Genomic DNA, 144,179 nt, shown 5'->3' with positions numbered 1-144,179 from the left:
CAGGAACTAATTGGGATCCATAATAAACCCCTGGAAGAGTAGCTGCTGCCTTGGCAGGAACTAATTGGGATCCATAATAAACCCCAGGAAGAGTAGCTGCTGTCTTGGCAGGAACTAATGGGGATCCATAATAAACCCCTGGAAGAGTAGCTGCTGCCTTGGCAGGAACTAATGGGGATCCATAATAATACAAATACAGATGTGCAAATAAAGGCTGCATTCTGCCGTGTGAAATACTGATTGACACGCTCTACCAAAAAAACGATTTGTCACAACTTGAGATTTTAAGACGAGTACCCCTGCTAATCAGGCCTTTGAATAGAAGTGAGATAAAGGCTCGAGGCTGAAAGAAAAACTAAAGTGTTTTCTCTCCCTTTAATTACATGCCATAATGGAAATCGGGGAGAGGCAGTGTATTCGCTATCACACCTAGAACTAATCCCAAAACCATTAGGAGGGAGAGTTACCTTGACTGACTCCTCCAAAGGTTCACGTGAATACCAAAAAAGAGTTGAAGCAGAATTATGCTTCCGTTTTTCTCATTTGCCTCCTTTTGTGTTGGCAATTTTCTCTTTTCAAAGACATTCAAAGGGAGTTTCGACCCAAAATATCATACAAATATCAGTCGCCAACCAATAAAGTGAAATATCCGCTTCTGTTATGCTTTTTGTCTCAAGAGGACCTGTAATGTAGAGCTGTGGCAGTAGGAGTTCAGCACTGTTACAGTAGAGCAACTCCACAAGCCATCACCTGCAGTTCACTTTGCCCATCTCTGTCTTCCATATTCATAGTTCGTATTGTTGCTAAACCACCCAGAAAGTGTGTTTTACCCTTTAAGTAAACCAGAGACAACTACCCCAGAGATACATGAGGATGACTGCTTGCAGAGAATGAAAGGTGGCATTTAATCTCGCCCTTGCAATACAATCTAAGTGGGTTAATTTGGGGCACAATGCCAGCCCTCACACCCGCGGGAAGATGCTAGTTTGGCACATCAACAGTGCAGTTTGGACTTTCCTGGGTTATCAGGGGACGATTCGTAGAGGCACTCCAAAGTTCTCGATTAGGGTTGTTTTAAAAACATCAATGCAAAGAGTTCACCTTGCCATTCCAGCTTGTGTTTCACATGCTGCAGATGACAACCAAAGACAACAGCAGCTCAAAACCATATTTATATTGATGGGCACAGAATTTATGCTACACAAGGTATAATAATACAAAGATTCACAAAGTGTAAAAACAAAAATCATAATCGCTTTAATGGCTCTCAAGTTTTTTTCCCCAGTTGCCATTGCCTGTACAAACGTTGATGATTTCTGTTGTAAAAATAAGATACAACATATCGTTGACTACTTCCAGTGGGCACAGACATCAACTCAACGACTATTCCAAGTTGGTTCAACGTAATGTCATTGAAATGTTGGAAACAACGTTGATTCAACCAGTGTGTGCCCAGTGGGTTGACACTTACAGGGGGCTAGATTCAGTTATCTATTCACTCACAACCAGATGTTATGAAATGCAGTACATGGTTAACTGCAACATGGGGAAAAACACACTTGACTTTGTGAGTTAAGTAGATACATTTATGCATGATCATTTAATCAATAAAACAATGTTTCCTAGGTGAAAAATACTATATTAAAATAGTCATACAAACACGCTCTCACAGCACTGGAATAATTCATCTTAAATAAATATATTTTATATTCAAAATGTATTTTTTTGTTGTTGCTTTGACCTGAAAAATGACCTCAAATTTACTTTGAGGATTGGATTGGATTGGATTTGTGTACATAATGATTGAATTGTTAATAAGCTGCTGACAGACACACCTTAACGAGTAATTGGCTACTTAGTGGTCATTTAACAAGTCACCTTTGTAAAAGTGTAACCAAAAGTGACTCGTAAGTATTGGAGTTGATAACACCTCATTATACATCAATAATAATGAGATATAACTGTGGTGCCCTTCTGATTTTTTTGGACCAGTGATCGAATTACGGGGCTGCACCTGGGCACCTTCATAAGCAACAAAAGTATTCATGTAAAGTGGGCACCCTCGTACATATCAGCAATGGTCCAGCTCTTAGTTTTAGGGCCCCCCTTAGGACTCAATGTATAAATCAAACCCTGGTCTGCACCAGTGGATGCTGCTGATGGGAGGAGTGGCGCAGTGATCTCAGTGCAGGATGCTTCACTACAGCCCCTGGTTCGAATCCAGGCTGTATCACATCCGACTGTGATTGGCGGCGCACAATTGGCCCAGCGTCGTCCGGGTTTGGCTGGGGTAGGTCGTCATTGTAAATAAGAATTTGTTCTTCGCTGACTGGCCTGGTTTTAAAAAGTTTGCATTAAAGTATACATATATAATAACGGCTGGAGTGGATGGAATCTTATCAAAGACATGAAAACAATGTGTTTGATACGTTTCCATTTATTTTGTTTCATCCATTATTATGAGCCGTCCTCCCCTTAACAGCCTCCACTGGTCTATACTATACTCCACTCTTGTTACAAAGTTGACCCACAAAATTACCTACTGTATATCATTAATTTGTGGCTTTAGCTGAAACACCAGAAATGTGGGGAATATAGGGCAGAAAATGCTAATTATGTTTTTGTAGTGTCTCTGAAAATGGTCACGCTCACCCATCTCTTACTCACGTGCTTCTTTAATGAGTTGGTATCTAATGATGCTTGAAATTATTGCACAGGTCACTGCATGGGGCAAATTAAGTGTATTCTTTATTTAATAAATGCGCTTTGATGAGACCCTAATGAATTAGGCAAAACCGAGTGTTGGCTTATATCAATGGGAATAACTAGCAAGTTGTGTAAGGAAGCTGGGTCCAGTTCATGTTAGAAAACATTTGCACTGTGTGTGATGAAAAACTGTGTAATTTATCAAGGCAATCAGTTGGGCAATCCTTATGGGAGAGGTCAGCAGACAGTTATTGTTGAAAGGCAGAAAGGAAATTGACAACTCTTTGATGGGCACAGAATTCATGTTTAGGGCCAGGATGTTTTTTGTTTTTTTACTGACCCGTGTGACCAGGACAGGGAAAACTCCAGGGCATGGAAAGGAAAACCTTCTGGTCCTATTCATACTCAATACAGAATTACTTTATTTGATCTAAACTATTCCGTTGTTATACTCGAGACCAACAGAAAATGAGCACATGTCAACAAAAGTGACATACAGTATAACTGCAGTTAAATGTCACTATTTAGAGGTTTTTTTATTAGACCATGCTGACACATAGAAGGAACACATCAGAGCTCTTGTTCCATGAACTGACATGTTGTCCAACCAATCAAAGGATCAGATAGTGAATCTAGTACTGAAAGCATAAGCTACATCTCTCTAGAACTGCGGTGCGTAAAATGTGTAGTTGACTCAAAGAGAGAGGAAAACAATAGTTGAACAAATGCATTTCTTCAAAAATTATGGATAATCAACAGAGAGAGATATCTTAATTTCTTTAAACTTTCATTTTCGCTTACTTAGCTAGCAAATGCAGCTAGCTAGTTTAGCCTACTCAAACACCAGCTCAAACAGAGGGATGCTATGTTAGCTGGCTGACTATGACTATGCAACACAACACTGGAACTCTTCCAAGCCAAGGTAAGCTTTTGGTTTGACTAATTTATTGCCACTGGGGCTTGCCAGTGTAACTGATAAACTGCTTAGTGACTGACTGTACACTGTAACGTTGTTGCATGATTGTAGGAGGTTTTCTAACATATTAGTTATATTAGCTACTGTATGTTGACTATGATGCTACTTTAGCTAATATGCTGACAATGATGTAGGCTGTGTGTAGCGGTTATGATATGGTTTGGCTTGGAATGTTTTTTTCATCTGGTCTCCTACAGCTGATGTGTGGTGCATTGAAGTCCACAAGCGTAGGGAAAAGGTGAGAGGAGGAGAGCGCGTAGATGCGAGAAGGAATACAAGGTGGCTGCTATGAAAGTGAACTGTGTTTACGCATGATCAGGGGTGCATTCATTCCTCCGATTCTGTTGAAAAATGTTTCTTAAACGGAAGCAAACGGAACGAAACGGGAATAGACATACCTGAATTTGTCCATTAGAAACTCTCTTGTTTGAAACTAATAATTACACCCTAGATCAGCTAGATGCAGGCAAGAGTGTGCAAGGCGTTACATTTTTCTTTCGACCTGTCCGCACCCACCCTTGTCATTCAAGAGTTGGGTTGTAGCAACTTCATGATGGGTATAAGGGAAAATGTGAGTATCATGTCGTAGCCTAAACCTATCGATGTTACATGACAGTCATCTAATATGCTGTTATAGAAATAAGGCCATGCTCATTATTTTATTTTTATATTGTGCTCCTTCATCTTAGATGGCACAGACCACCACTGCACACAGATAATCACTGGAATGTGTTTCAAAGGCCAGACTGCAAACAGCTCCCTTTAATTTACACACACTGAGAGAAACCAGCGGTAGACGTTGAACAGAACCTGCCGGAATGAATAGAAGGCGATAGGAGTGATGGAAGGCAGGGAGAGATGAAGAGAGAGAGTAAAGATGAGAAGAGATAGGGTGAGGGAGAGAGCAGGGAGAGATGGAGAGAGAGGGGGTGAGGGAGAGAGCAAAGCTGTAGGGAGAGAGAAAGAGTAGAGCAGTCAGGAATGAGAGAGGAAGAAGAGAAGGGGAGAAAGAGGGAGAACGAAGAGAATAATAATATGGTATTACACTTCTATTGCGCTTTTCGTAACAGAAAGAAATCTCAAAGAGCTTCAAAAGCAATATATCCAATCATGAGTATATAGCTAGACAAGACAACCAATAGAGGCCAAGTCTGAGTGTTGCATCCTCCAAAGATGGAGAGGATCTGTTCAAACAGATTGAAGATGATGGTGAAGGAGTCTCATGACTGAATGGGATGGAATGGAGAGAGAAGGAAGGAAGGAGGGAAGGAGAAAAAGAGGAGAGAGAAAGAAGAGAGGGCGAGACAGGCAGAAGGAGAGGGGGATAGATGACATATCCTTGTATCCTGTATGTTATGTGTTAATACAGAATACATTTTAGATTCAACAGCCATAATTTTGCAAACAGCAGTGAGTTAAACTAAGAATCACAACAGCTATTTATATAACTCTTTATTCATAAGTTATATTCATCAAGAATCAATGGCTATGTATCATTCAATTAAATGTCCAAAAAATGGATGTAGTAATCCCAGATTACCCCTTTGTCACGTACTGACCATAGAAAACCTGTATTTTCTATGGTAGAGTAGGTCAGGGCATGACTAGGGGGTTTTGTTCTAGTTTATATTTTCTATGTGGGGTTCTAGGTTTGATTTTCTATGTTGGTGATTTGTATGATTCCCAATTAGAGGCAGCTGGTTATAGCAACGAAGTCGGGGACCAAGGCCACAGAAACCCCAAGAAAAAAATTTGGGGGGTGAACCAGAGCCAGTTTGGGAGAAGGAGAATTTGGAGAAGAGAGAAATGGGAGAGTTGTTGAGTTGGTGGAGGATGCACGGTATTTTCCCTAAGGAACGTGTTGTCCGTTTGGTGCTACCTGAGTCAGCTCCCCGTACTCGTCCTGAGAAGTGTGTTAAAGTTCCGGAACAATCGATGCCGGCTATACGCACCAGGTCTCCAGTGCACCTTCACAGACCAGTACGTCCTGTGCCTGCTCCTCGCACTCTCCCTCAAGTGCGCTTTCCCAGTCAGGTACGTCCTGTGCCTGCTCCTCGCACTCTCCTTGGAGTGCGTGTTCCCAGTCAAGTACGTCCTGTGCCTGCTCCTCGCACTCTTCCTCAAGTGCGCTTTCCCAGTCAGGTGCTTCCTGTGCCTGCTCCTCGCACTTTCCCTGAAGTGCGTGTCCCCAGTCCAGTATGTCCTGTGCCTCCTCCCCACACTCGCCCTGAAGTGCGTGTCACTAGTCTGGTGCCACCTGTACCAGCCCCATGTATCAGGCCTCTAGTGCGCTTCCCCAGTCCAGTAGTCTTGTGCCTGCTCCCCACACTCGCCCTGAGGTGCGTGTCACCAGCCCAGTACCACCAGTGCCGGCCCCACGCACTAGGCTTTCGGTGACAGTCCTCAGTCCAGCGCTTCTGGCGATAGTTCCCAGTCCAGAGCTTCCGGCGACAGTTCCCAGTCCAGAGCTTCCGGCGACAGTTCCCAGTCCAGAGCTTCCGGCGACAGTTCCCAGTCCAGAGCTTCCAGCGACAGTTCCCAGTCCAGAGCTTCCGGCGACAGTTCCACGGTCCGGAACCTCCTGAGACGGTCCACGGTCCAGAACCTCCTGGGACGGTCCACGGTCTGGAACCTCCTGAGACGGTCCATGTTCCGGAACCTCCTGAGACAGTCCACAGTCCGGAACTACCTGAGACGTCCACTGTCCGGAACCTCTTGCGACTGTAAACAGTCCAGAACTTCAAGGTTCATGGTTGGATGTGCAGGATGAGCGGGTACTTTGTCCCACACCAGAGCCGCCCCCGATGCTTGCGAAGAGCAGGTACTTCGTCTCACACCAGAGCCGCCACCGACACTAGACACCCCCCCCCCCAACCCTCCCTTTTTGTTTCAGGTTTTGCGGTCGGAGTCCGCACCTTTTTTGGGGGGGGGGGGTTACTGTCATGTCCTGACCATAGAAAACCTGTATTTTCTATGGTAGAGTAGGTCCGGGCATGACTAGGGGTTTTTGTTCTAGTTTATATTTTCTATGTGGGGTTCTAGGTTTGATTTTCTGTGTTGGTGATTTGTATGATTCCCAATTAGAGGCAGCGGGTTATCGTTGTCTCTAATTGGGGATCATACCTGTGTAGCATTTTTTTTCCACCTGTGGGTTATGGATATTGTTTATGTTTAGTTGCCTGTTCACACTGCATTGTCGTCACGGTTAGTTTATTCTTTATTTGTTTTGTATGTGGAACTCAAAGTACGCTGCGCCTTGGTCCGATCATTATTACAAACAACGTGACACCCTTTAATATATAAATCACCAACATAGAACCCCCCCCCCAAATATATATATATATATATATATACCAGTCAAAAGTTTTAGAAGACCTACTCATTCAAGGGTTTTTCTTTATTTGTACTATTTTCTACATTATAAAATTATAGTGAAGACATCAAAACTATGAAATAACTCATATGGAATCATGTAACTCATATGGAATCAAAAAAGTGATTAACAAATCTAAATATATTTTACATTTGAGAATCTTCAAAGTAGCCACTCTTTGCCTTGATGAAAGCTTTGCACACTCTTGGCATTCTCTCAACCAGCTTCATGAGGTAATCACCTGGAATGCATTTCAATTAACAGGCTTGCCTTGTTAAAAGTTCATTTGTGGAATTGATTTCCTTCTTAATGCATTTTAGCCAATCAGTTGTGTTGTGACAAGGTAGGGGTGGTATACAGAAGATAGCCGTATTTGGTAAAATACCGAGTCCATATTATGGCAAGAACAGCTCAAATAAGCAAAGAGAAATGACAGTCCATCATTACTTTAAGACATGAAGGTCAGTCAATCCGGAACATTTCAAGAAAGTTTCTTCAAGTGCATTGGCAAAAACCATCAAGCGCTATGATGAAACTGGCTCTTATGAGGACCGCCACAGAAAGGAAGACCCAAGCTGTGTTCTAATACCCATACTAACATACTGTATACTACATACTTAATGAGTACAGTGTCTGGCACAAGTATTCACCACATTTTTACTATTTTGTGGCAGTACAACCTGTTATTTAAATTGATTTTTATTTGTAATGGACATACACAAAATAGTCCAAATTGGTGAAGTGAAATGAAAATAACAACTTGTTTCAAAAAATTCAAAAAAATACAAAACAGAAAAGTGGTACTTGCATATGTATTCACCCCCTTTGCTATGAAGCCCCTAAATAAGATCTGGTGCACCCAATTACCTTCAGAAGTCACATAATTAGTTAAATAAAGTCCACCTGTGTGCAATCGAAGTGTCACATGATCGGTCACATGATCTCAGTATATATACACCTGTTCTGAAAGGCCCCAGAGTCTGCAACACCACTAAGCAAGGGGCCCCACCTAGCAAGCGGTACTATGAAGACCAAGGAGCTCTCAAAACAGGTCAGGGACAAAGTTGTGGAGAAGTACAGATCAGGGTTGGGTTATAAAAAGATATCAGAAACTTTGAACATCCCACGGAGCACCATTAAATCCATTATTAAAAAATGCAAAGAATATGGCACCACAACAAACCTGCCAAGAGAGGGCAGCCCACCAAAACTCAAGGACCAGGCAAGGATGGCATTAATCAGAGAGGCAACAAAGAGACCAAAGATAACCCGGAAGGAGCTGCAAAGCTCTACAGCGGAGATTGGAGTATCTGTCCATAGGACCACTTTAAGCCGTACACTCCACAGAGCTGGGCTTCACGATAGAGTGGCCAGAAAAAAATAAGCAAACATGTTTGGTATTCACCAAAAGGCATGTGGGAGACTCCCCAAACATATGGAAGAAGGTACTCTGGTCAGATGAGACTAAAATGATGCTGCATGATGCTGTGGGGATATTTTTCATTGGCAGGGACTGGAAAACTGGTCAGAATTTAAGTAATGATGGATGGCGCTAAATATAGGGAAATTATTGAGGGAAACCTGTTTCAGTCTTCCAGGGATTTGAGACTGGGACGGAGGTTCGCCTTCCAACAGGACAATGACCCTATTAATACTGCTGAAGCAACACTCGAGTGGTTTAAGGGGAAACATTTAAATGTCTTGGAATGGCCTAGTCAAAGCCCAGACCTAAATCCAATTGAGAATCTGTGGTATGACTTAAAGATTGCTGTACATCAACGAACCCATCCAACTTGAAGATGCTGGAGCAGTTTTGCCTTAAAGAATGGGAAAAAATCCCAGTGGCTAGATGTGCCAAGCTTATAGAGACATACACCAAGAGACTTGCAGCTGTAATTGCTGCAAAAGGTGGCTCTACAAAGTATTGACTATGGGGGGGGGGGGGGGTGGTGAATAGTTATGCATGCTCAAGTTTTCTGTTTCTTTGTCTTATTTCTTGTTTGTTTCACAATAAAAATAATTTTGCATCTTCAAAGTAGTAGGTGTAACGGATGTGAAACGGCTAGCTTAGTTAGCGTGGGCGCTAAATAGCGTTTCAATCAGTGACGTCACTTGCTCTGAGACCTTGAAGTAGTAGTTCCCCTTGCTCTGCAAGGGCCGCGGCTTTTGTGGAGCGATGGGTAACGATGCTTCGAGGGTGACTGTTGATGTGTGCAGAAGGTCCCTGGTTCGCGCCCGGGTATGGGCGAGGGGACGGTCTAAATTTATACTGTTACATTGATGCTGTTGACCCGGATTACTGGTTGCTGCGGAAAAAGGAGGAAGGTCAAAAGGGGGGTGAGTGTAACGGATGTGAAACGGCTAGCTTAGTTAGCGTGGGCGCTAAATAGCGTTTCAATCAGTGACGTCACTTGCTCTGAGACCTTGAAGTAGTAGTTCCCCTTGCTCTGCAAGGGCCGCGGCTTTTGTGGAGCGATGGGTAACGACGCTTCGTAGGTGTCAGTTGTTGATGTGTGCAGAAGGTCCCTGGTTCGCGCCCGGGTATGGGCGAGGGACGGTCTAAAATGTAAACTGTTACATAGGCATGATGTGTAAATCAAATTATACAAACCCAAAAACATATATTTTAATTCCAGGTTGTAAGGCAACAAAATTGGAAAATTGCCAAGGGGGTGAATACTTTCGCAAGCCACTGTATATACTACATACTATATACTATCAGTTCATTTTAGTTCATGGTATCGTTTCAGTTGAGCGTACTAGCGCTTCGCCTGTCTACTGGAAGTAGATGCTGTTGCTATGCAACCTCTTGCTAGCTTGTTAGCGTAACTAATGACTAGCTAGACATTTTATAATTTCGGGTGTGTTCATAAATTCAATCTGGAGTGCCAGAGTGCACTCTGTGTGTCCGTAAATCCAGAGCGTTGTCAGATTGTCCGCTCATATATTTAGAGTGTTTCGCTCTTGGAGCGCACACCGGACACCCTGGCCGAGGAGAAGGGTTGATCCAAGTGTTCAACGACAGTCATGCACCCAAGCTAATTGGCTAACGCTGGCTAGCTACTTCCCGACACAAATTGAGAGAACACCTCACTCTAATCATTTTACTTGCCCTAGCAGAGCTGGTTGAGCTATTGTCATGTTATCCGGAGCGTTGTTGACTGTAACTGTGCTGCAAGCAACAATTTAATTAGGCTTTTTTTGCCTAAGTTTACTGACACCGGCCATATTCAACGGTTGTTGAGCGTAAGTAAATGAGTAATTTATTCTGCACTCTGGCAGACTAAGACGAGAGCTCTCTGAAATAAACCATGACCATTGAAATGCACAACGACCATACCTCGAAGCTAAGTATGATGTGAAACATCAAGTCAATAAACATTGGGTAGTTAGTTAGATTGCAGATAGTTAATATACTGCCTGGCAAGTTCGATGTATTAGTTGCCAACTAATGTGAGGTAAGTAGCGAACATGCTGCTGTAATGCTATGCTGTTCATAAGGATACGTAACTTATTTGAAAAGTCATGACTTTATTACATTGTTCAACATTTTTTAAATATGTGTCATTATTAGTTAAAGCAATGAATTTGTATCTGCTCTTGTCGGACTTCGATTGCATATTTTCTGCCATTTATTCAAATCAGAAAACATTCTGAAGCCACGCCCATTTTCTGAAGAATTGCATTGTGGTCCATAAAAGCACGAAAATAGTGTATCCTCTGCTGCAGAGGTTAAGTTCATTATAGTTATGGACATAAGACCGGTGGAAATCTGTCCTTTGGTCTGATGAGTCCAAATTCGAGATTTTTGGTTCCAACCACAGTGTCTTTCTGAGACGCAGAGTAGGTGAACGGATGCTCTCTGCATGTGTGGTTCCCACCGTGAAGCATGGAAGAGGAGGTGTGATGGTGTGGGGGTGCTTTGCTGGTGACACTGTGTGATTTATTTAGAATTCAAGGCACACTTTTCAACAGGACAATGACCCAAAACACACCACCAGGCTGTGTAAGGGCTATTTGACCAAGGAAATTGATGGTTTGGGTTGAGATGGTTTAGGATGAGTTGGACTGCAGAGTGATGGAAAAGCAGCCAACGTGTGCTCAGCATATGTAGGAATTCCTTCAAGAGTGTTAGAATAGCATTCCTCATGAAGCTGGTTGAGAGAATGCCAAGTGCACAAAGCATGAAGTGAAAGGGTGGCTAATTTGAAGAATCTCAAATATTAAATATATAGTTTGATTTGTTTAACTTTTTTGTGGTTACTACTTGATTCCATGTGTGTTATTTCTTAGTTTTGATATCCTCACTATTATTCTACAATGTAGAAAATAGTACAAATATATATATAAAAAATTGTAAAAACTTGAATGAGTAGGTGTGTCCAAACTTAACAGCTTGGAAAATTCCATAAAATGATGTCATGGCTTTAGAAGCTTCTGATAGGTTAATTGACATAATTTGAGTCAATTGGAGGTGTACCTGTGGATGTATTCCAAGGCCTACCTTCAAACTCAGTGCCTCTTTGCTTGACATCATGGGAAAATCAAAAGAAATCAGCCAAGACCTTCTAAAAAAATTGTAGACCTCCACAAATCTGGGATCCTTGGGAGCAATTTCCAAACACCTGAAGGTACCACGTTCATCTGTACAAACAATAGTATGCAAGTATAAACACCATGGGACCACGCAGCTGTCGTACCTCTCAGGAAGGAGACGCGTTCTGTCTCCTAGAGATGAACGTACTTTGGTGCAAAAAGTGCAAATTAATCCCAAAACAACAGCGAAGGACCTTGTGAAGATGCTGGCGGAAAGAGGTACAAAAGTATCAATATCCACAGTAAAACGAGACCTAAATCGACTTAACCTGAAAGGCTGCTCAGCAAGGAAGATGCCACTGCTCCAAAACCGCCATATAAAAGCCAGACTACGGTTTTCAACTGGAAATGAGTATAAAGATCGTACTTTTTGGAGAAATGTCCTCTGTTCTGATTAAACAAAAACAGAACTGTTTGGCCATAATGACCGTCATTATGTTTGGTTGAAAAAGGGGAATGCTTGCAAGCCGAAGAACACCATCCCAACCATGAAGCACTGGAAACCTGGCTCAGAAACCTGGCTCAGTTACACCAGCTCTGTCAGGAAGAATAACCCAAAATTCACCCAATTTATTGTGGGAAGCTTGTGGAAGGCTACCAGAAACGTTTGACCCAAGTTAAACAATTTAAAGGCAATGCTACCAAATACTAATTGAGTGTATGTAAACTTCTGACCCACTGGGAATGTGATGAAAGAAATAAAAGCTGAAATAAATCATTCTCTCTACTATTATTCTGACATTTCACATTCTTAAAATAAAAGTGGTGATCTTAACTGACCTAAGACAGGACATCTTTACTTGGATTAAATGTCAGGAATTGTGAAAAACTGAGTTTAAATGTATTTGGCTAAGGTGTATGTAAACCTCCGACTTCAACTGTGTGTGTGTCTGTATATGTTTATATATATATATATATATATATATATATATATATATATATATATATTTACATGTGTGTCTACTGTATATACTACAAAATGTTTTTTTTAAATATATGAAAATGCCTAAAACTACAGCAGCTCCAAAAATCTGAGACGGAGTATCTCATTGTTAAATATGACTCACTTGCTCCTACACAGAGTAAAGTACACCCAGTCTAAATCCAATGCACATTCTGAATGGTAATACCACCTAATTATATCTCACATGCAATTACTGGTAAAACTCACGTAAGTGGACCAAATGTTAGTGGGGGTTTTAATCGCAGTGTGGTACAACACTAACATGCTCCCACACACTCCTATGTGAGATACCTTCATGGACTCTCGTGGAGGACTTTACGTTCCCTGTATTGCCTCATCAGGGAACAATTATGTTTAGGAAAATACATAACAGACGAGTAATGTTCGTTTTCTTCCTAATGTCTTCTGTTTAAAGATGTACTGCTTGTAGCTTCAATCAAGCCATTTTCAATAATCCTCACAGTTGAATCACGAAACGACCATGGAAGTATGCTACTTTTTTAATGTTCACAGAAACACATTTTCTATCTGCAAATGTATCCGAGTCTTTTGAAATTCCGCCTTTTATTGACCGTGTGTGATATACAGCGCCTTGAGAGAGTATTCACACGCCTTGACTTTGTCCACTTCAAAATGGATTCAATTTAGATTTTTTTTTTTTTTTTGTCACATAATGTCAAAGTGGAATTATGTTTTTAGAAATGCTTACAAATTAATAAAACATTTAAAGCTGAAATGTCTTTTAATTATTCAAGTCAATAAGTATTCATCCACTTTCTTATGGCAAACCTAAATAAGTTTAAGAGTACAAATGTAATAAGTTATATAATAAGTTGCATGGAGGTTGCAGGGAGGTTTTCCAATGGTAGATGTGTAAAAAAAAATAAAAAACAAAGCTGACATTGAATATCCCTTTGAGCGTGATGAAGTTATTAATTACACGTTGGATGGTGTATCAATACAACCAGTCACTACCAAGATACAGGTGTGAAGAAGACAGTGAATGTTCCTGGGTGGCCTAGTTACAGTTTGGAATTAAATCTGATTGAAAATGTATGGCAAGACATGAAAATGGTTGTCTAGCAATGATCAACAACCAATTTGACAGAGCTTGAATAATTTTGTAAAGAATAATGGGCAATATTGTACAATCCAGGTGTGCAAAGGTCTTACCGAGAAAGACTCACATCTGTAATCACTGCCAAAGGTATACATGTATTGACACTCAGGGGTGTGAATACTTATCTAAATGAGATATTTCTGTATTTCATTTTCAATATATTTGCAAAAAATTCTAAAAACATGTTTTTACTTTGTCATTATGCTGTGTTGTGTGTAGAAAGGTGAGAGAGAAAAAAATCAATTTAATCTATTTTGAATTCAGGCTGTAACACAACAAAATGTGGAATAAGTCAAGGGGTATGAATGCTTTCAGAAGGCACTGTATTTCTAAGCATACAACACCATTGAAATAGATGATGAATAATTTACTAGAAAGTGGTGTACAAATTGAGTATAGTACATATTGCTTTTCGTCATAAACAAGCCTGCTGTCCCTGAGGAGGAATCACAGAAAGGTATTGTTTAGATGAAAGTGATCGGTACATCATCTGAGCGATTCCTCTGCCAAGCCACCCATCCTGTCCAGACGTCACTGGAGCTGGAATGCCTGTCACTGTGGTTGGCCTGACATTTCTTTCTTTTTTCTCCAAGAATTTGTTAAACATTGACTACATACACTTCTCCTTTATGACCCTGCCAGCGCTATGGGGTGTGTTCGATTCTCTCCCTGGATTCGTCAAATGGTTGGTGGACCTAGGCTAAGTGATAAGCCCCAACACCTGTGCCCGTGTAACATGTTGTCATTGTACTCATATCTTATGCGAGAGAAAGAGACGGAGGAAAAACAGCATTGAGTTTTCAATAGTGTGCTCAATACGCATAGACATGAAATGCTTCACAAATCTTTTTTTTTTGTGTTATTCAAATTATATTGGTCACATGCACATGGTCAGCAGATGTTATTGTGAGTGTATTGAAATGCTTATGATTCTAGATCTGACAGTGCAGCAATATCTAACAATTCCACAACCAAACCTAATACACACAACCTAGTGAAGGAATGGGATGAGAATATAGAAGTATAAAATATATGGATGAGCAGTGACCGAGCGGCTAAGATGCCATAGATAGTAAGAATAGATAGTGAAGGATACAGTATAAACATATGAGATGAGTAATGCGAGTTATGTAAACATTCTTAAAGTAGCATTATTAAAGTGACTAGGGTTCCATTTATTAATAAAGTGGCCAATGATGTCAAGGTAGGCAGCCGCCTCTCTGTGCTAGTGATGGCTGTTTAACAATCTGATGGCCTTTTCAATCTCTCTGTCCCATCTTTGATGCACCTGTACTGACCTCGCCTTCTGTATGGAAGCGGAGTGAACAGGCAGTGGCTCGGGTGGTAATTGACCTTGATGATCTTTTTTGCCTTCCTGTGACATCGAGTGTTGTAGGTGTCCTGGAGGGCAGGTAGTTTGCCCCCGGTGATGCGTTGTGCAGCCCGCACCACCCTCTGGAGAGCCCTGCGGTTGTGGGCGGTGCAGTTGCCGTACCAGGCGGGGATAAATTTTTTCAGCCTCCTGAGGTTGAAGAGGTGCTGTTGCGCCTTCTTCACCACACTGTCTGTGTGCGTGGACAATTTCAGTTTGTCAGTGATATGTACACCGAGGAACTTAAAACTTTCCACCATCTCCACTGCTGTCCCATCAATGTGGAGAGGGGAGTGCTCCCTCTGCTGTTTCCTAAAGTCCACGATCATTTATTTTGTTTTGCTGACATTGAGTGAGAGGTTATTTTCCTGAAACCACACTCCGAGGGCCCTCACCTCCTCCCTGTAGGCTGTCTCGTCGTTGTTGGTAATCAAGCCTACCACTGTAGTGTCGTCTGCAAACTTGATGATTGAGTTGGAGGCGTGCATGGCCACACAGTCATGGGTGAACAGGGAGTACAGGAGAGGGCTGAGAACGCACCCTTGTGGGGCCCCAGTGTTGAGGCTCAGCAGATTGGAGGTGTTTTTCCTACCTTCACCACCTGGGGGCGGCCCGTCAGAAAGTCCAGGACCCAGTTGCACAGGGCGGGGTCGAGACCCAGGGTCTCAAGCTTTATAATGATTTCATCATTCTCTGTGGTGCTGCTCTGTTGATGTAAAAAAAAAACACGCTAAGACTAAACTTTCTGATGTGTTAATGGGGAAATGATGCACTGCGAATAGTTATAGGCATTTTGTAGTGATTACGACAGCTCAGATACTTACATTGTATTTATGAGTTTCACAATCCCCAGTTAAGACCACAATTAATCTGAAACCTTTATTTGATTTTCCAACACTGAGAGAGAAGACAGAAATCTCTCTTAAGGAGAATATGTTTATTGATCAAGGCGACTTGCCATGTAAATCCTTATTTATACGTGTCGTGCTGTCTGTCCAGCACTGGGCAATGGGGAGTGGGGACTTCATCCCTATTGGCTACTGGACCTGATTACAACAGACGCTGAAACTCTCATAGACCTATGATAAAGAACTCTGTCCGGCCCTCTTTACTATCGCATCACTCAGAGTGTCTGTACAATGGGACAGTGCATCGCTACAAAACACCCTGCTCTCTGCAGTCACCTTAACTTAGACTAACCCCCATTGAGCCACTACAGCCTAGGTCCTGGGCCTACAAAGGCCGAAATGAAATCCTTTAATGTCTGTAATTCAATATGGGGGGGAACAAAGCCACTATATGTCTTTTTAAGAAAAGTAAAGTTTTCTTAAAGATAGGAGTTTGAGATGAAGTCAAGGAAATGGACTTGTGATCATAAGGTTGCATCTTTAGATCACAAATGACAGTTGTGGCTGGCTATACCCTGGCTATATTGTGCTTGGGGTAGAAAGCTTCAGTGTTTTACACAGCAGTAGGTGGCAGCATCGAGTCTGTGTGCTGGTATGACTATAACAGGATAACAAAAGGACAAAGCCCTCCTGCAGAGTCTGACACTTTCAAGTTTCAACAAATGCCCAATTGAAAATATATTGATGGGCATGGTAAGCCTGACTTTTTGGAGCCTGACTAAGCCAGACTTGGTTGCCGATAAAACATGCACATCAGATAACGAAACATGGTTTCTGGTAAAATTACAAATTTAAAAAAACTTGAGAGATACAGCTACTAGCTACTGCTAGAGATACTGATACAGAGATACTGCTACTGAGATACTGCTAGAGATACTGATACAGAGATACTGCTACTGAGATACAGCTACTGAGATACTGATACTGAGATACTGCTACTGAGATACTGCTAGAGATACTGATACAGAGATACAGCTACTAGCTACTGCTAGAGATACTGATACAGAGATACTGCTACTGAGATACTGCTACTGAGATACTGCTACTGAGATACTGCTACTGAGATACTGATACAGAGATACTGCTACTGAGATACTGCTAGAGATACTGATACAGAGATACAGCTACTAGCTACTGCTAGAGATACTGATACAGATATACTGCTACTGAGATACTGCTACTGAGATACTGCTACTGAGATACTGCTAGAGATACTGATACAGAGATATAGCTACTAGCTACTGCTAGAGATACTGATACAGAGATACTGATACAGAGATACTGCTACTGAGATACTGCTACTGAGATACTGCTACTGAGATACTGCTACTGAGATACTGATACAGAGATACTGCTACTGAGATACTGCTAGAGATACTGATACAGAGATACAGCTACTAGCTACTGCTAGAGATACTGATACAGAGATACAGCTACTAGCTACTGCTAGAGATACTGATACAGAGATACAGCTACTAGCTACTGCTAGAGATACTGATACAGAGATACTGCTACTGAGATACTGCTAGAGATACTGATACAGATATACTGCTACTGAGATACTGCTAGAGATACTGATACAGAGATACTGCTACTGAGATACTGCTAGAGATACTGATACAGATATACTGATACAGGGATACAGCTACTGAGATACTGCTACTGAGATACTGCTAGAGATACTGATACAGAGATACTGCTACTGAGATACTGCTACTGAGATACTGCTACTGAGATACTGCTACTGAGATACTGCTAGAGATACTGATACAGAGATACTGCTACTGAGATACTGCTAGAGATACTGATACAGATATACTGATACAGGGATACAGCTACTGAGATATTGCTACTGAGATACTGCTACTGATATACTGCTAGAGATATTGATACAGAGATACTGATACAGGGATACAGCTACTGAGATACTGCTAGAGATACTGCTACTGAGATACTGATACAGAGACACTGCTACTGAGATACTGATACCAAGATACTGATACAGAGATTCTGATACAGAGATACTGCTACTGAGATACTGCTAGATATAGTGCTACTGAGATTCTGCTACTGAGATACAGCTACGGAGATACAGCTTCTGAGATACTGTTACTGCTAGAGAGACCTTGATACATTTCTCTTCCACAGCCATTTGCTCATTATACCAGGTTCTGTAAATATAATATATATGGTTTTCTTCTTCTAGTCTTCCTCCATGTACATCCCCCATTTGCTATTCTGGATCTATGTAAACACACACTGGCTGCAGTTCCTGCTGCCCTGCTTTGAGACCTACAGTACACAGTATGCAAATGTCTCTGAGCTGTGGTTAGCTCTCTGCGTTTAGAGCTAACCGTGTGGTTTCTCAAAGGAAATGATGTCACTTGAGATATTGGTATGCAGGTGTCATTGCCTGCCTCTGTCAGGCTCGACGAGTTGAAAGCTGAGAGAGCTTCTCTTCCTGGAAGCCTGTAGCTTTCTGGTAAGGGTCTAACATAGTAAGGGAGATCCCAGAGTTGATATACTATGTAAACAGCAGCTGAAACCAGCTCCCCACAGACGAGAAATGTCAATTCCAATGTATTTGGTGGATGATTGGAAATCAAGTCAAAGCGCAGAAACCAAAATATGTTCTTCTTTCTAGGAAGACATTATCAATATACTGTAACAGGGTTAACGACGAGGTTGCTGAAAATGATAAGCTTAATAAAATGTAATGTTTTTTATTTTCCCTATATTTGCTAATGTCACTTGTTAAATGATTATAACCCAGTTTGGGGAAGGTGTAACCGATGTGAAATGGCTAGCTAGTTAGCGGTGGTGCACGCTAATAGCGTTTCAATCGATGATGTCACTTGCTCTGAGACCTTGAAGTAGTTGTTCCCCTTGCCCTGCAAGGGCTGCGGCTTTTGTGGAGCGATGCTTCGTGGGAGGCAGTTGTTGATGTGTGCAGAGGGTCCCTGGTTCGAGCCCAGGTAGGGGCAAGGAGAGGGACGGAAACTAAACTGGTACAAAGGCACCAAGCAGCATGTTGTTCGTTAACAGAATACCCAATAGGGAGAATGATGAAAAGGCATATGTAGAGGGTGTTCCATCAGGGGGTCTGTGTCTTACTGCTGTACCCCCTTTGTGAGAATGAGGGCCCTAGGGCCTGATGTTTTTACTGCTGTACCCCCCTTTGTGAGAATGAGGGCCCTAGGGCCTGATGTTTTTACTGCTCTACCCCCTTTGTGAGAACGAGGGCCCTAGGGCCTGATGTTCTTACTGCTGTACCCCCTTTGTGAGAACGAGGGCCCTAGGGCCTGATGCTTAATGCAATATCAGTGTCACGTTCTGACCTTAGTTCCTTTGTTATGTCTTTGTTTTAGGTTGGTCAGGGCGTGAGTTGTGGTGGGTAGTCTATGTTCTTTTTCCTATGTGTTTGGCAGAGTATGGTTCTCAATCAGAGGCAGGTGTCGTTCGTTGTCTCTGATTGAGAATCATACTTAGGCAGCCTTTTCCCACCTGTGTTTTGTGGGTGATTATTTTTCTGTTTAGGTTGTTTCCCTGACAGAACTGTGCGCTTTCGTTTTCTCCGTTTGTCATTTTGTTTGAGTGTTTTTTTGTGAACATTAAATATGAACAATTTCCACGCTGCGCTTTGGTCTCATTCCAGCGACGATCGTTACAATCAGGATGAGGGCCCTAGGGCCTGATGCTTAATGCAGTATCAGGGTGACTAGCTAGCTTTCTACATACTGTTCTACCTTTGTTATTGGCGTTACCTTTGGGACAACGTGGTGATGTTTGTGACCAGTAAATGAACATAGAGTCCCTGTTTTAAGTATATGTCTAAGACTGGGCCGGTCCTCGATCGGAGGTAGCATGATAGCACAAACATACTGGCACTCGGGCAAGACTGAGACATTATCTGAAATCTACACCTGACCAGACCAACATAGACCAGACCAGAACTGAGCTGACCAGAACAGACCAGAACAAACCAGAACTGAGCTGTCCAGACCAGAACTGAGCTGACCAAACCTGACCAGACCTAGCCAGACCAGACCTTACCAGACCAGGCAAGAACAGACCAGACCAGAACAGACCCGACCAGATCTGACCAGAACAGACCCAACCAGAACAGATCTGACCAGAACAGAACAGAACAGACCAAACCAGACCAGTCCAGAGCAGACCAGAACAGATCTGACCAGAACAGACCCAACCAGAACAGAACAGAACAGTCCAGACCAGACCAGAACAGATCTGACCAGAACAGACCCAACCAGAACAGAACAGACCAAACCAGAACAGACCAGACCAGACCAGAACAGATCTGACCAGAACAGACCCAACCAGAACAGAACAGTCCAGACCAGAACAGATCTGACCAGAACAGACCCAACCAGAACAGAACAGTCCAGACCAGAACAGACCAGACCAGTCCAGAACAGATCTGACCAGAACAGAACAGAACAGACCTGACCAGAACAGAACAGAACAGACCAAACCAAACCAAACCAGTCCAGACCAGACCAGAACAGATCTGACCAGAACAGAACAGAACAGACCAGACCAGAACAGAACAGACCAAACCAGACCAGACCAGTCCAGACCAGAACAGATCTGACCAGAACAGACCCAACCAGAACAGAACAGAACAGTCCAGACCAGAACAGATCTGACCAGAACAGACCCAACCAGAACAGAACAGAACAGTCCAGACCAGAACAGACCCAACCAGAACAGACCAGAACAGACCAGACCTGACCAGAACAGAACAGACCAAACCAAACCAAACCAGTCCAGACCAGACCAGAACAGATTTGACCAGAACAGACCAGTCCAGACCAGAACAGACCCAACCAGAACAGACCCGACCTGAACTATGGTAACAGTTCTTTATTTGGAAGAACATCAGACAGGAAGCACCTCCCTCTTTGCTCCCCCGCACCACAAGTCAGCACTTTTCAGTTTCAACGTTCATTTCCCTTTTTCTACAGGCCTTACCCAGACTCACTCTTTACCAGGATGGAGTTTTGGTAGTCATTTTAACAGACAGCCTAATCCAGACTGATTTACAATAAGGGCATTCAACCAACGTAGGCGAGACAACCACAAACCACCGCACCTGTCGCCCTGACTCCGATGTGTTGTTCTCTGTGTGTCATTCACAGTGGTAATGTATGGTGTCAGTTACATTTAACCCACAGTTTAAAACAAATAGAGCCTTCCTTTCCCCTAGTGTGTTAGCTACACTGAATCTACTCATCCACCCACCTCAGCAACTACACTCCAAGTAAATCAACATTTTAAAACCTCCTGAAAATCCATAAAGACAGAAAAACGGCCTTTTCCTCTACAGTGTTCAAGCTAACGACGTGTAGCTATATTGCTTTTGGAATTAATTGCAGGAGCCGGTTGCAAGGTAATTAAACTGTAATGGTTATCTGAATATTATTTTGAATAATGAAACAAATCAAGTCATTGGTGACCAGCTGGGGGCATTCATTCGGTTCTGCAGAGCCATCGATCCTCCAGTCATTCGGCCCAGAATACTTAATGAGTCAACCACACCCGGGCTTACAAACTAATTTGATAGACTTTCATTTTAATTGGTTGTAATGATTCAACTGGTAGTAATTAACTTGCCTCTATGGGACGGCGCTCTTGAGTGTTGCCGCAGTCCAGCAGACTTAAACAAAACAAAAGGCTATACCCCCATACACCTTAAGTGCAATAAAGTAGCTACTTATACAAGCAGTGAAGTATGTGAGCTAGCTAGTATTCTAGGTACAACTTTATTTGAAGTGCCCCTATATATAACTCATTCATAACCCATACATATACCATTCATAAGAAGTACATGAGCATTTAATAAATGCTGAAGTCCAGTAATGTCAACAACCGCAAGTTGCCATTTTCAATTTGTGTTGTCTTGTGATTATTAAGATGGCATGAGTATAACTGATCTGGTATACTGTGAGCAGAGGACTGATGGTGCGTTACAGTACCATAAGGTCGTTGGTGTGGTGTCATACTGTACTATGAACCAGGTCCGAGGTCTGTGTTTGCTGCGTACAACTATATTGTTCTTTGGTTGTTATTGTTTCTCTTCTTTGCCTTTAAACAAAGACATCACATTTGTCTCTGTTTACCTGCTAGGGCACCTACTCCCTGTTGCTCTCCGCCATGTCACAGTGAGTTTGTCTATCTATATTAAGGTGCCTGTTGCCCTGGAAACCGCCGGGCCTATACCCAGCCTTTCCTCTATGCATACTCCTTTAACTATTCATTCCATCTCATATACCAGAATCACAGAATTACTCTGTCTAAGGGAATGACAGTGCTTTGCACTTTGAGAGGTTGAAAAGTCACCATCCTTAGTATTAGCATCCTTAGTATTATCCCAATATGAGGGGGTGTGTTTTTTTCATTTGTGAAGTATTAAAGCCTCTGGCTTCATTGGGTGATAATGCTAATTTGGAATGTTAGTTGTGTGTTGTTTTTTTTAATGATGCAACACTGTTCATTTTAGCAGTTTACAGACACATGGCCTGATATGACATCTACAGTATTTTATGCGACAACATAATCAGAGTACCACAATCAGTCACTGTTAGATCATGCATTGTCAGACAACTATCCAGATATCTGGGGTGGTCATAACAGTGACAGGGTTTATCTGCTAATAGGAAGCTATTGTATTCTGTGTATTCTATCCACATCGATTGAACAGTAGTGGAGAGGGTAGCAAGTTTTAAGTTCCTCGGCATACACATCACAGACAAACTGAATTGGTCCACTCACACAGACAGTATCGTGAAGAAGGCGCAGCAGCGCCTCTTCAACCTCAGGAGGCTGAAGAAATTCGGCTTGCACCAAAAGCACTCACAAACTTCTACAGATGCACAATCGAGAGCATCCTGGCGGGCTGTATCACCGCCTGGTATGGCAACTGCACCGCCCTCAACCGTAAGGCTCTCCAGAGGGTAGTGAGGTCTGCACAACGCATCACCGGGGGCAAACTACCTGCCCTCCAGGACACCTACACCACCCGATGTCACAGGAAGGCCATAAAGATCATCAAGGACATCAACCACCCGAGCCACTGCCTGTTCACCCCGCTATCATCCAGAAGGCGAGGTCAGTACAGGTGCATCAAAGCTGGGACCGAGAGACTGAAAAACAGCTTCTATCTCAAGGCCATCAGACTGTTAAACAGCCACCACTAACACTGAGTGGCTGCTGCCAACACACTGACACTGACTCAACTCCAGCCACTTTAATAATGGGAATTGATGGGAAATGATGTAAATATATCACTAGCCACTTTAAACAATGCTACCTTATATAAATGTTACTTACCCTACATTATTCATCTCATATGCATACGTATATACTGTACTCTATATCATCGACGGTATCCTTATGTAATACATGTATCACTAGCCACTTTATACTATACTATGCCACTTTGTTTACATACTCATCTCATTTGTACATACTGTACCCGATACCATCTACTGTATCTTGCCTATGCTGCTCTGTACCATCACTCATTCATATATCCTTATGTACATATTCTTTATCCCCTTACACTGTGTACACGACAGTAGTTTTGGAATTGTTAGTTAGATTACTTGTTATTACTGCATTGTCGGAACTAGAAGCACAAGCATTTCGCTACACTCGCATTAACATCTGCTAACCATGTGTATGTGACAAATAAAATTTGATTTGATTTGATTTGATTTGATTTGAAGTTCATAGTTGCTCGGTTTAAAGCAGGATGTTGAGCGTGGGGGGGATTTTCTCTGTCACTGATGATGCGGTAAACTGAGTAGTTTACCTAGGTCAGGAAGTAGCGTGGAAGGTACTGGGGAAATGTTTGGGCTATGTTGTAGCTTTAAAAAGAGATGTGGGACAAACCATAGGGTTAAAGGAGCACTAAGAACTGATTGTGCTCTGCTTTCATATATGCTAAAGTTAGAAGGAAGCTAGAATGGAAACACTTGTTTTTCTGTTTCCTCAATTGAACTTTTTTGCCCCAAAAGAGGAAGCATATTTCAAAATGCTCTGTCCTGAGGACTTGTTGGCACCGAGAATGAAAGCTAGTCATTTCAGGTAGGTCATTTTATTTCTCACTCGAAATCTTCTGATCCTTTTTATTTTATTGAAAGCAGCAATTGATTTTTTGTGTCTTTGAACAATTCTATGAAGCTTCTAAGTCCTTCTTTCATTACATTTTGTAAGAATGCCACTTCCTATATTTGCATTGCGCAACAAGAATTGGAGAAAGACAGACAAAGTATACCTTTAATATGAATATGCAATCTGATATTGTGACCTCCACTCTTTAAGTGTGACTTATTCTTCCACTCTTTAAGTGTTGCTGTCAACTTCATGATGTAAAGGGTTGGCCATAGCACCATGCTTGACTTGTTTCTACAGAGACTGTACATGTGTACCTGAAAGCCATTTCCATGGCCTCAAATAGCTGGAGATGAGAAAACAAACATTTCTTCATTAAGGTGACACCTTAGAATGAACAGTTCTGAGTTTTGTACCTTGGTTCATTTTATTTGCGTCAGAGTATTTGCCAAGACAACTGGAGCCTTACAGTAGGCGTTAAGGAGTCATTTGTAGCTGTCTCAGTTTGTAGCTGTCTCTTGTTGATACTTTTGATGTAGAACAGTGAGGCAAATTAAATGACTCTACGCGATGGGGGTAAATTGTGACACTGTTAAATCCATCTATGAACTATTCAAACAGTTGAATAATACAACCTAGAAAGGAATTAGAGACAGGGAAATAGAAGTTGTTGTGAATGATAGTTTCACGACACAGTTTCAGTGGCTGTCGCCGTGAATTCCTGTCTATGCAAATTCTCTTGAAAGTGCTGCTCTTCCTGTGAGTGAGTGCTGCTCTTCCTGTGGCTGTCTGAGTTGAGGTGCAGAAGTACATTTTCCCTTGGTTTTTCCCTTTGTTCTGTGTTTCTGGACATTATTTGGTGGTTGGTTTCTAGTTTCAGAATGTTGGTTAGCTCACTGATGCCGTCTTGCTTTGCTAGTATTCTCAAGGGCAATCCATACATGAGATGCCACTGCTGCCTTCAGGGAAACACTGCATGATCTGTTGACCTTTATGTCATGTGACCTAAGGTGAAAAGAAAGAACAGGGACTATTTTTTTCAGTTGTCATGTGAACATCCGTGTTAAAGGTCCTCAGCACGAGTAACAAAATGTCTGGTTCACTCCTCTGTTGTTGTGATTCTGTAGCCTGGTTCCCATTTACTGTATGTTGGTGGCGTCTTGTCGACTCAAACAATGTTTGGCGTGACAATAACCGTAGGAGTTGGCAAGACAGCACAAACAGATCTGGGACCAGGCTAGTGATTTTGTGCATTATGATTCAACAGCTGTGGAATAACCCGGAATGTACTATCATTATGTCCAGTTACAGTATGTGTCTTCTGAGAGTCACCGGTGTTCATTCCTTCTGGTTGCAGATTGAAAGACAAGAAGAGCCGACTGAGCCTTCTGCTGACCAAGTCAGGCTCCCATGAAAACATCAGTCCAGGAAAAAAGACAGCCACCACCAACAACAAGTAAGACATCAGTCAAGGATAAAGGCAAAGCAATGGAAAGAGATTGCCCCGCAGAATAACCTAACATGTTTAACTGCCCCAGATGCCCAATTTGTATTGAAGAGCATTTTCAATTGTAAAGGTATATTTCACATGTTTAGATAATTGTTACCTTACCTTGAAAGCAGCATCGCCCAAATACTACTTCAAGGAAACGAATATGAAGCTAAATATGAAATTTAGCTGAATTATCCCTTTAAATTTGTGCAATATGCAGTTACTTTTCCTCAATCCAAATACAAGAGGGAAACAACAGGATCTAAACATGGCCCACCGTCAGCTTTCAAAAGGATCAAACCCGAAATATATATAAACAAATGAATGCATCATCATTAGCAGAGGACTTAAATTATATCTCTGACTGTTTTCTTCAGCATCTCACCAGAGGCAGCGTTGAGATGGAGCGACTCCTTTGAAGATCTGATCAGACATTCAGGTTAGATGGAAGTCAGCGATATCTCATTTATTCACAAATTGCGAGTCTAAACCATTTTTGTTCAAAGCACAACTTTAATGGGAAGAAACAGTGTCTTTTGGGAAATTAAAGGTTAGAGAAGAACAATGGAATTTGACTAGATGTTTTCAGTGTTTGGTAAGATGTTCAAACCTGTCTAACTTCCTGATATGTCTATTGAAGAGTGTTTTCTTACAGCTATAAATCATTTTGGTCTAGAGTGCCACAGAGATCAGTGGTTGAATGTTTAATATTATCTTTCCCACTTTTCATTGAGAGCAGGTTTGGAATCTATAGAGCATTGGAATTTATATTATGAATATGAATAAACAAGAAACAAATAAATAATAAATAATAAACAAGTAGCCTAAACAAATATAAGGCATGTCTTTCAGTGAATATAGTCTGGAATTCAATCAATCGGGTGCTTACACAGTAACACATCTACAGCATTAGCCTCAAGTGGGCATAATGCAGATCCCTTTGTGGCCATTACTCTGGTAACAGTACATGCTAATTTTCTTTCACATAGACCTCCTCATTGAATCCAATAGATCATTAAAGAGGATGTTCTTCTCCCCCCGATGCAGACGGAGTGGAGTCGTTCTCTCAGTTCCTCAGGACAGAGTTCAGTGAGGAGAACATTGAGTTCTGGTTGGCCTGTGAGGAGTACAAGACCATCGACTCGGAAATCCGGCTCATCTCCAAAGCCAAGCACATGTATTCTGTCTTCATTGAAGCCGAGGCCCCAAAAGAGGTATATATATATATATATATATAGTGCTCGAGAAATGAAACCAAATAGGCTTTGCTGGGGGATTTTTATCAGTGGCAATGGAAAAACTGTGGGCCCTATCAATATAAATTCCCTGAAGCTGATGCTTGGTCAATGGGACTTATTAAACTATTCAACGAAAGATACAACTTGATCTTCTTTGCACTTCTATGATCTTGATCTAGTTTGAAGAATGGCTGATTAGATGCATCAGCATTCACTGGTATACATACGGTGACCTTTATAAACTATGCACAGGAACTATGCAGAAGTTACAATGAGTAAGATGCTAGAACAAGAGCCCTGAGAACCATGTGATTTAGAAATGGCTCTAATCCCCTAGTGAGACAGACATGACCATTGCAGAACCATGTAGTTTAGAGACTTTATACCCACAGGAAGCATTGGATGAAGACTGATGTGACCGTGTGGTCTTCTTTCTCTGCGACTAGCAGCAACTGAACCAGTGATATAAACACCCACGCACTTTCAGTTTGAGATCAAGACATTCGCTCAGTCAGATAATAAGCAAGCAGGACTTCAAAACCACACACCTTTTCAGTCTGGTGTTCAATGTGCTGCAAGGACAGTGACATGTGAAGACTGAAAAGTGTCACATGGACACCACATTCTACTTATATGGAGGACTCTGAGTAAAGTCAACTCAAACCAATGCCTGAGGGAGGCTCTGAGTAAAGTCAACTCAAACCAATGCCTCAGGGAGGCTCTGAGTAAAGTCAACTCAAAACAATGCCTCAGGGAGGCTCTGAGTAAAGTCAACTCAAACCAATGCCTCAGGGAGGCTCTGAGTAAAGTCAACTCAAAACAATGCCTCAGGGAGGCTCTGAGTAAAGTCAACTCAAACCAATGCCTCAGGGAGGCTCTGAGTAAAGTCAACTCAAAACAATGCCTCAGGGAGGCTCTGAGTAAAGTCAACTCAAAACAGTGCCTTAGTGAGACTTGGGCCAGCCATAAACTGTAGCTCTTCACCTTCCATGACTGTATTTTGACCTCTCTTCCACTGACTGACCTGAAAGAAGTTCAACTTGCCAATAGAATGCATTTGGTACTAAACTGAGTGTAAAGTGACACATACTTTGGGCACACACTGGCCCAATCTCAATGTACCACTAGATCTGACGTCCTATGCGCTTGTAGAGATCAGAGTAGATTTGATTGGTTTAAAACAATATAGTGAAACTTCCACCTAGCCAATCAGAAGGAAAGGTGGTGCTATTACCATATCACCATATCTAAGGGTTGATTAGCCCCATCCACTCAACATACTCATAATAGTGTCACTTGTCTTTTAGGTCAACATCGACTATGCCTCCAAGGTGGCCATCCAGAAGACCATGGCTTCGCCGACGAATACCTGCTTCGATGCGGCGCAGAGCAAAGTCTACAGCCTGATGAAAAAAGACTGCTACCCAAGGTTCCTCACGTCAGACATCTACCTGCACCTCACCAAGAGAAAAGGCCCCGGGACCACCATGTACCGCCGGAGGTCACGGTCCTGCGTTTTCAATGAGCCGCGAGGGGAGGCCACCAGCGACTCCTCTGACTGGTTGTAGCATCGTAAGCCGAGAGTAGCACAATACACACACTCACACACACACACAGACACACAGACACACACACAGACACACACGCACCCTTCCAAATTCCCTTGCAGTGCAATGCCTGTCGCTGACTAGTTGTGTGATTGTGGAAAGCTGTACCTTTTTAATGAGAGACTTTCTGAAGAGATTTGACTTTACAGCTATCAATTAAAATGTTCCCCATCTAGACAGCAAACATGAACAGACCGTGTAAGAATACTAATATGCAATATTCATCTTGTTTACCGTTAAATGTCTTGCCACTGCTTGTATTAATTCAATAATTTATTATAATAATATGTTATGTTGGCTTTTAGTTGTAACTTGTATATATTGTCTGGAGAGTAATTATTGGAATAAACAACATATTATAAAAATGTTTTTAATTTTTTTATATATTTTTTTTTTTTACAAACGGTTCAATCATGTCAAAAGAGACAAACGTAATGGTAGTGCATTACACAGTCAGAAGGGTTGATAGAAGGATCTGGAAGGAACCCAGATCACTGAAACATTTATAGACCTCACCAAGCAAGTGAGTAACCACTCTAGGATTGGAATTATTCACGTCATTGGTATGCATACAGTATTCCTTCCAAAGACAAATATGTAATCATTCCAAGCTCGCCAGTGATCCAACTGAGTCCATGGAAGCGTTCCAAATTACACCCTATTTCATATATAGTGCACTACGTACGGTTCTGGTCAAAAGTAGTGCACTTTGTAGGGAACAGAGTATCGTTTGGCACGCAACCTTTCCCTTTCAAATGTGTATGCGGTGGGAGGAAGCGTACGCATAATTCACATAGTCCCTGGGTTTAGTGGGCTTATTCTCTGTCATTAACACATGTCAGGGTCTCCTTTAGCCTTTGGAGCAATACAGTTGTCTCCTGCTGAGTTACTGTCATTCCAGCATGACCAGAATGCCTCGTAAATGAATATCTTTATGCATGCATGTAAAGGGCGTTGGAATGCATAATGCTCTGACTTGTATTCATTGAAATGGTGGAAAAAAATAAGAATAGAATAGAATAGAATAAAATGTGTGGTGAAAGATGTGTTCTAAAAGTATCATTTCAGCCAGTAGTTTTAAAAGTAACGTTCACGGGCCAAAACAGGTCCCCCAAAAGTGTGCACTACGTAGGGTTCTGGTCAAAAGTGGGCACTACGTAGGGTTCTGGTCAAAAGTGTGCACTTACGTAAGGTTCTGGTCAAAAGTGTGCACTACGTAGGGTTCTGGTCAAAAGTGGGCACTACGTAGGGTTCTGGTCAAAAGTGTGCACTTACGTAAGGTTCTGGTCAAAAGTGTGCACTACGTAGGGTTCTGGTCAAAAGTGTGCACTACATAGGGTTCTGGTCAAAAGTGTGCACTACGTAGGGTTCTGGTCAAAAGTGTGCACTACGTAGGGTTCTGGTCAAAAGTGTGCACTACGTAGGGTTCTGGTCAAAAGTGTGCACTACGTAAGGTTCTGGTCAAAAGTGGGCACTACGTGGGGTTCTGGTCAAAAGTGGGCACTACGTGGGGTTCTGGTCAAAAGTGTGCACTACGTAAGGTTCTGGTCAAAAGTGTGCACTACGTAGGGTTCTGGTCAAAAGTGGGCACTACGTGGGGTTCTGGTCAAAAGTGGGCACTACGTGGGGTTCTGGTCAAAAGTGTGCACTACGTAGGGTTCTGGTCAAAAGTGTGCACTACGTAAGGTTCTGGTCAAAAGTGTGCACTACGTAGGGTTCTGGTCAAAAGTGGGCACTACGTAGGGTTCTGGTCAAAAGTGTGCACTACGTAGGGTTCTGGTCAAAAGTGTGCACTACATAGGGTTCTGGTCAAAAGTGTGCACTACGTAGGGTTCTGGTCAAAAGTGGGCACTACGTAGGGTTCTGGTCAAAAGTGTGCACTACGTAAGGTTCTGGTCAAAAGTGGGCACTACGTAGGGTTCTGGTCAAAAGTGTGCACTACGTAAGGTTCTGGTCAAAAGTGGGCACTACGTAGGGTTCTGGTCAAAAGTGTGCACTACGTAGGGTTCTGGTCAAAAGTGTGCACTACGTAGGGTTCTGGTCAAAAGTGTGCACTACGTCATCCATTTCCTATGATATGTTACGTCCTGCAAAAAAACGTAATAAAAAATCCGTTGCAATTCGTGTAATATGATTCCAATTTGCACAATAGGTTGCGAATTTGTAAGCGCTTAAGATTCCGTTTAATCTCTTTAATACAATGCTGTTGTTAAATTCATCACAGCAAAGTGATTAACTTGTTTCCCTTCCTGTAGGAGTTAAATGACGTCCAGGACCGACTCCATGGCATCTTCATCAAGGAAGTTTGATCAGTCTGTTTAAAAAACTGCATTGCCTGGACATTAAAAAATCAAGGACTGTTATTAGTTAAAATTCCTAGACAGTTCACAACAATGTTGAATCCTTCGAATAGAGAAATCAATAAGCGCAACACTTGACTTGCCTTAGGAAATAACGAGGTAACATCCCTAAGGCATACATATGCCCCTCAGACAAAAAAAACATGATAAAATATTTAGATCCAAGTAACATTGATTTAATACATGAATGCTAACCATGGCCTAGGTTTCCTTAACCCTCACTGATTCTAACCTATTTTTATTTCATTTAACTAGGCAAGTCAGTTAAGAACAAATTCTTATTTACAATGACGGCCTACCCCGGGCCAAACCATAACCCAGATGACGCTGGGCCAATTGTGCGCCACCCAACGGGACTCCCAATCACGGCCAGTTGTGATACAGCCTGGATTCAAACCAGGGACTGTAGTGACACCTCCAGCACTGAGATGCAGTGCTTTAGACTGCTGTGCCACTCGGGACTGTGACACTACGACTGACTTATAGTGGAGGAGGCATACAGTGCCAGGAGTGGATGAAGACGGACACTGTAGGATTCAAATCCTTTACTTGACTTTTTTTAAATAGACATTCATATTTCTTTCACACAGACAGACGGGCAGGCATTGTTGCAGCACATTGGGAAAATAAACTTGGTTAGGGGCCGACAAGGACACACAGCGCCTCACTGTGGCTTAGTAGAGAAGGCTCCCTAACCACAGTGTGGGACAGGAGTATTTCTTGGGCAAAAACTCTTGGCCCTTGTTATGATTCATGATTAGGGCCTGGAGTTTTACCTGACCGTGTGATCTGCTTACTAGGGAAAACTCCTGGTGCTAGGTATGGCAGCTAGGTGATATGGTGTTGGAAGAGGAAGACACTAGTATAACCTGAACATTATTGGTATAATAAACATTTCACAATGTCATATCTACATGGAAGCTATTTCTGTTTTTGTGTGGGATGCTTTCAAAGCCAACTATTTTGGCTTAACTTCAATGAGAAACATCCAGCTATGTATTGTTAGGAGGCATAGTATCTACCCACCTAAATAAATAACAACCACAGAATTAACCAGCTATGTATTGTTAGGAGGCATAGTATCTACCCACCTAAATAAATAACAACCACAGAATAAACCAGCTATGTATTGTTAGGAGGCATAGTATCTACCCACCTAAATAAATAACAACCAAATCAGCAATAAACATTGTCTCAGAGTCTGAAGTGCACCGATGACAACACTTCTAAGCACTGTGCGAGACAGGCACCTCTTTTGAAAATCAAATGTCCTAGTCTTGGTTTGTCCACACGGATGCAAATCGGGATCCCTGTGGTGTTTTCCATCACCTGGTGAGATTTACATTCCTGGTTTTGTTTTGGAAGCACATTAGGTCTTGGGTTGGATGACAATATGGGGGTCAGGATAGCGACACAGGCAGCACTGTCCTCGTACACCATGAAGACTGCCTTCATATACCACGACACACCATCGTTTATCTTCATTAGACAATACATCACGTGTCTGACACACATGGGGTTTGGGTTTCCTATAGGCAGAAAGGGTAGACCTTGCACTGATTGCAACTGTTGATGACCTTTAACCCTGCATCTCCACCAGATGTTAAATACTTAGCACCACTCAAAAGCACACAAATCATCTAGTAACTCCAATGTACATGCTCTGATTCGCACAAAAGCCAACGAAGCCTAGTTGTATTGTAGAGTTAGATTGGGCAGACATATATCGTATGCAGTATGCACAGAGTGCAGCCCAGTGCATAGCATACCATATTGTTGTCCATGTGTCCTTGAGATGAACGTGATAGTCCACAACGGATATGCAAATCCAGTGTAATACACAGGACGCAGGGCATTTCCCTTTATGCTCTGTTCGTTTACAGCCAGTCTCCCGTCGACTGGCTTCATCAGACAGGTCGCAGTTCTCAACTAGCCTGCCTGGTTAAATAATGGTGAAATAAAGGTGAAATAAAGGTGAAATAAAGGTGAAATAAAATGTATGTCTTGGGGAACCCTGCACTGGCTGACTATTCTTCTGTAATAATACATAGCCATGTGTATGTTTATTTTATGAATCTTGTTTTAACTGCCTATGGATGACTATCTAAAAGAGATTTTGGTAGCACTTTGTTTTACTGTGCAGTATTTATCCACCGAGAAATAATGTGGTGAAACGGTTCATTGTACGCTCTTTTGACATTAGGGTTGTATTGGGATTATGTACTCTGCCTTTCATCCTCATATCTATACATGATATTGAGGTGGACAGGATATAACAGAAGGCATGAGGGCCACTCCTTGAATCACAGGTGTATACTCTCTCACCAAATATTTATATATATACCTTCTCTCCAAACATCACCTTTGCATACTGATTTTCATGTGTTCCAAGGGGAGCCTTGTTTAGATCAGTCCATGCAACTTAACTCCTTCACCTCAAAACAATCCCAATCTGAGCTTCACACTGGCAGGAACTATTTTCTCTCTCCCAGACAGACAACGCAGCCATGGCAATAAAGTGAGTTTCTTTATGTCTGATTCTGTAAATGAATGACTCCATTTTTCAACGTAAATTACAACTTGCTACAGAAATGTGAAGTGTCGTATGTCCATTTTGGGATTTAAGTCGATATAAATATATAATGTATTGGATAACAGGTCATTTGAATTTTTGATGCTCTGTTGACTGGACAAAAAAAAAAAAAAAACGAATTGATGAAAACGATATTAATCTATTTTCTCTCCAGGTGTGAGGTAGATTTGATGTTGTGTTTTGAGAACCACTGATTACTGCGCTAGTGATGGATCTCAACACTCTTTTCAAGGGTAGATTTTGTTGCTTTCCCAAGGACCCGCTTGAAGAGGCTGAGACTTGGGGAGAGTCTGTGGACAAACTCCTGGGTTGTAAACGTGAGGACGAAGTTATATCTTTTTACTATATTGCCTGTCTGAAAGGCATCACCAAGCCTGCTAAACAAGTTACGGAGGATATCGGATATAGGAAATTATTATTGTCTGTTACCAGTAACGATATATATCAAGTTAGTATTACTGCCAGTAACTAAAATGTATCAAGTTAGTATTACTGACTTTATCAGAACTCATGTTCATATACTTTCTAACAATAACAAACAATGAGAAATTCCTATTTCCAATAAATCTTACGTTTTTCCTTTTCATATTCCTCCCTATTTCCAGCCGGGCAGGCGGCTTTCAGAGAATTCCTTAAATCAGAGTATAGTGAGGAGAATATTCTGTTTTGGCTGGCCTGTGAGGAGTACAAGAACATCACGTCTCTTCCAGAGATGATCTCATCTGCAAACAGGATCTACTCAGAGTTTGTGGAATGTGAAGCACCGAGACAGGTAAGTAACCATCTGGGACTATGTATCATGGTGCTGAACAGGATTGGGGAGGAACTGATTACATGTAATCCGATTACAAAGAAACTGTAACTGTAATCAGTCATGTGACCTGCAAAACTATTATAATCGGATTACAGATACTTTTGGAAAACTAGATGATTACTTATTGGATTACTTTTACATTTAGGAAGGATGTTGCAAAGAAAAAATATACATTATGACACATTTCCGTTTTCTCAATGACATTCAATTCAGTGTTGAAAAAAGATGCAAGTTTAAGTTTGTTCCACCTGAGCGAGTCTGACCACAAGTCAGAGACCACTATGATGACACACCAAATGCTTTTGATGGATCATTTATGTCTTCCTCTAATGCCTCTTAAGGGGAAAGTAATCCAGAAGTAACTGAAAATAATATGATTACGTTACTGAGTTTTGGGTAATACAAAAGTGGCATTACTGATTACAATTTTGGACAGGTAACGAGTAACTGTAACAGATTACATTTAGAAAGTAACCTACCCAGGGCTGATTCTGAACTAGGATCAGTTTATCCTTTTAGATCATAATGAATAAGATGAAATGGGCCATGAGAGAACTGATCCTAGATCAGCACTCCTACTCTGACATGCTTGACACATATGTTATCACAATCTGGTAAAACAGCATAAAACTCCACATTTCAACACTATTTGATATAACAAACTTCTCTGAAAATTAACAAATTCCTTAAAGGACCTGGTTGGATCTACACCTGGTAATGCTTTTCATTGCACATATGCAGAGATTTCTTACAGAGATATTTAATCGGTATGAGCTGTGTAGTCAGTAGACATAAGATCTAGATAAATCCAGAAATCAATATAATGAAAAAAGAAAGACCAAAGAAATGCATATTACTGTACATTGTGTTTTGTTTAAAGATCAATATTGATTGTGGGACCAGAGAAAATATCACCAAGAACATCTCTCAGCCGAGCCTGACCTCTTTCGACACGGCACAGAAGTTGATCTACAGTCTGATGGCCAGGGATTGTTACCCACGATTCCTCAAGTCAGACGTCTACCAGGATATGCTGAGGGGAGCAAGGTGACTCTCTCAAACGACAAACACTCTAAAAGTGTTTCTCAACCTTTTATGTACCACAGATTGGCAAGATATATATAGTCCCTCCATCCATGGAGGACCACTTAGATTAAAGGGGTAGTTCACTTTTTGGAGGTGTTATCTTATTTTCAATTTACCTAGGGTTTTGTTACCTGGGATGTAGTTTAGCGATGTCCAGAATATCCTGGCTAGAACGTTTTAACCTTTTACGGCAGTGGGCTAAATCAGGGTCACACGGAGTGACTCTTGGTAGTCTTAAACAAATCTACTTTGAAACAAAAATATACACCTCACACACATGGTTATGGGCTTACAAAAAAGAAGACACATGTACCATGTCAGATATAGAGTTGAAATGTAATTCCATCTTGAGTTTGCATCCCAATATTACACTTGATATACATCCCAGAAGACTGAAATATAACAAAACTGAAATACCAGATTTTTGTTGGGCTTTTTTAATTATCTTTATTAATGATGAAATTATTAAATATATGAATAACATTCCACCCATGAGGCCAAAGACGGAGCTTTTGGTCATTGATTGCAGGAAAAGGCTACATGTAGCAATGCAAGTGGAAACGTATTGTATCATAGTGATTTAAAATAGTGAACTATCCCTTTAATGTGTGGCAATCCTTAATTGAAATAACAAAGTGGGAAACCTCTCCTCTGTTTTGGTAAAAAGCTGAGGAATGGGCCTGAAGAAATGTAACAACATTTACAACATTGGAGTAAAATAAGCTAATATTTGGGGTTCTGATGGGTTTTGGCAGTTGAACTATACTCGTGAGTTATATTTGTCAAGACTCAATGGGTACATATCATTAATCTATACCTCCAAAAATGGATTTCGCAACTGCAGATTGCCCCATTAAAACTAGCACTTGAGAACAGACTAAATGGCAGTCAGCTAACCATCTAACCAGAAATCATCTAACTGGTCCAGAGGTTGAGAAACACTACTCTAAAACATGAAGTATAAACTGGTTGGTTCCAGCCCTGAATGCTGATTGTCTGACAGCTGTGGTATATCAGACCGTATTGCACGGGTATGACAAAACATTTATTTTTACTGCTATAATTACGTTGGTAACCAGTTTATAACAGCAATAAGGCACCTCGGGGGTTTGTGGTATATGGCCAATATACCACGGCTATAGGCTGATTTCAGAGATAGCTTTTCTTAAACTTGTGACTACATTTCATGGGTTGATTCCATTCTCACTTAAAATAGAAGAGGAATTACTGTATATATTATAATGTGTGAAATGTTGTTGTATTTCACTGTTAGAGACTAAAAGTTGCTGTTAGAGACTAAAAGTTACCCCTTTTGACCATAAATGAAATGACAAAATAAGCTCTTAATTTGTATCAATAGTATTATCACTTTTGTAATTGTATGTAATCAGATACTGTCTCAAAATTATCTGAATGAATCAAACATTATATTCAAAATAAAATAAACTATGCAAATGAGTTTCCAAACTCCTGTCCTTCTGTGTGGAGAGACAGGTGCAATAGGTATTCAGGCCTTTAAAGTTCCCAGTCAACCAGGGAGACGAAGAGAAGGCCTTTTCTTTCACAATGTATCGCTTTCATTTTGAATTTGATGCAAAACATCCCAATTGTTTTGATTGACCATGATTTGTGGTCTGATTAACTTCCCTTTTCCCTGAAGAGAGCACACATTCACTCCCCATCGAGGATAAATATGAATGGAAATAAGAAATACGATGCAAACTCCCTCTTGCCCGAGCTGGCATCAATCCAATACTTCAAAATCCATGAGGGGGGCGTGAGCAAGTCGACACACTTCAAGAATCCAGGCTGTATCACAACTGGCCGTGATGGGAGTCCCATAGGGCGGCGCACAATTGGCCCAGTGTCATCCGGGTTTGGCCGGTGTAGGACGTAATTATGAATAAGATTTTGTTCTTAACTGACTTGCCTAGTTAAATAAAGGTTCAATTAAAATTACAATTACATATTTGTTTAATGGTTAGAAGGGTTTTTGGAGGGATATGGTCCCTGAAGTGCGTGGAGGTTTCCAACTCCAGATGGCAGCAAAGCTCTCAAGTTAACTTACGTTATTGTAGTATGGAGGCTTTAACTTAATCAAATGAAACTGGCCCTGCACCAGAAGATGAGGAGAAACTTCCTCCTACAGTGAATGGTGTGTACATTTAGCACAGAAAACAGACGCTTCACAAGTTTCACATCGACCGTTATGAACCACCACCATATTATGTTACAGACAACGTGTGGACATTTCTGGAGGAACTTTCTCATCACTGAAGGACAGTACAACGAGAATACCTTTTTCAGATTTTCAAGACTGATCAAATAGAGCTTTAAACCACAGTGTTTAGATGCTCTGAAAATTGAGTTTAATGTGCGTACTGGGGTCAAAGGTGCATTGCTGTGCGATGGCCTGATAGAGGCCCTTTGCATACTTTACGTAACCATGGTGAGGGCATGCAAAGTGAGCCTAGGTATACAGTACATGTTTCCCAGAATACACGTGGTTTCATTGAAAGTCTCCAATGTCTGTCGGGCTTGAATTCTATATTGGCCTCTTAAAATAGCTGAAAATAGCACACACATTTTCTTCATGAAATTTCCTTTTTCTAGTTATATATAATATAACTGTATCCCATAGGGCGGCACACAATTGGCCCAGTCTTGTCTGGGTTAGGGTTTGGCCGGGGTAGGCCGTTGTTGTAAATAAGAATTTGTTCTTAACTGACTTGTCTAGTTAAAATAAAGGTTACTTTTAAATGTAAAAAAATATATAAAATATGTTATCATGTACAAAATTCTAAATAATCCAATCTGAATGCTCTGTGTGGGTTGCAGTTAGCAGGTATGTTAGGAGGTATACAATACTGTCACAGTGTATTCAGTAGTCCGTTAGGTTTCAAAATAACGCACTGTACCTAATATGTCAATATGACAATTCTATGTCATTGGAACATAGAACAATCCTATGTCAGTGGAACATAGAATTGTTCTATGTTCCACTGACATAGGATTGTTCTATGTCATTGGAACATAGGATTGTTCTATGTCATTGGAACACAGGATTGTTCTATGTTCCAATGACATAGAAGTGTTCTATGTTCCAATGACATAGGATTGTTCTATGTCATTGGAACATAGAATTGTTCTATGTCAGTGGAACATAGAACAATTATATGTCAGTGGACTGACTATAGCTCATGTCAAATACACTGCCTCCCATATATTTAATTTATGGGATGTTTTATTTATTTATTTTCAGGTCCTCATATGACATTACACATTTCAGTTGGCTGCGTAGGACAGAGGAAGTAGGTGGTTTGGTCAGTCACATGTGATCTGCCAACCGAAAGTGGGACGTTTTGTTCTGTTTGGTTTTTGAATGTTCAGGTTATTTTCAGAGGTGCTATGTAAACTACATGGCAGGGGTGGGGTTGAGTTGTGAACACCACAACTTCCTCTGGGTTTTCTCTGCTCTTATTTACCTCTGATGGTGGTAGACCTACTGTACAGTACAAATCTACAAGGCGTGCACACAAACACTCAGATGCACACAGAGAGAGAGAGAGAGAGAGAGAGAGAGAGAGAGAGAGATTAACAGATACAAAGCTGACAGGAATGCTTCAAAGTGATGAGAAATACTGCTGCATTGAACCTGCATTGCTGTGGTCAATATACTATTTGAATATCATTTGTTTTATGTTGATCTACAATCTTTACAGGACACATCATGAAACGGTCATGTATTCCTGAGGACTGTATCTGAAGCATTATGTTCTCTGCTACCATGTGACCATCACACAGTTATCCTGACTGATTCTTCCCAGTGGCACTAACTGTTAGCATCACTGATGTAAAAGCAACACTGACTACTGGTTTTGTCAGCTCAGTTGTCATATGCTAAAGATCTGCCTTTCTTTTTTAACTTGAAGATACAGTCTGGGATATTAAAGCACTTACAAATTTGGAACATATCGTACAAATTTACAGGACGTAACATGTCATAGGAAATGGAGGATGTAGTACACAATTGTTCACAACTTTCGGGGACCCCTTTCAAAACTACCGGCTAAAATATCTATATTTTTTAAAGCTCTGGAGAACCACTTTAAGTGTCTTTGACAGCATGATGTCTAAACCTATAGTCAAGACTAACTTTTTTATTTTCTTATTTTAACTATTGTGATCCGGCCCCAATGTATCTGTGTATATAACATACGGTATATGATTGGTTCTCTGTGACAGAAAAGGAAATGTCAGAGGCCACTACTGGGAGACTAAAAGATGAGCAGTGGGGGTTTACAGTGATGAATCCAGGCAAATCTTTGAGGTACTGTATTTTCCCTTCTGCCTGCACCCTATTTCATTTGTAATATATGCCATTTAGCAGATGCTTACAGTCATGCATGCATACATTTTACATATGGGTGGTCTCGGGAATCTAACCCACTTATCCTGCCGTTGTAAGCGCCAAGCTCTACCATCTGAGCTTACCAATAACGTCTGCCAAAAACTCCAGATAAGATGATTAATGGGGAAATAATGCATCCAGGTGTCATGATACCAACTCTACTGACACCTACACCGAAGTATTGTACTGTACTGTCTCATACAAAAGGTTATACTCTTCAAAAGGCAAAAGTTTATGTTGGTAGAAAGTCTAGTAAAATAAAAAGCAGGCATTGACGCACACCCAAAAATGCTTGTAAATGTGTTAACTAACAGAGGATAAACTGTATTTAAAAAAAAATAGATATAGAGTCACATTTAGAGTGGTGGAAACAGAAGTTCCAGAATCATGGGACCTAAAATCAAAAGGCCTTCTTATGAAAGTACAACTTCCACCTGACAAATGTTTGAAAACTTTAACAATTGTATTTTTTTTTATACCTATGCCAACTAGCAGAGTAAAGGTAAATATATGCTTATCTGTTGTTTAAATTTCCACTGTCATATTTGCATCTCCTGGCCTTACTCTCGACAACCTGTGCAGGTTTCTGAACGTGCAGACAAGCAACTGCATTGAGCTGGTTTGAACAAACGAGCGTCATACCTTACTTCCTCTATTTTTTGCGGTTTGTAACGAACGAAACGCGTGACGCTCACAGCAGCCATATTCTGTATAAAGAGGGGTGTTGATGAGACTGTCAAAATAGATACACTTTGACAACTAACAGAGAACCACAACACTGAGTGCTACATACACAGAACCCAACTATTGTTCCCCCAAACATGCCTATCTCAGTCACGTCACCATCAAGGGAACTGCATTCACACAACATGGACATGGACGACAAGAGGAGAAATCAGACGAGGTGAGTTTTTGCAGTATTGTTGATACATTTTACATTCAAAGTTGGTTTATTGGTCATTCGGCACTTGTGCAGATGTAATTGTTTTGAATGACGTTGCTGGTTTCCTTTGCACTTAGGAACCAGATATCTTTTGGGTTTATTGTGCATGTGCACTTTTTTGTGTTTTACAATGTATTCACCTATTTACTTCATGTTTCAGGGGAAGCGACTTGAAATCCCGACTACAGCGCAGATCTTCCCAAACCCCCAACACTGAACGGTAAATAGGGTAGACTCTGTCAGGACACATCCAGGAACCACATCTCCATCCAGGGTTTTGATCTGAAACTAAATGTCCTCCACTTTTACAGACTTAGCCCCGAGGAAATTATCCTGTGGTCCCAGTCTTTGGAGAGACTTCTCGCATCGAAATGTAAGCATTTCATGTACTTCAAAACAACATTTAAACATACAACAGGAGGTTGATGATATAAATCGTCATATGTCCATTTTCATAGGTTTGCAGGTTGTTCAGCCTAGCTAACTCTGTCTGTGTGTGTGTGTCCCCCCCCTCCCCTCCCCTCCCCCTTTAGATGGCATGACAACATTTCAAGCCTTCCTGAAGTCGGAGTTCAGTGACGAGAACATTGAGTTCTGGCTGATCTGTCAAGACTACAAGAAGATCAAGTCGTCCTTCAGACTGTCCTCCAGGGCCAAGAAAATCTACAAGACATATATTGAAGCCGAGGCTCCAAAAGAGGTATGTTGTAGTCAGAGGGCTGTTTTTACAAACGATTCAACGTGGAGTGCCTGGATACAGCCATTAACTGTGGTATATTGTCCATATACCACAAACCCCCAAGGTGCCTTATTGCTATTATAAACTGGTAACAAACTTAATTAGAACAGTAAAAAAAAATGTTTTGTCATACCTGTGGTATACGGTCTGATATATCATGGCTTTCAGCCAATCAGCATTCAGGGCTCAAACCACCCAGTTTATAATACTTTACGAAAAGCATGTAGATCTTTGATCATGTATTTACTATACTATATTTACTATTTACTATATATGGACACATCTGCTTGTATCCACCAAGTCTCATCAGTTTACTCTATCTCTCGTCAGATCAACATTGACCACAAGACCAGAGATCTCATCAGGCGGAATGTGAAGACGCCCACCACAGTTTGCTTCGACGAGGCCCAGAGGATTGTGTACAGATTGATGGAGAAAGACTCCTACCCCAGGTTCCTCAGATCCAACATCTACAGGACCTTACTGGACTCTGCATCAGACTACATTAAGGTGTAAATGAATACCAACGGTAGAAACTGGACCGAGGCTTCCAACAATGGACCGCAATGTTAGACAGCCAAGAAGGGTTTGCAAATGGGATTCTTAAGAAGATGTTTCCAAATGTGAATTCTACTGGGTACAGAGATAACAGGCCAAAAGGAAACAGAACGTACAGAAGCGACTTTGAATCCTTATTGACATTTGTGTCTAGTAGTCTATGTGCTTCCACTTGAAAGATAAACACAACAGGGGCAGCAGCAGCTAGTGGTTAAGAGCATTGCGACAGTAACTGAAAAGTCGCTGGTTTGAATCCCTGAGTTGACTAGGTGATGTGCCCTTAAGCAAGGTGCTTAACCCTAATTGCTCCTGTGAGTCGCTCTGGGTAAGAGAGTCAGCTAAATTAATACAAATGTAAGTTAAACATATGATACATAGAAAAGGATTACATAGAACATAGAAATAGATTGTATTTCTATGACAGAGATGGGGTGCTGGGGGATTACCTGGCAGAGTATGTGATAGTTAGGGACTTTCTGTGTCTTGGGGGATGTTTTCAAGGATGCATATTATGTAGCATGTTAACAGCCAGAGCAGCAACTGCATGAGCAGGTATCTGCAGTTGATCAGTGGAGTTATTTGATGAGACATTAGATGGGATTATCTACTAAGTGTGTCTTTTAAAACCAATACAAGTTTAGAATAGGATATGTTTTTACTCTGACACCACGCCATGAGGCATGTAAGCTGAAAAACATTATAACATGTTGGAGAATTAATATGTGAAGGAATGACAATGTAAACATGTTGTTGTTGCACTGTATATATGTAAACATTTCCAACGTAATGAATGTATTTGTTTGCTAAATTAGGATATTACTGAATATAAATTCAATAAAAACACATACATACATTCACACACACAACAATTACTGCTTCAAACCGTCAAAAGACTGATAATTTACTTAGCACATTATAAGGTCTATTAAAGACCAGTTTTGTTGAAGAAGCTTCACACATTTTACTGAAAAGGTCACTTTTTACTTCAAGCATTTGGGTAAATTATGCATCTGAACAAAATAACAGCCAGATAGTTTAACAGTTAATGCATAGAAAGACACAACATATTACAAGCCTTTTTAAAAGACATCATAAAGGCTCCTACATGCTAATAACAACTTATAAAGCATTACACCAGGATGCTTTAGTTTAGGTAAAGTGTTACCATGAGAAGGTTTTGGCGGGAGAGAATCTAACTTTATGTGGCAGTTTGTCGCTTCCTGTACCAGTTCTCTGTTTCAGATGTGTTTGGTTGTTGATTGAGGTAGTGAGACAAAAAAAAAAAACACATCATGACAAATCGTCATAATTTCCTTGTTTAGACAACACTGTGTATTAGTAACCAGTTTCTACTCATTTAACTGGGTCATGTGACAGTCAGAAGCCTCAGAACGGTCGGGTTAGCAGACTTTCTATCTCGTCAGAAGAACAGGATGTGTGGAAGTTTTTTTTGCGCTGTGTTCTGACGGAGAGAGATATAGCACAGACATATCATTGACAAAAAACTGCAAGTTGAAAATCCTGCTTATCAGGCACAGAAACACATAACTTGTTTCTCACAAGTGTAGCAACGGTTGTGAGCTCTGAAAACAACGTGTTCCCTCTAATGACTGTAATAAGAATATATTGCATGCATTATCAGCAATTATCGTAACTAAACAAATTATTGGGATTAATGGTAAATGTACTACTGGTGATATATTGTATGTAAGGGGGAATTGATAGACGCTAACTATCAGAGGGCAAACAATTTACACAATGAAGTTATGAAACAATAAATACACACAAATTGGCAGGAGAGAGTGCATTCTGGAGAGAGACACACCTTGTGCATCTAAGCCACACGTCCCTTCTTTTAAATTATACCCAAGACGGGTTATCTTCACACATACTGTAGGCCTAAGGCAGTGTTTCCCAACAGTCCTCCAGGACCACCAACATCACACAATTTTGTTGTAGCCCAGGACAAGCAAACCTGATTACACATGTCAACTAACCTCAAAACTGTCCGGGGCTACAACAAAACTGTCTGCCGTTGGGGATCCTGGAGGACTGTTGGAAACACTGCCTTTGGCCTACAGTATGTGTGAAGATAGACCGTCTTGGGTATAATTTGACTCTCAGGAACGGTTTCAGGTCCAACGCAGTAGCCATTTATGGAAAACCAATGCAATTTAAAACGAACGCCATTTTATTTATTTGGTCAATTTTATCAAATTGCTTGGGTTGACACCTTGTTTCGACACAACTGTTTATGTGCTAAGGTTTGCATGATAGCTCATTCTACTCTGGGTTTGGGGGCTCCTGTAACAAATGGTACCCCGATTGGCAGTGGCACTTCTGTCACAACAGGCGGTAAGATGCGCACTGGTAACCAGCTTGCACCCAGCACTGAACCACACACATTAAAAAAATAGACCCAGGGGAAGAAAAAAAACACTATAATGAAGGTTATCACACCCGCCACAGGTACCAGTGCCATAGCACCTTTACAATCCAGCTGGAAGAAGCTCTGGAAAAAAAAAAGAAAAAAAAAACACCCCTTCTGTGGTAACAGACAGAGGCAAATTCTTAATTTAATCTAATTTCCAGGAATTAAACCAATTGCCTATAGAACCCATAACCTGTATCACTAAGCACCTCATAGGGACTAGTGAGCTACAGGCAGGAAACAGCAATAAATCATTGTAATGAGTCACCTACGAGGGAGGAGTTGTGGACAGAACACACTAAACAGAAAATAACTACCCACAAAACCCATGCGGGCAAGAGCTACCTAAGTATGGTTCTCAATCAGAGACAACGATAGACAGCTGTCCCTGATTGAGAACCACACCAGGCCAAACACAGAAATACAAAAACATAGAACAAAAACATAGAATGCCCAACCCCAACACACGCCCTGACCAAACTAAAATAGAGACATAAAAAAGGAACTAAGGTCTGGACGTAACAGTGTGTTAATGTGATTAGCATGACGTTTGTAAGTAACAGCAAACTTTCCAGGACATAGACATGTCTCATATGGGCAGAAAGCTTAAATGATTTTTAATCTAACTGTAGTGTCCAATTTACAGTAGCTATTACAGTGAATAAATACCATGCTATTGTTTGAAGAGAGTGCACAACAACAGCAAAACATTTATCACGGCAATTGGTTTGATACATTTACCTCTGAAGGTAAATAATGTACTTACATTACTTGCTCTGATTTGTCATCCTATGGGTCCCAGAGATAAACTGAAGCATAGTTTTGTTTGATAAAATCATTTTTTATATTCAAATGTAGGAACTGGGTTCTACAGTTTGAACCCCTGCGGTGTCTGCCAGAATTTCCACTGATTGTTTCGATCAGCAGGTTCTCACTTCCTCTGCGTCGGAGTCAATTGGGTCGTCACATGAAAAATAATTTTTCTTAAAATAACATTGTCTACATACCTATCTACCTATGTGCATAGTAACCTACTTCATGTTCCACGTTTGTGGTAACAAAGAAAGGTTAGGCCCTTCAGAACATGACCACAAATTAAGTATGTCTATGTTTGGGCCTGTATTCACAAAGCGTCTCAGAGTAGTGTTGAAGTAGGATCGGTTTTGCCTTTTAAACCATAATGAATAAAAGAGAAGACCTGATCCTAGATCACGGGGTAGCAGGTAACCTAGTGGTTAGAGCGTTTGGGGCAGTAATCGAAAAGGTTGCTGGATTGAATCCATGAACCGGCAAGGTAAAAATCTGTCGTTCTGCCTCTGATCAAGGCTGTTAACCCACTGTTCCTAGGCCGTCATTGTAAACAAGAATTTGTTCTTAATTAACTGACTTGCCTAGTTAAATAAAGGTTAAACTTTAAAATAAAATAAATCAGCTCTCCTACTCTGAGACTCTTTGTGAATATGGGTCCTGGTGTTAGACTATTCCTGGGCTGAATACACTTCCTGTTGGTTGGCTACAACCTATAAATAGACTACCACCTGTCAGAGAACATTCCAGTCATTCCTCACCACACCTTCATCCACTGAGGTGTATTTTTAACTCCTCAAACAGTCTATTTAAAGAACATTCTTGACCTGATTGAACAGGATCCTCAACCTGATGATGGAATAGCCTGAGATAACATCTTGGGTAAAGGCCACAAACCCAAGTAACTCATAGATTTCATTCTTCCTATTGAACAGCTAATAGCATAGCAGTAGTCTACCAGCAGCAGTCTAGTCTACTTGTTACTTAATTTTACAGTTTTAATCTTTCCTGACTTCTATCAATGTTTCTGCCCTTATCCACACTTTTTATGTCTCACAAAAACAAAAAAAAACAGGTGCAAATGCTTTGTAAATTAGGACCCCCTGAACTCTACATTTTGTCTCGCTTACAAAGTTAGACAACTCAAAGCACTTGCAATCCTAAAGGGAACATGCAGATACACACTTATTCTCCAAACAATCAATTAATCAATTTTATGTAGCACATTTCTTACAGAGAATGTATTTTAAAGTGCTTTTAACGATCCTTGGATGTGCTGGAGTTTGGCATGGTGGTCTAAAACCGACACTGGACCATGCATTGCCCTCTGCTATGGAGATTTTAATTCCCCCATCTGCAACTTTAAAGCATGTCCATCCACTTATATTCTATCTTTCTCCAATGTATCTTTCTTATGAAGTCACACACACACACAAAAAAAAACATTTGGATTGATCTAAGTCACAAATAAAATGGTGACATAAACACAACAACTCCTGTCATTCCCTCCTGTTACCTCAGTTTTTATTTTAATGAAGCGTTGTGTTGTCGCTTCGAGATCAGTTTGATCAATGATGAACACGTCAGCTGATATCCAATGATTACACCTTCTAAAGACAAGAATGTGATTCCATTCAAGAACTAGACATACCTTGTAATGCATTGTTATGTACAGATGTAGGATCTTAATTTGAGCCAGATTGCTACAACAGGAAAATAATCCTGCAGCAACAGGAAATGTGAATTATTTTGTGGATTATAATGAATGGACATTTATGTAGGGGTTGATACATTTTGTATTAGGATAAATCAAGCCTGAAATTTCTAAATGGTAATTACAGACTTTAGGAGCATTTTGAAAACTCAAATACACTACACGTTTGCATTTCCTGTAGTGCAGGAAAATTCTCTGCAAATTAAGATCCTACATCTGTAATTAGCCAATAATAAAGGGGAGCATGAGGTCTGAATGTCGTTGCTCTCATGTGTCCTCATCTATTATTCCACAAAAGGCCTGGAAAGGAAATGTGAGGAATTGGAGTGACACTTGTCAGATAAAAGCATGCCCAGCTGACCCATAATATTCTGAGACCCATGTGTCTCTTAGAGCATGGTGAGACCATGGTTGTCCTATGGTTATTTTTGCATACAACCGTCCCACAACTTTCTGGGAATGGTGCAGGATAGTTTCTCAGTATTTCATTAATTTAACAACACTTTTACTAAAAGTTCAAACATAGTTACATTTAATTTCAATGTTGGTAATGTTCTAGGAACGTTCTCGGACTGGTAAAGTTTGACATTAAGAATGTTCTAAAAGATGTAAAAAAAATTTTTATAACATTCTTCTCTGGGAATTTCAGTACTTCAGCATAACGTTTCCTACAGTCTTCCTCGTGGTTCTAATTCAAATCAAAATCCAACCCAATTTTATTTATCACATACATATGGTTAGCAGATGTTAATGCGAGTGTAGCAAAATGCTTGTGCTTCTAGTTCCGACAGTGCAGTAATATTTAACAAGTAATCTAACAATACTCCCAACAACTACCTAATACACACAAATCTAAAGGGGTGAATGAGAATACGTACATATAAGTATATGGATGAGTGATGGCCGAGCGGCATAGGCAAGGTGCAATAGATGGTATAAAATACAGTATATACATGTGCTATGAGTAATGTAAGATATGTAAACATTATTAAAGTGGCATTATTTAGAGTGTATTGTATAAATTGACTAGTGATCCATTTATTAAAGTGGCCAGTGATTGGGTCTCAATGTAGGCAGCAGCCTCTCTGAGTTGGCTGTTTAGCAGTTTGATGGCCTTGAGATAGAAGCTGTTTTTCAGTCTCTCGGTCTCAGCTTTGATGCACCTGTACTGACCTCGCCTTCTGGATGGTAGTGGTGTGAACATGCAGTAGCTCGGGCGGTTGATGTCCTTGATGATATTTTGATGATATCGGGTGCTGTAGGTGTCCTGGAGGGCAGGAAGTTTGCCCCCAGTGATGCGTTGTGCAGACTGCACCACCCTCTGGAGAGCCATACGGTTGAGGGTGGTGCAGTTGCCGTACCAGGCTGTGATACAGCCCGACAGGATGCTCTCGATTGTGCATCTGTAAAAGTTTGTTCTCAAAATGTTCTCAAATTGTTCCAAGGATATTAATTAACAACGTTCTTCTGTGGGAATTTCAGTAATTCAGCATAAAGTTTTCTACAGGTTTCCTCATGGCTCTATGTAAAGTAATATTCTCAAATTATTCGGGGAACAAGATGAAAACTTTCCATAAAAACCACACGAAAACATTAGCAACGTTCAGAGAATGTTACAAGAATGTTATTTTAAAACATACATTCCGTTTTCAGCATTAACAAAACTCTCTCTATCCTCTATCTTGTTAATTGTGTTGGCCGTGCCCGCTAATTGGCCACACCTGATCTTAATGAGTGATTGTTTCCTTTGAAATAGGCTAAAATGAACAGCTTTGTATGCCTAAAAAAACATAACATGCTAGCTCCATCCTGGTGGCGCAGTGGACTAAATTCATGGTTAGAGAGCATATGATTATAGGTTTTAATCTAACTGATGCTGTGTAACAATAACAAATAAATGTGTTTGTATGATTAATGCGTATGGAAATTAATTTCCATGTGTCCAATAGGTGCTTGGGAGTTCAAAAAATGATTACCCAAAATAAGCTAGCAGTCTTATTGAAAAATTATTCTGTCAAAGTTTTAAGGAAGTTATTCGAAAACCCCCAAATAAACCTCAGAGTGTTAATTAAACCTCCTAGAACAATCAAGGAACCAGAGTTGGTTACTACATGGTTCCATATGTGTTTTTCATAGTTTTAATGTCTTCACTATTATTCTACAATGTAGAAAATAGTTGGGTTTTTTTAATAAAGAAAAACCTTCGAATGAGTAGGTGTGTCCAAACTTTTAACTGGTATTATACATTAGCAGAATTTCAAAGGAACCAAATGTGCTGGCTGGGACTCCGTTGAGCTATTGTTTGCTTGGGACAATGCTCAGTGACTCGACATCGCTGGTTGTTGAGTGTAGATTTCCCCGTGATTATGGAGAAGAGCCAATCAGGATTGAGATGCCGGTAGAGCTTGGGTATTCTTGGCTTTGTCAGAGAGCATAAAGAATCCACCGAGCTTCCTTGAGAATTGGGTCTGGAAACTCAACGAACAGGGTTGAGAGGGTGATGTGTAGACAGTATTTAGCCATTGAACACAAATAATAATTACAAAAAAATGGATATTTGCTGTGAGACGGCCTCAGAAGACCTTGACAAGACCAAAAGGCTTTTGTAAGTTGTTGATGTAATTTGGTTTTGTAATTATTATTATTATTATTTTAAATAAAAGTTGTTATAGGCGTTATGAGCCATATTTGTATTGTATTACATTTGCATAATTTCATCACATATGAAACATCGTAATGTGACTGGCCTATAAATAAGTGTACTATAATACATTTCTAAAAAGACCACTGAACATTATTTCTGTGTTCTTATCATTTATTCTACAGGCATAAACCCTGGAAATCGAGATTCCACAACTTCCTCAATAGTCCCTCACCTCATTCAAGGAAAAAACTACACAGGTATGTGAAACTGAAAAAAATATCTATATAATTTTTTATAATTTAAAAAAAATATGTTGTCACTATACCATGATTTTACGAAATATATGATACCAGTCCAAGTATCACGATACCGAGTAGTATGGTGAGGGGGGGCTCTGTGGCCGAGCGTCCTGTTCACCCCGTCCTCCTGACGCTTGTTCCCGTTTTCTAAACGTTATGTGCATGTGCTACAAAACAAACCCGTCACAGACATTCACACTTTTACTCAATACAACACATTAACTTCACACTGTTCACTGTATAATACAATACTGCATAGAATGGCTATTTTATTTTACCTTTATTTAACTAGGCAGGTCAGTTTAAGAACAAATTCTTATTTACAATGACGGCCAACCGGGGAACAGTGGGTTAACTGCCTTGTTCAGGAGCAGAACGACCGGTTTTTACCTTGTCAGCTCCGGGACTTGATCCAACGCTCTAACCACGAGGCTACCTACCTGCCGCTCCAAAATGTGCAAATGCCTACCTATGATTTGGCTGGAGGAATGGGAGGAAGGAATATACATGTCATTGTAGCAGTAAGGAGAAAACGCTATATATGAATCAAACCTGCCTTTGAAGCACATCTCATGAGTTGCAGACCCTTCTAATTTCTCCCTGTGGCAATCAAATTGGCCTAGACCTACTGTCAAGTTAGCAGGTCGTTAGCTAGATAGGTCTGGCCTAGACCTACTGTCAAGTTAGCAGGTCGTTAGCTATATAGGTCTGGCCTAGACCTACTGTCAAGTTAGCAGGTTGTTAGCTAGATAGGTCTGGCCTAGACCTACTGTCAAGTTAGCAGGTTGTTAGCTAGATAGGTCTGGCCTAGACCTACTGTCAAGTTAGCAGGTCGTTAGCTAGATAGGTCTGACCTAGACCTACTGTCAAGTTAGCAGGTTGTTAGCTAGATAGGTCTGGCCTAGACCTACTGTCAAGTTAGCAGGTCGTTAGCTAGATAGGTCTGGCCTAGACCTACTGTCAAGTTAGCAGGTCGTTAGCTAGATAGGTCTGGCCTAGACCTACTGTCAAGTTAGCAGGTCGTTAGCTAGATAGGTCTGGCCTAGACCTACTGTCAAGTTAGCAGGTCGTTAGCTAGATAGGTCTGGCCTAGACCTACTGTCAAGTTAGCAGGTCGTTAGCTAGATAGGTCTGGCCTAGACCTACTGTCAAGTTAGCAGGTTGTTAGCTAGATAGGTCTGGCCTAGACCTACTGTCAAGTTAGCAGGTCGTTAGCTAGATAGGTCTGGCCTAGACCTACTGTCAAGTTAGCAGGTTGTTAGCTAGATAGGTCTGGCCTAGACCTACTGTCAAGTTAGCAGGTTGTTAGCTAGATAGGTAACATGACTGAATAACGTTGTTTGTTATTAAACCAATAATTAACGGACCGGGATTAGTTTAAAACCGCCCGCATGGTTTGTGAAATATCACAGAAATCGCGCAGGAAGATAAGGGTAGCTCCGTTTATAGGAGTAATATTTTCTTAAACCGTTTGAGCTACAAGCCGTTTTCTTTGGTCTAAAGCTGCAAGCATGTCTGTCGCGAAGCATGTCTGTCGCGAAGCGATTTTTCCTCTCTGGCACTGCTGTGTGACAGCGAATGTGCAAAGACTATACCCAGATTGGCCTGTGCTCTTGATTATATCAGGGATTGAATGATATACAATGTATCAATTCTGCTCGTTCTGTGCACTGCTCCAGTGTATCAAACATATAAATGTAATAACAGAAGATTGATCAGGGTCTCCATCAAGGCTCAATTATATTTTAAAAACTGATGGAGGAATAGATATGCAGTGAGAAGCAGGTGAGTGCGGGCTGGCAGGGGTTACGGCTTGCTGATCACAGCTGCCACACATGATAAACGCATGAAAGTGAAGTGGACATTATTGGACCGGTGCATACAAGAGACTAATAATTGCTGTTGCTTAAAACATTTACTGAACTTGTAAACAACTGACATTGTAAACATTTCATAACAGGCGATAGCGGGTTCTTTAGATCGGTAGGGACGAAAATGTTTGTAGTATTATATGAAACTGTATGTTAATCTAAAATGTTGGTATCGTGACGTTTTGATTATGTTACTGGTCTACCAGTATGCCTTGCAACACCAATTCAATTACACTATTCCCATATTTCAACCTCTTTTTGTTTTTGTTTTATTTGCAGACAATCTGTTAATGAGGCGAAACAGTGGGGACAATCCTTAGAGAAAGTACTCAATCATAAATGTAATTTTTGTTATATATATATATATATATATATATATATATACATACACAGTAAATATATACAGCATATTTTTGTAAATATATAAAACACACTACTAGACTGCAGATTACGCCTAAATCAAGCCAAATATTTTCTCTCCATTTTGCTTCTAGGTGGCCAAGTGGCATTTCGGGTATTCCTGAAATCTGAGTTCTGTGAGGAGAACCTGGAGTTTTGGCTTGCCTGTGAAGAATTCAAGTCCATCACCAGTCCAGAGAAGCTTGCCTGGAAAGCTACTAGCATTTATGAAGAATTCATCCAAAGTGACTCCCCTATGGAGGTAGAAACACATTATATTATCATTATCACAGTACCATCATGTATATCCCTTCATGTTCCTTATAGTGATAATAAATGAGTGACTTTCTTTGCAAGTTATACAGATTTTAAAAAATATATATTTAGAAATTCCCCATGAGTAACTCTGTACCTGCTGCAAAGTGGGAGAATATAATCTTTAAACTTTCCAGGATGACATGAAGGAAAACTATAATAGATTTAAAAGTAACCTACTTCTAAAACCAAATTAGATGAAGAACGACTGACATGTATGATATTAGTGTATAAATAGGGTTATTTAAGGTTGTGTCGAGTGTGATTATTGCATTTTTTTCTCAAATCAGGTCAACGTCGATTACCACACAAGAGACACGATTGCTCAGAGTCTCCACAAGCCAACCCCATCTTGTTTTGACGTTGCCCAGAGGAAGGTCTGTAGCCTTATGGAGAACGATGCGTATCCTCGGTTCATTCAGTCTGACTACTACAAGGACCTGTGTGCTGGTGGCAGGGGCTTAGGAAAACATAAAGTAACTTGAGACTGACTGACTCAGACTCCACAAAAATGTACTCTGGCAATCCAATTCTCTGCTCTTCTCTTGAAGTGTGCACTTGACTTGAACACTCCCTCACATGGAATGGTTCACCTGATAAACAACCGACGAACGCTACTGACTTCAAGTGTCTGTGTTATTTGTATATATTGATGGTGATGTATATTTGTAAACTTGTAATATTTCATATTTAATAATTCCATTGTAAGTTGTACTTGTAATTCAGCTTGTTGCTATAACGATTTATTGAACATTTAAAAATAAAAAATAAACATATTCATGGATTTAGCGATGTGAATTCCTCCAGCCAATGATTACATCAATCCCATGTGTAAGTACAAGTACCCTTCTGAAGGAGAGGAGAGAATCGGGGTGCGGCCTTAGTCCTCTTCATCCCCCTGTGACGCGTTAGGGCATCGACCACCTACACTGAACATTGCAGCAAGGTCTCATCTGATAACACAATCATAGCCAGATATTGCAGCCGAGATTCAATCCATCAAATGTATTTATAGAGCCCTTTTAACATCAGCAGATGTCAAAGTGCTTATACAGAAACCCAGACTAAAACACCAAAGAGCAAGCGATGCAGAAGCAAAGGGGCTTGGAAAAACTCCCTTGAAAGGCAGAAACCTAGGAAGAAACCTGTGCTGGGTGGAGATTATAGGAGTACGTGGCCATTAAGGCCAGATTGTTTTTCAAGATGTTCAAACCTTCATAGATGACCAGCACGGTCAAATAATAATCAAAGTGGTTATAGAGGGTGAAACAGGTCAGCACCTCAGGAGTAAATGTCAGTTGGCTTTTCATAGCCGATCATTCAGAGGTCGAGACAGCAGGTGCAGTCCAGAGAGCGAGAGAGGGATAGAGAAGGTCGAAACAGCAGATCCGGGACAAGGTAGCACGTCCGGTGAACAGGTTAGGGTTCCGTAGCCGCAGGCAGAACAGTAGAAACTGGATCAGCAGCACAACCAGGTGGACTGGAGATGGGGAAAGCGAGGAGTAGTAAGGCCAGGTAGTCCCGAGGCATGGTCCTAGAGAGAGAGAGAGAAATGGGAAAATTAGAGGGCGCATATTTAAGATCACACAGGAAGCCAGATAAGACAGGTGAATTTACACCAAACAGGACAGACTCCCCCCCCTCCACACCCTGCCACCTAGAATATTGCAGCATAGATACTGGAGAGCGGCGGGAGGGGGAAACTGTGGGCCCGTCCGACTATACCCCCAGATAGGGCCAACCAGGCAGGATATAACCCCATCCACTTTGCAAAAGCACAGCCCCCACACCACCAGAGGGAGACAGCCTACAGGAAGCAGGTGAGGCCCTGGCGGAGTGGTGCCAGGAATATAACCTCAACGTCAACAAAATCAAGGAGCTGATCGTGGACTTCAGGAGACAGCAGAGGGAGCACGCCCCTATCCACATCGACCGGACTGCAGTGGAGAATGTGAAAAGCTTCCTTGGACACATCACTGACAATCTGAAATGGTCCACCCACACAGTGTGATGAAGAAGGCGCAACAGAGCCTCTTCAACCTCAAGAAGCTGAAGAAATTAGGCTTGGCCCCCAAACTTTTACAGATGCACAATTAAAAGCATCCTATTGGGCCTGGTACGGCAAGTGCACTGCCCACAACCCCAGGGCTCTCCAGAGGGTGGTGCGTTCTGCCCAACACATCACCGGGGGCACACTATCTGCCCTCCAGGACACTTACAATACCCAATGTCACAAGAAGGCCAAAAAAGATCATCAATGACATCAACCACCTGAGCCACGGCCTGTTCACCATGCTATCATCCAGAAGGCGAGGTCAGTACATGTGCATCAAAGCTGGGACGGAGAGACTGAAAAACAGCTTCTATCTCAGGGCCATCAGACTGTTAATTAGCCATCACTAGCCGGCTACCACCCGGTTACTCAACCCTGCACTTTAGAGGCTGTTGCCTTATGTACATGGACATGGAATCACTGGTCAATTTAATAATGGAACACTAGTCACTGTAATGTTTACATACTGTATATACTGTGTATATACACTATATTTACATATATGTATATACTGTATTCTACTGTATTTTAGTCAATGCCTTTCCGACAATGCTCATCCTAAAATGTATATATTCCTTAATTCCATTTTTTTTACTTTTAGATTTGTGTGTATTGGTGTGAGTTGTTAAATACTACTGCACTGTTTGAGCTAGAAACACAAGCATTTTGCTCCACCCGCAATAACATCTGCTAAATATTTGTATGTGACCAATACAATTTGATTTGATTTGAACAGCTCACCAACTTACTAGCCTGAGACAAGGCGGAGCCTAGCCCACAAAGATCTCCCCCACTGCACGAGCCCAAGGGGGCACCAAACCAGACAGGAAGATCACGTCAGTGTCTCAACCCACTCAAGACGAGTATAGCGAGAGAAAAAGCCTTGCAAGATGTGATGCACACCTCCTAGGGACAACATGAGAGAGCACTAACAAGCCAGTGACTCAGCTCCCGTAATAGGGTCAGAGGCAGAGAATCCCAGTGGAGGGGTCACTCCAATGCCTTGCCGTTCATCTTCACACCCCTTGTTCCAGACTACACTCAACCATAGGACCTACTGAAGAGATGAGTATTCAGTGAAGACTTAAAGGTTGAGAGCGAGTCTGCGTCTCTCACATGGATCGGCAGACCATTCCCTAAAAATTGAGCTCTATAGGAGAAAGCCCTGCCTTCAGCTGTTTGCTTATAAATTATAGGGACAATGAGAAGGCCTGCGTCTTGTGACTGTAGCGTACGTGTAGGTGTGTAAGGCAGGACCACATCGTAAAGATAGGTAGGAGCAAGTTTATGTAATGCTTTGTAGGTTAACAGTAAAAGCTTGAAATCAGCCCTTGCCTTAACAGGAAGCTAGATGGAAAGGCTAACACTGGAGTAGTAGGATCAAATGTTTGGGTTCTAGTCAAGATTCTAGCAGACGGATTTAGCACTAGCGCAAGTTTATTTAGTGCTTTATCCGGGTAGCTGGAGAGTAGAGAGTTGCAGTTGTCTAATCTTGAAGTGACAAAAGCATGGCTTATTCAGAGATTTATCACACCCAAAAGTGACATAAGACCATTACTGATAACTAAATTGCAACCTTCCCAGTCGGCATATGTAAATGCTTTTGGATCAAAGATAATTTATAGAGGAATATCACAAGAGGACATACCACATATATTTTATTGTGTTACCATAGGCTACTACATACAAATGTACTGTACAAAACCTCTTGGTCCTTAAACAATGATTATTGATTATGAAGCAAATGCCATGGTATTATTCTTGTATGTATTAGCAGTACCGAATACCAATTCATGCTTGCTGACTAAGTAGTCATTACAGTATCAATTCATTTTAATTGCACACATTTTAAATCAAGCAGCAGATAATAATCAGATCACTGTGCTAAATAATCATTGTTTAAGGACCAAGAGGTTTTGTACAGTATATTTGTATGTAGTAGCCTATGTATGAAATATACAACAATTTGCAGTCCGGTTGCAGTCTGAAATCAAATATAATTTTATTTGTCACATGCGGTGAATACATAGGGGTAGACTTTACCGTGAAATGCTTACTCACTAGCCCTTTCCCAACAATGCAGAGTTAAAAAGTAAGAACATTTGCACAAAAAAAATAGTAATTGTCCCCCTTCGGTCCTAAAACTGTCCTCTCTGTGTGTCCTCTTCCTGTTTCCTCTTCCTGTCTTTAAAACCCATTGTGTAAGGAGAGAGGAAAATCCACTCTCCTTAAAACATCAAATTTATAAGAATATAGTAGGCCTGATGGCAGTTTGAAGATAACAACACGTTGTTCAGGTAATCAGCTTGCCTTCCATATTTTAGTCAACATTGTCCTCTGGTGGTATGAGAAATTGACCCATAAGAGGGGTTCTACTAAGCTATATGGAATTGTTTTAAGAAGGTCAAACCAAGGATCCTTTTTCTATTTGATTTAGAATTTAAAGACCCCTTGAAGTATAAAAAAAAGAACACGTTTTTTTTGGGGGGGGGGGGGGGGGGGCTTACTGCTATTAGCCGATACAATCACATTGAATAACAGATTCATTACATGGAACAGATAGTCCCCCTAAATTTTTTCAAAAGAAATTCTTCTGAAATGTCTGTCCTATAGCTGAGAGATATACAGTAAGAAATATCAGGATTTTTTATTATTATACATGCATTTAACCCTGTTACGCAGAGCGGGTGAACCCAAGAGCAGACTCAGACGAGGAGACTGGGATAAGGTAACCAAGGTATTTATTGAAAAACAGGGGGAAGATGGGGTGCAGGGCAGGGAAAGCTTGGGCAGGTTGCATGGAGCCAGGTGCTGAGGCTGGAGCGAGGGGAGTTGGGGCTGGGTATGCAGGTCCGGAGAGGAATCCAAGGAAGCAGTAGAGTGGGCGGTCCAGGACAGGGTAGCAGGACTGATGAGACATGGGACTGGAGATAGAGTCAGAGTGGACAGAACTGTAGCGGAGAGGAAAACAGGCACAACAATAAACAGGATCTAAGCAGGAACAAACGGCTAAAACCATAGACTGACTGCGCAAAGGTTATGATGCTGCCACCACCATTCTTCACTGTAGGGATTGTGCCAGGTTGCCTCCTTGGCATTCAGGCCAAAGAGTTCATTCTTGGTTTCTTCAGGCTAGAGATTCTTCTTTCTCATGGTCTGAGAGTCCTTTAGGAGCGGACTGTCATGTGCCTTTTACTGAGGAGTGGCTTCCGACAGTCCATTGTACCATAAAGAATTGATTGGTGGAGGGCTGCAGAGATGGTTGTCCTTCTGGAAGGTTCTCCCATCTCCACAGAGGAACTCTGGAGCTCTGTCAGAGTGACAATCAGGTTCTTGGTCACCTCCCTGACCGAGGATCTTCTCCCTCGATTGTTCAGTTTGGCCGGGCGGCCAGCTCTAGGAATAGTCTTGGTGGTTCCAAACTTCTTCCATTTAAGGATGATGGAGGCCACTGTGTTCTTGGGGACCTTCAACGTTGCAGACATTTTTGAGTACCCTTCCCCAGATCTGGCCTCGACACAATCCTGTCTCAGAGCTCTACGGACAATTCCTTCGACCTCATGGCGTGCTCGGTCCTCCTTTTCCTGTAGTCCACAATAATCTCCTTTGTCTTTGATCACGTTGAGGGAGAGGTTGTTGTCCATGCATCACACGGTCAGGTCTCTGACCTCCTCCCTATAGGCTGTCTCATTGTTGTCGGTGTTCAGGCCTACCACTGTTGTGTCATCGGCAAACTTACTGATGGTGTTGGAGTCGTGCCTGGCCATGCAGTAGCGGGTGAACAGGGAGTACAGGAGGGGACTGAGCACGCACCCCTAGGGAGCTCCAGTGTTGAGGATCAGCGTGGCAGATGTGTTGCTACCTACCCTCACCACCTGGGGGCGGCCCGTCAGGAAGTCCAGGATCCAGTTGCAGAGGGAGGTGTTTAGTCCCAGGACCCTTAGCTTAGTGATGAGCTTTGAGGGTATTATGGTGTTGAACGCTGAGCTGTAGTCAATGAATAGCATTCTCACATAAGTGTTCCTTTTGTCCAGGTGTTAAAGTGTGGAGTGCAATAGAGATTGCATCATCTGTGGATCTGTTTGGGCAGGGTCTAGGGTTTCTGGGACAATGGTGTTGATGTGAGCCATTACCAACCTTTCAAAGCACTTAATGGCTACGGACATGAGTGCTATGGGTCTGTAGTCATTTAGGCAGGTTGCCTTTGTGTTCTTGGGCACAGGAACTATGTTGGTCTGCTTGAAACATGTTGGTATTACAGACTCAATCAGGGACATGTTGAAAATGTCAGTGAAGACACCTGCCAGTTGGTAAGCACATGCCCAGAGCACACGTCCTGGTAATCCGTCTGGCCCCATAGCCTTGTGTATGTTGACCTGTTTAAAGGTCTTACTCACGTCGGCTACGGAGAGCGTGATCACACAGTCATCCGGAACAGCTGATGCTCTCGTGCATGCCTCAGTGTTGCTTGCCTTGAAGCAAGCAAAATAATGTTCATCTTATTTTATTTTTTATAAATTAATTATTACATTTGCTTATGAGCCTATTAAAATCGACATTGATTACCATTTAATTTCTTTTGAACAAGGTCTTCACTCTGCAATGTCTTGAAATCTGGACTTTTATTTTGAAGGTTTCTCATTACATAAAAAGGGTGACGTCATCGTTAGTGCCGCTAGCAGAATAGTAGTCCGAGACTAGCCTTGAATAAATCGTATTCTGCCAGCAGCACAGACAACGACGTCAATTAGTATGGTAATGATAAAACCTTCAAAAATAAAAGCCTGCATTTCAAAACATTGCCTAACTCATTCAAATAATATTCATGTGTAATCAATTGCCACTTTTATGGTGCCAACAACAAAATACAGAACAGTAATTTATGAAAACAAATATATGGTTCTAAAAACATTTTTTTTTAGATCAGTAATGAAAAAATATAATGTTTGACACTGATATGTTAAGAATATTGGCCTGTAAAGAGAACATTTCTACCTGTCTCAGCTAAAGTGGGGTGGGAAATACTCAGTAGGGTCTCTACTAACCTTATATGTGTAGTTGTGGAGGGGGACTGTGTCGTACATACCCAGCAGTACTTTGTTCTTCACCCCCTCCATAGCCCCCAATGCAATACAATAGATTGTAAGAAGGAAACATATTGGCTTGTAGAGCGAAAACCTTTCTACCTGTCGCAGCTAAAGTGGGCTGGGAAATACTCAGTAGGGTCTCTACTAACCAAATATAGTTAGTTTCTCTATAAGCTAATATGTCATTAATGTGCAGTGTCTTGCATTGCAGTGAATAGTGTGCGTGGAGTAAGGAGTCATCAATATTCTGTATTCAACCCGTTGCTCAGCACGAGACCCATTTATTTATTTTACCCTTATTTTACCAGGTAAGTTGACTGAAAACACCTTCTCATTTACAGCAACGATCTGGGGAATAGTTACAGGGGAGAGGAGGGGGATGAATGAGCCAATTGTAAACTGGGGATGATTAGGTGGCCATGATGGTACGAAGGCCAGATTAGGAATTTAGCAAGGACACCAGGGTTGACAACCCTACTTTTACGATAAATGCCATGGGTTTTTTAGAGACCACAGAGAGTCAGGACACCCATTTAACTTCTCATCCGAAAGACGGCACCCTATACAGGGCAATGTTCCCAATTAATGCCCTGGGGCATTGTGATATTTTTTTTAGACTAGAGCAAAGAGTGCCTCCTACTGGCCCTCCAACACTACTTCCAGCAGCATCTGGTCTTCCATCCAGGGCCAACGCTGCTTAGCTTTCAGAAGCAAGCCAGCAGTGGGATGCAGAGTGGGATGCTGCTCGCATTTAAGTTTGTCAAATTGAGTAATTCCAACAGCATATATTTGTATTTTATTAAACGTATTTATATAAATATAAGTCAAATTATCCATGTATTACAATGCTGTGGGAAAAAAATAACGATTTTCCAAAACTTTAGCGTGTCTTTGCAGAAGGACTCTTATTTTGAAGGAGAAAATAAAGCGTGTGTTCGTAAATTCACACTGGCGTGCCAGTGTGTACATTCATTGTCCGTTCATAAATTCAGAGCACACACTGGACGCTCTGGCCGAGGAGGAGGGTTTGTCCGAGCGTTCTGACCTCACAACGGCAGTCAAGCACCCAAGTTAACTGGTTAAAGTTGGCTACCTTGCCAGCTACTTCCAGACATAAATGAGAGAACACCTCACTCTGACCATTGTTCTCGCACTAGCAGCGCTGTTTAGGCTGTGTTCTTGTTATATAGAGTGTTGGTGACTATAACTGTGCAGCTGGCAACAATTGAATAGTTTGTTTTTTTTGCCGACGTTTACTGACACCGATCATATTCAACGGGTGTTGCGCGTTCAGAAATTCATCAGTTATTCGGCACCCTGTCACACTCAGACGACAGCGCTCTAAATTCGGATTAGATATCCAGAGTGAATTTACGAACGCACCCAAAAAGGGATCCTTGCTGCCTGCATAACATCCTGATACTAGGAGAACGGTACTATTCATCGGTCTGTAGGGTTCCCCCAGTGACGCCCATACGACCTGCAAATCAACTATTAGCTACGTTATTAACTAGTCACAGGGTGTGTGGTAAGTGGAATAACTAATCTATGTGTTGTTTTTGTCTTCAAAATAGAAACGGAAGAAAAAAAAGATTCTAAATGTGTCCGTATCGCTAGGCCAGATAATACTGTGCAAACAGTGTGGCTAACTACAGCTAGCTATCATCGCAGCCACATCACTAACTCTGGTCAATGTTGTTACGTGCGGTTTGCTCTTTCTATTTTCCCCAATTTTGTTTAGTGACTGGCATACATTTTTCTTTTCGTTACTCACCAAAGTCACTAGCTATGTTACTGGAGTGCTGACAACTTTTTTTTTGTCGTTTCCCCAGAAATACCGGTAAACGTTATTGAGCATTTTGTTTTCCTCCAGACTGTTGCTCGTTAAGACCCGCGGAGCCGGTGTCTCGGCTCGGAAACTACCTCCATCCAGGGATGAGAAATGTGTTGTACTCCGAATTGTCCCGTTATCTCCACTGTTAAAACTAGAAGTTAAAACAATTACGGGAATTTATTTTAAACCTATTGGTTTAACAGTAATGGTACAACTGGGGAGTACAACTCATTTCTCACCCCTGGTTTGAGGTACGTTTCCCGAAGCCATAATTTGCGCGGTGTCTGCAGTGATTTAATAATATAAACATGAAAGTGTTGTCGGATCTGCTGGCCAGCGTCTGGACCAGCGCTACAAGAAGAGTAGCAAAACTAATCCAGAACCGCTCTGACTGGGACTCGAGTTGGATCGGCAGTGCTTTTATGTTTTTTTGTTTTGTAATGATCATTTAAATCGTTGTCATGCCCCATGGATGCTTGTAGTTATCTATTAGGAATGTGGCCAGCCAGCTAGTTGGTGTGATGATTGTTAGCTGGCTGGCTACAGTGTAGTAACTGACTAACGTGTTAGCCAACATAAGCTGACATAACCAAATTAAGCAGCTGCTGTGCATAGCATTTGGTTGTTGTCTACAGTAGCTAGTTTCACAGCGGTATGACTGTTATTAGCTGGCTAGCCATACAAGGTCTACACTAAGTCAGCTAATAGGCTTTTGCGTAGTAACAACAAACAATGGCGTGCAACAGACATTCGCCAAAATCCATTTACATTTTTATTTTTTTAATCAATAACTAATTCACCATTTGTCACCGAATCATCAACCTAGATATGATTTATTCTATAAATGTCTAGCATACTTTTACAACCTTTTTGTTTTGAGTAAAAAAAAACAGTTTTTGATTTGTGGTCAAAGTTCTAACGAGTCTTCTACCCTATTAGAAGGGGCCTGGTATAACATTCTGCATCTTCAGTCATATTAAATTAGATTACAGGAAAAAGGACGGGATGAAGGGGTCAGGCCTGACTAACAAAGAAGACAGGTGGATGGATCAAGAGGACCAAGACAACCAAGAGGATCAACATGGGCATTCCACAGTGGAGATAAGGAAAACTAAGAGTGAACCAAAACAAACACCACTACTGTTCAAAAGTTTGGGGTCACTTAGAAATGTCCTTGTTTTCAACAGTGAAGAAGTGATTCCTGGATGCTGGCCTTCTACACAGAGTTGCAAAGAAAAAGCCATTTCTCAGACTGGCCAATAAAAATAAAATATTAAGATGGGCAAAGAACAGACACTGGACAGAGATATGGCTTATTCTTTGCAACTCTGCCTAGAAGGCCAGCATCCCGGAGTCGTCCATTCACTGTTGATGTTGAGACTGGTGTTTTGCAGGCACTATTTATTGAAGCTGCCAGTTGAGGATTAAAACTAGACACTCTAATGTACTTGTCTTCTTGCTCAGTTGTGCACCGGGGCCTCCCACTCCTCTTTCTATTCTGGTTAGAGCCAGTTTGCGCTGTTCTGTGAAGGGAGTAGTACACAGCGTTGTACGAGATCTTCAGTTTTTTGGCAATTTCTTGCATGGAATAGCCTTAATTTCTCAGAACAAGAATAGACTGACGAGTTTCAGAAGAAAGGTCTTTGTTTCTGGCTATTTTGATCCTGTAATCGAACCCACAGATGCTGATGCTCCAGATACTCAACTAGTTTAAAGAAGGCCAGTTTTATTGCTTCTTTAATCAGGACAACAGTTTTCAGCTGTGCTAACATAATTGCAAAATAGTTTTCTAATGATCAATTAGCCTTTTAAAATGATAAACTTGGATTAGCTAACACAACGTGCCATTGGAACACAGGAGTGATGGTTGTTGATAATGGGCCAATGTAGATATTACAAATCAGTCGTTTCCAGCTACAATAGTCATTGATGAAGGATCATTGATGTTATTTTAATGAACAACGATGTGCTTTTCTTAAAAAAACATGGACATTTCTAAGTGACCCCAATCTTTTGAACGGTAGTGTATGTATATACCAGAGGGTGGATAACAATATAAAACGCTAGTGTAAGAAGTGGACGGTACACGTTTTGTTTTTAGGCTAAATGTTTACGTTATGATTTGCCTCAGAACTGTATGTGAACCCCTCTGCAATCTACTGGCACGAACCATTAAAACCTAGTACTTCAACAGGCTATTTGGTCTCTTTCTCTCTCAAACTGCTATCACAAAGCTTACGTGAATATGTGGTTTATAACAAAAAAATATCAACTGACTCAAATCAGCTCTACATAATTCAGCAGGGAGGTATGCAACTACCCCGCATTATACCCATTATACCAGTGGAGAAACTACGTCACCTACATAAGTATTACCATATCCCTTTCAACTCACATTCCTTGCAGAAAGAACTGTCCAGAAAGACAGTGGTATTTATACTTTAAAATACATATTGTATGTGAATGGATGTGGATGAAATAATTCTGCCAGTGTTTTTAAATGTCCTAGTTTCATATTTTTGTCTTTTCCTCCAACTCTATATATCCAAGTGAGCTTATGAGGTCCTTGGGGATCAGATTGACCATTATACTCATTGATGAAACATATAACAGACAGACACTGCTCAAAAATGAGTTGTTTGTGATATCGACGATCAGTTGCCACTTTATTAGGTTCACCACCCTATTCACAAAAATAAACTGCTCCTACATACACCAAGTCCCGTGGTCTTGGCTTGCTAGACACTAAAGCTTGCAGAGAAGTATTCAGGTATTCTGTTACTGTTTGGTTGAACTTTAGAATGTGCAAAATGACAGCACAGTCTGATGGTCTTTTGTAACTCAGAAAAGTTTCAAAACTGGTTTTCTTGTACTGACTGTAATAAACTCCAAATGGACTTATAAACTTGGAACAGTCTTATCTCCTTCCCCAGTTTCATCAACAGTTTTAAATTCGCTGTGTTCCAGATGCATAGGGGGTTGTACCTAATAAAATGACCACTGTATCTATAGAATTTCCAGAATGTGTTCTGAGAATACCCGGGGTATTAAACATTTGGCTGTAAGTGTTGAACAGTTCAATCTATTACCCCCAGGAGATGGTACCATTCAGCTTGTCTGGGGATGACAAAGGAGGACTTTTAACAAAGCCAAAATAGGAAATGATTGGAAGGGGCCTATTTGCTGTTAAATTAGAGACATGTAAATAAATGACTGTTGTGCCTTGTAACTACTTTAAAATGTGGAACTGTTGCACTAAAAATGCAACATTGATTTGGCATACAATTGAAGATTGTAAACATACAACTTTATGTAAACATTGTGTAACTTCATACAGAACAAATTGCACTTGAAATGAAAATTTCTTGCAAATAAATGCATATTTTCACTTTTTTCTGTGACAATCACTGATTTAATCATCTTTAAATGCAATATTTCAAATGTAATTATTTCTATCAAATCAAAACTGGAATTTGTCTGCAAAACAATAGGTTGTAAAAGTATGCTAGACATTTATAGAATTAATCATATCTAGGTTGATGATTCTGTGACAAATGGTGAATTAGTTATAGATTTTTAAATGGCTTTGGCGAATGTCTGTGTGAATATAAAATCAACTTCACCTTGGTTTGCTGATCACCCTATCAAACCAGTGCAATTGTTCATTCAAAAAAAGTGTGTTACTTTCAGCTGAAACATCTGTGTCTCTACCTGTCCATTCATCTGACAGTTTAGAGGAGCTATCACATGGAGCCATCGGGACAGGATGCCAACGACCACGGCCAAAACTCAGTTGGCGACGGTGAGCACCCATGGGAGGTAACAGACATGACCAGGCTCCGCCGCTTCATCTGCTACGGCTCAGAAATGGCCATCTATGACACCAAGGAGCACCGGCTGGGCATGGAGAGTGCCCTGGCTCTGCTCTCCCTGCTACAGGAGGGCAGGGGTTGCGAGGTGGTGGAGGAGGTCAAAAGGCTGGCTCTGGAGGGCAGGCCAGTCAGGGCCAACCCTTCCCTGTTTGCCTTAGCTGTGTGCTCCCAACATTTGGACCTGAATACCAGACAGGGGGCGTTCCGAGCCCTGAGTGACGTGTGCCGGGCCCCCGAGCACCTCTTCACCTTCATCCAATACAAGAAGGAGGTGAAAGAGAGGATGCGGTGCGGGATATGGGGACGGGCCCTGAGGAAAGCGGTGTCGGATTGGTACAACAAACAGGACGCCATGGGTCTGGCTCTGGCGGTGACCAAGTATAAAACGAGAGAGGGCTGGTCGCATCAGGATCTACTCAGACTCTCCCATGCCAAGCCTGCTAATGAAGGTGAGCTGCAAGAGGTTCACAATGTACACACTCTCAAACACTATTATGAATATACAAGGGACATGGTGCAAGATTTAGACTACGGAGAATGTTTTTTTTTGTGTGTTGATGACATTTTTTTAATAAAAGGGTTATCCTCATGGATGAAATCAGTAATAAAATAGTATCTCAGTAAAGCCTTTAAAGTAACAAGTGATTGGTGGTATCAGGAGACGTGGTTGAATGCTTTTTTTATTCTGTCTGAATTATGCTCTGACAACTCTGCTGTGCTTGCAGCGATCGTGTTGATCAGTAAATACGTTATGAAAGGATGGAAGGAGGTCCAGGGGGCGTACGCCGACAAGGAGAACTCGGAGGAGGTGATCAAAGTCCTCTCATACCTGGAAGCGGTTGAGAAGGTCAAACACAGTGCAGACGAGATGGAGGTCAGCCATCTAATAGAGGAGCATAGTCTGGAGCGGGAACAACTTCTGACAGACCACCTGAGGTCCAAAGTGGTGAGCAGCGACCAACTTGTGTTTTTAACCAACTCTTTTAAAGGTGTACTTCGCTCAAATTAAAGTTGGTCAGATGTTGAGATGTCCTCGCCACTGCTAGCTTTTTATTTTAAAGAGTGTAGTCCCACTCCTCACATTTTTGGTTTATTAACTGTGATAGATAGGATAGATAGAGGAGAGTGTGTGCTGAAATATAGCAGTGTGACAGATTCAAATCCATTGCGCGGGAGTATATGTAGGCTGGGACCTGCGGCTTAGAACACTAGCCTACTCTTAGACCACTAGCCTACTCTTAGACCACTAGCCTACTCTTAGACCACTAGTCTACTCTAAGCCCACTAGCCTACTCTTAGACCACTAGCCTACTCTTAGACCACTAGCCTACTCTTAGACCACTAGCCTACTCTAAGCCCACTAGCCTACTCTTAGACCACTAGCCTACTCTTAGACCACTAGCCTACTCTTAGACCACTAGCCTACTCTTAGACCACTAGCCTACTCTAAGACCACTAGCCTACTCTAAGCCCACTAGCCTACTCTTAGACCACTAGCCTACTCTAAGCCCACTAGCCTACTCTTAGACCACTAGCCTACTCTAAGCCCACTAGACTACTCTTAGACCACTAGCCTACTCTTAGACCACTAGCCTACTCTTAGACCACTAGCCTACTCTTAGACCACTAGCCTACTCTTAGACCACTAGCCTACTCTTAGACCACTAGCCTACTCTAAGCCACACTCCTAGCGTTTTTTTTTACATCCAGCTCTATGTCTCAATGCCATATTAATGGGAAATATTAGCACCATATAATTATCATAATGGAATTATCACTTTTTCATGTGTAGGGTCTTAAGACAGCCTTATTACATCATGTATGATGCCTTTTCTCCACTGCAGGTATGGAAGGCATTGTTAAAGGAGATGCCCATGGAGTCAATGCTAAGGACCCTGGGTAAGATGACCGCAGACCAAGTCCTGGAACCAGGAAGCTCAGACGTGGCAGAGGTGTGCGAGAGGATCCAGAGTGAGGCGGCTTTAAAGAAGGTGAGGTGTACCTACCTACCTCTCACCTTCTGACAACTGGAATTCATTCACATACTGCTTTCCCAGGGATCTATCTAACTGTTTTATTGTTGTCTTAGGCAAAACTCCACCCTTTCAGCGTCTTGACAGCCTCGGAAAACTACAAAAGGGGCCAAGGCAACCGGGGAAAAGTGAAATGGGAACCAAACGTTGACATCATAAAAGCGCTGGACTCTGCTTTCTACAAATGTTTCACAGTAAGTCGAGCGTCGCATATACAGATACTCACAGATAGGGAGGGCTATGGGCGGTCATGAAATGTTGTCAGCCAGTCATTGTCAAGCAATTGTTAATTAACATAAACATATGTAGCATAACACTTCATCAGTCTCTCTTTCACAATTTTACAAGGACTTTATAGTGCCTGGAATTTCCCAGCGGTATCCCCCTTGTGTGGGAATATAATAATAATTCCCAGCTGCGTGACCCCTTGACTTTTTCCACATTTTGTTTCATTACAGCCTTATTCAAATATTTATTTCAAAACAATTCCTCAATCTACACACAATACCCCATAATGACAAAGCGAGAACAGGTTTTTAGAAATTTTTGCAAATGTATTACAAATAAAAAAACAATACCTTATTTACATAAGCATTCAGACCCTTTGCTATGAGACTCGAATTTGAGCTCAGAACAACAGCAAAGGACCGTGTGAAGATGCTGGAGGAAACGGGTACAAAAGCATCTAAAATCCGCAGTAAAACGAATCCTATTTCGACATAACCTGAAAGGCTGCTCAGCAAGGAAGAATCCACTGCTCCAAAAACCGCCATTAAAAAAGCCAAACTATGGCATGCAACTGCACATAGGGACAAAGATAGTACTTTTTGGAGAAATGTCCTCTGTTCTGATGAAACAGAAATGGAACTGTTTGGCCATAATGACCATCTTTATGTTTGGAGGAAAAAGGGGGAGGCTTGCAAGCCGAAGAACACCATCCCAACCGTGAAGCACGGGGGTGGCAGCATCATGCACTTCACAAAATAGATGGCATCATGAGGGAGGAGAATTATGTGGATATATTGAAGCAACATCTCAACACATCAGTCAGGAAGTTAAAGCTTGGTCGCAAATGGGTCTTCCAAATGGATAATGACCCCAAGCATACTTCCAAAGTTGTGGCAAAATGGCTTAAGGACAACAAAGTCAAGGTATTGGAGTGGCCATCACAAAGCCCTGACCTCAATCCCATAGAATATTTGTGGGCAGAACTGAAAAAGCGTGTGAGAGCAAGGAGGCCTACAAACATGACTCAGTTACACCAGCTCTGTCAGGAGGAATGGGCCAAAATTCACCCAATTTATTGTGTGAAGCTTGTGGAAGGCTACCCAAAATGTTTGACCCAAGTTAAACAATTTAAAGGCAATTCTACCAAATACTAATTGAGTATATGTAAAACTCTGACCCACTGGGAATGTGATGAAAGAAATGAAAGCTGAAATAAATTATTCTCCCTACTATTATTCTGACATTTCACATTCTTAAAATAAAGTGGTGATCCTAACTGACCTAAGACAGGGACTTTTTACTCTGATCAAATGTCAGGAATTGTGAAAAACTGAGTTTAAATGTCTTTGGCTAAGGTGTATGTAAACGTTCGACTTCAACTGTATGTACATTTATATTTTTGCAGAAAAATAAAATAAAATGTGCTTTGTCATTATGGGGTATTGTGTGTAGTTTTAAGGAGGGTAAACAATTTAATCAATATTAGAATAAGGCCGTAACATAACGAAATATGAAAAAGTCAAGGGGTCTGAATACTTTCGAATGCACTCTGTGTGAAAATTGTTTAGTTTTAGAAGTGACCGTTATCATGCACCTGTCTCGGTAACAGATGCTGGGGGGGGGGGGAAATGTGTCATCTATGCACTTAATTTGCAAACGGTGGACGTTTTTCCAGTGTTTAATTTTCAATGCCAGCCAGGTATGCTATACTCTTGTTGTAAAGCGAAACGATGTGTTTAGTGTTAGGAAAGTTGAGAAATAAATATAGTAGGCCTAGCCTTTAGAAAGCTGATGGGATCCTCCTCTTTTTATTAGAGGCCATCAACTGTTTTCTCATGCAATTGCCTATGGGGCTATGGGGTCTCATGAAGTGTTTGATTTTCGATCACTTTTGCATTGATGTCACAGTGATTAGAGGGACAATAGAGTGCTGAGTCGGCTACTATTGACCATTAACAGCATCAGAGCTTGGAGAACCTTAGTTACCGTGACTAAATGGTCACATGGAATTTGACTGCGGTCGTTACTCGTCACCGACGGTGTGGCTGTAAAACGGTCACCGTAACAGCACTACTCACAGAGCATCCCACTGTTCTGAGTCGTGTTCACAAATGCGAAACGTTAATTGTCCCCCACGATGAAATGGATACGTTTGTCGCACACGATATCTGACGGCACTGGCCCAATTTTTACGAAACTTGGGTGAACTACGCATCGTAGTGCCATAGAGATCCGTGTTTTTCAAAATGACACTGATTGGCCCAAGGTGGGAGCTATAGTAATGAACTGAAACGTGTTAGTGACACACAATATCTTAATTGGGATGCATCATTCTTGAGGGACGACATGTTTACTGTTGCATGTTTTGTTTTTTTCATTACATTTTAGTCATTTAGCAGATGCTCTTATCCAGAGCGACTTACAGAAGTAATTAGGGTTAAGTGCCTTGCTCAAGGGCACATTAACAGATTTTTCACCTAGCCGGCTCTGGATTGAACCAGCAACCTTTTTCGGGTTACTGGACCAGCACTGTTAAGCGTTAATCAACCTGCCACTTTACTTGTGTTCCTTTCCTGAGAACGTGGAGCCGGCGGGGAAGCGCTTTGTGGTGGCGGTGGACATTAGCACATCACTGAGCAGCATCGTTAAGGGGACCTCCGTCAGCACAGCTGTAGCGGCTGCAGCCATGACCATGGTGAGTCAACACACTATGAGCGGGTACTCCTACACAAGGCTAAATGACTACGGTAGTAGTTTGCAGCTGTGTTTCAAAGCGGTGTCTCTAACAATTGGAAGACGGGTCTCTGGAGGAAGGTATAGTCAAGGAAAAGGGTCTGTTGACAGGTTCTATGGATTCCGGCCATGTTTCCCCCCATCTCAAGAGAGCACAGGCATTGCATGCGTGCTTTGTAATGAGGACTTGTCATTTTTACATTTGAATGATAATAATTCCTGGCATCTTAGAGAGGGACTATTTCAGCATTGTGTTCTAAGTTGGTTGTATCTATGTTACAGGTTTTTGCGCGGACGGAGGCAGAGACACAGGTTATGGCCTACTCTGAAGGAGCTATAGTTCCTTGCACCATCACTGAAGGCATGTCTCTTCGACAAGTAGCAACCGAGCTGGTCAAGGTATGGAAACAAGAAGTGTCGCTCTGCAAACTATGCACCTCTGAATGATAAACTTTTTTTTAACAGAAACCTTACTTGGGAAAAAATTAATTATCTTGCCAAAGTTCTAAAAGTTCACTGAAAGGCAATAAGAAAAGCTAATTTCCGTTTTGTTACGCTGGGCCCTACTGAACATGATCAATTTCTCAGATAAAATATGAGGTTGTAAAATTTTAATGACTGTGTGTCGTGTTCATAGCTGACCCCCTGTGTCAACCACCTGTTCACAGATCCCCAGTGGTTATACAGACTGCGCTCTCCCCATCCTGTGGGCCTCGGAGAAGAGGATCACTGTGGACATGTTCATCATATTCACCAACAGTGCCTGCTGGCACGGCGAGGCCAATCCAACGGAGTGTCTGAGGATGTACAGACATGTAAGACACTTCTGTAGTGTACCACTGTCCCTCCCCTCTTAACTCCTTATTTGTTTGGTTGCATAGATATACAGACTCATTATTACATCATTATATTGTATGTCGTTACGTGGAACTACAACACTGTAGTGGCGAACATGGCATGACACATCCGCAAATATTGTATGCTCTGATCGTTCTTAATCATGTCAAATTAAGTAGCCTGTTCAACCTATCTTTTGTATCGTCTGAGATTCCCAAAGATTGGAAAGCTGCCGCGGTCATCCCCCTCTTCAAAGGGGGAGAGACTCTAGACCCAAACTGCTACAGACCTATATCTATCCTACCCTGCCTTTCTAAGGTCTTCGAAAGCCAATTTAACAAACAGATTACAGACCATTTCGAATCCCACCGTACCTTCTCCGCTATGCAATCTGGTTTCCGAGCTGGTCATGGGTGCACCTCAGCCACTCTCAAGGTCCTAAACGATATCATAACCGCCATCGATATGAGACATTACTGTGCAGCCGTATTCATCGACCTGGCCAAGGGCTTCAACTCTGTCAATCACCACATTCTTATCGGCAGACTCAACAGCCTTGGTTTCTCAAATGACTGCCTCGCCTGGTTCACCAACTACTTCTCAGACAGAGTTCAGTGTGTCAAATTGGAGGGCCTGTTGTCCGGACCTCTGGCCCTTCTTTGGACACTGTGTTAACTAACCTCCAGACAAGCTTCAATGCCATACAACTCTCCTTCCGTGACCTCCAACTGCTCTTAAATGCAAGTAAAACTAAATGCATGCTCTTCAACCGATCGCTGCCCGCACCTGCCCGGCCGTCCAGCATCACTATTCTCGACGGTTCTGACTTAGAATGTGTGGACAACTACAAATACCTAGGTGTCTGGTTAGACTGTAAACTCTCCTTCCAGACTCACATTAAGCATCTCCAATCCAAAATGAAATCTAGAATCGGCTTCGGCGATGTCATAACCTCCAACACTACTCAGCAAATTGGAAGCAGTCTTATCACAGTGTTATCCGTTTTGTCACCAAAGCCCCATATACTACCCACCACTACAACCTGTACGCTCTCGTTGGCTGGCCCTTGCTTCACACTCGCCGCCAAACCCACTGGCTCCAAGTCATCTACAAGTCTCTGCTAGGTAAAGCCCCGCCTTATCTCAGCTCACTGGTCACCATAGCAGCACCCACCCGTAGCAGCAGGTATATCTCACTGGTCACCCCCAAAGCTAATTCTTCCTTTGGCCGCCTTTCCTTCCAGTTCTCTGCTGCCAATGACTGGAACGAAAATCACTGAAGCTGGAGACTCATATCTCTCTCACTAGCTTTAAGCACCAGCTGTCAGAGCAGCTCACAGATCACTGCACCTGTACATAGCCCATCCAACTACCTCATCCCCATACTATATTTATTTATTTATCTTGCTCCTTTGCACCCCAGTAACTCTACTTGCACATTCATCTTCTGCACATCTACCATTCCAGTGTTTAATTGCTATATTGTAATTACTTCGCCACCATGGCCTATTTATTGCCTTACCTCCCTTATCATACCTAATTTGCACACACTGTAAATATACTTTTTCTATTGTATTATTGACTATGTTTGTTTATTCCATGTGTAACTCTGTGTTGTTGTATGTGTTGAACTGCTTTGTTTTTATCTTGGCCAGGTTGCATTTGTAAATGAGAACTTGTTCTCAACTAGGCTACCTGGTTAAAAAAAGGTGAAATAAAAAATAACATGAATGGTATATTGCCCAAGCCTAGTCAGAGTCTGGAATGTAAATATATGTACCAGTCAAAAGTTTGGACACCTACTCATTCAAGGGTTTTTATTTTTACTATTTTCTACATTGTAGAAAAATAGTGAAGACAAACTATGAAATAAACAAAAAAGTGTTAAACAAATCTAAGTATATTTTAGATTCTTCAAAGTAGCCACACTTTGCCTTGTTAACAGCTTTTTCACACTCTTGGCATTCGCTCAACCAGCTTCACCTGGAATGCTAATCCAACAGTCTTGAAGGAGTTCCCACGTATGCTGAGCACTTGTTGGCTACTTTTCCTTCACTCTGCAGTCCAACTCATCCCAAATCATCTCAATTGGGTTGAGGTCGGGTGATTGTGGAGGCCAGGTCATCTGATGCCGCGCTCCATCACTCTCCTTCTGGTGCGATAGCTCTTACACAGCCTGGAGTTGTGTTTTGCATTATTGTCCTGTTGAAAAACAAATTATAGTCCCACTAAGTGCAAACCAGATGGGATGGCATATCGCTGCAGAATGCTGTGGTAGCCATGCTGGTTAAGTGTGCCTTGAATTCTAAATAAATCAGACCGTGTCACCAGCAAAGCACCATCATACCACCACCTCCATGCTTCCCGGTGGGAACCACACATGCGGAGATCATGCGTTCACCTGCTCTGCATCTCAGAAAGACACGGCAGTTGGAACCAAAAATCGCAATTTTGGACTTGTCAGACGAAAGGACAGATTTTCACCGATCTAATGTCCATTGCTACCTGTTAAATGCATTCCAGGTGGCGACCTCATGAAGCTAGTTAAGAGTGTGCAAGTCATCAAGTCAAAGGGTGGCTACTTTGAAGAATATACAATATGTTTAGATTTGTTTAACACTTTTTTGTTTTGTTTTGTTACTACACGATTCCATGTTTGTTATTTCATAGTTTTGATGTTCAATATTATCAACAGTGTCGAAAATAGTAAAAATAAAGAAAAACCCTTGAATGAGTAGGTGTGTCCCAATGTTTGATTGGTTCAGTGCATTCGGAAAGTATTCAGACGCCTTGACTTTTTCCACATTTTGTTAAGTCACAGCCTTACCGTAATTTCCGGACTATAAGCCGCTACTTTTTTCCCACGCGTTGAACCTCGCGGTTTATACAATGACGCGGCTAATTTATGGATTTTTCCCGCTTTCACAAGATTCATGCCGCCAAAAAACTGAGCACCGTCACATAATGTGACGTAAATCGCTCAAACTTCCCATCATTCTGATTACGGTAGTCATTTTGTCACCCTCATCATGGCAAAGACACGGAGAAATGCATATGATGCAGCTTTCAAGTTGAAGGCGATCGATCTGGCTGTTGGAAAAGGAAATAGAGCTGCTGACAGCGTGGAGCATTGTCAAAAAATCCACTATCATCAACGGGTTTCGAAAGGCTGGACTGCTGCGTGTTGAAGAGGGCAGCGATCCAACATCGGATGAAGCAATTCTGAGGCTATTCAACTCCGACACCGAAGGAGATGACTTCAGTGGTTTCAGTGCACAGGAGGAGGAAGATAGTGACCAATGACTTTCTTGGTAGGCTACTGTTTTAATTTTTGTTACAAGCCGTGTTTCGTTAAAGCCTATTTATTTTTGTTACAAGCCGTGTTTTGTTTAAAGGCTGTGTAAAGTTCATTTGTTTCAATGTACCGGTAGGCACCTGCGGCTTATAGACATGTGCGGCGTATTTATGTACAAAATACATATTTTTTAATAATTCTGTGGGTGCGGCTTAAATTCAGGTGCGCTTAATAGTCCAGCAATTACGGTCATCTAAAATTGATTAAATTGTTTTTTTGCCCTCAATCTACACACAATACCCCATAATGACAAAGCAAAACATGTTTGTAGGAATGTTTGCTAATTTATTCTAAATATCATATTTACGTAAGTATTCAGACCCTTTACTCAGTACTTTGTTGACGCACCTCTGGCACTGATTACAGCATTAAGTCTTCACAGCTATTTTGATGCTATGCCTTGAAATTTATCCACCGGTATTTTGTGTATGTCCATTACATGAAATACAAATAAAAATCCATTTAAATTACAAAATAGGAAAAACGCCAAGGGGGTGAATACTTTTGCAAGGCACTGTATATGCAGGTGTGAATTTACCACATGTGTTTCTTCAACTTGATTGGTGTCCATCTCAAGGATGATCAATGGAAACTGGATGCACCTGAGCTCAATTTTGAGTCTCAAAGCAAAGTGTCTGAATACTTATGTAAACACAGTGTTTGTTTTTTTGTAATACATTTCTAAATCTGTTTTTGCTTTGTCATTATGGAGTGCCGTGTAGATTGAGGAAAATATTTAATTTAATCAATTTTAGTATAGGGCTGTAACGTATCAAAATGTGGAAAAAGTCAAGGGGTCTGAATACTTTCCAAAGGCACTGTGTGTATATATAATGGTGTGAATAGACAGTATGCACGGTATATGAATATAAAAGAGTCTCGATTGTGTTTTGTTTTGTTTTTGCTAGAAAATGGGTATCTTCTCCAAACTTATGGTGTGTGGGTTGACCTCCAACGGCCTATCCATCGCTGACCCCGCCGAGGACAGGGGCATGTTGGACCTCTGCGGCTTTGACCTGGGAGCCATAGAGGTCATCCGTAACCTAGCCCTGGACCTGATCTGAGAACAGATTCTGGACAGTGCAAAGACGAGAAAGAAAAATATGGAGAGAATTGGTGGAAATACCTTGAAATGGATGTGGCTTGAAACGACGCAGAGAGCGGATTTTTATTTTATTTTTTAAAGTTGATATTTACAATAACGATTTCTTCAATTTATCATAAATATCATGACCACAACAAAAATGATACGGTCTCCCTATTGGTCATGTTGAGAGGTTAGCATGTCTTGGGGGTCTGATGCATAATGTGCTTTCATTTCTAACCAGTAAAACATAGGAAAATACTCTCAAATAAAAAGTGACATCTGTACTTTTTAGGCTCCCGAGTGGCACAGCCTCTCCGTGCTAGAGGTGTCACTACAGACCCTGGTTAGATTCCAGGCTGTATCACAATCGGCTGTGATTGCGAGTCCCATAGGGCGGTACACAATTGTCCCAGCGTCGTCTGGGTTAGAGTTTGGCCGGTGTAGGCCCTCGTTGCAAATAAGAATTTGTTCTTAACTGACTTACCCAGTTAAATAAATCAAATAAATACTCACACCTCATATCTAACATTTGAGCTCAAATCCAAAATACTGGAGTATTGAGACAAAATTCAAAGTTTTAGCTTATGTAAGAAGGAATCCCTGTACACAATTACCACTGGAGGATGGCTCAAAAATAATGGCTGGAACACCGTTTGATACCATTTCACTGTTTACACTCCAGTTATTACTACACGCCTGTCCACCCCAATGAAGGTGCCACCAATCTCCTTTGCTATGTTATAGCAAGTTTGATGTGAACATGGAGCCCTTTTTATAATCTGTTCATTTTTCATCATTTAGCAAACTCACTTATCCTGTGTGACTTACAGGAGCAAATCAACAGATATTTCTCTTAGTCTGTTCAGGGATTCAAACCAGTGACTTTTTGGTTACTAGCCCAATGTGCTTAACCGCTAGGCAACCTGCCTCCCCTTGTCCCTTTTGTCTTCTTCAATTGGTCTAATCACTATATAGAAGACTAACCAACTTATTTTGTTTGATTGCAGTATATATTTTTTTGTTTTTTTTATTAGGTCAAACTCATAATAGAATAGACTTGGTGCACTTAAACATGTAACATGCGAATCCATTTAGTTTATTTTGCTTTGTCACAAGTCAAAACAAGGAAGTATTTGACGCCAAGAGATAAGGGAGTGACTGTCGTCATTGTCACTGGCAGTTTTTGGCAAACCTGCAAAATTGGTTTATTCCCTGGGTCATGTTCATTAGGGCAGACGTTCGAAAAGGTTTTAAAATCTTGTACAATGGAAAATTAAAAATGAACATTTCAATTGCTTTTCTATTTGTTACGTAATGATCACGACCCTGGAATCTATTGATTTTATGCATTACCAATGGTTTTTTTCTATTGCTGTATCATGTTGTTGAAGGTCAAAACAAGGCCATTTAGTAGTGTGAAGACTGAAGCTGCTAGACGCACATTTAAAGTATTCCAGTGTCGGAGGTTTGTGATAAACAAGCACTAATGATAGAATGTCAGTTATACAAATACTCACTAATGTTCCATAGAAACTCACCAGCTACTTTTCCTTTGTAATAGATCCCACTGAATGTACCTTTTTGTCATACTTGTGTAACACTGTAGATTTTTAAAATGCTTTATTCTTCAAATATTGAATAAATAAAATGGGATAATACTGAAGATGCTTTACCTTTTAGCAGTCAATTCAATGGGGGAATGATGGCTGACGCTGAAATAGAGGAAGTGGAAAGTATTAACTGGTTTATTGAATTGTTATTTTCTGTCTTCTGTCATTTCAGATCAACCCTAATTTAGACAAAACAAATTCAGACCTGGTAACTGATTTCTAAAAACCTTTTTACTTTGTGTTGATTTCATCTGATCCAATATAAAAGTATGGCACAAAATATGTCAGTCTATTAAAAGGCCCCACCAGTTCTCGAGTTGGTCCCAACCCCATGAGTTGAGATAGAAGACCATCTTTGAGGACATCGGTTCGAACGTAGTTAACAAAACATGCTACATTTGAAAATGCTCTAGACTCTAATAATGCATACATTCTGAGGTAACAATACTTTGGAGTCAGTTGCTATAGTAGAGAATACAGTGGGGCACATTGACAGGTGGAGATAGAATGGCCACAGTCCATATTGATAGAGAAAGTTGAACTGAATCAATTATAAATGTAGGCCTTACTGTCCCATGACTAATCCATTTTCTCTTTCAACTGAAAGGTGATTTCAGTTCATGTTGCATGCCATTTACATTAGCCATAGTGTCAATACAAACCTTAATAAAGTGTTTCATGGACATTTCTTTATGTGTGTATTTACTTTACAAAATGAACCTTTTACAGAGAAGGCAAGCAAGTATTTTATGGCTATAGAAGGGAATTCAAATTGTTTTGAGTCATAATGGCCATGAATGAATCATGATACATGTATGCATTTTATATATGGAGAACAGAGATTATAATCAAATAAAAACTGACATGTACTGCCATTTGTGTTCAGAATAGACCTATCCATTGACACACTGAACACAAATACAACTGGAAATTGGGATCAGGCATTCTGTGAGACCACATTGCATTCTGTTGATAGGTGACTGGGGGCCTTGCACTCACGCTCGCTAGTTTCATGAAGACAAGTGAAGATGGCGGACGTGTTGAGTGTTCTTCGCCAATACAACATCCAGAAAAAAGAAATCGTCGCCAAAGGAGACGAAGTTATCTTTGGAGAGTTCTCTTGGCCCAAAAATGTCAAGACTAACTATGTCATTTGGGGGTATGTTAAATTTGCTTATAAATGGGTAAATTACTCGCTTCAATCGGCCTGTTGTAGCTAGGCTAGCTAGTAACGTTAATAGCTAACGTTAATGTTAGCGAGATAAGGTTGTTGATGCCCAAACTTTTCTTGCCGCGTTTAAAAGGTGCTAGCTACTATTTGCACCGAATGATAGCAAATACAGTTATCATTTTATTGTTAGTTTGGGGGGGTTTAACTAGTACGCTAGCTAACTATCTAACGTTAATTGCTTTGTTTAAAAGCCACTACCCAGGTAACGTTGTCATAAGCCAGCTGTCATGCTTGCAAACCCGCGGTAGTTAAGTTACAGTATTGCAACTAACGTTAGCTATTATTGATTTCCTCAGGTGACCGTACCTGTCACCATGTTTTTACATTTCTAGCTTGACAGCTAGACATTACTTTGATGTTCTGTGTCAGCTAGCTAGCTAAGTATTTCCTGTTTTTTGCAGAACAAGCAGTCGTTCAGGCCGTATGACATGAAATAGTTGGACAATCTCATTTTAACCCGACAAGTTGGACCAGTTGGACGTGTCATTGAAAAGCCGTGACATAGTCGTCACAGCTGGTCACTGTTTGTGTGTAACGTAATTAACAAAATACAGGATTTAAACTATTTATCTAAGCCTTCACTATTAATGCATGCAGTGTGACTAAATTCCAGATTAGTTCCACAAGAGGGCATCTGGATTTTACTGAAAGAACTGTAGACAATGGGCAAAACTACTAGTCAACGCTGACTAGTGTTGCAAAATTCTTTTAACTTTCCCAACATTCCCTGCTTTTCCAGAAATCCTGGTTGAAGGATTCCGAATTCATGTTTATTCCGTGAATCTTCTAACAAACATTTCTGGAAAACCTAGGAATTTTGGGAAAGTTAGTTGAATTTTGCAACGCTAAAGCTGAATGTAATGATTTTCAGAACTGGAAAGGAGGGTCAGCCCAAGGAGTACTACACCCTGGACTCCATTTTGTTCCTGCTCAACAATGTGCATCTCCCTCATCCATCCTACGTGCGAAGGGCTGCAGTAAGTAGACTTAATGTCCTCACTGCAAGTGAGAGTTGTATAGAGTTAGTTGAATACAGCTGCCATGTGTCATGGATGTTCTGTCTTAGTGTTGCCAGTGGTCTATTGATTGTCATTGCCAGAGGCGTTGTTGTGACCTTGGTAAATTGTGTTGTATTTCATTGTGATTTACATAAGTATTCTGATCACCCCCTAAGACAGAGAACATTCCGGTTGTCAGAAGACCTGATAGAAAGGGCTTGCTGTCCTATCTCAATGGGGAAAGTTGTAAGTATTAATTGAAACCAAATCAGATTTAACACCGTGAAATTAATGCACACGCGTTGATTCCATTGAAATTATTGTACTAAAGCAATTTCCATTTTGATTTCTCTTCACAGCTACTTCGACAAGTATCGACAGAAGTGCCCCCATAGAGATTGGTTTGCAAAGGCCAACGCAAGGTAGTTTTAGCATTTTGAATATGACAACTCTTCCATTGATTTGAATGATTTAATTCATATATATTAGAAAATGTGTTCCCTTGAAACAGATATATCAACAGTCCATGCTGTAAGGCCTAATATACTATTTTGTTCACCATTGGCCTGTGTTGCACATGCAATCAGCTTGGTGAGAGTCATTTTAGATATTGTGCAGATTGGAAAGGTATTGCACAAGTTGGCTAATTAATCCTTTATTGCATCAGTCAAACGAGCAGCAGATGAGGTGTCATCTGAAGCCAAAAAACCCAGGATTGAGGTACGTAATATCTTTGACCGGCGCCATTCAGACTCCTCAGCTCAGTTCTTTATAGAACGTTCTCCTCAGCTCAGTTCTTTATCGAACGTTCTCCTCAGTTCTTTATAGAACGTTCTCCTCAGCTCTAAAGGAATTCTCTATAGGTATCCTGTTTAACAAGATGCCAGATAACTTGCCTGTTAAAGACAATTTTATCCAAAGCAATTTACAGTACAGTGAATTCATACATTTTGAGAATATGATCCCTGCAGAAATTGAATACATGATTATCTTTCATCATATGGAGCATTTTACCATTCTAACACATTCTGTTATCTAGGATGAGGAACGAGTGCGACTGGACAAGGAGCGTCTGGCTGCTAGACTGGAGGGCCACAAAGAGGGCATAGTGCAAACTGACCAGATCAGGTATGAGGTGCCTACACCCTTCCATCATCCAGTCGCTTTTATTATTTATTTTTACGGTTCAACAACATAATGCAACTGGCAGCATCAAGCTGAATTGAGAGTATAGATTTGTTAAAAAATACCAAAACACAATAAACCAAAAATATAGGTCCTAAGCAATGGATGAAAGTACCTAGTAATGTTTAATCTGCTGTCGCCTTGAGCAGAGCAGTCTTATGACTAGCGTTAGGATGGGTATGAAAGGACGTTCAATGACAGTACCATGTTACAAAATGTAGGCCATTATCATGAAGCCATTCACCGTTGCTACACAGGTTTTAAGATGCTAAGGTATCCCAATGAGAGCAGGCTGACATAAATAAAAACCAGGAACCTTGCCTTATTCACTAAACACTGCATTATTTAAATTCGCTTCTCAATCAACCCCGAACATTAATTTCTACTCCAGGCAGCGTAGTTTTTTAATTCGTTTTTATTCTATATTTTTTTCCCCTCCCCACTAAATTATCATCTCAGGGGAGTGGGAAATGCAAAAAAAACAAAACATTTCCAAATCACACATGCATATAATATACACTTGTACATGTGTAAAATAGGACAAATGTAGGCACCCATCTAATTATTCATGTGTTCTGTCAGCGTAGCTGGTGGAATAAGGGATAATGGAGATCACCTCTGCCCCCAGGTCACTGTCCGAGGCCATGTCCGTGGAGAAGATCGCCGCCATCAAAGCCAAGATTATGGCCAAGAAGCGCTCCACCATCAAGACAGACCTGGATGAGGATATCACACTGAAGCAGAGGAGCTTTGTGGACGCCGAGGTGGACGTGACCAGGGACATAGTCAGCAGGGAGCGGGTGTGGAGGACCAGGACCACCATCCTACAGAGCACTGGAAAGGTCAGAGGTCACCCCCTAGACTAGAGTGTCTGACTGGAGGGTGCGAGGGTCATGCTGTCATTAACCCCCTAAGGTTAATTTCCATGCTCCTGTGGATGCGTCACAATCCACCTCATCCGCCTATGTTGAACTTGAAAGGTGACAGCGCTACTAGAGCAGTGTTTGTCAGACAATGAGACATCCCAAAAATGGGTGTTTTCACAAAATCGTATGTAGCGTTCAAACGGTTTGGCCTACAAACTATTGAGCCCTCTGAGGCTCTATGATCTCAAGTGTCAGGAGACTCGCCTGAAGTTGGTACAACTGATCTGCCAACTTCTGTCTATAGCGTCGGCCCCATTTGAGCTACACTCTACCAGAACCCCCCTGTGCAATGGTGACTGTCTCACGAACATGTACAATACCAGTCCAAGTTTGGACACCTACTCATTCAAGGGTTTTTCTTTATTTTAACTATTTTCTACATTGTAGAATAATAGTGAAGTCATCAAAAACTATGAAATAACACGTGAAATCGTGTAGTAACCAATGAAGTGTTACACATCAAAATATATTTGAGATTCTTCAAACTAGCCACCCTTTGCCTTGATGACGGCTTTGCACACTCTTGGCATTCTCTCAACCAGCTTCGAGGTAGTCACGATGGGAACCACACATGTGGCGATCATCCGTTCACCTACTCTGCGTCTCATAAAGACACAGGGGATTTGTGGATTTATCAGACCAAAGGACAGATTGTCACCGGTCTAATGTTCATTGCTTGTGTTTCTTGGATCAAGCAAGTCATATTATTATAAGTCTTATTGGTATCCTTTTAGTAGTGGTTTCTTTGCAGCAATTAGACCATGAAGGTCTGCTTCAGTCTCCTCTGAATAGTTGATGTTGAGATGTCTGTTACTTGAACTCTAAATCATTTATTTGGGCTGCAATCTGAGGTGCAGTTAATTGCCCATTTCTGAGGCTGGTAACTCTAATGAACTTATCCTCTGCAGCAGAGGTAACTCTGGGTCTTCCTTTCCTGTGGCGGTCCTCATGAGAGCCAGTTTCATCATAGCGCTTGATGGATTTTGCAACTGCACTTGAAGAAACTTTTTCAGTGTTTTTAAAGTAATGATGGACTGTTGTTTCTCTTTGCTTATTTGAACTGTTCTTGCCATAATATGGACTTGGTCTTTTACCAAATAGGGCTATCTTCTGTATACCACCCCTACCGTGTCACAACTGATTGTCTCAAATGCATTAAGAAGGAAATCAATTCCACAAAAAGCACACCTGTTAATTGAAATGCGTTCCAGGTGACTACCCCATGAAGTTGGTTGAGAGAATGCCAAGATTGCAAAGCTGTCATCAAGGCAAATGGTGGCTACTTTGAAGAATCTCTAATGCATTTTTATTTGTTTAACACTTTTTTGGTTACTACGTGATCCCAAATGTGTTATTTCATAGTTTTGATGTTTTCACTCCGACTCAAACTAGTCACCTTTCGGTGAAAATCGCTGTTTTTAATCTAAAATAGATTGATAAGTGTTGATCCGATGAGAAAAGTTTGGGTGGGGGCTTTGGATGACTACTGGCTGTATGCAAACGAGTGATGGCATTTGGAGCAATACTGGCTGTATCCAAGGCTTAGCCAGTCGTTCACATAACAGAATGCAGCATGTACAGTATGTGGTTAATATTCAGAATGAGAGAATTAAGTGAAAATGAGGCATTGCTTGTTAAACAAGTGGATTCAGGAATGAAGTGGAGCTGGGCCTGGTTTAAGTTGGAATCCACTATTGAGGTGAAAGGAACACCACACACTTTCTCATGTTTTCAATACAGTAGATTAAAATGGATATTCCAGGTGTACTCTCTGCCTGAAATAGACCCTTGGTTGGCATAATTGATATCATGTTCTGCTGGCATATTGTAGAACAGGCAGAAAGTGTACAATGTAGTTATGTGCAGTGTAGCCCAAAGATATTGCTTTAGTTGCGTTGAACTTGACAGTAACACGTGTGAGTGAGTTGGGATTATTTCATTTTTTACACATTGAACGTTTTTGCACACATGTAGCCTTGTGCACTTGATCGACGTCTACTTTAGTGGCCACTATAATAGAGCAAAAATAGAATGCGTTAGGTTGACATGAACCACTTAAGATGTATTTTACACACAGAGACTGATCATGTAGATCATATTCTTTGTTTAATTAGTTAACCTGCATTTCCCCCTAGTGTCACCTTTTTGGTCCCTCACCAGTTTGTGTCCCTGTTCATTATTATTATTATTTATATATATATATATATATATATATATATATATATATATATATATATGAGTTGGTGTCAACTTTTGACTGGTACTGTACATGTCTGTTTTGCTCTGGGACACCCACGGGCCTCACAAGACTTGTCTGAAGGTCTCCCGGTACTGGTTGAAAACATGTTTTCAAAAACATACACTGTTTTTAATGCAAAAAAATATGGGGTTAAATGCATGTTTAGAAATATACTATATAGAGGAGACTTCAGAACAAACTTCCTTTTGATATTTTTGGGGGACTATCTGTTCTATGTAGTGGCTCTGTTATTCAATGCATTTGTATGGGCTAATAGCAGTAAGGCCAAAAATACCTTTTCATATAATTTTTTATATATACTTCAAGGGGAGGGGTCGTAATTTTTTTTCAATCAAATAGGTAAATGATCCTTGGAATGACCTTAAAACAATTCCATATAGCTCCTCCTCCCGGCTTAGACTGTGATGGGTTATGGTAATGAGATGTCCATCTCATTACCTTAGTCCATCTGAACATTATTATTAGGAGGAACCTGGCCACATGGGAAGAACACGCATGTATTCACTCCATGTAGATATTACCGTGTTCGGATCAGCTTCCCCAGTCCTAGCCTTGAAGGGTGGCGGCGATGGTCCATATCCGTAGCAGATCAACAATCTTCGGCTTTTCTGTTCTTTTAATGCCTGCAGGTGGCAGCATCACCTCAAGGGGAAATGTATTGGTTTGGTGGTGATATCTGCTGTTCTCTTATTCAACAGAACAGTAGAAATCTCGTCTACCTTTTTTTTTAAAAAATGTACACTGTGCTGATAAATCGTATGCTCTTGCAGAACTTCTCCAAAAACATCTTTGCCATCCTGCAGTCGGTGAAGGCCAGGGAAGAGGGACGCGCCCCTGAGCAGAGACCAGCACAGAACACCACTCAGGTGGTAAGGAACAGCCCATGTTTGATTTTGGATATAAACTGATGTAATGTACCTTTTTTATTTTATTTATTTTTTATTTTGGATACACACTTTTGCATCCTAGGAATCCAGCCGTGTGATTTCATTTTTGCCATTGTGATGTAATAAATGCATAATTGAGAATGACTTCCATAATCAGTAAAGGCTCTTGCTCAGGAGTTCCATAAAAATAAATACCTCCCTGTTCTAATTTGTCTTAAGAAATGGAGCTTGAAATGAACTGGGAGTTTCTCCAGAAAAAGATCAATGAGTATTTAACCCGTCGAAGCAGGGTTGATCGTAGTATTACCACTGAACTCTCTGTTTATAGTCGTCTCTCTTTAGATCATTCATTGGAAATGACCTGTGTTTTAAGTGTAACCTCTTATCTCCCCTCAAGGACCAGTCCATAAGGAACAAACAGCCTGTCCCAGCTGCTTATAACCGATACGATCAGGAGAGATTCAAAGGAAAAGAGGGTGAGTGGTAGAGCTGGGGTGATAAAATGAAAATTATCACTTATCGCAGGCATTTTGCTGATTATCGTTTATTATGATAAGTAGCCTATACTAGAGAAATGTGATGTTTTTAAATTAAGTAAGTTTGCTACTATAGGTGATTGTTAATGGGACAATTGATGGCTACAATCAAACTAGTTAGTCGCTTCAAGAGAAGTTTGGTGCACGTGAATGTTATAAAATTGAAATTTCTATTTATTGTTGCATCAATGCAGGCCATTTATCGTGATATGGATTTTTGCCCATATCCTCCCAGCTCTAGTGAGTGGGACCAGGGCACATATTGTCATGTGACGTGTGCTGCTTTGTAAATATGGCCATGAATAGTAACATTTGGTGTGTGTGTGCATTAGTTTCAGCCGAACTGAATTAAAGTTTGTCTCTAGTCACGTACGCATGTAATGTAATTCATACAAAATCCTACAATGTGATTTTCTGGATTTTTTTTTCTAATTTTGTCTGTCATAGTTGAAGTGTACCTATGATCGAAATTACAGGCCTCATCTTTTTAAGTGGGAGAACTTATTGGTGGCTGACTAAATACTTTTTTGCCCCACTGTATGTTCATAGATGGTGCTTTACTTTGTAAAGTAAATATATATTTTAGTGTTATCCATTTCAGTTCCTTACACAGTAATGAACAAATGAAGATGCACAAAAGACAAAGTTTATTTTTATGAAAAGTAAGATACATTATTGATTAACTAATTGTGTCCTTAGAAACGGAGGGTTTCAAGATTGACACCATGGGAACATACCACGGCATGACCCTGAAGTCTGTGACGGTAAGATCATCCTTTCGTCTTCTGCTACCCTAGTCGGTTTGTAGTTGAACATATATTCAGGATGTTTCGTCCATGCATGAATCGAACAACCCCATCGTTGAAGGGTGACCCTGAAGGAGGCACAGTGATGCCGAAACATTGGTGATTTACCCAATAAATTACTGGGAGTTTATATAGTGTGTGACTCTATTTTTATAGTTTATTCTCTGTTAGTCAGCACCTCCACATAAAATAATGTCTCTTTTAAAATTAATTTTAATTTTATTGGGGGGGCCGTTAATTACATAAAAATACAATTTAAAAAATATGGATGACCATGCTTTGTAATGTTTCTAAAACAATACATGAATTAGTAAGAAGTAATGTGGTATATTGCTCAATTTAATTCAAATGATCAGAGACCAGAGGTTACCGTGGTAACGGGGACACTCGACTCCTGTCACGTGTTTCTGTTAGATTTGGGATCTGACCAACGGCTCTTTGCTTTGTTGACGCAGCAGACTCGAACTAATGTTGGAAAAACAACCAAGCTTGTAAACAAAACAATGTAAATAGTGAAGAAACACAAGGACAAAGTCTCACTTTGTAGAATTTTAAGTAAATGCCTGTTCGCAGCACCTCCAAAAATGAATTTCAGTATTTCACTGTGAGCTCAGCTCCCCTGCCAGACGATGTTGCTGTGTGAGGTGGGGTGTAGCATTATCTATTAGTAGCTATCAAACAAAACACCAGAAATACTTTGTAAACAGATACTGCAGTATTTTTTTCTAACTTGCACATGTGCTTATACTTGTTGTTCGCATATGTAATGCTCGCACTGTAGAGCCCAGCAAATTGACCACCTACTAATGTGGCTGGTGAAAGACATTCTTACCTGCCAATACCTCAATCTACTCTCATTTGACAGGTGTTCATTTTATGCTCTGTGTTCCACCCAGATCTGTTTCCTCTCTCAACCACATTCTCTACTCTTGCATATATCCGGTCTTTCATTCTTCCTCCATGTCAACTGCTACTTGTCATTCAATGTTCCTTTTGGTTTTTGATACTTCACATTTTTTATATGGCACTAGAAGTGGTTTATATGCTCAAGTATGCCCAAAGATCTTTTTGGTGAATAATTGAAGTACCCTTGAAGGCTCTTTTTCTTATTTTTTTTTGTAAACCTTTATTTAACTAGGCAAGTCAGTTAAGAACAAATTCTTATTTTCAATGACGGCCTAGGAACAGTGGGGTAACTTCCTGTTCAGGGGCAGAATGACAGATTTGAACTTGCAACCTTCCGGTTACGAGTCCCAACGCTCTAACCACTAGGCTACCCTGCTGCCCCAACATTTAAAAAAAAAAATATATAAATATATAAAAAACGGGACATGATTTAAATCCAAGTTGAGAAAAATGGATACCAGACCTTGACAGTCCACCAATACAGTCTAACATTTATCAGTATCCATTGTTGAAATATAATGGGCCCTTCACGCAAACACGGCGATGGAGCATTATTTTCATACGTTGTTCATTGTACTTTTGTGTGGCTTAAATGTTGGAACGGCCTGTATGTGACGTTCCATTGCGCTGTTTGTGTAGCGGCTTTAATTCAGGTCTTCCTCTCTACCGATGCATACATTTTTTCCCCCAATTAATATATTAAACAAAAAAAATATGAACTGGAGAGCCAGTAAAAAAAAAATGGCTGTCCTCAACCATTAGTTTGTCCAAAAACGTGCTTTACTCGGTTACATCTAGCCAGTGACTCTGCACAGGCCATGATCTAACATCACCCTTGATCCTCTGTCACCAAATAGGCTGTACCCATGCAGTCTCCTCTGGTGAAACCTGCCCATCTAGTTGTTGAATGTGTTGATGCAGGCGTTGTGCTTGTTGCGCTGCAGGTGGTGCCAGTACTTGAGCAGTTCGTTGGGGTGAAACTGGTGGGAGGTGATAAGGTGGCTGTACTTGCAGCTGGAGTAGGACACCCGCCAGTGGTTGAACAGGAACTCATTGGGTGGCGGTGTGGGTTCGATCCGCAGCTTTGCCAGGCAGATGCCCGTGTAGACGTCCTCCAGATGCAGCCTGCGAATGCCTAGAGAGGCCCTGTAGATCTTCCCCGCCAGGTCCCCCGAGAACACGTAACCAGTTCCTGAGCAGAAGGTGGGGTACCTCTCGCTGGGATACAGCTCATGGGACATGTACCACTTGCTGTTCTTATTCCTGTTGGGCGCATAGCCCTTCATCAGGTAGCCTGTGAAATAGTCACGTTTTGGCTGATTTTTGGGCTGGAGCAGCTTGTGGACGAGATACTCGGTGTTGACAAACATGTCACTGTCTGTCTTCATGACGTAATTGGCGCCCGGGCAGTGCGCGGCCACCCAGTGCATGCCCATCAGGGTTTTGATGGTCAGGTTGTTGTACGTGTCCATGAAGTCCTGCTGGAGGATGTCATGGTGCCTCCTGCTCTCTGCCTCCAGGCTGCTCTGCTGCAGGCGGCCCACCTCGCCCTCCTTCACACCCAGCAAGAAAAGCCGGACAAGGCCTGGGACCACGCTCTCGTTTCCCCATGTTTGCCGGATGGCCTCCCTGGCCTCCACCTGCTGGGCCTCCGTGGCTATCAGCAGCACCAGTAAGGGTTCTGGGTCGTCCTCCCGGCACTTGTTGGGCTCGTTGATGATGTAAGTGTAGGGTTCCAATGTCAGCAGGCCCCCTAGCCCGACCTCTCCGCTCAAGCTAGCGTTAGTCGCCAGCGAGCTCTCCAGTCCTGTAACCCGCTGCGGAGAGGAGTCCGCCTGAGGGGAACTGAGGTTGGCATTCATTTTCGGAGGTGCAGGGGGAACCGGTGCATCCCTCAATTGAATCTGTGAGGAGCTGTGATTTCCTTTGTCTATGGAGTGTAGTCCTCCCTCTGTGTAAGCCACTGGGTTCTCCCTCCGCAATGTTGGGCCCTTGATGCCCGGCAGCCAGTCCTGATGACGCAAGATGACCAGGACCACCAGCAAGGAGAGGAGAGACAGGAGCCTGGCGACGTGCGTGCAGCAGTAGCGCCTCCTCCACTGCATGGTGGCTGTGTGCACCACCTCACTTGGGCAGCGGTGACACCTGGTCAGGTGCTTGTCGTGTGCGAACAAACCTTTATTGCCAATGACAGTGGCGACGTGTCGGGAGTTCCTGAGGGAACTACACCTGGGCTGGTGCATGCTGTACTTCCATTCAAGTCACTTTAAATTGCTGGTCAGATGTCAGTCCTGCCTCTATGTTACAACCAGCTTCATGCTCTGAGACGAAGTGCAGTCTTCAACAGAGGCTTTATCTAGGAGAAAAACAAGTTATTTATATATATATAAATAAATAAATATATATATATAGAGATATATTTAGATAGATAGATAGATATATAGATATATATATTAGGTAGATCAGCTTTAATATTGTAGCTTCATCAATGTAATTGTCAGCAATTCCAATCCCCCATATAATTTTTCTGGTAAATAAATATATTTTTATACATACACTACCGTTCAAAAGTTTGGATTCAGTTAGAAATGTCCTTGTTTTTGAAAGAAATGCACTTTTTGTCCATTTTAAAATAACATCAAATTGATCAGAAAAACAGTGTAGAAGTTGTTAATGCTGTAAATGACTATTGTAGCTGGAAACAGCAGATTTTTTTTTAATGGTATATCTACAGTTGAAGTCGGAAGTTTACATTACACTTATTTCTAGTTAACAAACTATAGTTTTGGCAAGTTGGTTAGGACATCTACTTTGTGCATAACACAAGTCATTTTTCCAACAATCGTTTACAGACAGATCATTTCACTTAATTCACTGTATCACAATTCCAGTGGGTCAGAAGTTTACATACACTAAGTTGACTGTGCCTTTTAAACAGCTTGGCAATTTCCAGAAAAGGTTGTCATGGTTTTAGAAGCTTCTGATAGGCTCATTGACAATTGGAGGTGTACCTGTGAATGTATTTCAAGGCCTACCTTCAAACTCAGTGCCTCTTTGCTTGATGACATGGGAAAATCAAAAGAAATCAGCCAAAACCTCTATTTGTACACCTCCACAAGTCTGGTTCATCCTTGGGAGCAATTTCCAAACGCCTGAAGGTACCACATTCATCTGTACAAACAATAGTACGCAAGTATAAACATCGCGGGACCACGCAGCTGTCATACTACTCAGGAAGGAGATGCGTTCCGTCTCCTAGAGATGAATGTACTTTGCGTGTGCGAGCAAGGAGGCCTACAAACCTGACTCAGTTACACCAACTCTGTCAGGAGGAATGGGCAACGTTCACACAACTTATTGTGGGAAGCTACCCAAAACGTTTGACCCAAGTTAAACAATTTAAAGGCAATGCTACCAAATACTAATTGAGTGTATGTAAACTTCTGACCCACTGGGAAATAAATAAAATATTAAATAAATCATTCTCTCTACTATTCTGACATTTTAAGTTCTTAAAATAAAGTGGTGATCTTTAACTGACCTAAGACAGGGAATTTTTACTTGGATTAAACGTCAGGAATTGTGATACTGAGTTTAAATGTATTTGACTAAGGTGTATGTAAACTGTACAGTTGAAGTCAAGAGGCCCATTATGAGCAACCATCACTCCTGTGTTCCAATGGCACGTTGTTAGCTAATCCAAGTTTACATTTTAAAAGGCCAACTGATCATTAGAAACCCCTTTCGCAATTGTTAGAACAGCTGAAAACTGTTAAAACGTACCTTTTTTAGACTAGTTGAGTATCTGGAGCATCAGCATTTGGGGGTTTGATTACAGGCTCAAAATGGACAGAAATAAAGTACTTTAGACTGACGAGTTTCAGAAGATTCATGTTCTGCGAAATTAAGGCTATTCCATGCGAGAAACTGAACATCTCGTACAACGCTGTGTACTATCCCCTTCACAGAACAGCTCTAACTGGCTCTAACCAGCACAACTGAGCAAGAGGACACGTACATTAGTGTCTTGTGAGGCATCTGTTTCTCAAACCAGTCCTCAACTGGCAGCTTTATTATGTAGTACCTGCAAAATACCAGTCTCAACGTCAACAGTGAAGAGGCGACTCCAGGATGCTGGCCTTCTAGGCAGAGTTGCAAATTGACCGGCCAATATAAAGAAAATATTAAGATGTGCAAAAGAACAGACACTGGACAGAGGAAGATTGTATAAAATAAAAAAAGTTATGGACAGATAAATCTAAGTTTGTCTTCAAATCACAAAGAAGAACATTCGTGAGATGCAGAAAAACTGAAAATTTGCTGGAGGAGTGCTTAACGCCATCTGTCAAGCATGGTGGAGGCAATGTGATGGTCTGGGGGTGCTTTGGTGGTGGTAAAGTGGGAGATTTGTACAGGGTAAAAGGGATCTTGGTGAAGGAAGGCTATCACTTAATTTTGCAACTCCATCCAGTACCCTGCGGACGGCGCTTAATTGGAGCCAATTTCCTCCTACAACAGTACAATGACCCAAAGCACAGCTCCAAACTATGCAATAACTATTTACCATACGGTCTATGTGCTGGTCACCCCATTAGTCACCGGATCTCAACCCTATTGCGCTGTTGTGGGAGCAGCTTGACCGTATGGTACGTAAGAAGTGCCCATCAAGCCAATCCAATTTATGGGAGGTGCTTCAGGAAGCATGGGGTGAAATCTCTTCAGATTACCTCAACAAATTGACAACTAGAATGCTAAAGGTCTACAAAGCTGTAATTGCTGCAAATGGAGGGTTCTTCGCCGAAAGCCAAGTTTGAAGGACCCATTTATTTGAATAAAAAATCATTATTTGTAACCCTGTCAACATCTTGACTATTTCCTATTCATTTTGCAACTCATTTCATGCGTTTTTCATGGTAAACAAGGACATTTCTAAGTGACCCCAAACTTTTGAACGGTAGTGTACGTTAATTTAAAATATATTTTCCTTTTATAATTTCCCGCAAACACTACCACCTCTCCCCTAATTGGAGTAAACTAACAACACTTAGGCTTCTACTTCCAGCTTATACATACTATATACATTTTACATGCTATATACATTTGACATACTATATACATTTTACATACACAATGTATTTGACTTCAGTTTATATTTTGTTTTTAGACCTGGCCATCCTCTACTTCTGATTTCTATTTGCTGTATAATTGTAACTGATTGTTAACACCCAAGCTGAAACCATCAAACACTTGGTGTGGGGTGACCTGAGCGATTTGTATTGGTGTGTCTCGACCAAAACACTATTAATCTAATACTGAATTATGAATTGTGAGAAGTGTAATCGGCTCTTCAGCATGTCATTTTAGAGATTAGACTGGCTAATGAGTCTCACCAACAGCTCTCTCAGAAAGCAGGGAAATGTCTTTCACACTATGTAAAACTGGCCAAGTGTCAAACGGGCTGGGTGTGGCGCTAACACTGTCGGGTCTTTGACCGAGTTGGAGATCCATTACAGTTGTTTTTCCACCTCCTGCTGTGGTTGAATTGTATATTGTATGAAACTCTACACTGCGACTGATTTTTGTCACTTACTGACGAGTTGGCATCAATCATTTTTAGTGATGAAGAAAAGAGCAGTGGGGAGATGGCTACGTGTTTATCATTCTGAGCAGAGCTCTGGTCAGGTCAGAGATGACTAACGACTTTCGTGTAAAGAACTCATCTGTCATTTGAGTCAGACCAGTCAACGACTATTCCCTTAGAGACTATTCTGATCTGCTGTATACCATGTACACTGGAGGCATTGATAAAGCTGCTTAGGAAAAGTATTTGTTTGTTTGGAGATGAGGAGAAAAGGACTCATTTTTTATATTGCTTTGTATACATTTACGTGTCATTTAGGGTTATTTGCGTATCTCCTTGTGAAACATCTTATTTAAAAACTTTTTTTTAAAGGTGAACACATAGGTGGGTGGACTAGATGGTGAGCTTCTCTGACAATTGGAGGAATTCATACTGAGATGGGAAGTGGTCACATTTGGCACAACAACTCAAGCTGACTGACATTTTTAGGAAAACTTTGCTCCGGCATTAAGTAGGTTTGGTTTAGATTGCTGTAAAAGCAATGCTCCATTTGCCCTTTTTGTGCCAGTAGCCCCCAGGAGTGGTGTGGGTTCTCTCCGATTCGACTGGATTACATGCCGCCCTCTTCAGACACGCCCCCCCCCCCCCCCAGACAAAGGGTTGTTTTGTGCGTGCACAAGAGGTGCTGAAAAGCCCAATGTTAAGCCCTCATGGACACATCCTCAGGAACACAAAGAAACACTTACACACCAATATGTTCTAAACAAAAACAAGCCAGAAACTGTGTACTTGGCAGTTTTTACTACAACTATGTTGTTGAAGAGTGACGTGTGAGAGTATATCGGCAGCAGGGTAGCCTAGTGGTTAAAGCGTTGGACTAGTAACTGGAAGGTCGCAAGTTCAAACCCCCGAGCTGACACGGTCTGTCGTTCTGCCCAGGCAGTTAACCCCACTGTTCCTAGGCCGTCATTGAAAATAAGAATTTGTTCTGACTTGCCTAGTTAAATAAAGGTAAAAAAATATTGGAATTGAGCACGCCGGAAAGGAAGACATACCTATTCCCAGTGCAAGTCGTTTCGGAGGAGGACGGAGGGATTGCTCTGCACATCTCTGAGTAAAACAACCTCCCCATGCCTCTGCCCAGTGCTGCCCCTAGATTGAAAGGTATATCCTCTTCTCTCCCTTCCCACAACACACCTTGGCTCTCATCTCCGTCGCACAGTTACACTTCACGCTGCTCTTCTCCCACTGGGTGGTTGGCTGAATCACGCGGCCACTGTCTATGGATCCGGTCTTCAGGTTTGGAACGCCGTCGTTCCTCTGCTATGTTTTCACCACACGCAGAACCGTCCCTCCCTTGGTTTCAGTTCAATATTACTCACATGGGGAACACTGTTGGCACACCAGCAATGCAGTCTCATGCTGCTCAGTGCTGCTGCTAACAGATCCAGCAGATCACCGGTACTGCTGTTGAGCGGGGCAAAGTTGTCCCGTGCACTCCACTCCAGTCGCTCCCTTGCGTGTTCTTTCCTCTGTACGTCTCTGGTTCTCTCAGGCACTCTGCATCTGCTCTTATCTTTCCTGCCCTCACGCTTCCGCTTTCCCTCTCTCTCTGGTGGGTGGTACTGAGGGGGCAGGGCTATTTTCTCTGTACGGTCTGATAGACAGCTGCAGGCTTGGTGATTAATATGCTCCACATCTCACACACTACCCATGGCTCTAAGAGGGGGAGGGTTTCTGAACTATTAATTCTCACACCCCGATGGAGGACGAAAGAATTTGAGGGGAGGGTTAGTGCTCCACTCCCAAGGCATGTTTTCTATAGTGTTGTGGTGTCTCTCGTCGTAAATATGTTCTTAACTGACTTGCCTAGTTACATAAAATGTAGTCAATCTCTCAATAGCTGATCTTCTCCAGAGCATTTGCAGGGACTCCAAACCTTAAGCTAAATGCCTTTTTTTCCCTTTACCAGAGTGTAACTGTAGCGTGTTCTCGCTGGAGCACAACAAAATGCTATGTCACCCTGCCATCCTGGCTTTATCTCTCAATTCTTTCCCCTTCAGCTTTTTGTGTGCGAGAGGGATGTGAGAAGCTTCTAGTGGGGTGGAATTTGGAGGGTCCGGTTGTGGTGTTGAGGCTAAAATAGCACTATTAAAATAGCACACACGTCAGCTCAAACAGATCCAGCTCGTAGAAGCCCAGCAGCAGATTTGAATTTAGAATGGAAAATGAATGGTTTTATGCAACAAATGTTAGTGCATTGATTCTTTCCTCAAACTGAATCGTTTCAAATTTAAAGGTATTGGAGCCCATGTATCTAGATGGGTAATTCAATCTTCTTGAATGGGAAAGCTGCACATCCCTAATGAATATGTTAGAGACCATGAGTTGGATGGAACTTAACTTTCTGCCAGTATGTCGAGTTGGATCTTGTACCCATAGGAGCAAAGCAGGAAGTCTGTCCAATGTTTTTAGTTGATTTTCAACTCGACTAACATTACAAAAAATTACATTTCATTGCATGAGCCTTATTTGTTATCATTTGAATGAACCATATTACCATGGAAATTACTGCATCACAATACCAGACAGCCAAAATCAAATCAAATCAAATTTTATTTGTCACATACACATGGTTAGCAGATGTTAATGCGAGTGTAGCGAAATGCTTGTGCTTCTAGTTCCGACAATGCAGTAATAACAAGTAATCTAACTAACAATTCCAAAACTACTGTCTTGTACACAGTGTAAGGGGATAAAGAATATGTACATAAGGATATATGAATGAGTGATGGTACAGAGCAGCATAGGCAAGATACAGTAGATGGTATCGGGTACAAATGAGATGAGTATGTAAACAAAGTGGCATAGTATAGTATAAAGTGGCTAGTGATACATGTATTACATAAGGATACCGTCGATGATATAGAGTACAGTATATACGTATGCATATGAGATTAATAATGTAGGGTAAGTAACATTTATATAAGGTAGCATTGTTTAAAGTGGCTAGTGATATATTTACATCATTTCCCATCAATTCCCATTATTAAAGTGGCTGGAGTTGAGTCAGTGTCAGTGTGTTGGCAGCAGCCACTCAGTCAGTGTTAGTGGTGGCTGTTTAACAGTCTGATGGCCTTGAGATAGAAGCTGTTTTTCAGTCTCTCGGTCCCAGCTTTGATGCACCTGTACTGACCTCGCCTTCTGGATGATAGCGGGGTGAACAGGCAGTGGCTCGGGTGGTTGATGTCCTTGATGATCTTTATGGCCTTCCTGTGACATCGGGTGGTGTAGGTGTCCTGGAGGGCAGGTAGTTTGCCCTCGGTGATGCGTTGTGCAGACCTCACTACCCTCTGGAGAGCCTTACGGTTGAGGGCGGTGCAGTTGCCATACCAGGCGGTGATACAGCCCGCCAGGATGCTCTCGATTGTGCATCTGTAGAAGTTTGTGAGTGCTTTTGGTGACAAGCCAAATTTCTTCAGCCTCCTGAGGTTGAAGAGGCGCTGCTGCGCCTTCACGATGCTGTCTGTGTGAGTGGACCAATTCAGTTTGTCTGTGATGTGTATGCCGAGGAACTTAAAACTTGCTACCCTCTCCACTACTGTTCCATCGATGTGGATAGGGGGGTGTTCCCTCTGCTGTTTCCTGAAGTCCACAATCATCTCCTTAGTTTTGTTGACGTTGAGTGTGAGGTTGTTTTCCTGACACCACACTCCGAGGGCCCTCACCTCCTCCCTGTAGGCCGTCTCATCGTTGTTGGTAATCAAGCCTACCACTGTTGTGTCGTCCGCAAACTTGATGATTGAGTTGGAGGCGTGCGTGGCCACGCAGTCGTGGGTGAACAGGGAGTACAGGAGAGGGCTCAGAACGCAACCTTGTGGGGCCCCAGTGTTGAGGATCAGCGGGGAGGAGATGTTGTTGCCTACCCTCACCACCTGGGGGCGGCCCGTCAGGAAGTCCAGTACCCAGTTGCACAGGGCGGGGTCGAGACCCAGGGTCTCGAGCTTGATGACGAGCTTGGAGGGTACTATGGTGTTGAATGCCGAGCTGTAGTCGATGAACAGCATTCTCACATAGGTATTCCTCTTGTCCAGATGGGTTAGGGCAGTGTGCAGTGTGGTTGAGATTGCATCGTCTGTGGACCTATTTGGGCGGTAAGCAAATTGGAGTGGGTCTAGGGTGTCAGGTAGGGTGGAGGTGATATGGTCCTTGACTAGTCTCTCAAAGCACTTCATGATGACGGATGTGAGTGCTACGGGGCGGTAGTCATTTAGCTCAGTTACCTTAGCTTTCTTGGGAACAGGAACAATGGTGGCCCTCTTGAAGCATGCGGGAACAGCAGACTGGTATAGGGATTGATTGAATATGTCCGTAAACACACCGGCCAGCTGGTCTGCGCATGCTCTGAGGGCGCGGCTGGGGATGCCATCTGGGCCTGCAGCCTTGCGAGGGTTAACACGTTTAAATGTCTTACTCACCTCGGCTGCAGTGAAGGAGAGACCGCATGTTTTCGTTGCAGGCCGTGTCAGTGGCACTGTATTGTCCTCAAAGCGGGCAAAAAAGTTATTTAGTCTGCCTGGGAGCAAGACATCCTGGTCCGTGACTGGGCTGGGTTTCTTCCTGTAGTCCGTGATTGACTGTAGACCCTGCCACATGCCTCTTGTGTCTGAGCCGTTGAATTGAGATTCTACTTTGTCTCTGTACTGGCGCTTAGCTTGTTTGATAGCCTTGCGGAGGGAATAGCTGCACTGTTTGTATTCGGTCATGTTACCAGACACCTTGCCCCTATTAAAAGCAGTGGTTCGCGCTTTCAGTTTCACACGAATGCTGCCATCAATCCACGGTTTCTGGTTAGGGAATGTTTTAATCGTTGCTATGGGAACGACATCTTCAACGCACGTTCTAATGAACTCGCACACCGAATCAGCGTATTCGTCAATGTTGTTATCTGACGCAATACGAAACATCTCCCAGTCCACGTGATGGAAGCAGTCTTGGAGTGTGGAGTCAGCTTGGTCGGACCAGCGTTGGACAGACCTCAGCGTGGGAGCCTCTTGTTTTAGTTTCTGTCTGTAGGCAGGGATCAACAAAATGGAGTCGTGGTCAGCTTTTCCGAAAGGGGGGCGGGGCAGGGCCTTATATGCGTCGCGGAAGTTAGAGTAACAATGGTCCATTGTTTGGAGAAGTGTATAGCTGCAGCCCAATATGGCAAACAGGATGGGTTTTCAAGTGCTGTTTCCCTTTCGTTTATTACTTTGCAGTCAGACTGACTCAACTACCTAGCACAACCGTGTTAGGCCAGACAAAATTGATTCACTGTTTGATGGATTTCCCCCCCCAGAAAAGTGAAGCGAGCGAGCAAAATTATGTATATGTACAGTTGAAGTCGTAATTTTACATACACTTAGGTTGGAGTCATTAGAACTTGTTTTTCAACCCCTCCACAAGTTTGTTAATCTTGGAACTACCGCTCCGGGATCTGGGAGAATTGTCATCAACTGACACGAATTAGCATAACGCAACGGACAAAAAATATTACTAAAAAATATTCATGAAATCACAAGTGAAATGTATTGAAACAGCTTAGCCTTTTGTTAATCACCCTGTCATCTCAGATTTTGAAATTATGCTTTACAGCCAAAGCAAGACAAGCATTTATGTAAATTTATCGATAGCATAGCAGTATGCCTAGCTAGCAGCAGGCAGCTTGGTCACGAAAAGCAATCAAATTAAATTGTTTACCTTTGAGCTTCGGATCTTTTCACTCACGAGACTCCCAGTTAGATAGCAAATGTAACTTTTTTCCATAAAGATTATTTTTGGCTGAGAAATCGACCAGAAATTGTGGTCACGACAACGCCGAAAAATATTCCAAATTAGATCCATAATATCAACAAACATGGAAAACGTTTTTTATAATCAATCCTCAAGGTGTTTTTCAAATATCTATTCGATAATATATCAACCGGGTCAGTTGGCTTCTTAGTAAGGAGCGAGAGAAACAATGGCCGCATTTGTCTATTACGCACAAATCACTCTGGGAGCCACCAGGTGACCATTTACGCAATGTTGTCGCTCACGCTCATTTTTCAAAATAAAAGCCTGAAACTGTCTTGTGACACATTAGGGAAGCCATAGAAAAAGGAATCTGGTTGATATCCCTTTCACTGCTCAATAGGGATGCATAGGAACGCAGAGGTTTCTACATAAGAGTCACTTCCTGATTTAATTTTTCTCAGGCTTTCGCCTGCAATATCAGTTCTGTTATACTCACAGACAATATTTTTACAGTTTTGGAAACTTTAGTTTTTTCTATCCTAAGCTGTCAATTATATGCATATTCTATTATCTGGTCCTGAAAAATAGCCCGTTTACTTTGGGAACGTTATTTTTCCAAAAATTAAAAAGGTGCCCCCTAGTTTCAAGAGGTTAACAAACTATAGTTTTGGCAAGTCAGTTAGGACATCTACTTTGTGCATGACAAGTAATTTTCCCAATAATTGTTGAGACAGATTATTTCACTTATAATTCACTGTTTCACAATTCCAGTCGGTCAGAAGTTTACATACACTATGTTGACTGTGCCTTTTAAACAGCTTGGAAAATTCCAGAAAATGATGTCATGGCTTTAGAAGCTTTTGATAGGCTAATTGACATCATTTGAGTCAATTGGAGGTGTACCTGTGGATGTATTTCAAGGCCTACCTTCAAACTCAGTGCCTCTTTGCTTGACATCATGGGGAAATCCAAAGAAATCAGCCAAGACCTCCAGAAAACTAATTATAGACCACAAGTCTTGTTCATTTTTGGGAGCAATTTCCAAACCACCGAAGGTACCACATTCATCTATATAAACAATAGTATGCAAATATAAACACCATTGGACCATGCAGCTGTCATACCGCTCAGGAAGGAGACGCGTTCTTTCCCCTAGAGATGAACACACTTTGGTGCGAAAAGTGCCACTCAATCGCAGAACAACAGCAAAGGACCTTGTGAAGATGCTGGAGAAAACGGGTACAAAAGTATCTATATCCACAGTAAAACGAGTCCTATATCGACACAACCTGAAAGGCCACTCGGCAAGGAAGAAGCCACTGCTCCAAAACCACCATAAAGCCAGACTACGGTTTGCAACTGCACATTGGTACAAAGATCGTACTTTTTGGAGAAATGTCCTCTGGTCTAATGAAACAAATGGAACTGTTTGGCCATAATGACCATCTGTTTGGAGGAAAAAGGGTGAGGCTAGCATGCTGAAGAACACCATCCCAACTGTGAAGCACGGGGGTGGCAGCATCATGTTGTGGGTGAGCTTTGCTGCAGGAGGGACTGGTGCACTTCACAAAATGGATGGCATCACGAGGAAGGAAAATAATGTGGATATATTGAAGCAACATCTCAAGACATCAGTCAGGAAGTTAAAGTTTGGTCGCAAATGGGTCTTCCAACTGGACAATGACCCAACGCATACTTACAAAGTTGTGGCAAATGGCTTAAGGACCACACAGTCAAAGGTATTGGAGTGGCCATCACAAAGCCCTGACCTCAATCCCATAGAACATTTGTGGGCAGAACTGAAAAAGTGTGTGCGAGCGAGGAGGCCTACAAACCTGACTCAGTTACACCAGCTCTGTCAGGAGGAATGGGCCAAAATTCACTCAGTTTATTGTGGGAAGCTTGTGGAAGGCTACCTGCAACGTTTGACCCAAGTTAAACAATTTAAAGGCAATTCTACCAAATACTAATTGAGTGGGAGTAAACTTCTTACCCACTGGGAATGTGATTAAAGAAATAAAAGCTGAAATCATTGTCTACTATTATTCTGACATTTCGCATTCTTAAAATAAAGTGGTGATCCTAACTGGCCTAAAACAGGGAATTTTTACTAGGATTAAATGTCAGGAATTTGAAACTGAGATTAAGTATATTTGGTTAAGGTGTATGTAAACTTCAACACACATATGTGTGTGTATGAACATAAAGTGGATAAGGAATAACCAACCGTACTTTGTGCATGCTCTAGGGCCTAATGTGAGTTTCAAGAAAAATTGTGTAGGTTTTCTTAAAAATGCAGATGTCAGTGTTATAACCATGAGAAAGGAAACACAGTGGGAAGTATAACCTGTGACCGGTTCGTTATTCCTGATTTTTTTTAAATATATATTTTAAGTGCAATACAAATCTCGTGATTTTGATGTGTAATTGAACACTAAGAAAAATCTAATTCAATAATGATTGACAAATAATTGTAATCAATTAAAAATGTTGATGCATATTAATGAGCTGGAATAAATCTCTATAGCCGTTAACAAAATATTCATGCAAATATGATTAGGCCCCTCATAGACTAGGCCTTGTAGAAAGAGGGTCACGTTAGGTCTGCCAAATTAATGGAGCATTGGAAAAAATACATAAATTCAGCTGTAGAGTAGCCTATCAAAATAAAAAAATATTGTTTATAACATGCACAACTAGAAGCATCACTCTATGGCGCAAGCTTGACTAAATTTCGAGCCCAGTAATTTTGCTCACCGCGGCCTCTGATTGTCTCGCCTGGCTGCCACCTTGGAGACATGCGATCACATCATTGTGGAGCTGCTGATCTGCAGGAGGTGTGTGCATGCCTCTGGCGATGTATTTTCCTCGACATGCTAGCTGTTCTTGGCGGCTTATCACCACCTCGAATGCATTCCGTCCTGGTGTTATCGGTTGGCCTACTATTACTGGGAAAAAAAGTTATGAATCACAAATCACCATACAGTTGACACACTTCAATTTCATCAATCATTTTGACTTCAATTTGGTTGTCCAAAATACTATCACATTGCCAGGTGTCTTTGCTGATGAATGACCTGCTCTCTGGTCAGTCAATTGGTTCAATGATGTCTCGTCTATTAATCGCTTCTAATAGATCTGAAAATTATGCATTAAACATGAGTTGAACCGACTGTGTTTTATCATTTGTGACGTCCCACGTTTAACTTGGACACACACAGTAGGAATTTGCACTGGCTTCGGCCATGACGACACAGGAGAAAAAATGTAAACATCTGCACGTCTCCTGCAGGTGTGAACGTGTGTGTGTTTCACTGTCCAATCTGAGGCTGGAACATGAACTGAGGCTGTTTTGGTCTCTTGCGCATCAACTTGGGGAAAGCCTCAAGGGTGAGCGGACAGTGCATTATAAACAAAGCTCTGCATATATTGCCACCGCATAAATATTTTAAAAAATCTATATTTATTTTGCGGGGTGTGGAGTTAAGGCGGGGCATCCGTTAAACCGTAATTCGACTTTGTCCGGCCTTAGTTTTACACATAATTGGGTGTACTGTTGCTTCATGCATCGTATGCGTCTACTAACTGACTATTGGCTACTAGGTAGCTACTTCCCACGCAGTTGCTGGACAGTAAGTGCTTGTCAAGCGGGAGCGAAGGGCACTGTGTCCTGGTGTTGCCGTTCATGCCCATGACTAGTAGACTGTATGTATCAAGGTGACATCTAGATGGTTATCAATATTATTTATTTGTTTAGGCTGCTGTCCTAATTTAAATAAAATCATATGAGAAGTGGAAAAAATTGCCACGTTAGCTACCGCCAGCAACACGCCCTTGATACCCAATAGGAAGCAGGACGGAAGTGTGGTGGAAATTCTACCTTAACTAATAATAATGAAGAGAAATATTCAATCAATGTATTACCTTAATTGTAAAAAATGATTACAATGAGGCTGGTCATATTTTACGCAGGTGGAGCGAGAGCACGCAGGTGGAGCAAGAGCCTGCTGTACAAAGAGTACAGGATAATTTATATAGTCAGGCTACCCCATGCAAGCATCTGCAAAACACGTGACCCTAAGTATGTTTGTGTGAGGGGAGAAAAGGTTGCCTCAGTCTGTCGCAAACTTCACACTTCCTCTATCAGTAGCTCAACGGTTCCCCGAAGTTGGTCAAATCAAAAGTGCTTTTGATTGTCGGCTCAGATGCTGTATGGTTCTACTGGCCCCACACACACACACACACACACAGGATGAACCTTTTCTCCGAACAGAACAGCAGCTTTATCACTGTTGTGCAGGATATAACCTTTACTCTGTCTCCAGTTATCTTAAGAAGGACCGGTCCGTTTCTGTCGAGTCTTGGCTGAGCTCCAAGACATCATGTTGTGAGGGGGGGGGGGGGGGGGTGTTAATGGTCCATATAACCGCAGAAACACTCAACTGCAGGAATGTCAGGCCATCCCATCAGTCAACTGTTTTTAACTTCTTTTTTTTTTTTGTCACATGCCCCGAATACAACCGGTGGAGACCTTCATGTGAAATGCTTACTTACAAGCCCTTAAGTATGCAATTATAGATAAACTTCTCCTTAATGCAACCGCTGAGTCAGATTTCAAAAATGTTTTACAGCGAAAGCACACTTTCACTAATTCCAGACAAAGTTTTTTAAAAGTACAATAAAAGTCAGTAGGAACATGCCAAACGATGTTTAAAATCAATCCTCTGGTTGATGTAATAATCAATATTTCAACCGGACAAAAGCTTTGTCGATAGGAAAGGAGAAACGAGGCGCGTTCACGATCAGGGCGCATGGCTGATGAATTGAAATTTCCACTAGCCACTGATTTAAAGTGCTGCATCTCCCTAATTTTTCAGAGTAAACGCCTTAAACAATGCCTAAAGACTGGTCACATGTTGAGGAAGCCACAGAGCTTGTGAACTGGGTCCTAAGTCTTGTATGGTGGATAGGCTTTCAATGGAAAAACAGCCTTTCAAAAATAATAGTACTTCCGGGTTGGATTTTCCTCAGGTTTTCGCCTGCCATATCAGTTCTGTTATATTCAGACATTATTTTAACAGTTTTGGAAACTTTAGTGTTTTCAATCCAAATCTACTAATTATACGCATATCCTATATTCTGGGCCTGAGTAGCAGGCAGTTTAATTTGGGCCCACTTTTCATCCAAAATTCAGAAAACTGCCCCCTACCCTAGGGAAGTTAGTCCCCGGCTACTATGAGCGCCGCCTCTGGGTGAGCTGTTATCAAACCAGTTGCTGTGATAAGTTTGTTGTGCAATCAAACAATTGTATGGCATTTTTTCCACTGTAATAGCTACTGTTAATTGGAAACTGCAGATAGATTAACAAGAATTTACGCTTTCTGTCCATATAAGACATGTCTTGGTCCCGGAAAGTTGGCTGTTGTATATAACACCGTTCTAGTCACATTAGCGCACGTTAGCAACAACCATCCTGGTTTAGGGACACCCATCCTGTAGAGCACATATGTCAGAGTCAAGGCCCGCGGGCCACATCCGGCCCGCAAGAAGGTTTTTTACGGCCCCTGGGATGATCTTGATTTATTATTAGAACCGGCCCGCAGCAAGCCGGCAGCCCGCAGATCTTTTACACGCACCAATACTACATTTCCCACAATGCAAAGGTGACGCACCGAGCAGTAGGCTGCTTCATTTCAATATTTATTGGCACAGCAGTCGTCAGCATCACAGTAAAATTAACTTTCAGATACCCATCAAAAATGGCAAAACGGAAGGTGGATACTGAGAACCGGGGGTTTCAAACAAGGTGGGAGTCGGAGTATATGTTCACGAAGGTAGCTGGAAAACCTGTGTGTCTTCTGTGTGGAGAAAGTGTGGCGGTACTGAAAGAGTATAATCTGAGACGACATTATGAAACGAAACACGCGGACAAAAACAAGAATATGGACATGGAACAAAGGCTACAAAAGGCAGAGGAATTAAAACGAGGCCTCAAATCTCGACAGGCTCTGTTCAAAAAAGCCAAATCACAAGGCCAGGCTGCTGTCAAGGCCAGTTTTATTTTGGCAGAAGAGATCGCTAAATCAGCCCGGCCATTTACGGAGGGGGATTTCATCAAAAACTGCATGATTAAAGTTTGTGACGAAGTTTGCCCAGAAAAAAGGCAACTCTTTTTAAATGTGAGTCTGAGCAGAAACACCATTGCCGAGAGAGTAGACCAGTTGTCCATCAATCTAAAAGAGCAGCTTGTGAAAAAGGGAAAAGATTTTATTGCATATTCCTTGGCTGTGGATGAGAGCACCGACATTTCTGACATTGCCCAGTTGTCAATTTTCATCCGCGGAGTGGACTCCAACCTAAGCGTGACAGAGGAGTTTTTGGCTTTACGTCCTATGCATGGCACAACTACGGGGCATGATTTGTATGAAGAGGTGTCAAGATGTGTAAATGAGATGGAGCTGCCTTGGGAAAAACTTGTGGGTTTGACAACCGACGGAGCACCTGCGATGTGTGGACACAGGAGCGGACTGGTGGCGAAGATACGGGAAAAGATGCAAGAGGAAAACGCGACAGGTGAGCTGACAGCTTATCATTGTATCATACACCAGGAAGCGTTGTGCGGTAAAGCCTTGAAAATGGAGCATGTAATGAGCATCATCACGCGCACAGTTAACTTTATCAGAGCCAAAGGTTTGAATCACCGCCAGTTCAAGGCATTTCTGACGGAGTTAGAAACGGAGCATGGTGATTTGCCTTATCACACAGAGGTGCGATGGCTAAGCCAGGGAAAGGTGCTTCAAAGATGTTTCGAGCTTCGTGAGGAGATTTGTCTGTTCTTGGACAGCAAAGGGAAAGACACAACACAACTCCGAGACGAAATGTTTCTGTGTGAAATGGCTTTTCTGTGTGACATTACGAGTCATCTGAATGCAATAAACTTGCAGCTGCAGGGTCGGGATCGTGTCATCTCTGATATGTACAGTACAGTGAAGGCATTTAAAACCAAACTGACTCTGTGGGAGACGCAGATGCGGAAAGAAAATTTTAGCCACTTTCCCAGCTGCCAGACCATGAAAGAGAAGCTCTCTACCAGTGCGTTCCCGAGCACACAGTTGGCTGATAAAATAGGTATGCTTGCCGCTGACTTTCGACGCCGATTTGCTGACTTTGAAGCACAAAAAAGCAGGTTGGAACTGCTCGGTAACCCATTTGCTGTTGACGTGGAAAGCTCACCACCAAACCTCCAAATGGAGTTGATTGACCTCCAATGCAATGATGCACTGAGGGCAAAATATGCGGCAGTGGGTGCTGCGGAGTTCGCCCGTTTCCTCCCCGGCACAATGCCCCAGCTGCGCATCCAGGCTGCTCAAACGTTGTCTATGTTTGGCAGCACATACCTGTGTGAACAACTGTTTTCTTTGATGAACCTGAACAAAACATCACACAGAAGTCGACTTACTGCTGAACACCTCCACTCAATTCTGAGGATTTCTTCAGCTCAGAGCCTTACCCCGAACATTGATGAACTTGTGGAAAAGATGGGACACCACCAAGTATCACCCTCAACCTCAAACAAGTGAACATTACTGTGCAATCACATATTTAGAGTTTTTACTCAGTTCAAGTTTAAAAGTTAAAATTTAATATTTGTTTTCACTGCATGTTACTTCTCCTTAAACAAAGTGTTGTTTTTGATTAATAGATTTTTGCACTTTATTTTTTTGTATTTCAATCCAATTATATTTTAAAAATATTTCAGTTGAGTGGATGATAGAAAATTGCTATTATTGTTTTTTCTTTGAAGTAAATTTAGCCCACTTTTGCTAAAATAGAAAATATAGTCTACTGATGGTGCCTTGAATACCGGTTTCTTTCATTTAATGTTCATGTTATGGGGATATTTATATAAAGGAAATTTGTCTTTTGTGTCTGTTGAAAATTAAAGATTACTGACAGAGCCATAAGAAAATATTGCTTTATTTATCTGATCATATTGTAATATATTTGTTAGGTTTTCAGTAGGTTCAATTAGGTTCACTAGACTATATGCGTCATTTAAAAAATTTTCAATGAACATTCGAACAGTCCGGCCCTCGTCTTGTAGCTGATTTTTTTATTTGGCCCTCCGTCCATTTGACTTTGACACCCCTGCTGTAGAGGTTAACCTCTTTGGGATAGGGGGCAGCATTTTCACTTTTGGATAAATAGCGTGCTCAATTTCAACTTCCTGCTACTCATGCCAAGAATATATAAGATATGCAAATTATTAGTAGATTTGGATAGAAAACACTGAAGTTTCTAAAACTGTTTGAATCATGTCTGTGAGTTTTTTTTTTTAGGTCTGTCTGTTCAGTGAGTTCTCGTTGGCAAATGATATTTCTTAGGAACTGGTTTCAGTTCTTACCACTTCCACTGGATTTCAACAGTCTTTGGAATTTGGTTGAGGTTATTCATTTGTGCAATGAAGAAGTACGGCCATCTTGGAACTGGGTAACACTGTTGAGAGTGCGCAAGATGTGAAAAGTAGCTTGGTTTGTTGTCTTCCTGTATTGAACACAGATAGACCCGTCTACAATTTGATTGATTATTAACGTTTAAAAATACCTAAAGTTGTATTACAAAAGTAGTTTGAAATATTTTGGCAAAGTTTATAGGCAACCTTTGAAATATTTTGTAGTCACGTTGGGCATTTTGGAAGCTTTTTTTTCTGGATCAAACGCGCTTTATAAATTGACATTTGGATATATATGGACGGAATTAATCGAACAAAAGGACCAATTGTGATGTTTATGGGACATATTGGAGTGCCAACAAAAGAAGCTCGTCAAAGGTAATGCATGTTTTGCGTTTTTGTGTAGCGCCTGCAGGGTTGAAATATGCTACCCTCTTTGTTGACACTTGTGTTATCTTCAGATAGTAGCTTCTTATGCTTTCGCGGAAAAGCCTTTTTAAAATCTGACATGTTGGCTGGATTCACAACGAGTGTAGCTTTAATTGAGTATCTTACCATTGTTCCTGTTCCCAAGAAAGCTAAGGTAACTGAGCTAAATGACTACCGCCCCGTAGCACTCACATCCGTCATCATGAAGTGCTTTGAGAGACTAGTCAAGGACCATATCACCTCCACCCTACCTGACACCCTAGACCCACTCCAATTTGCTTACCGCCCAAATAGGTCCACAGACGATGCAATCTCAACCACACTGCACACTGCCCTAACCCATCTGGACAAGAGAAATACCTATGTGAGAATGCTGTTCATCGACTACAGCTCGGCATTCAACACCATAGTACCCTCCAAGCTCGTCATCAAGCTCGAGACCCTGGGTCTCGACCCCGCCCTGTGCAACTGGGTACTGGACTTCCTGACGGGCCGCCCCCAGGTGGTGAGGGTAGGCAACAACATCTCCTCCCCGCTGATCCTCAACACTGGGGCCCCACAAGGTTGCGTTCTGAGCCCTCTCCTGTACTCCCTGTTCACCCACGACTGCGTGGCCACGCACGCCTCCAACTCAATCATCAAGTTTGCGGACGACACAACAGTGGTAGGCTTGATTACCAACAACGATGAGACGGCCTACAGGGAGGAGGTGAGGGCCCTCGGAGTGTGGTGTCAGGAAAACAACCTCACACTCAACGTCAACAAAACTAAGGAGATGATTGTGGACTTCAGGAAACAGCAGAGGGAACACCCCCCTATCCACATCGATGGAACAGTAGTGGAGAGGGTAGCAAGTTTTAAGTTCCTCGGCATACACATCACAGACAAACTGAATTGGTCCACTCACACAGACAGCATCGTGAAGAAGGCGCAGCAGCGCCTCTTCAACCTCAGGAGGCTGAAGAAATTTGGCTTGTCACCAAAAGCACTCACAAACTTCTACAGATGCACAATCGAGAGCATCCTGGCGGGCTGTATCACCGCCTGGTATGGCAACTGCACCGCCCTCAACCGTAAGGCTCTCCAGAGGGTAGTGAGGTCTGCACAACGCATCACCGGGGGCAAACTACCTGCCCTCCAGGACACCTACACCACCCGATGTCACAGGAAGGCCATAAAGATCATCAAGGACATCAACCACCCGAGCCACTGCCTGTTCACCCCGCTATCATCCAGAAGGCGAGGTCAGTACAGGTGCATCAAAGCTGGGACCGAGAGACTGAAAAACAGCTTCTATCTCAAGGCCATCAGACTGTTAAACAGCCACCACTAACACTGAGTGGCTGCTGCCAACACACTGACACTGACTCAACTCCAGCCACTTTAATAATGGGAATTGATGGGAAATGATGTAAATATATCACTAGCCACTTTAAACAATGCTACCTTATATAAATGTTACTTACCCTACATTATTCATCTCATATGCATACGTATATACTGTACTCTATATCATCGACGGTATCCTTATGTAATACATGTATCACTAGCCACTTTATACTATACTATGCCACTTTGTTTACATACTCATCTCATTTGTACATACTGTACCCGATACCATCTACTGTATCTTGCCTATGCTGCTCTGTACCATCACTCATTCATATATCCTTATGTACATATTCTTTATCCCCTTACACTGTGTACAAGACAGTAGTTTTGGAATTGTTAGTTAGATTACTTGTTATTACTGCATTGTCGGAACTAGAAGCACAAGCATTTCGCTACACTCGCATTAACATCTGCTAACCATGTGTATGTGACAAATACAATTTGATTTGATTTGATACATGTGTGATTTAATGAAAGTTAGATTTTTATATCATTTTTATTTTATTTTCCGTGCTGCATTTTCCCTGTTTTTTTTTTTTTTTTGCTAACACTTGTATCGTTCATGAGTATTTCTGTTATTTGATGTGGCTCCCTGCACTTTCACCGGATGTTTGTTTGAGATGCATTTCTGACCATAACGTGCCAATGTAAACTTACATTTTTGGATATAAATATGAACTTTCTCGAACAAAACATACATGTATTGTGTAACATGAAGTCCTATGAGTGCCATCTGAAGATCATCAGAGGTTAATGCATGGAAACTTAAATCTGTTTTACCAAATTTCTACCAAATTTCTATCAGCATGTCACCTGTGCAACCGGGGGGGGGGGGACTCTGGAACACCTTTACTCCACGCAAACAAAGCTCGCCCTCCATTTGGCAAATCTGACCATAATTATATCCTTCTGATTCCTGCTTACAAGCCAAAATTAAAGCAGGAAGCACCAGTGACTCGGGTCAATAAGAAAGTGGTCAGATGAAGCAGACACTAAGCTGCAGGACTGTTTTGCCAGCACAGATTGGAATATGTTACAGGATTTCTCAGACCGCATTGAGGAGTACACCACATCAGTTTTTGGCTTCATCAATAAGTGCATTGATGACGTTGTTCCCACAGTGACTGTACGTACATACCCCAACCAGAAGCCATGGATTACAGGCAACATCCTCACTGAGCTAAAGGCTAGAGCTGCCGCTTTCAAGGAGCGGGACTCTAACCCAGAAGCTTATAAGGAATCCCGCTATGCCCTCCGACGAACCATCAAACAGGAAAAGCGTCAATACAGCACTAAGATCGAATTGTACGGCTCTGACGCTCGTCGGATGTGGCAGGGCTGGCAAACCATTAGACTGCAAAGGGAAGTACAGCTGAGAGCTGCCCAGTGACATGAGCCTACCAGACAAGCTAAACTTATTTTATTCTCGCTTGGAGGCAAAGAACACTGAAACATGCATGAGAGCACCAGCTGTTTCAGAAGACTGTGATCACTCTCTGCAGCCGATGTGAGTAAGACCTTTAAACAGGTTAACATTCACTAGGCCGCAGGGCCAGGTGGATTACCAGGATGTGTAATGCGAGCATGTGCCGACCAGTTGGCAAGTGTCTGACATTTTCAACCCGTCCGAGTCTGTAATACCAACATAGTGCCTGTGCCCATGGACACTAAGGTAACCTGCCTAAATGACTACCAAGGCTGGGCATGACTCACATCAACACCATTATCCTAGAAATCCTAGACCCACTCAAATTTGCATACCGCCCCAACAGATCCACAGATGCAATCTATATTGTACTCCACACTGCCCTTTTCCACCTGGACAAAAGGAACACCTATGTGAGAATGTTATTTTATTGAGTACAGCTCAGCATTCAACACCATAGTGCCCTCCAAGCTCATCAATAAGCTGAGGATCCTGGGTCTAAACACCTCCCTCTGCAACTGGATCTTGGACTTCCTGACGGGCTGCCCCCAGGTGGTAAGGGTAGGTAACAACACATCCACCACGCTGATCCTCAACACAGAGGCCTCTCAGGGGTGCGTGTTCAGTCCCCTCTTGTACTCCCTGTTCACCATTAAGTTTGCAGATGACACAATGGTGCTAGGCCTGATCACCGACAACGACGAGACCGCCTATAGGGAGGTCAGAAACCTTACCGTGTTGTGCCAGGACAACAACTTCTCCCTCAACGTGATCAAGACAAAGGAGATGATTGTGGACTACAGGAGAAGGACCAAGAATGCCCCCATTCTTATTGACGGGGCTGTAGTGGAGCAGGTTGAGAGCTTCAAATTCCTTGGTGTCCACATCACCAACAAGCAAACATGGTCCAAGCACACCAAGACAGTCTTGAAGAGGGCACGACAAAGCCTTTTCCCCAGAAGACTGAAGATTTGGCATGGGTCCTCAGATCATCAAAAGTTTCTACAGCTACACCATCGAGTGCATCCTGACTGGTTGCATCACTGCCTGGTATGGCAACTGCTCGGCCTCCGACCGCACGGCACTACAGAGGGTAGTGCGAACGGCCCAGTACATCACGGGGGCAAGCTTCCTGCCATCCAGGACCTCGATACCAGGCGGTGTCAGAGGAAGGACTTAAGAATTGCCAGACTCCAGCCACCCTAGTCATAGACTGATCTCTCTGCTACCGCACGGCAAGTGGTACCTGAGCACCAAGTCTATGTCCAAGAGGTTTCTAAACAGCTTCTACCCCCAAGCCATAAGAATCCTGAACATCTAATCAAATGGCTATCCAGACTATTTGCCTTGCCCCCTCCTCTTTTACACCACTGCTGCTCTGTTATCTATGCATAGTCACCTTAATAACTCTACCTGCATATTACCTCAACTAACCGGTGCCCCACACTGACTCTGTACCGGTACCCCTCCCCCCAATGTATATAGTCTCGCTTTTGTTATTTTACTGCTGCTCTTTTATTTACTTGTTACTTATATTTCTTATTCCTGTCCATATTATTATTTTTTACTGTATTTTTGGTTAGGGGCTCATAAGTAAGGCTTTCACTAAGGTCTACACCAGTTGTATTTGGCGCATGTGACTAATAATTTGATTTGATACATTCACCTCTGAAGGTAAATAATGTACTTACATTTAGTAATTTTGCTCTGATTTGTCATTCTGAGGGTCCCAGAGATAAAATGTAGCATAGTTTTCTAGATGTGTGAAAGTTAGTGTATAAACTAATGATCCATCATGTATGACATTCCTGGGAGTGTGTCTACTTACATTTTTTATTACCATATCATTTTAGTATTTTCTCCATAGTTATGTACTTAATTGTATCAATTGAACAAGTATGCACATTTGGAAAAACTCCTGGCAGACTTGATACAAAATATTGTGCAGTAATGTAATTCTTCACTGGATCAGTCTGAAACTTTGCACACACTGCTGCCATCTGTTGGCCAAAATCTATAGGACACCTAGACTCCTATCTGAAAGTATGGCTTTTCTTGCATTTCAAAGATAATGGAATAAAAAATAAAGAATGCATGTTTTTTTTGTTTTATCTTTTACCACATCTGTGTTATATTTTCCTACATTAATTTCAGATTTCCACAAACTTCAGTGTTTCCTTTTCAAATAGTATCAATAATATGCATATCCTTGCTTCAGGTCCTGAGCTACAGGTAGTTAGATTTGGGTATGTTGCAAAAAAAACTTACTCTAGTTTTTGTTACACAATTAAATAACCATAACGAGGCTATATACAGGGGGTACCGGGACAGATTTCATGTTTATTTTATTTTCATGACGGTCTTCATCCGTAACCGTTGGTTATACTGTGCCAGCCCTAGCTGCAGCTTGACCAGTGTGTTTGTGTTTCAGGAGGGAGCGTCTGCCAGGAAGGCCCAGACACCAGCCCTGCAGCCCGTCCCCAGACCAGGTCTGTATCTAGCAGCACCAAAGTAGATCAAATGGAAACAACGTGTTTAAAGTAGGCCTTCGTAGAGACGGCTTTACAAGTCATTTTAAAACTCCTATATCAGTGGTCACCACCAACCCTGGTACAGAAAGTTCGTTTTGGTGCTGGGCTGGAATGAAACCCTGCACACCGTGTCATGCTGGACTCGTAACATGGTGTGTGATTCAAGGCCCTCTCTTTATTGGTTGAATGGAGAACGTTGTTAATGGGCTGGACTGCATGCCCTGTACTCAATGTTCCCTCTAAGCAGTAGCCTCCCCTGGGACTGCCTCGCAGAAGAAATATATCAGCCCACGGAGAGAAACACGAGTTTCTCAACTTTCTATAGTAGTGGTCACAAACCGGTCGATTGCATTCCTAGTCGATTGCCAAACATAAAAAAAATAAATAACGATAAAGCCGTTTTCATTTTTTTGGGGGGTCTCTGGCAGCTGCCTTGCGTGCCGAGTAGGCCAGCTGTTACTATTTGAACCATTTAATGTCTGAAGGTACAACCGCCGCCTTCCCGGTGGGCCCAGAGAGCAAATCAATTGGCGGTGGCGGGCGGGGGTCATAGCCTAATACAAATGTCTGTTCTACAAAATATTTGACTTTGAAATACATGTTTGAGTGGATCATTGATTTATATACTAATCATTTGAAAATCATAACAATTGTGTCCAATGGGGTTTTGTACATTTTATAGCCACTGCTTAATCAGTTGGGATACAGGTGTTGATGCTTATTGCTAATATCACATCTGATCATTTAGACCATGGGTAGGCTATTTCCAGTATGTTAAAAATAATGTAAACTTTTTTTACTGATGTTATTTGGCCCATTTCTGTTGGCTGGAAATTGTCAGCATAATTTTAATTTAATTAGAGTAGAATGTCCTTTATAAAAAGTCACCAGTCCTCCTATGTAAAAATTATCCCGGGTAAGGACCCCGGACCTGAACCCCTAAACAAGGGGACTGAAATTGGTCAAACTTGCAGTTTAATACATGTACAAAATTATCCTCTTTCCCTAAAAGCATGATGGTCATGACTTTCTTACATGAAAGGGGAGGTTAACTTGGGCCCCAGACAATCGATCTGAGATCAACATAAGTTTCAGTCTTAGTGGTTAAATCAAAATAAATCCTGTCTCTGCATACTCTTTTCAAAACCTTTTAAAAAAAAACTGTCAATTGCTTCAAGGTTGCGCCGTCAGATCAGTGTTTGGCAGCTGTCATCGAGCGTCCGTCATTGTTTCCACCCAAATCATTTATCGGGGAAGTGCAGAGCGGACGTGAGGTCCGAAGCTGGAGGTCACCGCTCAGGCCCTTGAATCGCAAGTTTGTTCTGTTATCCAGTTCTGACATTCGGCGTGGCTGTGTAGAGGAAAAGTCACGTTCGGTGTGTGACATCCGTCCACGTTGTGAGCGATAGCCTGACAGCCAGAATGTGACACATTTTCAACCGTACTGCTGATGTAGATTAATAGATGAGCTCAGTTTGATAAAGTAGCAGATGTCACAAACACTGGCCAGGAGGAAGGAATGCTGAAATTCAGCTTTAAGGAACTCGCCACACACAGTACACAACACATTAGTTTAAAAGGGTCGTTACTTTTTCTGGTCTGAAAACAGGACGGAATTCAATGTGACTGTACAGTCTAACGATCGGAAACATGTTGACTTGAGTGTTATGTCCCTTTTTAATGACAACTTGACTTTTAATTTGACTTCTGAACCCCACATTTCAATGCCCTTTTTTTGCTTTTTTTTTTTGCATTAATGCAACAGTGTCATCTCTCCTGTCACAAAATATTAATAATCAAGGCAATAACCAGCATAAATGTATCTCGGGCAGAATCAATGCTGTTTTGTCTGTTCTTGGTGGAAAAGAGATGCAAGCTTTTAAAACCTAAGTGAACAATCTATTTTTGGAAGCCTCCGATGACACACATGGCTCTGTTGGATGAGATCTGGGCCTATATTCAGAGTCTGAGTTGGAGCACTTATATAGGATCAGTTTTGCCTTTTCGGAGTATAATGAATTTAATTATATGAACAGTGGTGACCTGATCCTAGATCAGCACTCATAATCTGAGACTCTTTGTGAATATGGGCCCTTTAACTATAAAATAAACCATAGTAAGAGCTGCTTTACTATAGTGAAATACAGGAAGCATACTAAAGCTGCCCGCTACTCATTGTATCCAAGCCTCTAGACACATGGAGACAAAATATCTATAGGTCGTGTCTCGGAACGAACAAGTGAAACTGAAATCGGTAAACGGAACAGCAGTACGTTGGTTTGATAATACCTGTCTTCAGTAAGCCAACTCATTAAGTTTTTTTACATTTTCTTTTAGAAATTGGATCACAAACAGTGCATTGGCTTTACCTGGTCTATGGCTTTCTGTTGAAAGCTGAATAGAAGCCAGAGCTGTGGCCTCTTAACACGTTTCATATGTTGTCTCCTTCTCCCTGCAGTTTCCCAAGCCAGACCCCCACCAAATCAAAAGAAGGGTAAGTACTGCTGTGTGTGTGTGTGTGTGTGTTTGATGGGAATATATGAACTAATGCATATTGTGGTCCTGTTTCATTGCAGGCTCTAGGACTCCCATCGTCATCATCCCAGCGGCCACCACGTCCCTCATCACCATGCTCAATGCCAAGGACCTCCTGCAGGACCTCAAGTAAGTATTGTGTGTGTGTCTACAGGGGAAAAAACGTTGATAAATCCTTTTGGTGTTCAACCCTGGTAAGTCATCGTCATCAATACACGCACAGTATTTATGCCACTATTTGTGGTGCTGGGTGTTGGTAATTATCAACCATTTTAATTGTCTTCTGCTTCTGCAAATAACATTGAGCATAAAGTGCTAAATAGGAAGCCGGTGTTTGACTGAGCCAAACCCCTATCCGTTGAAATGTGCACAAGCATTTGTCTTAAGTGGTAAAAGTGTAAGGTACATGACATTTAAGTCTAGTTTTATCCAAGAAAAATACACATTCTTATTTGATTAATAACAGTACTTCACGACTGAGGCTTAAACAATGAAAACCCTCTGCAATGCCATTGTTCGCCACCTCCACACCTCACGAAGGTGAAATACACCGGCGTGTTCATTGAAGGTGCGTACACACACACACACAGACGCACATGAGTGGAGTAATTGCTATTTTGCAGTTTAATTGGCGTCATAAATCACTGGACGTCATAAGATGGCGGTGGCTCCGGCTGTGTGGATGAGCAGCATGGAGGTAGAGCTATAACCAGGGAGAGCCCTGATGGCAGAACACAGGGTCTAACTACCCACCCCCTGCTCTGTGAATACATGACAGCTCTTTATTAACGCCCCCTGCTCTGCGAATACATGACAGCTCCTTCTAAATATTGCTACCATAGCTGCACATAGCTGTTGGCTCCTAAGCCAGCCTGTTGCCTGAGGTCATAGTGTCCGGTTACATTTAAAAACAGGGTGTTTTAATAGGGGTCGGGAATTACTTTTGGTAAAAGAAAATGAGTGCTTATTATTGGCCTTTATCGTCAAAGAGAATAAACATAATTAGGTCAAGAAACTGGTTCTCCAATACTGTCCTACAAAACGTAAGAGCGGGAGCTGCCCATTTGGTCAAATTACTTACTGACATTTTTTATACATTAACTACTAGGGCTGCGAATTGCCAGGGACCTCACGATACACCTTGTTTTGTGTATGGAGAGGCTAGCAGTTGCTAAGTTTTAACAGACAAAAAACTAAACCCTATGGGGGATGTCTTTTTAGTGTGACTGGGAGAAGATGGGACTTGTTTTTTTGTAGTTGGCGTACTAGGGAGACAATGGAGGGCTTTGAAGGCAGAGGCTGGAACAAATGACGGCCAAGTGGAAACCATTCAGACTGGGCTAAAAATAAAATCTGTGCTGGAAATGAATAATAAGACTTCATTACTTAGTAACTTGATCTTATCACACCCAAGTTGTCAACATTTGTCCTCTTGGGACCACTACTACCAATTATTCATATGTATAAAATAAATTCCAAAATCCAAACCTCATTATTAGATTTATAATGCCTTTGAGATTTGCATATATCCATAAAGCTATAAGTCACCTTCATCGTCCCAAAAAAACGTATTTTTAGCTTTGCCCCCCTTTCTGAAGAACCGTTGATAACCGTAATGCGTCAGTGATAAGAATTCTCAGGAATCCGTGATTCCTGCTTTCTGGCGTCCTCTCATACTGAATTGATATTAACCAACGTGTTTATTTTTTTCTTGCTCTCCCGCCGTCTGTCAGGTTTGTGACGTCAGAGGAGAAGAAGAAGCAGGGCATCCAGCGGGACAACGAGGTGCTGCTCCAGAGACGTAAGGACCAGATTCAGCCCGGGGGGGCAACGCTCAGCGTCACCGTGCCCTACAGGGTTATTGACCAGCCCCTCAAACTAGCACCGCAGGACTGGTGAGTCACCACCACCAGACATGATCATTTGTCATCTTCCATATATATGTTCCACTCTGTATCGTCACCAGGACATGACGGCCAAGTGGAAACCATTCAGACTGGGCTAAAAATAAAATCTGTGAGCACCACACAAATGTAGGAGCACCAGAAAAATACATGTTTCTAGTTGATTGAGATATTGCCTACTTTGGGCCTATATGAATCATACTTAGTTTTAAAGCACATATTTTGAAGAAGGTATCCATTTTACTTTTACTTTCTGTGCCATACCCACCAAATGTTTGCATATACTGGTAATGATACCAGGTTGTTAGTAGGGTTGCACGATTTGAGCAAAAAATCTAATTGCAATTTTTCTACCAAATATTGCTTTTTGACTTGTGAACTGTTTGAGTCATAGAATAATCATTATATTTCTATGGTTGGTATTTGGCATGACAAGAAATGGAAAAAGCCAGGTAGGAGTTATGTCAGGGTAGGAACCAAAGTGTTGGTCAGTGTTTCCCAGGGGACCCTAATCACATTTGAATAAAAGATTCAGAACTGCCGTTGCATAAACATGCTCATCTACACCACTGGTACCAACCTGTATTAGAGCTAAAGTTTGCTTTGCCCTAGCTAAATGGCATTTAGTTAGCGATTTAACATTATTTTAGGCACATACCAGCTTCCGTTAACTAACCTGGGTTTTGCATAGAGCAAGATGCACAAACTAATACTATAATAGAGAACATGTTGACTTATATTTAGAAGCAACGTGGAAAGCAGCATCGTTTTTTGTTTTTGGAAGAATATGTTGAGTGCATGAATTCGACAGCATGCTGAGAAAATAAACAGCATGGACGAGCTGTGTGCTGTGCTGCTTGAGGGGCTTGGTGTCTTCTGGTCCAGGAACTGGAAGCAAGCAGCCGCGGTAGGCAGCCTGTCTTGTTTGAGTAGCCGTGCACCGGGAGTCTCAAACCTAAGACCCCTGGGCCAGATGTGGCCTGTGCCAATTTTAATGCGACCCATGGTTGTCTTAGTCCCCCAAAAATCAAAAGTACTGCAGTGCATCTCCTTCTCGTGGACTGCACCAGATTTGCCTGTTCTTGCTTTGAGATGTTAGCCCACTCTTCCACCAAGGCGCCTGCAAGTTCCCGGACATTTCTGGGGGGAATGGCCCTAGCCCTCACCCTCCGATCCAGCAGATCCCAGACGTGCTCAATGGCATTGATCTGGGCTCTTTGCTGGCCATGGCAGAACACTGACATTCCTGTCTTGCAGGAAATCACGCACAGAACGATCAGTATGGCTGGTGGCATTGTCATGCTGGAGGGTCATGTCAGGATGAGCCTGCAGGAAGGGTACCACATGAGGGAGGAGGATGTCTTCCCTTTAATGCACAGTGTTTAGATTGCCTGCAATGACAAGCTCAGTCCGATGATGCTGTGACACACCGCCACAGACCGTGACGGACCCTCCAATTCCAAATCGATCCCGCTCCAGAGTACAGGCCTCGGTGTAACGCTCATTCCTTCGATGATAAACGCGAATCCGACCATCACCCCTGGTGAGACACAACCGCGACTCGTCAGTGAAGAGCACTTTTTGCCAGTCCTGTCTGGTCCAGCAACGGTGGATTTCTGCCCATAGGCGACGTTGTTGCCGGTGATGTCTGGTGAGGACCTGCCTTACAACAGGCCAACAAGCCCTCAGTCCAACATCTCTCAGCCTATTGCGGACAGTTTGAGCACTGATGGAGGGATTGTACGTTCCTGGTGTGACTCGGGCAGTGGTTGCCATCCTGTACCTGTCCCGCAGGTGTGATGTTCAGATGTACCGATCCTGTGCAGGTGTTACGTGTGATCGGCCACTGCGAGGAAGTTCAGCTGTCTTTCCTGTCTCCCTGTAGCGCTGTCTTAGCCGTCTCATAGTACGGACATTGCAATTTATTGCCCTGGCCACATCTGCAGTCCTCATGCCTCCTTGCAGCATGCCTAAGGCACGTTCACACAGATGAGCAGGGACCCTGGGCATCTTTCTTTTGGTGTTTTTCAGAGTCTGTAGAAAGGTCTCTTTAGTGTCCTACGTTTTCATAACTGTGACCTTAATTGCCTACCGTCTGTAAGCTGTTAGTCTTATTAATGACCGTTCCACAGGTGCATGTTCATGAATTGTTTATGGTTAATTGAACAAGTATGGGAAACAGTGTTTAAACCCTTTTACAATGAAGATCTGTGAAGTTAATTGGATTTTTATGAATTATCTTTGAAAGACAGGGTCCTGAAAAGGGAGTTTATATGATCGACAGTACCTGACAATATTGTTGTAATTCTTGGCTGTACATGAAAGTACCCTACATCCACATACTGCTACCCCACTTTAGCAACCAGCCCCTCAAAAGTTTACAAAATGACTATCTAAATCTGGCTTACAATGCATACTGCCATTTTACTGGACTATACACATTCAGTACAGTGACATGTTGTATTATTTGTCTATTGGGTTTGTGTTTAATTAAGCAATAAGGCCCGAAGAGGTGTGGTATATGGCCAATATACCACGGCCAAGGGCTATTCTTACGCACGATGCAACGCAGAGTGCCTGAACATGGCCCTTAGCCGTGGTATATTGGCCATATATTACACCTCCCCAGGCCTTATTGATTAAATATAACCCAGAGGTGCCTTATTGCTATAATTAACTGGATATCAATGTAATTAGAGCAGTAAAAATAAATGTTTTTTTTCATGCCCATGGTATACGGTCTGATATACCATGGCTGTCAGCCGATCAGTATTCAGGACTCAAACCACAGTTTAATTTTAGTTTAAAATGTGTGTTACTTCGCATGTGTGAATTGGATATGTTTTTAGTTTGTTTTGCATATTTCAACTCCCTCTGAGTCGCCTTTTTGGAGAGTTGGGTCATGGCCAGGGTCTGCCGTTACCAACTACGACCCTGGATCAATTATGGTTTAAGTGCCTTGCTCGAGCCCATCGACAGATTTTTCACCTAGTCAGCTCGGGTCTGCGAACCTGCAACCTTGCGGTCACTGGCTGTCCACCGCCCATGAAAAATTCACCCGCAATCTGCAATCAGAATGTCTGCCAGGGCTAGAAAGTTGATATTAACTTTGTTGTGCAGGGATCGTGTGGTGGCTGTGTTCGTGCAGGGCCCTGCCTGGCAGTTCAAAGGTTGGCCTTGGCTGTTGCCTGACGGATCTCCTGTGGACATTTTTGCTAAAAGTGAGTTTCCTCCCATTTCTCTTGCTGTTATACACATGGGTAGCATTTTTGACAAGGTAATTGAATTTCTTGTTGCAGGTAACTACTGGTAATTAGTATGGTTACCCAGTTAAATTGCCACTCATACGGGTCTTTGGCTCCTAACCTGTTATACCTGTTGAATGAATTGGACTTAGGTGAATGCATATTTGCAAGCTAACCTGTACAACCCAAGTCTCAACTAGTATTGGTCCTACCTAATCGACTGTGTGGTTGTGGTCGCCTGCAGTAAGAGCCTTTCATCTGAAGTATGACGAGCAGAAGATGGATCCCAACGTTCAGAAGTGGGATGTCACCGTGTTGGAGCTGAGCCATCACAAGCGCCATCTCGACCGGCCCATGTTTCTGAAGTTCTGGGAGACCCTCGACAGGTGTGTTCTTGAAAGCACATTTGTGCACATGTTCGTGACACAATGGGGTTGATATTAAACCCACCTCTGTCATGTACCCTCCGCTCCCTCTAATCTGGGATGTATTTTCAATAAAATGTCTGTGGAAAATTATTTAAGAGGGGGAAGGTTTCTGTGTAGATGGGTTATTGTACATGTTAGCACTCGTGTACATGGAGCTAAATAATCTCTGTAAATGTTCTCTGGTGTTAGACACAGTTGGGATGTACAGTATATTTGAATAAGATGACATTGTAGAATGCATGAGCTCCTACTGACCAGGTGTTCTCGTCCTGTTACCACCTACAGATACATGGTGAAACACAAGTCCCACCTGAGGTTCTGAGCCTGGACCGTGGCCTCCTTCCTCCACAGGTCCCGTCAAGGCATTTATAAACCCCCTGCCGCAAACCTAGCCCCCCCTTCCTCCTCCCTGCCAGGACTACCTCTAGAAGAGACTGGGTACCCTACTAGCACTTTGGGCTCCAAGAAAAAGCCCCCGTGTTCAGATAGTCCTTCAGGAAAATACCTTCTACCTGGTCTCCATAGTTACAAGCAGCAGATGCAGTATGTCACTCTGGACATGGGGAGGGGAAGTTGGAGCTTCCAATGTTTTTTCAAGTTCTAATGTAAAAAAATGAAAAACAACTATATCAAAACTATTTTCTAACATCAGAGCATCTTACTGTGGAGACCGAGGTTGAAGAGAGAGCGAGATGGAGAGAGAGAGAGTGGACGAGGGGGGATGGATAGATGGAGGTGAGAGAAGAAACCTCTTCTCCTACTATTTCCTTTGTGAAATTAATCCTGTACATTCCATGTGAAACATGAGCTGGCTAAGAAGCCCTTCGGAAAATCTGGGTGGTGCAAATTAAAATCATTGCTAACCATAAAGGATATGAGACCTCTGTCAGATTCATTTTCCTGTGTTTTTATTTTCTTAAAGGAACCCCCCAAGCTGCCTCTCAAATGGCACCCTACTCCATATACAGCACACTACTTTGTCTACCCAGTGTCTAAACACAGGGCCCCAGTCAAAGGTAGTGCACTACGAATGGAATATGGTGCCATTTGTGACAGAAACCCAGTTTGACAAAGTGTAGGTAGGCAGCCCATAGAGAATTATAGAGGGCTCTCTTTGTTTCTGTTATGGTGTCAAAGTGCACAGGCAGCGCCATTGATGACATCTCCATTTTTGAAGTTGTGAATTTTCTTCATCTACTACTTCTGAGTTGGGAAACAAAGGGTACGCAGTGTCACCTGGAGTCTGATGTTTGAACAAGGCGAAGGTTGATTTACTGCCACCTGCAGTTATGGAATGTTTGCTCACCAGCTAAATTAATTTGCTGATCCCTTCTGGTGACCTGGATGGATTTTGCAATCCTTAAGACATAGGAAGTCCCACCAAGTTGACTACTTGAAAATGGTGGAGGTCCTCAATGGCTCTTCTTTTGGGGCACTATGATGCAGCCCTATAGCATCTGACTGATGTCCCATGCGATCCAAATGTATATATGATATAAGAGCCAAACTTTCCGAAAACAGACTTTGAAGAAAATCAAAAAAGCTATTCTCTTATTGATGCATATCAAAGATCTTTATGATTCAGTGGGATTGATGTGTCAATTCCAGCCTTGGCTCAAAAGTGTTTGTTTTTTTTGTGCTGTGCAAATGAAAGGAATGATGACGAACATTGCGTTATGTTATGTGTTCACAGTGCAAATAGATCATAAAGCTGGTAGAGGAACGTCTTGATTGTGTTGCTGTTTACTTTTACCTTTACCATGCAGAGATGGGTTTTTCCTGCCCACATGATCTGAACCCCACTAGGGCCCATTTTTGTCCTGGCTACATATAGTTATGAAAACTGAACTTAACACAATACAGTAGTAACATTATAATATTACCTGTCTTACTGACATTTACTGTTGGTAAATGGAACAGTGGATTTGAAGAATAGTCTATTAAAAATGGGTGTGTAATCAGCTAGCTTTGTAAAATAAAATACCTCAGCATATCAGCTACTTTAGAACAACAAAAACTCCTGTGCCAGTGTCTAAAATGTGGTGTGAAAAAGACATGGTGAGTCAACCAATTGTTGCCCAATGAGTCAGACTACTTTTTTTTGTAACTAGGCAAGTCAGTTAAGGACATTCTCATTTACAATGACGGCCTAGGAACAGTGGGTTAACTGCCTTGTTCAGGGGCAGAATGACAGATTTTTACCTTGTCAGTTCAGGGATTCGATCTAGCAACATTTCGGTTACTGGCCCAATGATCTAACCACTAGACTACCTGCCGCCCCAAAATGTACAGCACCCTGAAAGGGAACCCTGCCCACTTATACTGGAACACATCCAGGTAGTAGTGTCGACGAAGGAGAACCGAGCAGATCAGACTTCCTGTAAATTCAGAACCATGTCTCTGGGTCCTATTCATTAGATGCCAAACGGAAGAAAGCAGACAAACTTTAAGGGGCGTCATGCAGTTGTCCAAAATGAAACGCTAGTCTTCCGTCAACTCGAATTGTGTTAGTCACATGCTTGGTAAAAACAACAGGCGTAGGTAGACGAACAGTGAAATGTTTACTTACAGGGCCTTCCCAACAATACAGAGAACATTGAGAGAAAAAAAACTAAAAACAATTGCCGAATTGGTCTGGAGCCCGTAAAATGGCTGCTATACATTGCAGCACCATTCTAAGAGCTTCCATGTGCAAGAATATAGATGACACTGGTGTAATAAATGACCAGCCACACACTGTGGTTATGTTATTATGGGACGTGAAGGTGAACTGACCAAATCAAGATTGATTGACTGGGAGGGGGGGGTGGAGTTGTTGAAATTGAATATCTGATCTCATCACTGGCAGTGCCACAGTTTGTGACCATCTTTGGTCAGATGATACATTTTTATAAATAGGTAGGAATGTTGAGTCATAATTTAGAAACAAGTTTCAAAAACAACCCCCAGCAGCACAGAGGTAAGTTACAACATTAACGCATAACATTGGCCAGGTAAAGTCCAGGAGTGGAGCTGGCCAGACAAGATGTCTTGCTCACCTGAAGGGTGGTGCGGATGCAGCAGATCAGTGACGTCAGTCAGCTAAACTCTGGGTGTGGTAAAGTGGGGGTGTAGAAATACACCCCTACTTTACCACACCCAGAGCTTTAATGTAGCTCTAGCCTACATCATTTTACAAACTCTAAAACGCTATTTTGGAGAACAGCAATAAACAAATGACCCCACACGTGAATTATCACCGCAATATTAGGTTTAAATGTCTGTGGAATGTCGTGTACAATGTACTACTGAACCTTAAACATACTACTTTACTTGTGAAACTGCGCGAGCAGTGCAACATGAAATGGACGCATATAATACATATGTTATCACGTCTCAAGGCCGAATTCAAAAACCGATATCAATGTGAAAGTAACCAGAGCATTAAACCGTGGACTGCGAATATAAACTATGCTAGATAACTACAACACATGCATTGAAATAACAGGCATACATTAAAGGATTTACTTAGGCCTACAATTGACAAGGACGTATGAAGACACAAACGACCAAAGAATTAAGAAAATCGTAAAATACAAAAGGAAAATCTACACATTAAGGCCTCGCGTGCTGCCTCCGTACAGGTAGACATTAGAGGAGCTCCGTGGCGTGTGGCTGAATGGACAGCGTCTATGTCTAGTAGCTACAATTATTCAGTTTGTGGCCAGTTAGACATTTTTGGGGCACGGTTGAGTAAGTAGCCTACAATGCTGATATGCAAGTCATAACCGGCACGCAGATCTTTAGAGATGTTAGGATCAATTATTTGTATTTCTACTTTGCACATTCTTCCATTGCAAATCTACCATTCCAGTGTTTTACTTGCTATATAGTATTTACTTTGCCACCATGGTAAACTTTGCTCACATCGTATATAGACTTGTTTATACTGTATTATTGACTGTTTGTTTTACTCCATGTGTAACTCTGTGTCGTTGTATGTGTCGAACTGCTTTGCTTTATCTTGGCCAGGTCGCAGTTGTAAATGAATACTTGTTCTCAACTTGCCTACCTGGTTAAATAAAGGTGAAATAAAAAATGTAAAAATTAAATTGTAAATTGGCACTCACATGGAAAAGGTTACCCACCGCCTGCTATTGGCTGTATGAAGCCACCCTCGTGGAACGGCGCATACAGTGTACTATGACAGTGTCCTCTCGTGTGATTCCCACCAAAATTGTTGCTCTGCATTCAGATCAGTGTTGCCAACTCCTCAGTAAGGAAAGTAGCTTTTGCCTGTCCGAAAAGTCGCTAAGTGACGTCTACACATTTGCATAATTGGCAATGTGCATGATGGACGCTGAAGGAGAGAGGAATAACTTCGTAGGAGAGACAAAAAGTGAGTAAAAAAACACCCTAAATATGTTTAGAATGACAAATTAACTTTCTTCTGTCGATTCTTTTTTTTTTTATGTCACAATTCCAACCCTCCTCCTTTATCCGGGCTTGGGACCGACAAAAGTGAATATAACACATTAGATCTGGTAGGTAGCCTAGTGGTTAGAGCATTGTACTAGTAACTGAAAGGTTGCAAGATCGAATCCCTGAGCTGGCAAGGTAAAAATCTGTCGTTCTACCCCTGAACAAGGCAGTTAACCCACTGTTCCTAGGCCGTCATTGAAAATAAGAATTTGAACTGACTTGGTTAGTTTAATAAAGGTTACATTTTTTTTAAATTAACAAAACAGTTTTAACAGCAAGAAGTAAAAAGGCCCAACTAAGTAATCATTAATGATTTGCATTATCTCAATTATCATTCGGTCACTGCATGACAATGCACATTTGTTATAGCCTACAATTGTTATTGTCTTTGAAGCCAAAAACAGGACATGTACTTGTGGGAAATGCTCTAAATGGCAAGTTGTTTATTTTCATACCAATAGGCCTACATGAAACCAACATTACACTAGCCTACTGGGACGAATACATGAAAATAACAATTAAGCTTACAGCTATTACAACATATATTTGTAATAGCAATAAAACAGCTTTTGGCTTTGAATGGTCACCAAAAAGGAGGGCTCGCTACCTCCCAATTCCCAAGGAATTAACCCCTATCAGACTACAACAAGGTTTACAAGACCAAGTTCAAATGCAGTCATCAAATTCAAAGCAATCGGCACACTGCTGCCTAAAAGGGATTGGAATGCTTTGAGTCTATTTCTCTTGTTGTGGCCTACTTCACATCGTTGGTCTTGAGCTAGGGTATACCCGTGCATACCCAACTGATATAGGCTTAGATAGAACTAACAGTGGTACCAGGTGTGTAGTAGTAGGTGTCTTGGTCCTGGATGGATAGCTCTTTACTATCCATCCATCAAGCTTGGATTTGTCGTTGTGGCTTTGTGCTTGGATTGTAGGAGTTGAGCAGGTGAAGGTGTTGGCTTTATAAAGGGCTGTGCTACCCACTAAAGCAGGGGTGTATTCATTAGTGCATACCGTAGCAAACCGTTTATCAGGAAACAGTTTTGCCATAAAAATAAGCATTTCTTATTGGACAAGTTGAGGTTAATCCCGCCTCGTTTCTACAATTTCCTTCGATTTGACTCCTAGTGAATACTCCCCTGGATGTCTTCCCTTTCAATGGGAGTCATCCGTTGCCAGATGAATGACAATGGATGGTGATGGATGATGATTGTTCGACAGCGCACGCACAAACAGTCGTCCGTCTTTTTACTTATGTCAAACACGATTTAATCCGTGTTCATGCGTCTGAGTGTGGCCATAGTCATATGTAAATCCTCTTCTCTCTCCCTTCTTGTTTTTTATACCTCCTCCTTGGCCCAGACGGCATCCCTATCACCGCCCGCAATCACAGGGCTCTCCAGAGGGTGGTGCGGTCTGCCCAACGCATCACCTGGGCACACTGCCCTTCAGGACACTTACAGCACCCGATGTCACAGGAAGGCCAAAAAGATCATTAAGGACATCAACCGCCCGAGCCACTGCCTGTTCACCCTATTATCGTCCAGAAGGCGAGGTCAGGACAGGTGCATCAAAGCTGGGACCCGAGAGACTGAAAAACAGCTTCTATCTCAAGGCCATCAGACTGTTAATTAGCCATCACTAGCTTTTAGAGGCTGCTGCCCTATATACTGTATATACACATGGAATCACTGGCCACTTTAATAATGGAACACTAGTCACTTTAATAACGTTTAAATACTGCTTTACTCATCCCATATATATATATATATATATATATATATCACTGTTTTCTATTCTACTGTATTTTAGTCAATGCCACTCCGACATTGCTAGTCCTAATATTTACATATTTCTTAATTCCATTCTTTTACTTTTAGATTTGTGTGTATTGTTTTGAATTGTTATATACTACTGCACTGTTGGAGCTAGGAACACAAGCGTTTCTCTACACCCGCAATAACATCTGCTAAATATGTGTGTGACCAATACGATTTGATTTAGTGTGTCTTTGTGTGCGTGTGACATTTATGTTAACTGGGCACCATATGTCCCTCCAATATGATGATGATGACCCTACTTGGCATGCAAAATACCCACATTACATTGTTCAAGATGTTACATGTAAAATGTAACACACCTTGGAGCAATGATGGAGCTACGGCAATGGATGTCAGATTCTCTTGGACAGAGGAATGGATGTCAGATTCTCATGGACAGAGGAATGGATGTCAGATTATCTTGGACAGAGGAATGGATGTCAGATTCTCTTGGACAGAGGAATGGATGTCAGAATCTCTTGGACAGAGGAATGGATGTCAGATTCTCTTGGACAGAGGAATGGATGTCAGATTCTCTTGGACAGAGGAATGGATGTCAGATTCTCTTGGACAGAGGAATGGATGTCAGATTATCTTGGACAGAGGAATGGATGTCAGAATCTCTTGGACAGAGGAATGGATGTCAGATTCTCTTGGACAGAGAAATGGATGTCAGATTCTCTTGGACAGAGAAATGGATGTCAGATTGTCTTGGACAGAGGAATGGATGTCAGATTCTCTTGGACAGAGGAATGGATGTCAGATTCTCTTGGACATTTCAAAAAGGAAAAACAGACAAAACTCCCCAACAAATCACGTGTTTGGGTAGGCGGGGCATGAAATATGATCTGGAATTGTGCTGATATTTAGCTGGGGAAGAGGCGGATACAGCAATGATGACACTGTTGAGTGGTGTCTCATATCTGACTCCTCCTCTCTGTCCCAACTGAAGCCGGAACTTCTAGGCCTGATTTAAAAAATATATATAATACAAAATAAATATATTTTAAAAAATTGTTGGGTTGGGGGACTCAAATTACCGACATGGTCATCAGTTACAGTGCCTTGCGAAAGTATTCGGCCCCCTTGAACTTTGCGACCTTTTGCCACATTTCAGGCTTCAAACATAAAGATATAAAACTGTATTTTTTTGTGAAGAATCAACAACAAGTGGGACACAATCATGAAGTGGAACGACATTTATTGGATATTTCAAACTTTTTAACAAATCAAAAACTGAAAAATTGGGCGTGCAAAATTATTCAGCCCCCTTAAGTTAATACTTTGTAGCGCCACATTTTGCTGCGATTACAGCTGTAAGTCGCTTGGGGTATGTCTCTATCAGTTTTGCACATCGAGAGACTGACATTTTTTCCCATTCCTCCTTGCAAAACAGCTCGAGCTCAGTGAGGTTGGATGGAGAGCATTTGTGAACAGCAGTTTTCAGTTCTTTCCACAGATTCTCGATTGGATTCAGGTCTGGACTTTGACTTGGCCATTCTAACACCTGGATATGTTTATTTTTTAACCATTCCATTGTAGATTTTGCTTTATGTTTTGGATCATTGTCTTGTTGGAAGACAAATCTCCATCCCAGTCTTAGGTCTTTTGCAGACTCCATCAGGTTTTCTTCCAGAATGGTCCTGTATTTGGCTCCATCCATCTTCCCTGTCCCTGCTGAAGAAAAGCAGGCCCAAACCATGATGCTGCCACCACCATGTTTGACAGTGGGGATGGTGTGTTCAGGGTGATGAGCTGTGTTGCTTTTACGCCAAACATAACGTTTTGCATTGTTGCCAAAAAGTTCAATTTTGGTTTCATCTGACCAGAGCACCTTCTTCCATATTATCAAGACTTGATTAGCTTTCAAGGCGGTTAATTTGACCAGCATGTGGTAAGCCTTAAAACTGCAGGTACATGACTGTCAAAGGGGTGTTTTAATGGTGTCATGTCTTTAATGGTGTCAAAGGTCTTTGTTTCTGGCCATTTTGAGCCTGTGATCAAACCCACAAACGCTGATGCTCCAGATACTCAACTAGTCAAAAGAAGGCCAGTTTTCTTGCTTCTTTAAATCAGTTTTCAGCTGTGCTAACATAATTGCAAAAGGGTTTTCTAATGATTAATTATCCTTTTAAAATGATAAACTTGGATTAGCTAACATTTGGAACACAGGAGAGATGGTTGCTGATAATGGGCCTCTATACGCCTATGTAGATATTCCATAATAAATCTGCCGTTTCCAGCTACAATAGTCATTTACAGCATTAACAAAGTCTACACTGTATTTCTGATCAATTTTATGTTATTTTAATGGACAAAAAATGTGCTTTTTAAGTGACCCCAAACTTTTGAACAGTCTGTTTATTTATAACCTACTAGGCAGGGTCAATTCCTTACACATTTAGACAGCCAATACATCTCTGTTGCTAGGCAGGAACATAGTTGGCTCCTCTCACTGGTGAAGTCATGGCCCTTCCTGATTCTAGAACTTTCGTGGGCGTGGAAGTGTGTGTGAGATAGGACTGTAGTAGGAGGGTTGTTGTGGTGGGCCCCTCTGTGTGAGATAGGACTGGAGTAGGAGGGTCTTTGGGGTGGGCCCCTCTGTGTGAGATAGGACTGTAGTAGGAGGGTCGTTGTGGTGGGCCCCTTTGTGTGAGATAGGACTGTAGTAGGAGGGTCGTTGTGGTGGGCCCCTTTGTGTGAGATAGGACTGTAGTAGGAGGGTCGTTGTGGTGGGCCCCTTTGTGTGAGATAGGACTGTAGTAGGAGGGTCGTTGTGGTGGGCCCCTTTGTGTGAGATAGGACTGTAGTAGTAGGGTCTTTGGGGTGGGCCCCTCTGGCCCCCCTCCCAGAGGTTTCTTCTCACTTCAACTGTTGACTTGACCTCAAGCCAAATTCCTCGCTCCTCCGTAGTTCCTCAGCTGGCCTGCCTTATCAGAGACTAACTAGACTGTTGAATTCCTCACTCCTCCCTAGTTCCTCAGCTGGCCTGCCTTATCAGAGACTAACTAGACTGTTGAATTCCTCACTCCTCCCTAGTTCCTCAGCTGGCCTGCCTTATCAGAGACTAACTAGACTGTTGAATTCCTCACTCCTCCCTAGTTCCTCAGCTGGCCTGCCTTATCAGAGACTAACTAGACTGTTGAATTCCTCACTCCTCCCTAGTTCCTCAGCTGGCCTGCCTTATCAGAGACTAACTAGACTGTTGAATTCCTCACTCCTCCCTAGTTCCTCAGCTGGCCTGCCTTATCAGAGACTAACTAGACTGTTGAATTCCTCACTCCTCCCTAGTTCCTCAGCTGGCCTGCCTTATCAGAGACTAACTAGACTGTTGAATTCCTCACTCCTCCCTAGTTCCTCAGCTGGCCTGCCTTATCAGAGACTAACTAGACTGTTGAATTCCTCACTCCTCCCTAGTTCCTCAGCTGGCCTGCCTTATCAGAGACTAACTAGACTGTTGAATTCCTCACTCCTCCCTAGTTCCTCAGCTGGCCTGCCTTATCAGAGACTAACTAGACTGTTGAATTCCTCACTCCTCCCTAGTTCCTCAGCTGGCCTGCCTTATCAGAGACTAACTAGACTGTTGAATTCCTCGCTCCTCCGTAGTTCCTCAGCTGGCCTGCCTTATCAGAGACTATCTAGACTGTTGAATTCCTCACTCCTCCGTAGTTCCGCTGCTGGCCTGCCTTATCAGAGACTAACTAGACTGTTGAATTCCTCGCTCCTCCCTAGTTCCTCAGCTGGCCTGCCTTATCAGAGACTAACTAGACTGTTGAATTCCTCACTCCTCCCTAGTTCCTCAGCTGGCCTGCCTTATCAGAGACTAACTAGACTGTTGAATTCCTCACTCCTCCCTAGTTCCTCAGCTGGCCTGCCTTATCAGAGACTAACTAGACTGTTGAATTCCTCGCTCCTCCGTAGTTCCGCTGCTGGCCTGCCTTATCAGAGACTAACTAGACTGTTGAATTCCTCACTCCTCCCTAGTTCCTCAGCTGGCCTGCCTTATCAGAGACTAACTAGACTGTTGAATTCCTCACTCCTCCCTAGTTCCTCAGCTGGCCTGCCTTATCAGAGACTAACTAGACTGTTGAATTCCTCACTCCTCCGTAGTTCCGCTGCTGGCCTGCCTTATCAGAGACTAACTAGACTGTTGAATTCCTCACTCCTCCCTAGTTCCTCAGCTGGCCTGCCTTATCAGAGACTAACTAGACTGTTGAATTCCTCACTCCTCCCTAGTTCCTCTGCTGGCCTGCCTTATCAGAGACTAACTGTTGCCCTTCGCCTTCCTTAGTAACTCTCCGTACGCATTCCTTATTGAACCTTCATTGACACAGAACATAAACCGTTATCATATGTGTAACGTAACTGCCTTGCCTAGTTTAAATAAAGGTGAAATAAGTCATCAACAAGTTATTTTATATAGTGACAGGAATAAGTATATTTCTAGTTAGAAGCCAACAACGTAAAACAGAAAAACAAGAGAAGGAGCCAGCTGGTGCCTGCTTCCTTTAAAGAGGTCCCTGGTGTGTTTATCTAACGTTTAACATATGTATGCTCTCCCTCTAGTTCACGGACACTGTTTTAATGGGCTCCGAGTCGGATTTACGACTCAAATTAATGAAGCTGCTGGGATCGGGGCAAACACAAAAGCTAAAGCCCGGTGTCCCTTTAAAGAAAAGGAACAGGATATCTATGAGCCGTGACCCAGAAAGGTTCCTGCAGCACATTGTAATTGGCCCATGGAGAATTGCTTTTTTCTAGTTAGGATGGAGTGACAGTTTTAAAGGCACAATCTGGGATATTAATGATTTATACCCATTGCTTCTTGAAGAATATAGGTTAATGCCTCATGGGCTTAGAAATGTTTCTTCCCCTATCATACCCCAAAATACAAGGTACTCCGTTGATTAGCTCCATCTATACATTTTGAGAGTAGTTTCAATTCCCCAGCACAATTTCTCAGCTTTTTACCGAACCAAGTGGTGGGTCTGTCGTTTCTGTCATGAAACAAACTAAGGATTGTGTATGTAATGCTACTCTGTATGTTGATGCTGTGTCTTATCATGTTGAATTAAGATTCAAGTAGGCATGTTATTGGCAGCTATTCTCATGGGTAGAGACCCTACTGCTCAGCCTGATACGTGACACACGGGAAATGTCACTTGTTTACTGGGTTTTTTCTCCAGATGAACGTATTAAAATTAATCTGCCGTGGTTTTTATCACGTTTGAGCGTGTCATTTGACATCTGATGTAACTTTGTTTGAGAATGCGGGAGAATCATTAAGGTACACTGTAGAGGAGAATGCCTGTCAACGGCAACAGGCACCCATTTGCTATGCACAGTAAACTGACTATAGTCACACCATCCGTTATCTCCAGTATATCTCCGCTCCATCTATTCCACATGGTTGGTAGTTATGGTTACGCACACAATCGTACAGTTGCTGGTATTAAAAATTCCCTCCTCAACAGGAGGACATCCTTCCTGTTCCTTGCTCGACTGCATAGTCTGCAAATTCATTTTGTTACGGGAAAAAAAATAAAAGAATGGCTCACCTATTCCTCTCCAACTGTCACCTTGTTTCAATAGTGGGATCATGTGCGCTTCTGGTGTGAAAAATCCTCCTCGCTTGTGTTTGTAGGGTACATCAAACCTATGATGAATATCAAACACATAACCAGACTGACAGTTTCAGGACCGTTCTCCCTCCACAATTGATTAGATAGCTTTGACCTTTGAGCCATGAACGATCGTAGAGGCAGGTGGGTGATGGGAGAGGGAATGGGACTCTGTAGAGGTGGGTGATGGGACCCTGTAGAAGTGGGTGATGGGACCCTGTAGAAGTGGGTGATGGGACCCTGTAGAGGTGGGTGATGGGACTCTGTAGAGGTGGGTGATGGGACTCTGTAGACATGGGTGATGGGACCTGTAGAGTCCCATTCCCTCTCCAATCATCCACCTCTAGGTCCCATTTTCTCACCCCCACGTCTACAGTCCCATCACCCACCTCTACAGGGTCCCATCCCATCACCCACCTCTACAGAGTCCCATCACCCACCTCTACAGAGTCCCATCACCCACCTCTACAGGGTCCCATCACCCACCTCTACAGGGTCCCATCATCCACCTCTACAGGGTCCCATCACCCACCTCTACGGAGTCCCTTCACCCACCTCTACAGAGTCCCATTCCCTCACCCCCACGTCTACAGTCCCATCACCCACCTCTACAGAGTCCCATCACCCACCTCTACAGGGTCCCATCACCCACCTCTACAGGGTCCCATCACCCACCTCTACAGGGTCCCATCACCCACCTCTACAGAGTCCCATTCCCTCTCCCATCACCCACCTCTACAGAGTCCCATTCCCTCTCCCATCACCCACCTCTACAGAGTCCCATCACCCACCTCTACAGGGTCCCATTCTCCCTCCCATCACCCACCTCTACAGAGTCCCATCACCCACCTCTACAGGGTCCCATTCTCCCTCCCATCACCCACCTCTACAGAGTCCCATCACCCACCTCTACAGGGTCCCATTCTCCCTCCCATCACCCACCTCTACAGAGTCCCATCACCCACCTCTACAGGGTCCCATCACCCACCTCTACAGGGTCCCATCACCCACCTCTACAGGGTCCCATCACCCACCTCTACAGGGTCCCATCACCCACCTCTACAGGGTCCCATCACCCACCTCTACAGAGTCCCATCACCCACCTCTACAGAGTCCCATCACCCACCTCTACAGGGTCCCATCACCCACCTCTACAGGGTCCCATCACCCACCTCTACAGAGTCCCATCACCCACCTCTACAGAGTCCCATCACCCACCTCTACAGAGTCCCATCACCCACCTCTACAGAGTCCCATCACCCACCTCTACAGGGTCCCATCACCCACCTCTACAGGGTCCCATCACCCACCTCTACAGGGTCCCATCACCCACCTCTACAGGGTCCCATCACCTCCCTCTACAGGGTCCCATCACCCACCTCTACAGGGTCCCATCACCCACCTCTACAGAGTCCCATCACCCACCTCTACAGAGTCCCATCACCCACCTCTACAGGGTCCCATCACCCACCTCTACAGGGTCCCATCACCCACCTCTACAGAGTCCCATCACCCACCTCTACAGAGTCCCATCACCCACCTCTACAGAGTCCCATCACCCACCTCTACAGAGTCCCATCACCCACCTCTACAGAGTCCCATCACCCACCTCTACAGGGTCCCATCACCCACCTCTACAGGGTCCCATCATCCACCTCTACAGGGTCCCATCACCCACCTCTACGGAGTCCCTTCACCCACCTCTACAGAGTCCCATTCCCTCACCCCCACGTCTACAGTCCCATCACCCACCTCTACAGAGTCCCATCACCCACCTCTACAGGGTCCCATCACCCACCTCTACAGGGTCCCATCACCCACCTCTACAGGGTCCCATCACCCACCTCTACAGAGTCCCATTCCCTCTCCCATCACCCACCTCTACAGAGTCCCATTCCCTCTCCCATCACCCACCTCTACAGAGTCCCATCACCCACCTCTACAGGGTCCCATTCTCCCTCCCATCACCCACCTCTACAGAGTCCCATCACCCACCTCTACAGGGTCCCATTCTCCCTCCCATCACCCACCTCTACAGAGTCCCATCACCCACCTCTACAGGGTCCCATTCTCCCTCCCATCACCCACCTCTACAGAGTCCCATCACCCACCTCTACAGGGTCCCATCACCCACCTCTACAGGGTCCCATCACCCACCTCTACAGGGTCCCATCACCCACCTCTACAGGGTCCCATCACCCACCTCTACAGAGTCCCATCACCCACCTCTACAGAGTCCCATCACCCACCTCTACAGGGTCCCATCACCCACCTCTACAGGGTCCCATCACCCACCTCTACAGAGTCCCATCACCCACCTCTACAGAGTCCCATCACCCACCTCTACAGAGTCCCATCACCCACCTCTACAGAGTCCCATCACCCACCTCTACAGGGTCCCATCACCCACCTCTACAGGGTCCCATCACCCACCTCTACAGGGTCCCATCACCCACCTCTACAGGGTCCCATCACCCACCTCTACAGGGTCCCATCACCTCCCTCTACAGGGTCCCATCACCCACCTCTACAGGGTCCCATCACCCACCTCTACAGGGTCCCATCACCCACCTCTACAGAGTCCCATCACCCACCTCTACAGAGTCCCATCACCCACCTCTACAGGGTCCCATCACCCACCTCTACAGGGTCCCATCACCCACCTCTACAGGGTCCCATCACCCACCTCTACAGAGTCCCATCACCCACCTCTACAGAGTCCCATCACCCACCTCTACAGAGTCCCATCACCCACCTCTACAGAGTCCCATCACCCACCTCTACAGGGTCCCATCACCCACCTCTACAGAGTCCCATCACCCACCTCTACAGAGTCCCATCACCCACCTCTACAGGGTCCCATCACCCACCTCTACAGAGTCCCATCACCCACCTCTACAGAGTCCCATCACCCACCTCTACAGAGTCCCATCACCCAACTCTACAGAGTCCCATCACCCACCTCTACAGGGTCCCATTCTCCCTCCCATCACCCACCTCTACAGGGTCCCATTCTCCCTCCCATCACCCACCTCTACAGAGTCCCATTCCCTCTCCCATCACCCACCTCTAAAGAGTCCCATTCCCTCTCCCATCACCCACCTCTACAGAGTCCCATTCCCTCTCCCATCACCCACCTCTACAGGGTCCCATCACCCACCTCTACAGGGTCCCATCACCCACCTCTACAGGGTCCCATCACCCACCTCTACAGAGTCCCATCACCCACCTCTACAGGGTCCCATCACCCACCTCTACAGAGTCCCATCACCCACCTCTACAGGGTCCCATCACCCACCTCTACAGGGTCCCATCACCCACCTCTACAGGGTCCCATCACCCACCTCTACAGGGTCCCATCACCCACCTCTACAGGGTCCCATCACCCACCTCTACAGAGTCCCATCACCCACCTCTACAGGGTCCCATCACCCACCTCTACAGAGTCCCATCACCCACCTCTACAGGGTCCCATCACCCACCTCTACAGGGTCCCATCACCCACCTCTACAGAGTCCCATCACCCACCTCTACAGAGTCCCATCACCCACCTCTACAGGGTCCCATCACCCACCTCTACAGGGTCCCATCACCCACCTCTACAGAGTCCCATCACCCACCTCTACAGGGTCCCATCACCCACCTCTACAGGGTCCCATCACCCACCTCTACAGAGTCCCATCACCCACCTCTACAGAGTCCCATCACCCACCTCTACAGAGTCCCATCACCCACCTCTACAGGGTCCCATCACCCACCTCTACAGGGTCCCATCACCCACCTCTACAGGGTCCCATCACCCACCTCTACAGAGTCCCATCACCCACCTCTACAGAGTCCCATCACCCACCTTTACAGAGGGAGATCAGGAATATTTGTATAGTATGGCTGCTAATGCAGCATTCTAATGTACTCATACAGAGGCTGAGAATAACATCTCATAACATCTCATAACATCTAATTTGTATCACGTACGATAGACAGAAATCTAACAGAAATCTAATCCTCCAAGAGTAATTGTTGTGGTGTATCTTACATTTCGAAATATCTGTGGAAAGAAGAATTTTGTACAATAAGGCTTTGAGAGTGGTGAAAAGCTTTATCTCCCCTTCCCCATTCTTCATAGATGGCATGCAACCCAAATGGCACCCTATTCCCTATATAGAGCACTACTTTAGACCAGAGCCCTATTCCCTATATAGTGCACTACTTTAGACCAGAGCCCTATTCCCTATATTGTGCACTACTTTTCACCAGGGCCCTATTCCCTATATAGTGCACTACTTTAGACCAGAGCCCTATTCCCTATATAGTGCACTACTTTTCACCATGGCCCACAGTAGTGCACTATGTAGAGATAGGGTGCCATTGGGCACGGCACAATGGGCTTTCAGCTTTGATAGGCACGTACGAGTCGATCTCCGTGGTATCATCCTCAGGTCCGTCTCAGGGTTAATTGGATGCGCTTTCTCCAAATCCGTGGCTTTAGTGTTTCAGTCAGAGGAAGTATTTGTCCCGGAGGTGCTGCTGTGTTCATGTCCTTTCCCCAGGTAGAAATGCAGATATTCAGGCAGATAGGATGTTCCCATGGCCCCTCCTCTGGTTCCCAGGCTCCGGGGCTCCAGACAGGGCCAGGGGGATACACCGTTCACGTCACAGCTTGGCTCACTGGAGGTCACAGACACAGCACTCGTCACAACCATCAGTCAGAATCAACACAACAAATTAGACTGAAGTATTTTGGATCCGTGGTGAGATACAGAGCATTCAGAAAGTATTCAGACTCCTTCCCTTTTTCCACATTTTGTTACGTTACAGCCTTACTCTGAAGGATTACATTTTTTTAAATCCTCATCAATTTACATACAATTCCCCAAAATGACAAAGTAAAAACAAGCTTATAGAATTTTAGCAAATGCATAAAAATAAAAAAAACATAAATAGCTTACTTATAGAATTATTCAGACCCTATGCTATGACACTCGAAATTGAGCTCAGGTGCATCCTGTTTCCATTGATCATCCTTGAGATGTTTCTACAATTTGATTGGAGTTCAGCTGTGGTAAATTCAATTGATTGGACATGATTTGGAAAAGAACACACCTGTCTATATATGGTCCCACAGTTGACAGTGCATGTCAGAGCAAAATCCAAGCCATGAGGTTGAAGGAATTGTCAGTAGAGTTCTGAGACAGGATTGTATCGAGGCACAGATCTGGGACAGGGTACCAAAAAATATCTGCAGCATTGAAGGTCCCCAAAAACACAGTGGCCTCCATCATTCTTAAATGGAAGAAGTTTGGAACCATCAAGACTCTTCTTAGAGTTGGCCGCCTGGCCAAACTGAGCAATCGTTATTAGTTGTGGTCCATGTGTTGTTGTTATTAGTTGTAGTCCATCTGTTGTTGTTATTAATTGTAGTCCATCTGTTGTTGTTATTAATTGTAGTCCATCTGTTATTAGTTGTAGTCTTATCTGTTATTAGTTGTAGCCCATCTGTTGTTGTTATTAGTTGTAGTCCATCTGTTGTCATTAGTTGTAGTCTTATCTGTTGTTATTAGTTGTAGTCTTATCTGTTGTTGTTATTAGTTGTAGTCCATCTGTTGTTATTATGTGTAGATACAAAACCGAACGTAAAGTTCAGCAGGGCTAAACAGCAACTATGCAAAAACAAGATCCCACAATCTGAAGTGGGAAAAATGGCTACCTAAGTATGATCCCTAATCAGAGACCACGATAGACAGCTGCCTCTGATTGGGAACCATACCCGGCCAACAAAGAAATAGAAAAACTAGAATGCCCACCCAAATCACACCCCGACCTAACCAATAGAGAAATAAAAGGGCTCTCTAAGGTCAGGGTACGACACCCTGGCCTTTTATTTTTTAATATATATTATGAAAACTGGTGTCACTCTCTTCAATTCACTTTTGTGCTCTTCCTTTTTTCAAAATCACGAACAACATAACATTGAATCGTAGAATCACATCCCGTTGCATATTTACTTACGAGGTAATGCTTGTTTGTCTGCTGAGCTCATACACTCTCATTTCTAAGACCCACTTCATTTTTGTCTGGCTTTTCAAGAGAACATCATATGGGGAGGCAAGGAAGATCACATTTGGAGGGGAATCTAACAGACATCTTTAATTTCAAATGAACAGATCGCAGTAAACAATCAGATGGGAGGATAAATTATATAAGACAACCAAATAAATAATATCTCTATCTGTCGATTTCTAAGGATGGTACATTTTCCACATCACTACTACCCAGTGATAAAGACAAATTAAATCCAGCTCCCAACACATTTCCTCCCCAGACAGGCACCACATATTGTCCGTGTTCAAAATGCATCTGTCCGTCCTTGTTTTCTTAAGGTAATCACAGGTCTAACATGGATTTGATAGCTGTAAGCATGGTAACCACCCTATTACTTGGGTAGGAAGGACGGATGTGTTTCTGGAGTATTGGAACAGTACCATTGTTTGAATCATAGCCTTCATCAGCTTGTGTATTACCAAGCCAGTTTGGGAGGGTACTGCATCATCATCAGCTGAGGGAAAACAACGATGGAAGAGGAGCTAAAGCAGGAATTGATGGAGAGGCAATTGAGCTTCCCCGTCAATCAAAAAGGACCAGGAATGAGATTGTAACAAATTTCTGTGTGTAAAATAGATAGGGGTGAAATCAATGGAAATTCGGGACTTGGACTCCAGGGCTTATATATGGAGGAGCACTAATTACCTCCAACCCCTCACTCTGTCAGCAAGTGTGTGGCGGAAGAATCAGAATTAGCTCGGTAACATAGATCATTAAGATGTCTTATCTGCATAACATACTTGTGTGATTGAACTGTTGAACTCTTGTTATTAGAATGTATCCCTTCAGACTCTGGTGTTTGCAGTTGCACTTCCTCCCTCATATGGGCCCCACTGGGGCCCAGAGAGGGGAGAAGTCAGGCTTGTCCATCACATGTCCCTTTTGCTATGCAGAATATCAGAAAGAGAAGAGGACAGGAGGGAACAATTGTCTTCATATGTGAATGTGTCTTTACCTATTCTAAACCATGTGAAGGGATGGTGTGATTAATGGGGAACCAATTACTTGTCTCCACAATGTCTGTGCTCCAGTCACTCCCTCCTTCGACCTTGGGGGAGATAAGGTCTGAGACAGGATGTGTGGGGTAGTGTCTGGAACCATTGTACATCATCTCTGATGTTGCACCTTTCCTGGGATAGTGCATGGCCCAGAGGCTCACTCCCCTCATTGAGCTCTGTGAGAGGCAAATCATGTATTTACCTGATTTGTTTAATAATAATAGTTAACAATTATATATACATAACAAACAGTAAAACATTACTAAGGCTGTGTTTTTGCAAAGGGATGGGTTCTACTCCAGCTCCCTGCAGCTAGTCTAGGTGTGTGGTCAAGCACATGGATTTTGCTTAAGATATGGTTATCTGGAGCTGACAATTGATTTATGCAATAGAATGAGTTAGTGTTTCTGTACTGTGAGATACCAGGGATGAGATGAGAGCCTTGTCTTAGGGGCCAAACTCTGTACAATAAGAGCAGTCTTCATAGCAAATGCTATCTGGCTGGGGGATACTCCTTTCTTATATATCAAGTCTCACTTTGTGACCCATTCCATACATCTGTTGTTTGTCATGTAGACTAAGGGGGTGTATCTTTGCTATAAAATATCTTTGTATTCTTTGTGTTGAGGATCTCAACCCAACAGTAAGAGTGTTGAGTTGACCAGCCTTGTTATTGCAGAGCACTCACATCATTCACTTGTGTGTGTATTGTGACCTGCTTTCTTTATTAATAAGTTAATAAAGATTTAGTTTAAGTATAACTCTGACTTGTGTGATAAGTCTGTCTCTCGTCATTTGATAATAAAGAAATAACCACCATATTTGGCGACGAGGATGGGATATGAATCTTCACTTGGTGACCGCTCCTGATGACCTGGGTAAGTAGTACATGAGGGATCCCTCAAACTTGGGATCTCAGGGAGACCACACTCCATGAACGAAGCAGATTGGACCCATCTGAGAGGAAGTGAGCCGAGTGGATACCACATCCCGCACATTGTTCAAAATATATACACTACCGTTCAAAAGTTTGAGGTCACTTAGAAATGTCCTTGTTTTTGAAAGAAAAGCACATTTTTTTTGTCCATTAAAATAACATCAAATTGATCAGAAATACAGTGCCTTGCAAAAGTATTCATTCCCCTTGGTGTTTTTCATATTTTGTTGGATTTCAACCTGTAATTTAAATTGATTTTATTTGGACGTCGTGTAATGGACATACACAAAATAGTCCAAATTGGTGAAGTGAAATGGAAAAAATTACTTGTTTAAAAAACTTATAACACATATAAAATGGAAATGTGGTGCGTACATATGTATTCACCCCCTTTGCTGTGAAACCCCTGAATAAGATCTGGTGCAACCAATTACCTTCAGAAGTCACATAATTAGTTAAATAAAGCCACCTGTGTGCAATCTAAGTGTCACATGATCTGTCACATGATCTCAGTATATATACACCTGTTCTGAAAGGCCCCAGAGTCTGCAACACCACCAAGCAAGCGGCACCATGAAGACCAAGGAACTCTACAAACAGGTCAGGGACAAAGTTGTGGAGAAGTAATGATCAGAGTTGGGTTAGCCTAGTGGTTAGAGCGTTGGACTAGTAACTGGAAGGTTGCAAGTTCAAACCCCCGAGCTGACAAGGTACAAATCTGTCGTTCTGCCCCAAGGCAGGCCTTTGTTCCTAGGCCGTCATTGAAAATAAGAATGTGTTCTTAACTGACTTGCCTAGTTAAATAAAGTAAATAAAAACATATCCTAATATATCCATTATTTAAACATGGAAAGAATATGGCACCACAACAAACCTGCTAAGAGGGCCGCCTACAAAAACTCATGGACCAGGCAAGGAGAGGAAACAAAGAGACCAAAGATAAATCTGAAGGAGCTGCAATGCTCCACAGCGGAGATTGGAGCATTGGATCACTTTAAGCCGTACACTCCACAGAGCTGGGCTTTATGGAAGACTGGCCAGAACAAAATAAGCAAACCTTTTGGTGTTCCCCAAAACCATCTTGACCATGACCATCTTGAATCCCACCGTACCTTCTCCGCTGTGCAATCTGGTTTCCGAGCCGGTCACGGGTGTACCTCAGCCACGCTCAAGGTACTAAACGATATCATAACCGCCATCGATAAAAGACAGTACTGTGCAGCCGTCTTCATAGACCTTGCCAAGGCTTTCGACTCTGTCAATCACCGTATTCTTATCGGCAGACTCAGTAGCCTCGGTTTTTCGGATGACTGCCTTGCCTGGTTCACCAATTACTTTGCAGACAGAGTTCAGTGTGTCAAATCGGAGGGCATGCTGTCCGGTCCTCTGGCAGTCTCTATGGGGGTGCCACAGGGTTCAATTCTCGGGCCGACTCTTTTCTCTGTATATATCAATGATGTTTCTCATGCTGCGGGCGATTCCCTGATCCACCTCTACGCAGACGACACCATTCTATATACTTCCGGCCCGTCCTTGGACACTGTGCTATCTAACCTCCAAACGAACTTCAATGCCATACAGCACTCCTTCCGTGGCCTCCAACTGCTCTTAAACGCTAGTAAAACCAAATGCATGCTTTTCAACCGTTCGCTGCCTGCACCCGCACGCCTGACCAGCATCACCACCCTGGATGGTTCCGACCTTGAATATGTGGACATCTATAAGTACCTAGGTGTCTGGCTAGACTCTAAACTCTCCTTCCAGACCCATATCAAACATCTCCAATCGAAAATCAAATCAAGAGTCGGCTTTCTATTCCGCAACAAAGCCTCCTTCACTCACGCCGCCAAACTTACCCTAGTAAAACTGACTATCCTACCGATCCTCGACTTCGGCGACGTCATCTACAAAATTGCTTCCAACACTCTACTCAGCAAACTGGATGCAGTTTATCACAGTGCCATCCGTTTTGTCACTAAAGCACCTTATACCACCCACCACTGCGACTTGTATGCTCTAGTCGGCTGGCCCTCGCTACATATTCGTCGCCAGACCCACTGGCTCCAGGTCATCTACAAGTCCATGCTAGGTAAAGCTCCGCCTTATCTCAGTTCACTGGTTACGATGGCAACACCCATCCGTAGCACGCGCTCCAGCAGGTATATCTCACTGATCATCCCTAAAGCCAACACCTCATTTGGCCGCCTTTCGTTCCAGTTCTCTGCTGCCTGTGACTGGAACGAATTGCAAAAATCGCTGAAGTTGGAGACTTTTATCTCCCTCACCAACTTCAAACATCTGCTATCTGAGCAGCTAACCGATCGCTGCAGCTGTACATAGTCTATTGGTAAATAGCCCACCCATTTTCACCTACCTCATCCCCATACTGTTTTTATTTATTTATTTTTATTTTTCTGCTCTTTTGCACACCAATATCTCTACCTGTACATAACCATCTGATCATTTATCACTCCAGTGTTAATCTGCATAATTGTAATTATTTGCCTACCTCATGCCTTTTGCACACAATGTATATATAGACTCCCCTTTTTTTCTACTGTGTTATTGACTTGTTAATTGTTTACTCCATGTGTAACTCTGTGTTGTCTGTTCACACTGCTATGCCTTATCTTGGCCAGGTCGCAGTTGCAAATGAGAACTTGTTCTCAACTAGCCTACCTGGTTAAATAAAGGTGAAATTAAAAAAAAATTAAAAAAAAAAAGGCATGTGGGAGACTCCCCAAACATATGGTCAGATGTAAAAATGTAAAACTTCCGCTAAAGTTGGCTCCTCTGCCTGTTCGGGCGGTGCTCGGCGGTCGTCTTAACCGTCCTACTAGCCACCACCGATCCCTTTTTTGTTTGTCTGTTTGTTTTGTCTTATTAGTTTCACCTGTGTTTCTGTTGTTTGGTTTAATGAGCTTCCCTATATTTAGTAGGTAGACCTGCCCTTGTTTTGTGCGGGATTGTCTTTATGTTACGTGTGTGCATTTTAGGTAGAGGTGGATTTATTTTCTTAACTTGGCACTCTGTGTTTTTGGGTTGTCACGTTGTATGTCTGCGTCCTGTATTGTTGGGCTTATCATTTTGTGTGCCGAAGTAAAGAGCACTTTTCCCCAGTGGAACTCTCTGCGTCTGATTCCTTCACCCACCTAGTCTCGCGTGAGAGAATCCCGCACCCTGTATGGAATCAGCAGGAGCAGCCGCACCTCCTCTCCCATCGATGGAGGAAAGGGTCCTCCATCATACCAGTGTTCTCCACAGGATTGGTTCTGCAATGGATCAAATGATGGAGAGGATGGATCGATGGGAGAGGAGTGGCCTTCCCACCTCATCTCCAGCACTCCTGTTCCTGCTACCGCATCCGGCTTCGGGGCTCTTCGGCTGGCGCTCCCACGGGAGTATGACGGAACGGTGTCAGGGTTTCCTCCTACAACTGGAACTTTACCTGGCAACCGTTCGTCCTACTCCCTCCGGAGAGGAGAGCGTGAGCGCCCTCGTCTGACTGGATGAGCCCTAGAGTGGGCCAACGCAGTGTGGAATGGTCCAGACTCGGCGAGGGATCATTACCCCGAGTTCACCCGCCGATTCCGAGCTGTGT

At 42.4% G+C, this 144,179-nt stretch overlaps 7 protein-coding genes across 10 annotated transcripts; 6 read left to right on the top strand and 1 right to left on the bottom strand.

Moving 5' to 3' along the window:
• Positions 1-23,933: 23,933 nt before the first annotated feature.
• rgs18 (regulator of G-protein signaling 18) lies at positions 23,934-28,853 on the top strand. The gene is given in 5 exon segments (NM_001124640.1): positions 23,934-24,124; positions 25,509-25,607; positions 26,021-26,082; positions 26,691-26,857; positions 28,189-28,853. Coding segments are annotated over 5 exon segments (711 nt in total). The 5' UTR covers positions 23,934-24,002; the 3' UTR covers positions 28,450-28,853.
• Positions 28,854-33,649: 4,796 nt separating this feature from the next.
• LOC110508225 (regulator of G-protein signaling 21-like) lies at positions 33,650-35,306 on the top strand. Its single transcript, XM_021588655.2, has 3 exons — positions 33,650-33,758; positions 34,047-34,213; positions 35,136-35,306. Exons 1-3 carry the CDS (start codon positions 33,650-33,652, stop codon positions 35,304-35,306), a joined length of 447 nt encoding a protein of 148 aa, XP_021444330.1.
• Positions 35,307-40,495: 5,189 nt separating this feature from the next.
• rgs1 (regulator of G-protein signaling 1) lies at positions 40,496-42,852 on the top strand. The gene is given in 5 exon segments (NM_001165154.2): positions 40,496-40,656; positions 40,856-40,915; positions 41,007-41,068; positions 41,229-41,395; positions 41,765-42,852. Coding segments are annotated over 5 exon segments (558 nt in total). The 5' UTR covers positions 40,496-40,573; the 3' UTR covers positions 41,951-42,852.
• A 6,437-nt stretch (positions 42,853-49,289) lies between these two features.
• On the top strand, positions 49,290-53,260 carry LOC110509023 (regulator of G-protein signaling 2). The gene is made up of 5 exons (XM_021589963.2): positions 49,290-49,549; positions 49,771-49,845; positions 52,038-52,099; positions 52,253-52,419; positions 52,763-53,260. The coding sequence occupies exons 1-5, from the start codon at positions 49,494-49,496 to the stop codon at positions 52,955-52,957; spliced, it is 555 nt and encodes a 184-aa protein (XP_021445638.2). The 5' UTR covers positions 49,290-49,493; the 3' UTR covers positions 52,958-53,260.
• A 7,371-nt stretch (positions 53,261-60,631) lies between these two features.
• ro60 (Ro60, Y RNA binding protein) lies at positions 60,632-77,882 on the top strand. 2 transcript variants are annotated; one of them, XM_036966376.1, is made up of 9 exons: positions 60,632-61,140; positions 65,177-65,767; positions 66,044-66,264; positions 67,163-67,309; positions 67,408-67,545; positions 70,158-70,274; positions 70,595-70,711; positions 70,981-71,127; positions 75,412-77,882. In XM_036966376.1, exons 2-9 carry the CDS (start codon positions 65,194-65,196, stop codon positions 75,565-75,567), a joined length of 1,617 nt encoding a protein of 538 aa, XP_036822271.1. In that variant the 5' UTR covers positions 60,632-61,140; positions 65,177-65,193; the 3' UTR covers positions 75,568-77,882. The 2 variants fall into 2 exon arrangements, with proteins under 2 accessions (XP_036822271.1, XP_036822272.1); XM_036966377.1 differs by lacking the exon at positions 60,632-61,140 and having other exon boundaries at positions 65,642-65,767; positions 66,060-66,264.
• A 305-nt stretch (positions 77,883-78,187) lies between these two features.
• Positions 78,188-122,363, top strand: LOC110509019 (cell division cycle 73, Paf1/RNA polymerase II complex component, homolog (S. cerevisiae)). Its single transcript, XM_021589960.2, has 17 exons — positions 78,188-78,359; positions 79,303-79,408; positions 79,606-79,675; positions 79,789-79,851; positions 80,097-80,149; positions 80,469-80,557; positions 81,243-81,456; positions 84,571-84,669; positions 85,085-85,163; positions 85,923-85,987; positions 112,425-112,482; positions 114,983-115,018; positions 115,101-115,188; positions 116,793-116,954; positions 120,084-120,184; positions 120,453-120,594; positions 120,922-122,363. The coding sequence occupies exons 1-17, from the start codon at positions 78,229-78,231 to the stop codon at positions 120,956-120,958; spliced, it is 1,593 nt and encodes a 530-aa protein (XP_021445635.1). The 5' UTR covers positions 78,188-78,228; the 3' UTR covers positions 120,959-122,363.
• Positions 85,870-124,871, bottom strand: LOC110509022 (beta-1,3-galactosyltransferase 2). Of its 3 annotated transcripts, none has more exons than XM_036966379.1 (2): positions 93,714-94,208; positions 85,870-89,291 (listed from the first exon to the last, which is right to left on the bottom strand). In XM_036966379.1, exon 2 carries the CDS (start codon positions 89,176-89,178, stop codon positions 87,832-87,834), a length of 1,347 nt encoding a protein of 448 aa, XP_036822274.1. In that variant the 5' UTR covers positions 89,179-89,291; positions 93,714-94,208; the 3' UTR covers positions 85,870-87,831. The 3 variants fall into 3 exon arrangements, with proteins under 3 accessions (XP_036822274.1, XP_021445637.2, XP_036822275.1); XM_021589962.2 differs by having other exon boundaries at positions 93,572-94,193; XM_036966380.1 differs by lacking the exon at positions 93,714-94,208 and adding an exon at positions 124,746-124,871 and having other exon boundaries at positions 86,569-89,291.
• Positions 124,872-144,179: the final 19,308 nt, after the last annotated feature.

Source organism: Oncorhynchus mykiss, chromosome 28, assembly GCF_013265735.2.
Source record: "Oncorhynchus mykiss isolate Arlee chromosome 28, USDA_OmykA_1.1, whole genome shotgun sequence".
In the NCBI taxonomy this organism is placed as follows: Eukaryota; Metazoa; Chordata; class Actinopteri; order Salmoniformes; family Salmonidae; genus Oncorhynchus; species Oncorhynchus mykiss.
Note: the sequence above shows the minus strand (reverse complement) of the source record. Positions and strands in the feature narration are given on the sequence as shown.

Excerpts from the sequence above, each read along its gene's own strand:
- LOC110509022 (XM_036966380.1), bottom strand. The coding sequence starts at position 89,178 with ATGCACCAGCCCAGGTGTAGTTCCCTCAGGAACTCCCGACACGTCGCC.
- ro60 (XM_036966376.1), top strand. The coding sequence starts at position 65,194 with ATGGAGCCATCGGGACAGGATGCCAACGACCACGGCCAAAACTCAGTT. Across the intron at positions 67,546-70,157 it reads CTTTCTACAAATGTTTCACA|AACGTGGAGCCGGCGGGGAA; the intron begins GTAAGTCGAGCG and ends TCCTTTCCTGAG. Across the intron at positions 71,128-75,411 it reads GTCTGAGGATGTACAGACAT|AAAATGGGTATCTTCTCCAA; the intron begins GTAAGACACTTC and ends TGTTTTTGCTAG.
- LOC110509019 (XM_021589960.2), top strand. The coding sequence starts at position 78,229 with ATGGCGGACGTGTTGAGTGTTCTTCGCCAATACAACATCCAGAAAAAA. Across the intron at positions 80,150-80,468 it reads CCAAAAAACCCAGGATTGAG|GATGAGGAACGAGTGCGACT; the intron begins GTACGTAATATC and ends TCTGTTATCTAG. Across the intron at positions 115,189-116,792 it reads GACCTCCTGCAGGACCTCAA|GTTTGTGACGTCAGAGGAGA; the intron begins GTAAGTATTGTG and ends GCCGTCTGTCAG.
- LOC110508225 (XM_021588655.2), top strand. The coding sequence starts at position 33,650 with ATGGATCTCAACACTCTTTTCAAGGGTAGATTTTGTTGCTTTCCCAAG. Across the intron at positions 33,759-34,046 it reads CAAACTCCTGGGTTGTAAAC|CCGGGCAGGCGGCTTTCAGA; the intron begins GTGAGGACGAAG and ends CCCTATTTCCAG. Across the intron at positions 34,214-35,135 it reads AATGTGAAGCACCGAGACAG|ATCAATATTGATTGTGGGAC; the intron begins GTAAGTAACCAT and ends TTTTGTTTAAAG.
- LOC110509023 (XM_021589963.2), top strand. The coding sequence starts at position 49,494 with ATGGATATTTGCTGTGAGACGGCCTCAGAAGACCTTGACAAGACCAAA. Across the intron at positions 49,846-52,037 it reads TCAAGGAAAAAACTACACAG|ACAATCTGTTAATGAGGCGA; the intron begins GTATGTGAAACT and ends TTTTATTTGCAG. Across the intron at positions 52,420-52,762 it reads AAAGTGACTCCCCTATGGAG|GTCAACGTCGATTACCACAC; the intron begins GTAGAAACACAT and ends TTCTCAAATCAG.